At 45.8% G+C, this 144,179-nt stretch overlaps 1 protein-coding gene, 1 long non-coding RNA gene and 1 pseudogene across 2 annotated transcripts; 1 reads left to right on the top strand and 2 right to left on the bottom strand.

Annotated features, from left to right (window-relative positions):
• Positions 1 to 496: 496 nt before the first annotated feature.
• Positions 497 to 4,314, top strand: LOC137661790 (phospholipase DDHD1-like; annotated as a pseudogene).
• Positions 4,315 to 26,433: 22,119 nt separating this feature from the next.
• Positions 26,434 to 29,690, bottom strand: LOC137662861 (uncharacterized). Its single transcript, XR_011048064.1, has 3 exons — positions 29,591 to 29,690; positions 29,328 to 29,438; positions 26,434 to 27,035 (listed from the first exon to the last, which is right to left on the bottom strand). It is a non-coding gene; the product is annotated as an uncharacterized lncRNA (long non-coding RNA).
• A 16,338-nt stretch (positions 29,691 to 46,028) lies between these two features.
• On the bottom strand, positions 46,029 to 111,356 carry LOC137661789 (phospholipase DDHD1-like). The gene is made up of 13 exons (XM_068397412.1): positions 110,738 to 111,356; positions 94,288 to 94,461; positions 86,711 to 86,812; positions 79,958 to 80,086; positions 78,002 to 78,149; positions 69,133 to 69,239; positions 68,873 to 68,979; positions 59,917 to 60,179; positions 57,720 to 57,795; positions 52,351 to 52,500; positions 50,672 to 50,924; positions 49,476 to 49,658; positions 46,029 to 46,809 (listed from the first exon to the last, which is right to left on the bottom strand). Exons 1-13 carry the CDS (start codon positions 111,354 to 111,356, stop codon positions 46,628 to 46,630), a joined length of 2,493 nt encoding a protein of 830 aa, XP_068253513.1. The 3' UTR covers positions 46,029 to 46,627.
• Positions 111,357 to 144,179: the final 32,823 nt, after the last annotated feature.

Here is a 144,179-nt window from a genome sequence, read left to right as displayed (position 1 = left end):
TGGCCATCTTGGGGGGTGTAGCAGCTGCGGTGCAGGCTGCCGAGGTTTCAGTGGATTTAGTGGCTGTAGTGGCAGCATAACACCTACACCCGTCCCTGCACCTATATTTAATCTTATCCCACATCAGAAACACATTCAGGACAACCGAAAATAAAAACATGCCACCTAGACAGCACCATCCTAACTTTGCAAAATCTAGTGGAATCACCTTGGCAGAACAGGAGAAGGTACTATTTCCCAAAGTAAAATTGGAAGTGTAATCATTAACACAATCAGCTAAAGGACGCCCGGAGTGCGCAGATGAAGTCGCCGCTACCGATTCGCAATTAAAGCTGCCCATCATTGTGTCATAGAGATAAGAGATCGGAATAGGAACTGCCCAGTTTATCACGGCATAAATCAGTATCAAACCCCATAGCAAAGCGAAACATTTCGAGCAGCTCCCACTGTTAAACCACATGTAAACATTCATAAGAAGCAAGCAATAATATGCTGCATGTGGCAAGTAAGGTATTATTACACTTAACTCTGTATAAAGCTCTATAAAGAGATGGGATAACACAGCGCTCAAAAATAACATTACCATCTTAGCTATCTGTTTTAATTTCCAACCCCTCGTAAATCTCAAAGGAAGAAATCTGATACTCTCTTGGCTGAGCTCTCTGGATCTCCTCCCACTGGAGCTGGGATTCAACTTATCAGAGTAGCCTGTCGGAGCTTCTCTACAGCCCCACGCTGGGCGCCAATAAATCTGTCACGGTTTAAAGCTGGGCCGGCTATTAAACCTGAGGCAGACACTCTCTGTTAACCCTCCCCCCCCACCCAAAGGGAAAGGGAAAGGGAAAAGGGAGAGAGACTTATGGGTTGGAAAGTTAAAACAGTTTTAATAAACTATAATAATGAAAAAAAAAGTATAATAATAATATTGGAATAACCAAATATATACAAATATATACAAAACCAAGTTCGAGCTCCCCCGATGTCGGCCACGTCACCACCGGCACTGCAGGGCAGGCTCCGGGAAGGCCCAGGCTGGGCCCAGCGATGGTCGAGAGCTGAATTCAGGGATGCACAGATCGGGATCGGGGGCAGCAGGAAAACACACGGAGTCCTCCTTGGACACCGGCCAAAAGCTCAAGCCGCAGAAGCAGCCCGAAGCAGCAGCACCCAAAACCAGCAGGCAGAAGAGGCAGAAGAAGGCAAGGGGCGCAGGGGCGAGACCCTCGTGATCCCCCAGCTTTATACTGAGAATGACGTGTATGGGATGGAATACCTTCGTTGGTCAGTTTTGGGTCACCTGCCCTGTCCGCTCCTCCCTGCAGGTGCGACCCCCCTTCGGCTCTTCACTTGTAAGCAGTGAGGAATTCAGCAGTGGCCTTGGTTTCTCTAAGAACAAGTACAGCAAGAGCCTTTCTGCACAACATCCCTACCGGTGCCTCAGCGATAACTACAAACTTTGAGCGTTATCAGTCCTGGAAGCAGACACTGTCTGCAAAACATGCAGTTAGTTTCAGAAAGTGCAGTTACTTAGAAGAGACTTAGCTGAAAGTAAAAATCACTGAAAGGAAAATTGGCCTGCTTTAGGCCAAACCAGGACAAGTGGGTGTGTGTAGCAAAACAAGTCATGGAGTTAGGGTAAGATTAAGGAGCTGTGGTAAGCTTTGGGGAGTTTCAGGAGAAATCGGACTTCAGTCTTGTGAAGTTCATCATATTTCCTCAGTGTCTTCCAAATTCTTCTCGCTCCAGCCTTTCCACTGTTGGTAGACCTCTTTCAGTTCAAATATCCAACTTGTTTTTCAGTTTTCCAACTATGTAGCACCACAACATGTAACTCTCTTCTCACAGCAAAGGGAAATGGGAAACTTAACCTTCATGTTACAGTACGTATGTTATAGTGGTCTTCCCCATTTTGACCAACTAATACTATATGAGTCCCTCAGTTGAAACTGAGAAATCAGTTGAAAGAGAGAAATCAAATCCAGCCATGTTAGAAAGCATTATTTCCATCCTTATTAACGTGGATGAAATCTCTCCTTAGGTTGAGAATTTCTGCTCTATGGGATCTCCATTAGCAGTGTTTTTGGCATTGCGTGGCATCCGTCCAGGAAACAGCGGTAGTCAAGATCATATTCTGCCCAGAACAATTTGTAACCGCTTACTAAATATTTTTCATCCAACAGATCCAGTGGTGAGTTTTCATTGTAGTTGCAAGCTTTTACCTTGGCTATTTTTAAGCATCAGCTGTGTGATAATGTGTGATCTTCAAAGCGTGTGAATCAACGCAAGTGTGTTCCAGCACGGGACTGTTTGTTAATGATTATTGTACAATGTCTCGGGTTTTATAACTGTAGAATAACAGTTTTTACAAATAACTGCCTTAAAAATAATATACATTTCTTCTTTTTTCATATTAATAAGATTCGAGATCACTCTGCTTTGTTTTTCGCAAAGATGTAAGAAATACTCCTTCTCAGTCAAGTTCCAACTTGGGTTTAACTTTCTGACTTCCATTAAACATCATCTGTCCAAAGATACTACTGCTGGTAAAAAAGGCTCCACAAGCAGTTTACAAGATACTATAGAAAAACAAAACCTATTCTTTTTTTTCCCCAAGGGGTCTGGAGTAACAGATTGTTGGAGGCTGGGATAGTACTTGGGAGGGCAGTGTTGGTTAGATTCATCCTGCCCTTATACTCGTCCATAGGCAGCCAGTGTTTGCTGGTATCAAAGGGCCTTTGATCCGTATCACCTTGGCAACTTCTTTGATGCAAGCTTGGTTTGGGATTTCATGCTTACTGTAGAATAGTAATTTGGCAATGCTTGTGTGTTCAAACTCTACGTGAATCTGAGTATCTTCAGACTTCAATCCAAACATGCTGGTTCTGCTCATCTCAAGACCGTGTTCAGCTCCAGCTACTCCAAAACCAGAATTTTCCCGGGACATCGAGGACAATTGGTCAGGCTGCAATCTGTGGTCCCACTCTGCAAATTAAGTTAAAGAAGCACAGAATGCTTTTCTACATTTAAGTAAACAAAGAAAAATAAAGAACCGATAGAAAATGATTTTTTTTTAATAAGCACACCAGTTCATGGTTTGCACAGGGATCAATGAAGAGCCATTAAACTGTTTACGTAGCCAGTTCCTCCCTCTCTGTTGCGTTGTGCAGAATCAGTTTAACTGTGTGTAGTGGAAACGCTGCAGAGAAATGTGCAAATGTGAGTGCACAAGCACTGGGGCAGCTAATCTGTCTTCCAGGCTATGAAAATAGGCTGGAGGTTAGAGGAGGCTCAGAGGTGACCTTATTGCAGTCTACAACTACCTGAAGGGAGGTTGTAGTGGAGTGGGAGTCGGCCTCTTCTCCCAGGCAACTAGAGATAGGACAGGAAGACATAGCCTCAAGCTTCGCCAGGGGAGGTTCAGGTTGGACATTAGGAAGACTTTCTTTTCTGAAAGTGTCATTAGCCATTGGAAGGGGCTGCCCAGGGAGGTGGTGGAGTCACCATCTCTGGAGGGGTTTAAGAAAAGCCTGGACATGGCACTTAGTGCCATGGTCTAGTTGACATGGTTGATGTCAACTAGATGGTTCCAACCTGGTTGATTCTGTGATTCTGTAAAATAAAAGTGAAGCAGAACGTAACTCCACCATTCTGTCACTTTCTCGTCTTCACTCGTTACAGATATTTCGTATCTGATGGTGGAGAGGACTCTGTGTGGCAAGGGAATGTGGTTTTTCAGTCTTGACACTCAGGATTTTCTTTTCCCAATTCCTCTTGCAGGCCTATAGATTAGAACCTTTAATTCTGAAACACTACAGCAACATTTCGCCTGTCCAGATCCACTGGTACAACACTGCAAACGGTCTACCTTACGAGCACATGAAGCCAAGTTTTCTCAACCCAACAAAAGAAACTACCTCAGTTACTGACAGCGAAAGCGTTTCGACTGGTCTGAGCCCAGCTACTTCACCGGTCATGGTTTGACGCCACTGCGGGGAGTCTATAACAAACATAGGCAAAGCGAGTATATTGGGTAATTGTTCTTTATGGCCTTTTTTTTATATAGGACCTTCTTGGGTTTTTTTTTCCCTCCATGCTGAATGCAGGAGCTGTGAGTATTGGGAAGGGCCTCGGCGGGATGCTTTTTTCAAGATTTGGTTGGTCTAGTCCAGCCACCCCACAGACACTCGAGACGGGAAAGGATGGAGCTGAGGGGGACGACAAGAAGGCCACCACCGTTGGGACGACAAGAAGGCCACCACCGTTGGGCGGCCTTCCCCGCACAGCAGCTCGGGCTTTCTCGAACCCATAGGTTAGTGACGAGTCCACCTTCAAACCCCGTGGAAACAAGACCTTTAGTGGGCTGCGTCTGTCTGTTGGGGGAGGCTGGAAATGCCATGACAACATGTGCCACTGTTTGATTTTGTTGGTTTGCTCTAAGGTGATAAATATTATCATAGAATCACAGGATGGTTTGGGTTGGAAGGGACCTTAAAGACCATCTAGTTCCAACCCCCTGCCACGGGCAGGGACACCTTGCACCAGACCAGGTTGCTCAAATCCATTCCTGCTTTTTGAATCTCTTAAGGCTGTCCATGGACTGACTCCTTGTTCTCCCTTTTATCCTTTTTTCTTTCAAAGGAGGTTTATCTGTGTATGTGTTTGTACATACATGCACGTATGAATTTTGGCTAATGAAATCTGCATATTAGTCGTTCCCAGACTCCCACTAGGAAAAGCAATATGATTGCTGCAGAAGAGAATCCCACAGACCATTTATCATAAAATGGATTTACAGAATCACAGAATCAGTCAGGTTGGAAGAGACCGCTGGGATCATCGAGTCCAACCATTGCCCTGACACCACCATGGCAACTAGACCATGGCACTAAGGGCCATGTCCAGTCTTTTCTTACCTCCAGAGATGGTGACTCCACCACCTCCCTGGGCAGCCCCTTCCAATGTCTAATGACCCTTTCTGAGAAGATTTATTTAAATTTCCCCATACATTTGGAATTCTGAAGCAACCTGGATTTAAAGGCATGTATGACTGGAAACAGAAGCTGCCTTTGTCCTGATCTGAACCGCCCAGAGCAGAAAGTGCAATGTTAGCAGCTGGTTTTCTGGAAAAATATAGGTCCTTCCTTTACAGAAAATCATACTTGATTTTATTTCCAAACTTCTCATCGGCACTGTTGCAAGGCAGGGGTTTTTGCAATCTAAGGAGTCACAAGTACGTGGTAGCTTGTGATAGCGTTCACATGATACATCGCTGTCTGTTCATCGCTGCTAATTTCAACAGATAACCTGTCTGAGTCAGTATTTGAGGCCAGAGACTTTGTTTTAAACTCGAGGAAAAACAGAGTGGCAAGACAGCGAGTATTGTGAAGCTGCTGGTGAGGTCCTTTCGGGGGGGTTTGGCACATCAGGGGCCTTCTGCATGGCCCCTGCAAGCCCGTCCCCGCTCCGTAGAAGAACGCGGAGCGGAGGCCAGTGAGGCTGCGAGCTGAGCGATGCAATCTGCCAAAGGATTCGCTTCGGAGCGGGTGGCCGCTCGGCTTGTGCTGGGGTTTGGCTGCCTCCCAAGCTCCCGTAACGGCCCCTCGTCGGAGGGAGACGGAGTCGTTCGGGGCGAACTCCCTGCAGCGAATATGTGCGTCTTGGTGGAAACGACTGCGGTTGTGGTGTCCGAGGGCTCCGGCTCCCTCTCCTTGCTGGTTTGCAAAGCGGTGCGATGCTCCTTGAAAAGGACAATGACACGTCATTGGAAGGCACGTCGTTCACCGAGCTGCCGCCGCACCGTGACTGCGATGCTCCCCATAACGCGCTTGTTGAGCCAAGAATTAAAATTCCTTGAAACTGGCTTTGATAAACGGCCGCATTTTTTACTCAATATGGGGTTTTGGCTTTTGTAGCTAAGCAGGCTTTTAGTTTTGTCCTTTTTGTTCTATTGCTCCTTGTAGAGATTTTTCTAATCGCTAAAATGCCTTAACAATAGGTTAGCCATTGGCCCAGCTAAACATGCAGCGAGAATCGCTCTGAATGTGGTATTAATCAAACCCACCGCTGAAATGAAAGGATGACTGCTGAAATATATTTGGAATAATCTGGAAATGAAAAAGGGCTAGTGCTGTGTAGGGATGGCTGGTTTTCAGACAGGGCTCATAATGCTGGGTAGAGTCTCCTTGTATAGCCATGAAAGATGCGAAAAGTCCATTTATTTCGGAAAGTTCTGAGCATCCACCTTCTGAAAGTCAGTGTTTCCTAATGGGGCCTCAACATTTTGCTGGATACTTCTGTGTAGTTATCATAAGGAGCATAAATAGATCACAGAATCAGAAAATCACAGAATTAATCAGGTTGGAAGAGACCTCTGGGATCGAGTCCAACCATTGCCCTGACACCACCACGTCAACTAGACCATGGCACTAAGTGCCACGTCCAGTCTTTTCTTAAACCCCTCCAGAGATGGTGACTCCACCACCTCTCTGGGCAGCCCCTTCCAATGTCTAATCACCCTTGCTGAGAAGAAATGCTTTCTAATGTCCAACCTGAACCTCCCCTGGCGAAGCTTGAGGCTGTGTCCTCTTGTCCTATCGCTAGTTGCCTGGGAGAAGAGGCCGACTCCCACTCCACTACAACCTCCCTTCAGGTAGTTCTAGACTGCAATAAGGTCACCTCTGAGCCTCCTCTTCTCCAGGCTAAACAACCCCAGCTCCCTCAGCCGTTCCTTGGAGGTCACACCCTCCAGACCCTTCACCAGCTTGGCCACCCTCCTCTGCACTCGCTCCAACACTTCATCATCTTTCTTGAAGTGTAAGATGGGAGCTGCCAATATATGAACAATCCCCCAACAAACAGGTAGCTGAGGGCTATCTTGCTTTTCCTGCAAGGCAAACGTACACAAACGCATTAAAACTGCCTTGGGCGTGTTTACACATGCTGCCATCCCACCTGACACAAATGAAATGACAAATGTGCACACATTTTGCAAGAGGTATGAAGAATCTCGGCTCTATGGACTCCCATTGCTCTGAATGGGCAGATGCATGAAAATGTCACAAAAAACCTTCCCATTTCTAAGCTGCTGATACAGACCCATTTTAGACAGCCATTTCTGCTCTAAAGAAATGACATTGACTGTACTTTTTGCTGTTTCTCTGCTCCTCTCACTCTTAAAACTCTATTTTGATTCCTATGGATCACTACTGAATACTTACAAAGCATTAGTACTCTTTACGCAGGGTCTCTCGTACTGGAGAGCAGCTCTGCAGAGAAGGACCTGGGTGTTCTGGTGGACAACAAGTTCCCCATGAGCCAGCAATGTGCCCTTGTGGCCAGGAAGGCCAATGGTATCTGGGGGTGCATTAGGAAGAGTGTGGCCAACAGGTCAAGGGAGGTTATCCTACCCCTCTACACGGCCCTGGTGAGGCCACATCTGGAGTAACTGTGTGCAGTTCTGGGCCCCCCAGTTCAAGAAAGACAAGGAATTACTGGATAGAGTCCAACGAAGGGCTACAAAGATGGTCAGAGGACTGGAGCATCTCTCTTATGAGGAGATGCTGAGAGAGCTGGGTCTGTTCAGCCTGGAGAAGAGAAGACTGAGGGGGGATCTTATCAACACTTACAAATACCTCAGGGGTGGGTGTCAAGAAGAGGGGGCCAGACTCTTCTCAGTGGTGCCCAGTGACAGAACAAGGGGTAACGGGCACAAACTGAAACATGGGAAGTTCCATCTGAATATGAGGAGGAACTTCTTTCCTCTGAGGGTGCCAGAGCACTGGCACAGGCTGCCCAGGGAGGGTGGGGAGTCTCCTTCTCTGGAGATATTCAAAACCCACCTGGACGCGACCCTGTGCAATGTGCTCTGGGTGACCCTGCTGTGGCAGGGGGTTGGACTGGATGATCTCCAGAGGTCCCTTCCAACCCTTAACCATTCTGTGATTCTGTGAAACCTCTTACATTCCTAAGTCCAGTCCGTTTCAGCCTCTATACCCTGCTCTAGTAAAACTTATACATAATCACACTTACTTCATCTCTGTAACGAGGACTTGCGTAATACATGATATCCATCGTGGTGCCGTTCAGCACATCCCTTAAAGCTCGTCGTACTCTATCTGAAGTAATTGAGTCCACAGTGTCTGGAAAAAAAAGAGACTCGAGTTACATGCAGGAGAATAATAAAATCCAAACAAGGCACGTGCAGAGAACACGGCATGAAACTTCTGGGGACAACTTTGCAGACTGCAGCTACTGGAACAGCAAAAGGACCAGTAAGTAAGTAATAATGTACCTCCATCGAGGGTAAGTTTTGATCTCCATTCCACTGGGAGAAATTCAACATGCATTGCAAGATTGGAAAAATACTTTTCCTCTATTTTTCTTATAGCATCTCGCATCCTGTAAAAAAAAAAAAAAGAAAAAAAGAACATGCTGCTGTAAGGACTACTGTTAGTGCTCTTGTCAAATAAAGCCAACGCATCCAGGAAAAACACATTTTTACATTTCTACTGTTCAAATACAGCAATGCTTGCTAACACAGGTAATAACCTCACCTCATGCTTTTGTTACAAACTACTTAAATTCTCATAGAATGAAAAATTACATTACATGCTCCAAAGAGTTTAACCAACTTTAAATGTATTATACTATGGGCTTAAAATAAACCACCTAAATTCAACTGAAAGATACCTGGTAACTCTGGTGGGTTTGGGGTAGAATGTGACTGAAAATTAAGATTTTACTGCTGCCTTGAAATCTAGAATCCACTGAAATCAACCAGTAGAATCACAGAATCAGAATCACACAATCAATCAGGTTGGAAGAGACCTCTGGGATCATCGAGTCCAACCATTGCCCTGACACCACCATGGCAACTAGACCATGGCACTAAGTGCCATGTCCAGGCTTTTCTTAAACACCTCCAGAGATGGTGACTCCACCACCTCCCTGGGCAGCCCCTTCCAATGGCTAATGACGCTTTCTGAAAAGAAATTCTTCCTAATGTCCAACCTGAACCTCCCCTGGCGAAGCTTGAGGCTATGTCTTCCTGTCCTATCTCTAGTTGCCTGGGAGAAGAGGCCGACTCCCACTCCACTACAACCTCTCTTCAGGTAGTTGTAGACTGCACTAAGGTCACCTCTGAGCCTCCTCTTCTCCAGGCTAAACAACCCCAGCTCCCTCAGCTGTTCCTCGTAGGTCAGACCCTCCAGACCCTTCACCAGCTTGGTCGCCCTCCTCTGGACTCGCTCCAACACCTCAACATCTCTCTTGAAGTGCGGGACCCAGAGGGGTAGTCTTGGAGACTTTAAATTTGGCTATCCACTCCTATTATATCAGGCCTAAAATTGTATTTTGGGTACATGAACTACTGCACAGCTCAAGACTTTTTTGCTAGCGCAAACACTGGTAAGTGTAAGGACAGGAATCACTCGACCTCTGCACCAGCGTGCCTCCTACCCACCCAGCAGCCACGGCCACTGCTGCCTCTACAGCAATAATGATGTGCAGATCCTGGTTTTGCCAATGCAAATGCACAGAGTGCAGTCTGCAGGACAAGATCTGTTCCTCTTCCCTAGTTCCCTCGTGGCTGGGTTTGTAGAGGTTACAGAAACAGAACGGTTTTAAACTGAAAGAGGGGAGATTTAGATGAGATATGAGGAAGAAATGATTTGCTGTGAGGGTGGTGAGACACTGGCCCAGGTTGCCCAGAGAAGCTGTGGCTGCCCCCTCCCTCGCAGTGTTCAAGGCCAGGTTGGATGGGGCTTGGAGCAACCTGGTCTGGTGGAAGGTGTCCCTGCCTGTGGCAGGGGGTTGGAACTGGATGATCTTTTAAGGTCCCTTCCAACACAAACCATTCTATGAGTCTATGATCATGAGATTAAAGATTCCTACATTTTACTGTCAGCGACACGACCGTGCATGCTGGGTGAACAACAGGTGTTATAATAAAATAGCCACAAACTAAAATTTCATTATTTCATGTTTGCTAGGTAACTTAACAGACATTAAAACCTTTTTTTTTTTTAATAGCTTAATGTTCTGTAGCTTTCTAGCTATTCCCTAACACAGTACTTCAGAACAGAGCAGGTTACTGACATTTGAATAAATGAGCCACTCAATCACAGCCCGGGTGACCTTCCTTTGTTTAACCACAAACACACACAATCTGTTCTGCTCTTTCAAAAGTAACAACATAACCCAACGAGGAGTTCAAGGGTGAAATCCTGGCCTCAGAAGATTTAACAGAGCCACACGAATTTACAGAGCCAGACTCATTTTTTTTATTCGGTGTCTGAGATGAAAAGAGATTTCATTCACGGAGCAGTAAAGGGTATTATTTTGCTGGTCCATCAAATAATTCTAAATTGCTTTATTGAAGCAATTTCAAAATTACAGGTGGAAGTTACTTTTGAGTTTCACAGAGACTAAGCACATTAAGAGCAATCTGATTGGCACAGATGGGATTTTCTTTCCAGGCTCTGACCCACAGAGCAGCTACACACACGAGCCTCCACGCAGTGTTAGATGCAGCAAGGGAGGAACACACTCTTTGCTCCACTGTGGATGTGATATCGCCTCTGTTTTACCAAGACCCCATGAAGTAATTCAAGCAACAGCTTGTAACTGTTTTTCCCTGCACCATTTTAATCGGTTTACGCTATGAACTGAGCAATCCAAAACAATAACGAAAGGCTGATCTTTGGGGCTGGTTCAAATGTCAAACACAGAAGGAACCCCTCAAAAAGAAATTCATGTCCTCAAAGTCATCCCTTATCTCAATTGCTGTATAGCCCTATAGTGTGTATTGTGTTTTTCAAGAAGGATTTTTCTGGTTTAAGATAGTAGTTTAATTAACATCTCTACAATGGCTCTTTACGTGGACCTGAACCCAACGGTCCAAGTCAAAATCCTAATGCTCACCTTACTAGACGTGTCAATGATGAGCAGGAAACACTCATTACAAAACCTTGGACTGCTGAAACATGAAGCGGGGCTGCAGCTGCGGCTGTAAGTTGAGAGCTTCATTTTTATTGAATTCTTATCTATTAAAACGGTTCACCAAATTTCAATACGAGTCCTCTGAAGTGAAGCGCTTCCACCACCAGCGTTTGCTGCTGGGGTCAGTGAGCTGCAGGACCTGGTCCCTTATCAGCTCTTCTCTCACCCAGAGAAACTTGCATTTTTTGAAACTGCATTAGGTGAAAGCGAAACCGACCCACAAAAGAACGACTGTGCCACATGACAAACATGTGAGCACCTCCTAAAATGTAAGCAAGTGCTCAAAGCCCACTGAAAGTCACACGGCTTTTGCACAATCCCACCCCGAGCTCAGCGTGTGCTCTCCTGGCAGGCACTCCTCAATCGGGCTTTCTCAGCCAGCTCTCGCCAGCACCGAGCAGCAATGATCACGTATGCACAGTCTGAGCAAGTAGGTTCCTACACAGGAATATCTTTTTTAAAAAAAAAAAGAGCAAGCTTTTTCCTGTGCATACCTCAGACCTACCACTAATGAACAAGATGAAGATCTCCACAGGCACGCTAAGCTTTGCTCTCAACTCCTCCTCTCTTCTCCTCTGCAGGGATTTTTCTTCTGTGCTCTCCTCCTAACACCACTTCCTTCTGTCTAGCCCAGCCCAGCTCCAGATCTCCCTATACTTTTATCCCCAGATTTCACTTTTTCCTTCAATTTTTTTCACCCTATAGGGTTTTTTTTCCCCCTTGAAAACCAGCACAATTTTAGTTTCCTTCATCTTAAGTATCACTGCCTAGGACCTCACTTTCACCTCATACTCCCTTCATCCCAGCACTCACTAACCATGCTATTTGTAATCTCTGGAGCTTCTTCTCTCCAGTTCCACACCAGGCACACTCTAGTGTAGCTTCAGCTACTTGCAACCCACTCAAACAGATCATACCACACTAGTGACCTTTCCTCTGGCCAACACTTCATCTTCACTTTTTTCCACCTTACAGATACCACTGAGAGAATTCCTCATGCTTCTTATTTTAATGTCTTGCTCTTTTGCAAATTTTTCTTCCACCTAGTCCTTCTGCTTCCTAACTTACACAGTGTCAGCTCTTCCAGTTTCTTGTCGTGCTCCTCTCAGGACAAAAAGAAGCTCTATCCAAGGTCTCTCTTTGCCTTCAGTAGCGGTTTTTCCCTAGACAGCATCTCCCTCACACACATACATGCAAAAATTCACCTGTCATCTATCTTTAATCTAGCCCTGTCACCTCCAAATTAAATCCCATCCTATTTCTTTGATATTGCCACATTCAAATCAGTATTCAAGCCTGAATTAAGTCAGAACAGAACTCCTGGTTAGACATTAGGAAAAATTTCTTCACAGAAAGGGTTATTAGGCATTGGAACGGGCTGCCCAGGGAGGTGGTGGAGTCACCACCTCTGGAGGGGTTTAAGAAAAGACTGGACATGGCACTTAGTGCCATGGTCTAGTTGGCACAGTGGTGTTAGGTCATAGGTTGGACTCGATGATCCCAGAGGTCTCTTCCAACCTCACTGATTCTGTGATCCTTCTCATCCCACAAACATTTTCTGCTTTCTCAGCTAAAGTAGATAACACCCTTCTGCCTGTCACCCATAACTTGTAACCCAACTATTTTCCCTGCATCTCTGCCTTCTTCCTTGTTGACCACATCCAGCAGGAAAAGTGCTGCACCACATCGAAGGGCAAGCACAACTCGCTTTCTAAGCCGAGTCCATCCTTAGCTACTCTGCTGCAGCTGACACCATCCATCGGAGAGCAATTCTGTGATTCTGGTATCATTTACAGCAACAAGACAACAGATTCCTTATGCTTAAATAATGCTTGTAAATCACAACAATAAAAGCTGAGCACTTGCCCTCAAAGGCACACCCAAGCCAAGTGCTGACATCTCCCACCTGTTCTAGTAAAAGCATCCTAAATAATGTCACAGATTATCTCCACGGAAAGAGGGAAAGGTACCAGAGACCATAAACATAAAGAGAACATACATACAAACTAATTAATTTGTGATTTAATACATGGAGCGCTGCAAATCTAAAAATTGTTTCATCTATGTGTGCTAGGCCTTCTGGTCAGGAATGAGCTGGCCAAAACTAAGCTACAAGATACTTTTAGAAGGAAAGTATGGTAAGAACAGAAGCAGAAAAGTAAAACCCAGGAAAGATTGAGTAGCAGAAGTAATGCTTTACCTTGCCATGTAAATTATCTGTATTTTATTTGCAAAACAACAGCATACCTGGAGAGAAAAGCAAGAAAACACTACTCAGGAATTCAGCCTTCGATCAAAAGGTCCTTTACGTAAAGGAAATGGTATCAACCAAGTTCAAACACTGTCCAACACACCAAAAGCAATGTTCTAAGTATGCTGTAAAGCAACTAAAAATGTGTTCTGCTGCTAAAAAGACTAGAACAACTGCAAGCCACAAACATACTGATCAACTCTTGGTTCCAAGCTCTTAATTTTCATCTTGCCTTATGAATAGTTTTAATACTACTTCTGTTTCAGAATACAAGGCAAACTAAACATGCAGCCTCAGGATACCAAACATTGATTAAAGCCACCAGGCAAGAGGTCTAGTGGGACCTGTGCCTCAAGATGGGTTTAGGGTCCCCAGTCTGTAGAGTGTCAACAAACAAATGTATACTGCCAGCTCTAGAGAAGAAACAAGCACTCAGTGCTCCCACACAAAGCAGACAGCAGAGAAGCACTTCACAGCCCTGAAATGTTCATTTTTAGTCTTGTCAGTGCAGCCCAAAGAACCACCAGTGGCTGAGGTACAAAAGGCTTCATATCTTACTGCTACATCAAAAGAAGTACATGATTAAAAAAAAAAAATCTGCTCAGAAAGTAGCCTTTTGTAAACATCTGGTGCCAAGCATCAACTATTATACTCCAGGATTTTTCAGTAATCTTGACCAACCCTACGTTCAGAGAGCAGATAATGCTGTCCTGGCATTCACATCTCATTTTGCAAAAGCTCAAGCTGCAGAGGCTCTTCACAAGGTGCTGACTGCCTCTTCTTCCAATTTACAAAGCAGCTCACACAGAGCTTAAAAAAAGAAAATATAGGGTCTTGGATATTTCTTTCAGTCCAAGCTTAAAGGCAGCTGAAACTGTTTTTAAAAGCTGCCCAAACTCCAGCCTGAGCACACTAATTTTAAAATTAAGGCCCAGTGGTCCACTCTGGGTTCACAGGTATGTCCAGGCTAAGGTCAGAGAAGTTACTCTTACTCAGAGATGGTACTAGCAAATAAGTTTTTTTTAAATATAACAAGAGGTATTTTACTTAATAGACTTCTGCAACTATTAGGTACAAAAACATACATGTTAAAAAAAACAAAACAAAAAACCCCCTTACCAAACCTGTGTACAGAAGTATTTTATCCTTCCCTAAAAGACAATGCTCCACAGGCTCCCTAAATGGCTGTAGAAACACAAATTTTTGTTGTTCCTTCTCTCCACATACCATCAGATTTTACTAAAGTCCTACTTCAATTTTTAAAAGTACTGTCGCAAGGCAGACATCGGCTGAAGTGATGAGTGTCCCCAAGACACAGTCAGGACTGAAACTGGAGAAAATGCTGGGATGAAGATGATTACCTGGAGAGTGAAAGTGGACTGATTTATAAGAAAGCACGGCAAGAACTAAATACAGGCAACTTGACAACGTAACCACCAAAAAGCAAGGGAAAAGCAAATACCAGACAGGGCAACAGCTGCATGGGACAAACTCACAAGCCAAGGAACAGGAGAGAGTCGCCCAAATGTCCACAGGCCGTGGATTTAACAGACTCACCCAGGTCTTTGAAAATGAGACTGAGTAAATCTAGAGAAAACTGGTTGTAAAACAGTCCTCTTCAACTGGGAGGGCAGAAGAGTGCTGGATAACCTAAGAAGGTTCAAACAGAAGACCCACATATAAAATATCACTCAGTGTTATGTCCACAGAAGACAAGCAGCAGCCCCACTCCAAGTTACTCACTCATCTGGAAGCCTACACTAATAATTTTAGTTTTCTTGTGCCATTTTTGATAGTTCTACAATACTAATTAAATAAGTCCCAGAGGTCACAAGGTAGGGATAAAATTCTCAGTAATTAATCTGCTCAAATTGTAACTCAGTCTGATATTGCTGATGTTACAAACGAATCCTGCGATGAGCTTAAGATGCCTGAAGATGTGGAGTGAAAAAAAATTTCAGCACTTGCCAAGCTATAATCAACATTTCCCTGTCATTAAGATGCCACAAGAGCCCAAGAACTGTCAGCACGTTCACTACTGTAGCTGTGAGATAGCAGCCCTCCCCGAAGTACGGCACATACATGAAGCAGAAGAACAAAACAGGCAAGAACAAAGATAAAAGCTTTTGACCTTTGCTCTGAACTGAAAACGTGAATCAGCAAAACCAGACAGCAGTTTCTGTACTCTTAACGTGCACCTCAGTGTATTTTAAGTCAGTTGTCCTCATACTTCATTCTCGTGGGATCAGAGAGCGAGATTCTCCTCCCTCTCTCCCCAGTGCAGGACCTCTGTGCGCACAGGGGGTGCCCAGCACCCTTGTTGGGGAGCGTGGGAGGCGAGGGGCAGCCCAGCCACCACCCCACGGTCTCGGTGCGAGGACACCAGGACCCCCCGGTCCCCGCGGGAGGGGAAGGGACCCCCCCCGGTCCCCGCGGGAGAGACGGCGGCACTCACGGTTCCAGTAGACAGGGTAGCTCTCCGCGCTGGCCACGTCTACCTCGTAGAGCCCGCTCCGCACGCACACCGGCTCCGCCGCCGCCGCCTCGCCCTCCCGCGGCTCGCCCGGGCCGCCGGCTCCCAGGGCGCGGTAGGCCAGCTCGAGCCGTAGCGAGTCGTAACCGAAGAAGGGCTTCCAGGTTCTCCGGTCCTCCCGGTAGAACCAGCGCACCTCCTCGGCGCCCAGCTCCCGCACCACCTCAGAGCGGGGCCGGCCGCCGCCGGGCCGCCTCCTCTCGGGCAGCGCGGCGGCCGCCAGCGAGATGCCGCTGCCGCCCCTCTCGCTGCTCGCCAGCCCCGCTCCCTCGCCCTCGCTGCCCTCGCCGCCCGTGCCCGTGGAGTAGCGCAGCGAGGCGCCGGACTCGGCCGAGCCGAAATCGAAGCCGCCGCCGGCCTCGTCGCTCAGGCTGGGCTCCCGCGGCGGGGCGGCCACCGCCTCCGGCTCCCCCTCGGAGGAGGAGGTGGAGAGCGCGGCGCGGAGCAGCGGCGCGGAGCGCTGCTGGGGGCGGCGGGGCGGGCGGGTGAATGGATGCTGCACGCCGCGGCTCGCCGCCTCCCCCTCCTCCTGCTCCGCCGCCGCTCCCTCCTCGTCGCTTGCTCCACCGGGCACGTGGTAATCCATGCCGCAGCGCCCAGCCCGGCGGTTGCCAGGCGGTTGCCACCTCACGCCGCCCCGCTCACGCCCGGCCCGCGGCTGCTGCAGCCGCTGCCAGCTCCGTCCGGGAAAGCTGGAGAGGGGCTTTTGACAAGGCATGGAGTGAAAGGACGAGGGGGAACAGTTTTAAACTGAAAGAGGGGAGATTTAGATGAGATATGAGGAAGAAATTCTTTGCTGTGAGGGTGGTGAGACCCTGGCCCAGGTTGCCCAGAGAAGCTGTGGCTGCCCCCTCCCTGGCAGTGTTCAAGGCCAGGCTGGATGGGGCTTGGAGCAACCTGGTCTGGTGGAAGGTGTCCCTGCCCGTGGCAGGGGTTTGGAACTGGATGGTCTTTAAGGTCCCTTCCAACTCAAACCATTCTATGATACTGTTATAAGAAGCACGGATATTTCCCCTACTAAGATCTGTCCTGGCTCTGTGTGTGCACGTGAGGCAGTGTCACGGTTTAAAGCCAGGCCAGCTATTAACCTGTCAGCAGATGCTCTCTGTTAACCCTCTCCCCCCCCCCACCCTAAGGGAAAGGGAAAAGGGAGAGAGACTTACGGGTTGGAAAGTTAAAACACTTTTAATAAACTATAGTAATGAAAAAGAGTATAATAAGAATAATAGAAATAATCAAATATATACAAATATATATACAAAACCAAAATCGAGAGCTTGGAAATCCTCCTCAGGCAGAGTTGCTTCCCCCAACACGGGCAGAGGGGAAAATACAGTAGCTCCCCCTGCCATCACACCTGCAGGCTTTTAACTGGAGAATTAGCAAAGCTGGTACCAATCAGTGGGAGACAGGAGGACCCGTCCCTCCTGGGCCCCACCTCCAGGAGGTGGTGGGTTAGTGATAAATAGGAAAGTGAGAATGACGTGTATGGGATGGAATACCTCGTTGGTCAATTTTGGGTCACCTGCCCTGTCCGCTCCTCCCTGCAGGTGTGACCCCCCTTCAGCTCTTCACTCGTAAGCAGTGAGGAATTTAGCAGTGACCTTGGTTTCTCTAAGACTAATTGGCCTGGTTTGGGCCAAACCAGGACATTCCACCCCTTATTCCATACCATTCACGTCATACTCAGATCACCACTACCTTTTCATTTTCAAATATATATATACACATATCACTAGTTTATGATTCATCTTTATGCAAAAAGTTCATCAAGTTCATTTAGTTCAGGATTGAGGGTTTCCACCCCTGGGGCAGTCGATTCCAGGTATACTGGATACCTCTCCAGGTAAAAGCAAACTGTGGCCTGCACTTTGGTGCCAAAGGAATAGAGAAAAATGCATTAGCAATGTATATCGTGGCATACCACTTGGCTGCCTTGACTCCAGTTCGTATTGAAGTTCTAGCATGTCTGGCACAGCAGCACTCAGCGGTGGCGTAACTTCATTTAGGCCACGATAGTCCACAGTTAATCTCCATTCTCCATCAGACTTTTGCACTGGCCATATAGGACTATTAAAGGGTGAGCGAGCCACGCAATCACTCCTTGATTTTCTAATTGCCTAATCAGTTTATGAATGGGGATCAGGGAGTCTCGATTGGTACGATATGTCGTTCGGTGCACCGTGGTAGTAGCAATTGGCACCTGTTGTTCTTCAACCTTCAGCAACCCCACAACAGAAGGATCTTCTGAGAGGCCAGGCAAGGTAAACAGCTGTTTAATGTCCTCAGTCTCTACAGCTGCTATACCAAAGGCCCATCTATACCCTTTTGGGTCCTTAAAATACCCTCTCTTGAGGTAGTCTATGCCAAGGATGCACGGAGCATCTGGGCCAGTCACAATGGGGTGCTTTTTCCATTCATTTTTAGTTAGGCTCACTTCGGCCTCCAATACAGATAACACTTGAGATCCTCCTGTTACTCCTGAAATACTGATAGATTCTGCCCCTTTATGATCTGATGGCATTAGGGTGCACTGTGCACCAGTGTCTACCAAGGCTCCATACCTTTGTGGTTTTGATGTGCCAGGCCATCGAATCCACACAGTCCAATAAACTCGGTTGTCCCTCTCCTCCACCTGGCTGGAGGCAGGGCCCCCCTAATTAAGAAATGGATTCGTGCTGCTCACAGGGACTGGACCTTCATTTCTCTATTCACACTTCGGAAAAAGGGATTTGAGGCCCATCTACCCTGACTGGGGTCCTGCTTACTGGTACTGGAGCAGCCATCCTTCTAGAAAAATTCTCTCTGGTATTTCTGTTAGCTTGCAACTCACGTACTCGTGCCTGTAGGGTACTGGTAGGTTGTCCATGCCATCTGCTCATGTCCTCCCCATAACCACGCAGGGCAAACCACAGGATACCTCGTGATGTGTTCCGTTTCCTTTGAGCTGGTCCTGTAGGAGAGCGTTTTCTCCTAACAGCTGCAACGCGCGCCTGTGTAGGTAGAGAGTCAAGTTTATTCTCGATCCTGGACAGTTTGTCTGACAGTTGTTTAAATGAGTCCTTGTTTTCCTTAGTCAGTTTTTCCACAGCCGAGATGCGTGCCTGCAGTGGGGAAGAAATACTATCTTCATAACTGTCGCATACAGTTAGCCATTTTACCCACAGTAGAACGTGCCGTATCATCTTCCCCCCATACTAATATTGACAATGTATGGGTATATGTCGGTGGAGCATTCTTCACAACCTTCCGGAACATGGATCGGTTGCATTCCACTTCATCAGGATCTACAGGATCTACAACTTCCCGTGGGTGTCTATAAATGATCTCTTGCACAGCTAGTTCTCTAAGGTAGTTAATACCTTTTTCTATAGTGGTCCATTTGCTTAGGTGGCTCATAACATCATCTTTATAGGGATACCTGCTCTTTACAGCTGACAAGAGTCGCCTCCAGAGACTGATAGTGTTTGACTTTCTTGCGAGCGCCTTATCAATACCACCATCTCTGGACAGGGATCCCAGCTGTCTGGCTTCTCTGCCATCTAATTGCATGCTATCTGCCCCATTATCCCAGCAGCGGAGCAACCAGGTAATAATAGGCTCACCGTCATAACGGCTGAAGTCTTTCCTTATATTTCTCAGGTCCTTCAGGGATAAGGAGTGGTAGGTTATCTCTACCTCCGAGTCCTCCTCTTGTGATAGTTCTGCTTTAGAAGGACCTTGCTTCTGTGATGGGTCTGCTTTAAAAGGACGATCGAGGAAACCCCCATCTGTGTCGGGCCCTAACTCTGCCTGAGAAGGGCCCTCACCTGGGTCATGTGATGGCTCTGCCTTAGAAGGCTCTGAGTCATCATCCTTCTCTTCACGAGCTGATTTCTTTCGGTATTTCTTCCTGGTTACAGGAGCGATTGGTACAGATTCGGTAGATGCTGGGGTCTGAGTAGATGCAGTGGCTGTCGTGGGAGTGCTGAGACTCGTTAGAGTCTGAGTAGCTGCAGTGGCCATCTTGGGGGGTGTAGCAGCTGCGGTGCAGGCTGCCGAGATTTCAGTGGATTTAGTGGCTGTAGTGGCAGCATAACACCTACACCCGTCCCTGCACTTATATTTAATCTTATCCCACATCAGAAACACATTCAGGACAACCGAAAATAAAAACATGCCACCTAGACAGCACCATCTTAACTTTGCAAAATCTAGTGGAATCACCTTGGCAGAACAGGAGAAGGTACTATTTCCCAAAGTAAAATTGGAAGTGTAATCATTAACACAATCAGCTAAAGGACGCCCGGAGTGCGCAGATGAAGTCGCCGCTACCGATTCGCAATAAAGCTGCCCATCATTGTGTCATAGAGATAAGAGATCGGAATAGGAACTGCCCAGTTTATCACGGCATAAATCAGTACCAAACCCCATAGCAAAGCGAAACATTTCGAGCAGCTCCCACTGTTAAACCACATGTAAACATTCATAAGAAGCAAGCAATAATATGCTGCATGTGGCAAGTAAGGTATTATTACACTTAACTCTGTATAAAGCTCTATAAAGAGATGGGATAACACAGCGCTCAAAAATAACATTACCATCTTAGCTATCTGTTTTAATTTCCAACCCCTCGTAAATCTCAAAGGAAGAAATCTGATACTCTCTTGGCTGAGCTCTCTGGATCTCCTCCCACTGGAGCTGGGATTCAACTTATCAGAGTAGCCTGTCGGAGCTTCTCTACAGCCCCACGCTGGGCGCCAATAAATCTGTCACGGTTTAAAGCTGGGCCGGCTATTAAACCTGAGGCAGACGCTCTCTGTTAACCCTCCCCCCCCACCCAAAGGGAAAGTGAAAGGGAAAAGGGAGAGAGACTTATGGGTTGGAAAGTTAAAACAGTTTTAATAAACTATAATAATGAAAAAAAAAGTATATAATAATATTTGGAATAACCAAATATATACAAATATATACAAAACCAAGTTCGAGCTCCCCCGATGTCGGCCACGTCACCACTGGCACTGCAGGGCAGGCTCCGGGAAGGCCCAGGCTGGGCCCAGCGATGGTCGAGAGCTGAATTCAGGGATGCACAGATCGGGATCGGGGGAGCAGGAAAACAGACGGAGTCCTCCTTGGACACCGGCCAAAAGCTCAAGCCGCAGAAGCAGCCCCCGAAGCAGCAGCAGCACCCAAAACCAGCAGGCAGAAGAGGCAGAAGGCGGCAAGGGGCGCAGGGGCGAGACCCTCGTGATCCCCAGCTTTATACTGCAGAATGACGTGTATGGGATGGAATACCCTCGTTGGTCAGTTTTGGGTCCCTGCCCTGTCCGCCTCCTCCCTGCAGGTGCGACCCCCCCCCTTCGGCTCTTCACTTGTAAGCAGTGAGGAATTCAGCAGTGGCCTTGGTTTCTCTACGAACAAGTACAGCAAGAGCCTTTCTGCACAACATCCCTACAGGTGCCTCAGCGATAACTACAAACTTCGAGCGTTATCAGTCCTGGAAGCAGACACTGTCTGCAAAACATGCAGTTAGTTTCAGAAAGTGCAGTTACTTAGAAGAGACGTGCTGAAAGCAAAAATCACTGAAAGGAAAATTGGCCTGCTTTAGGCCAAACCAGGACAGCACTGCTGCTGGGAAAGTTGCAGTGAAGGTCTGATTCTTGGTAAAATTAATTTTTCAATATAAGAAAATATTCTAAAGGTTTAAAAGTAATTTTGACTCATGAAAATATTTTTTGACTACAGAGTTTTACATGTGATGTTTCTAGGCGACGATATCTGAGGATTGGTAAATGGGATAAGAAGCCATTCAACCTCTAGGTCACTGTGAATCCCGGCCCAGGCTGGTAGTGACCAAAAGTCGTTACTACTGATGCATGTTCTGTGACCTTTGTCAGATGGGTTGGCAGTTGCAGGTCAGGTTTTCTCAGTTGCCTCTCGGTGTCAGAGGCAGTCCTTTTAGAACAAAGTCACAGTGGCTTTGGATGGCGTGAGAGTAGCCTGCGGAGTCACTCGGTGTGTTGGACCTATCCTGGGTAGTGCTTCCTAACGTGCGACGTGGTGGCACTTTTGACAAGGAACATTCTCTGGATGTGTTTAAGAAAAGCCTGGACATGGCACTTAGTGCCAGGTCTAGTTGACAGGGTGGTGTCAGGGCAATGGTTGGACTCGATGATCCCAGAGGGCTCTTCCAACCTGGTTGATTCTGTGATTCTATTCGCTTAACACTGGGTGTATTTAAGAGGTTGTACATAACAGCAGCCTGTGTGTGTGTGTGTGTGTGCCTGCTGTAAGTATTCTCTAGGTTGTCTTTACTACTCAATGTAGATTGCGTTTCTACTTCATCAGTGGTGTCATGGTTTAAAGCTGGGCCGGCTATTAAACCTGTGGCAGATGCTCTCTGTTATCCCCCCCCCTCTCCCCCCAAAGGGAAAGGGAAAGGGAAAAGGGAGAGAGACTTATGGGTTGGAAAGTTAAAACAGTTTTAATAAACTATAATAACGAAAAAGAGTATAATAATGATAATAGAAATAATCAAATATATACAAATATATATACAAAACCAAGACTGAGCTCCCCTGAAGTCAGCTACGTCACCACCGGCACTGCAGGGCAGGCTCCGGGAAGGCCCAGGCTGGGCCCAGCGACAGTCGAGAGCTGAATTCAGGAATGCACGGATCGGGATCGGGGGCAGCAGGAAAACAGACGGAATCCTCCTTGGACACCGGCCATAGCAGAAAAAGAGCGAGACCCTCGTGATCCCCCCGCTTTATACCGAGAATGACGTGTATGGGATGGAATACCCTCGCTGGTCAATTTTGGGTCACGTGTCCTGTCTGCTTCCCCCTGCAGCTGTGACCCCCCTTCGGCTCTTCACTCGTAAGCAGTGAGGAATTCAGCAGTGGCCTTGGTTTCTCTAAGAACAAGTACAGCAAGAGCCTTTCTGCACAACATCCCTACCGGTGCCTCAGCGATAACTACAAACTTCGAGCGTTATCAGTCCTGGAAGCAGACACTGTCTGCAAAACATGCAGTTAGTTTCAGAAAGTGCAGTTACTTAGAAGAGACTTAGCTGAAAGTAAAAATCACTGAAAGGAAAATTGGCCTGCTTTAGGCCAAACCAGGACAAGTGGGTGTGTGTAGCAAAACAAGTCATGGAGTTAGGGTAAGATTAAGGAGCTCTGTGGTAAGCTTTGGGGAGTTTCACGAGAAATCGTACTTCAGTCTTGTGAAGTTCATCATATTTCCTCAGTGTCTTCCAAATTCTTCTCGCTCCAGCCTTTCCACTGTTGGTAGACCTCTTTCAGTTCAAATATCCAACTTGTTTTCAGTTTCCAACCATGTAGCACCACAACATGTAACTCTCTTCTCACAGCAAATGGAAATGGGAAACTTAACCGTCATGTTACAGTACTTATGTTATAGTGGTCTTCCCCATTTTGACCAACTAATACTATATGAGTCCCTCAGTTGAAACTGAGAAATCAGTTGAAAGAGAGAGATCAAATCCAGCCATGTTAGAAAGCATTATTTCCATCCTTATTAACGTGGATGAAATCTCTCCTTAGGTTGAGAATTTCTTCTGTATGGGATCTCCATTAGCAGTGTTTTTGGCATTGCGTGGCATCCGTCCAGGAAACAGCGGTAGTCAAGATCATATTCTGCCCAGAACAATTTGTAACCGCTTACTAAATATTTTTCATCCAGCAGATCCAGTGGTGAGTTTTCATTGTAGTTGCAAGCTTTTACCTTGGCTATTTTTAAGCATCAGCTGTGTGATAATGTGTGATCTTCAAAGCGTGTGAATCAACGCAAGTGTGTTCCAGCACGGGACTGTTTGTTAATGATTATTGTACAATGTCTTGGGTTTTATAACTGTAGAATAACAGTTTTTACAAATAACTGCCTTAAAACATATACTTTTCTTCTTTTTTCATATTAATAAGATTCGAGATCACTCTGCTTTGTTTTTCACAGAGATGTAAGAAATAATCCTTCTCAGTCAAGTTCCAACTTGGGTTTAACTTTCTGACTTCCATTAAACATCATCTGTCCAAAGATACTACTGCTGGTAAAAAAGGCTCCACAAGCAGTTTACAAGATACTATAGAAAAACAAAACCTCTTTTTTTTTTTTCCCAAGGGGTCTGGAGTAACAGATTGTTGGAGGGTGGGATAGTACTTGGGAGGGCAGTGTTGGTTAGATTCATTCTGCCCTTATACTCTTCCATAGGCAGCCAGTGTTTGCTGGTATCAAAGGGCCTTTGATCTGTATCACCTTGGCAACTTCTTTGATGCAAGCTTGGTTTGGGATTTCATGCTTACTGTAGAATAGTAATTTGGCAATGCTTGTGTGTTCAAACTCTACGTGAATCTGAGTATCTTCAGACTTCAATCCAAACATGCTGGTTCTGCTCATCTCAAGATCGTGTTCAGCTCCAGCTACTCCAAAACTAGAATTTTCCTGGGACATCGAGGACAATTGGTCAGGCTGCAATCTGTGGTCCCAGTCTACAAATTAAGTTAAAGAAGCGTAGAATGCTTTTCTACATTTAAGTAAACAAAGAAAAATAAAGAACCGATAGAAAATGATTTTTTTAATAAGCACACCAGTTCATGGTTTGCACAGGGATCAATGAAGAGTCATTAAACTGTTTACGTAGCCAGTTCCTCCCTCTCTGTTGCGTTGTGCAGAATCAGTTTAACTGTGTGTAGTGGAAACGCTGCAGAGAAATGTGCAAATGTGAGTGCACAAGCACTGGGGCAGCTAATCTGTCTTCCAGGCTATGAAAATAGGCTGGAGGTTAGAGGAGGCTCGGAGGTGACCTTAGTGCAGTCTACAACTACCTGAAGGGAGGTTGTAGTGGGGTGGGAGTCGGCCTCTTCTCCCAGGCAACTAGCGATAGGACAAGAGAACACAGCCTCAAGCTTCGCCAGGGGAGGTTCAGGTTGGACATTAGGAAGAATTTCTTCTCTGAAAGTGTCACTAGACATTGGAAGGGGCTGCCCAGGGAGGTGGTGGAGTCACCATCTCTGGAGGGGTTTAAGAAAAGCCTGGACATGACACTTAGTGCCATGGTCTAGTTGACGTGGTTGATGTCAACTAGATGGTTCCAACCTGGTTGATTCTGTGATTCCGTAAAATAAAAGTGAAGCAGAACATAACTCCACCATTCTGTCACTTTCTCGGCTTCACTCATTACAGATATTTCGGATTTGATGGTGGAGAGGACTCTGTGTGGTAAGGGAATGTGGTTTTTCAGTCTTGACACTCAGGATTTTCTTTTCCCAATTCCTCTTGCAGGCCTATAGATTAGAACCTTTAATTCTGAAACACTACAGCAACATTTCGCCTGTCCAGATCCACTGGTACAACACTGCAAACCCTCTACCTTATGAGCACATGAAACCAAGTTTTCTCAACCCAACAAAAGAAACTACCTCAGTTACTGACAGCGAAAGCATTTCGACTGGTCCGAGCCCAGCTACTTCACCAGTCATGGTTCGACGCCACTACGGGGAGTCTATAACAAACATAGGCAAAGCGAGTATATTGGGTAATTATTCTTTATGGCTTTTTTTTCTTTTATATAGGACCTTCTTGGTTTTTTTTTCCCCTCCATGCTGAACGCAGGAGCTGCGAGTATTGGGAAGGGCCTCAGTGGGATGCTTTTTTCAAGATTTGGTCGGTCTAGTCCAGCCACCCCACAGACACTCGAGACGGGAAAGGATGGAGCCGAGGAGGACGACAAGAAGGCCACCACCGTTGGGACGCCGCCTTCCCTGCACAGCAGCTCGGGCTTTCTCGAACCCACAGGTTAGTGACGAGTCCACCTTCAAACCCCGTGGAAACAAGACCTTTAGTGGGCTGCGTCTGTCTGTTGGAGGAGGCTGGAAATGCCATGACAACATGTGCCACTGTTTGATTTTGTTGGTTTGCTCTAAGGTGATAAATATTATCATAGAATCACAGGATGGTTTGGGTTGGAAGAGACCTTAAAGATCATCCAGTTCCAACCCCCTGTCACGGGCAGGGACACCTTCCACCAGACCAGGTTGCTCAAATCCATTCCTGCTTTTTGAATCTCTTAAGGCTGTCCATGGACTGACTCCTTGTTCTCCCTTTTATCCTTTTTTCTTTCAAAGGAGGTTTATCTGTGTATGTGTTTGTACATACATGCACAACACTTACACATGTGTATGCATGTATGAATTTTGGCTAATGAAATCTGCATATTAGTCGTTCCCAGACTCCCACTAGGAAAAGCAATATGATTGCTGCAGAAGAGAATCCCACAGACCATTTATCATAAAATGGATTTACAGAATCACAGAATCAGTCAGGTTGGAAGAGACCGCTGGGATCATCGAGTCCAACCATTGCCCTGACACCACCATGGCAACTAGACCATGGCACTAAGTGCCATGTCCAGGCTTTTCTTAAACACCTCCAGAGATGGTGACTCCACCACCTCCCTGGGCAGCTCCTTCCAATATCTAATGACCCCTTCTGAGAAGATTTATTTAAATTTCCCCATACATTTGGAATTCTGAAGCAACCTGGATTTAAAGGCATGTAGGACTGGAAACAGAAGCTGCCTTTGTCCTGATCTGAACCGCCCAGAGCAGAAAGTGCAATGTTAGCAGCTGGTTTTCTGGAAAAATATAGGTCCTTCCTTTACAGAAAATCATACTTGATTTTATTTCCAAACTTCTCATTGGCACTGTTGCAAGGCGGGGGTTTTTGCAATCTAAGGAGTCACAAGTACGTGGTAGCTTGTGATAGCATTCACATGATACATCGCTGTCTGTTCATCGCTGCTAATTTCAACAGATAACCTGTCTGAGTCAGTATTTGAGGCCAGAGACTTTGTTTTAAACTCGAGGAAAAACAGAGTGGCAAGACTGCGAGTATTGTGAAGCTGCTGGTGAGGTCCTTTCGGGGGGGTTTGGCACATCAGGGGCCTTCTGCATGGCCCCTGCAAGCCCGTCCCCGCTCCGCAGAAGGAGAACGCGGAGCGGAGGCCAGCGAGGCTGCGAGCTGAGTGATGCAATCTGCCAAAGGATTCGCTTCGGAGCGGGCGGCCGCTCGGCTTGTGCTGGGGTTTGGCTGCCTCCCAAGCTCCCGTAACGGCCCCTCGTCGGAGGGAGACGGAGTCGTTCGGGGCGAACTCCCTGCAGCGAATATGTGCGTCTTGGTGGAAACGACTGCGGTTGTGGTGTCCGAGGGCTCCGGCTCCCTCTCCTTGCTGGTTTGCAAAGCGGTGCGATGCTCCTGTGAAAAGGACAACGACACGTCATTGGAAGGCACGTCGTTCCCCGAGCTGCCGCCGCGCCGTGACTGCGATGCTCCTCAGAACGCGCTTGTTGAGCCAAGAATTAAAATTCCTTGAAACTGGCTTTGATAAACGGCCGCATTTTTTACTCAATATGGGGTTTTGGCTTTTGTAGCTAAGCAGGCTTTTAGTTTTGTCCTTTTTGTTCTATTGCTCCTTGTAGAGATTTTTCTAACCGCTAAAATGCCTTAACAATAGGTTAGCCATTGGCCCAGTTAAACATGCAGCGAGAATCGCTTTGAATGTGGTATTAATCAAACCCACCACTGAAATGAAAGGATGACTGCTGAAATATATTTGGAATAATCTGGAAACGAAAAAGGGCTAGTGCTGTGTAGGGACGGCTGGTTTTCAGACAGGGCTCATAATGCTGGGTATAGTCTCCTTGTATAGCTATGGAAGATGCGAAAAGTTCATTTATTTCGGAAAGTTCTGAGCATCCACCTTCTGAAAGTCAGTGTTTCCTAATGGGGCCTCAACATTTTGCTGGATACTTCTGTGTAGTTATCATAAGGAGCATAAATAGATCACAGAATCAGAGAATCACAGAATTAATCAGGTTGGAAGAGCCCTCTGGGATCGAGTCCAACCATTGCCCTGACACCACCATGTCAACTAGACCATGGCACTAAGTGCCATGTCCAGTCTTTTCTTAAACACCTCCAGAGATGGGGACTCCATCACCTCCCTGGGCAGCCCCTTCCAATGGCTAATGACCTTTGCTGAGAAGAAATGCTTCCTAATGTCCAACCTGAACCTCCCCTGGCGAAGCTTGAGGCTGTGTCCTCTTGTCCTATTGCTAGTTGCCTGGGAGAAGAGGCTGACTCCCACTGCACTACAACCTCCCTTCAGGTAGTTGTAGACTGCAATAAGGTCACCCCTGAGCCTCCTCTTCTCCAGGCTAAACAACTCCAGCTCCCTCAGCCGTTCCTCGGAGGTCACACCCTCCAGACCCTTCACCAGCTTGGTCGCCCTCCTCTGCACTCGCTCCAACACCTCAACATCTTTCTTGAAGTATAAGATGGGAGCTTCCAATACATGAACAATCCCCCAACAAACAGGTAGCTGAGGGCTATCTTGCTTTTCCTGCAAGGCAGACGTACACAAACGCATTAAAAGTGCCTTGGGCATGTTTACACATGCTGCCATCCCATCTGACACAAATGAAATGACACGTGTGCACACATTTTGCAAGAGGTATGAAGAATCTCGGCTCTATGGACTCCCATTGCTCTGAATGGGCACAAATGCATGAAAATGTCGTAAAAAACCTTCCCATTTCTAAGCTGCTGATACAGACCCATTTTAGACAGCCATTTCTGCTCTAAAGAAATGACATTGACTGTACTTTTTGCTGTTTCTCTGCTCCTCTCACTCTTAAAACTCTATTTTGATTACTATGGATGACTACGGAATACTTACAAAGTGTTAGTACTCTTTATGCAGGGTCTCTCCTACTGGAAAGCAGCTCTGCAGAGAAGGACGTGGGTGTTCTGGTGGACAACAAGCTCACCATGAGCCAGCAATGTGCCCCTATGGCCAGGAAGGCCAATGGTGTCCTGGGGTGCATTAGGAAGAGTGTAGCAAACAGATCAAGGGAGGTTATCCTGCCCCTCTACACAGCCCTGGTGAGGCCACATCTGGAGTAACTATGTGCAGTTCCGGGCCCCCCAGTTCAAGAAAGACAAGGAACTACTGGAGAGAGTCCAGCAAAGGGCTACAAAGATGATCAGAGGACTGGAGCATCTCTCTTATGAGGAGATGCTGAGAGAGCTGGGTCTGTTCAGCCTGGAGAAGAGAAGACTGAGGGGGGATCTTATCAACACTTACAAATACCTCAGGGGTGGGTGTCAAGAGGAGGGGGCCAGACTCTTCTCAGTGGTGCCCAGTGACAGGACAAGGGGCAACGGGCACAAGCTGAAACATGGGAAGTTCCATCTGAATATGAGGAGGAACTTCTTTCCTCTGAGGGTGCCAGAGCACTGGCACAGGCTGCCCAGGGAGGGTGGGGAGTCTCCTTCTCTGGAGATATTCAAAACCCACCTGGACGCGACCCTGTGCAATGTGCTCTGGGTGACCCTGCTGTGGCAGGGGGTTGGACTGGATGATCTCCAGAGGTCCCTTCCAACCCTTAACCATTCTGTGATTCTGTGAAACCTCTTACATTCCTAAGTCCAGTCCGTTTCAGCCTCTATATCCTGCTCTAGTAAAACATATATTATCACACTTACTTCATCTCTGTAACGAGGACTTGTATAATACATGATATCCATCGTGGTGCTGTACAGCACATCCCTTTAAAGCTCGTCGTACTCTATCTGAAGTAATTGAGTCCACAGTGTCTGGAAAAAAAAGAGACTTGAGTTACATGCAGGAGAATAATAAAATCCAAACAAGGCACGTGCAGAGAACACGGCATGAAACTTCTGGCGACTATTTTGCAGACTGCAGCTACTGGAACAGCAAAAGGACCAGTAAGTAAGTAATAATGTACCTCCATCGAGGGTAAGTTTTGATCTCCATTCCACTGGGAGAAATTCAACATGCGTTGCAAGATTGGAAAAATACTTTTCCTCTATTTTTCTTACATTATCTCTCATCCTATAAAAAAAGAAAAGAAAAAAAAGAACATGCTGCTGTAAGGACTACTGTTAGTGCTCTTGTCAAATAAAGCCAACACATCCAGGAAAAACACATTTTTACATTTCTACTGTTCAAATACAGCAATGCTTGCTAACACAGGTAATAACCTCACCTCATGCTTTTGTTATAAACTACTTAAATTCTCATATAATGAAAAATTACATTACATGCTCCAAAGAAAGAGTTTAAACAACTTTAAATGTATTATACCGTGGGCTTAAAATATACCACCTAAATTCATCTGAAAGATACCTGTTAACTCTGGTGGGTTTGGGGTAGAATGTAAATTAAGAATTTTACTGCTGCCTTGAAATCTGGAATCCACTGAAATCAACCAGTAGAATCACAGAATCAGAATCACAGAATCAACCAGGTTGGAAGAGCCCTCTGGGATCATCGAGTCCAACCATTGCCCTGACACCACCATGGCAACTAGACCATGGCACTAAGTGCCATGTCCAGGCTTTTCTTAAACACCTCCAGAGATGGTGACTCCACCATCTCCCTGGGCAGCCCCTTCCAATGGCTAATGACCCTTGCTGAGAAGAAATGCTTCCTCATGTCCAACCTGAACCTCCCCTGGCGAAGCTTGAGGCTGTGTCCTCTTGTCCTATCGCTAGTTGCCTGGGAGAAGAGGCCGACTCCCACTCCCCTACAACCTCCCTTCAGGTAGTTGTAGACTGCAATAAGGTCACCTCTGAGCCTCCTCAGTATGTAAAAGAAAGAGAATTTAGTTCTTTTAAACACTATTCTTTTAAAATATGAAAAATATTGCTTGAAAAGTCAGTATTTTATTTTAATTTTACATATCAAATTGGAAGGCTTGAGGGCTCTGAGTGAGAAACAGGATCACTTACTAGTGTTTCAACTTGCAGTAGCAGATGGACAGGCTAACTGTCCTTTTAAAAGACTTTTCCTTTTTAAAGCATATCTGAACGTGAACATTGAGGCACCTCTCTCAAGGGATGTGAGAAACTTAAAATACCTAAAAACCAATGTATATCTGACCCTCTCTGTTATTTGGGGAAGAAGGGGAATAATGGTATGTTATATTCTTTTAAAAGTGCTGCTTTACTAGTGTTGTGTGAAAGACTGATCAGCAAAAAATTAAAACCAGTCCGAAATTATACAAGATAGTGACATATCCATGCATTGTATCACATACATTCAGCAACCAAACTGAAACAGCGTTATATTTTCCTCTCTTTCCTTTACATTAATCTTGGGTCCCAATGGAATTAGCATTTTTGAAGATGAGCACAACAAACTAAATCTGACCGAAGGGCAGCAATGATGCTTTTCAGAATTTCTGAGGCAAAGCCCAGAGTTTCAACATGTTGGGTTTTTCTTTTTTTCCTATTTTCAAAGCAAACCCCTTTTGATGATTGCTACAACGACAGGCATGATGACACTAATCTCCCATCTGTACTTCTACCAGTCCAAATGTGGTTTAGTTAGTTTAACGCCCTAGCTGAGACACTTGCCTTGAATATATTAATGGTCCTCTGTTCTCTCTCATCAGAAATGAGATAGTTTAGCCTAAATCACAGAATAGTTTGGGTTGGAAGGGACCTTAAAGATCATCTAGTTCCAGCCCCTGCCACGGGCAGGGACACCTTCCAGCAGACCAGGTTGCTCCAAGCCCCATCCAACCTGGCCTTGAACACTGCCAGGGAGGGGGCAGCCACAGCTTCTCTGGGCAACCTGGGCCAGGGTCTCACCACCCTCACAGCAAATTATTTCTTCCTCAGATCTCATTTCAATCTCCCCTCTTTCAGTTTAAAACCGTCCCCCCTCATCCTGTCTCTCCATGCCCTTGTAAAAAGCCCCTCTCCAGCTTTCCTGTAGCCCCTTCAGGTACTGGAAGGTGCTAGAAGGTCTCCCTGGAGCCTTCTCTTCTCCAGGCTGAACAGCCCCAGCTCTCTCAGTCTGTCTCCAGAGCAGAGGTGCTCCAGCCCTCTGAGCATCTTCATGGCCTCCTCTGGACTCGCTCCAACAGCTCTGTGTCCTTCTTCTGTTGAGGCCCCCAGAGCTGGACGCAGCACTGCACGGGGGGGTCTCACGAGAGCGGAGCAGAGGGGCAGAATCCACTCCCTCGCCCTGCTGGCCACGCTGCTGGGGATGCAGCCCAGGATGCAGTTGGCTTTCTGGGCTGCAAGCGCACGTTGCCAGCTCATGGTGAGCTTCTCGTCACCCATCACCCCCACGTCCTTCTCCTCAGGGCTGCTCTCAATCCATTCTCTGCCCAGCCTCTATTTGTGCTTGGCATTGCCCTGACCCAATCTAAATCACTACCAACACCTGAGACAGCAATTGCTTAAGCTGCTCCACTTGATGAGCAAAACACCATCTGCACCGACATGGCGATCCCCTATAGACAACTCCGCCAAAGTCCTGCCTAGAGTTTCACCCCCCTTTAAAACAAAGTCAGCAGTATGCAGCAGGTCACTGCAAGATGAAGTCAGGAGCTTCCCAAATCTCCTCCACAAGGTTTCCACCGGAGGTGACGATACAGATAAAAAGGAAGAAGCGTTGACAAAATTTGTTCCTCATCTCACAGTGCAGCTGTCGCCCCGTTGGGACGCAGCTCAGTAGCGGGATTTAGGCTGTGCGGGAGAGCTGAAGGTGGATGTGTCTGGTGGAACGAACGTGGAGCCGAATTTCAGCCATCACCAGCAGCTGCTGAGGGCTGCAGAGAGATGTCACGGTGGCTTTGGGCAAAATGCCTTCCATGGTTTTACTTCAGCCTTACCAGCTGCACAGCGAGAGAGAAACACTTCACTGAGGAAGGGCCATGAAAGCCAATGCCTTGCAAAAAACACTTGCTACAAAGATAATGAATTCTTCTTGAACACGTTTTTGCCAGGGAAAGCACATTATGCTATTAAAAAAGCAGATCAACGACGCACCAAATTTTTGAAGCAGGTGGTCAAAACACTTCTCCATAAGTTACAACTACTTTCTGATGAAGGGAGGGAGAGGGGGGGAGAAGCAGGGGGGGAGAAGAAGGGGGGGAGAAGAAGGGGGGGAGAAGAAGGGGGGGAGAAGCAGGGGGGGAGAAGCAGGGGGGGAGAAGCAGGGGGGGAGAAGCAGGGGGGGAGAAGCAGGGGGGGAGAAGCAGGGGGGGAGAAGCAGGGGGGGAGAAGCAGGGGGGGAGAAGCAGGGGGTCAAAACAGTTCTCCATAAGTTACAACTACTTTCTGATGAGGGGGGGAGACGGGGGGGAGGAAAAGAGGAGCATCCTTCACATGCCGTCTTCCAAAGCAGTTACTGATGGCCTGACCAAACAGCCAAGAACTGCAACTAATCAGCATCTCTATTCTTAACGCCTGGTTTGATTGCACTCCTAATCTCCCAGTCTCTAGTTCAGCAAGATGGCAAAGGTTTAAGTAAAGCAGAATGTCCTTGCCATGAGGAGGGGGACAAAAAATCAGCAAGAGGATCTGCTTAAATCAGGCTTAATTTAAGGCCTGAACTGACCTAGCCTTGCAAAGCACAGAACAACCCACCCCACACAACCTGCCTCTGAGGACACAATTATTTGAGAGCCCAACTTCAGCTGCATATAATTTCTATATTATCAAGAAGATAAAAATTCAGTAAATCCATTAACATTCCTGGAGTCTCTGAGTACCCAGAACAAGAGAGAAATACGCCTGTCTGAACGTCAGATGATTCCCAGCATAAGGAAATGTAGGGACCTAAAATCTAAATGAATACTCCCTGGAAATGCTAAAAATTTTTTGGTATTGCCAAGTCAGCTTAACTTTCTCTGCATGAAGAGGACGGTGGGCAACTAAGATGAATTCAGAAACAGTTCGTTGAGCAGGAAACCAGCCAAGCAGCAACCTAAAGCTGCTTGGCTTAAATGCAGTAAAAGCATAGAAACGTTGTATGAAAAAAGCACAGAATACAACACAGCAACAATTAAGTGAAGGAATCAGTAAATACCTTCATACTAATCACAGAATCAATCAGGTTGGAAGAGACCTCTGGGATCATCGAGTCCAACCATTGCCCTGACACCACCATGTCAACTAGACCATGGCACTAAGTGCCATGTCCAGGCTTTTCTTAAACACCTCCAGAGATGGGGACTCCACCACCTCCCTGGGCAGCCCCTTCCAATGGCTAATGACACTTTCAGAGAAGAAATGCTTCCTAATGTCCAACCTGAACCTGAGCTGGCGAAGCTTGAGGCTGTGTCCTCTTGTCCTATCACTAGTTGCCCGGGAGAAGAGGCCGACTCCCACTCCACTACAACCTCCCTTCAGGTAGTTGTAGACTGCAATAAGGTCACCTCGGAGCCTCCTCTTCTCCAGGCTAAACACCCCCAGCTCCCTCAGCCGTTCCTCGGAGGTCAGACCCTCCAGACCCTTCACCAGCTTGGTCGCCCTCCTCTGGACTCGCTCCAACACCTCAACATCTCTCTTGAAGTGCGGGACCCAGAGGGGTAGTCTTGGAGACTTTAAATTTGGCTATCCACTCCTATTATATCAGGCCTAAAATTGTATTTTGGGTACATGAACTACTGCACAGCTCAAGACTCTTTTGCTAGCGCAAACACTGGTAAGCGTAAGGACAGGAATCACTCGACCTCTGCACCAGCGTGCCTCCTACCCACCCAGCAGCCACGGCCACTGCTGCCTCTACAGCAATAATGATCTGCAGATCCTGGTTTTGCCAATGCAAATGCACAGAGTGCAGTCTGCAGGACAAGATCTGTTCTTCTTCCCTAGTTCCCTCGTGGCTGGGATTGTAGAGGTTACAGAAACAGAACTGTTTTAAATTGAAAGAGGGGAGATTTAGATGAGATATGAGGAAGAAATAATTTGCTGTGAGGGTGGTGAGACACTGGCCCAGGTTGCCCAGAGAAGCTGTGGCTGCCCCCTCCCTCGCAGTGTTCAAGGCCAGGTTGGATGGGGCTTGGAGCAACCTGGTCTGGTGGAAGGTGTCCCTGCCTGTGGCAGGGGGTTGGAACTGGATGATCTTTTAAGGTCCCTTCCAACACAAACCATTCTATGAGTCTATGATCACGAGATTAAAAAGATTCCTACATTTTACTGTCAGCAACACGACCGTGCATGCTGGGTGAACAAACAGATGTTATAATAAAATAGCCACAAACTAAAATTTCATTATTTCATGTTTGCTAGGTAACTTAACAGACATGAAAACTTTTTTTTTTTTTTAATAGCTTAATGTTCTGGAGCTTTCTAGCTATTCCCTAACACAGTACTTCAGAACAGAGCAGGTTACTGACATTTGAATAAATGAGCCACTCAATCACAGCCCGGGTGACCTTCCTTTGTTTAACCACAAACACACACAATCTGTTCTGCTCTTTCAAAAGTAACAACATAACCCAACGAGGAGTTCAAGGGTGAAATCCTGGCCTCAGAAGATTTAACAGAGCCACACGAATTTAACAGAGCCAGACTCATTTTTTTTTATTCAGTGTCTGAGATGAAAAGAGATTTCATTCACGGAGCAGTAAAGGGTATTATTTTGCTGGTCCATCAAATAATTCTAAATTGCTTTATTGAAGCAATTTCAAAATTACAGGTGGAAGTTACTTTTGAGTTTCACAGAGACTAAGCACATTAAGAGCAATCTGATTGGCACAGATGGGATTTTCTTTCCAGGCTATGAACCACAGAGCAGCTACACACACGAGCCTCCACGCAGTGTTAGATGCAGCAAGGGAGGAACACACGCTTTGCTCCACTGTGGGTGTGATATCGCCTCTGTTTTACCAAGACCCCATGAAGTAATTGAAGCAACAGCTTGTAACTAGTTTTCCCTGCACCATTTTAATCGGTTTACGCTATGAACTGAGCAATCCAAAACAATAACGAAAGGCTGATCTTTGGGGCTGGTTCAAATGTCAAACACAGAAGGAACCCCTCAAAAAGAAATTCATGTCCTCAAAGTCATCCCTTATCTCAACTGCTGTATATCACCCCACACTATAGTGGGTATTGTGTTTTTCAAGAAGGATTTTCCTGGTTTAAGATAGTAGTTTAATTAATGGCTCTTTACACGGACCTGAACCCAACGGTCCAAGTCAAAATCCTAACGCTCACCTTACTAGACGTGTCAATGATGAGCACGAAATGCTCATCACAAAACCTTGGACAGCTGAAACATGAAGTGGGGCTGCAGTTGTAAGTTGGGAGCTTTATTTTTATTGAATTCTTATCTATTAAAACGATCTACCGAATTTCAGTACCAGTACTCTGAAGTGAAGCGCTTCCACCACCAGCGTTTGCTGCTGGGGTCAGTGAGCTGCAGGACCTGGTCCCTTATCAGCTCTTCTCTCACCCAGAGAAACTTGCATTTTTTGAAACTGCATTAGGTGAAAGCGAAACCGACCCACAAAAGAACGACTGTGCCACATGACAAACATGTGAGCACCTCCTAAAATGTAAGCAAGTGCTCAAATCCCACTGGAAGTCACAGGGCTTTTGCACAATCACACCCTGAGCTCAGCGCGTGCTCTCCTGGCAGGCACTCCTCCATCGGTCTTTGTCAGCCAGCTCTCGCCAGCACCGAGCAGCAATGATCACGTATGCACAGTCTGAGCAAGTAGGTTCCTACACAGGAATATCTTTTTAAAAAAAAGAAGAGCAAGCTTTTTCCTGTGCATACCTCAGACCTACCACTAATGAACAAGATGAAGATCTCCACAGGCACGCTAAGCTTTGCTCTCAACTCCTCCTCTCTTCTCCTCTGCAGGGATTTGTCTTCTGTGCTCTCCTCCTTAACACCACTTCCTTCTGTCTAGCCCAGCCCAGCTCCAGATCTCCCTATACTTTTATCCCCAGATTTCACTTTTTCCTTCAATTTTTTTACCCTATAGGTTTTTTCCCCCCCCTTGAAAACCAGCATGATTTTAGTTTCCTTCATCTTAAATATCACTGCCTAGGACCTCACTTTCACCTCATACTCCCTTCATCCCAGCACTCACTAACCATGCTATTTGTAATCTCTGGAGCTTCTCCTCTCCAGTTCCACACCAGGCACACTCTAGTGTAGCTTCAGCTACCCACTCAAACAGATCATACCACACTAGTGACCTTTCCTCTGGCCAACACTCAAAACTACTTCATCTGAACTGTTCTCAACCTTACAGATACCACTGAGAGAATTCCTCATGCTTCTTATTTTAATGTCTTGCTCTTTTGCAAATTTTTCTTCCACCTAGTCCTTCTGCTTCCTAACTTACACAGTGTCAGCTCTTCCAGTTTCTTGTCGTGCTCCTCTTAGGGCAAAAAGAAGCTCTATCCAACGTCTCTCTTACCCTTCAGTATCGGTTTCTCCCTAGACAGCATCTCCCTCACACACATACATGCAAAAATTCACCTGTCATCTATCTTTAATCTAGCCCTGTCACCTCCAAATCAAATCCCATCCTATTTCTTTGATATTGCCACATTCAAATCAGTATTCAAGCCTGAATTAAGTCAGAACAGAACTCCTGGTTAGACATTAGGAAAAATTTCTTCACAGAAAGGGTTATTAGGCATTGGAACGGGCTGCCCAGGGAGGTGGTGGAGTCACCATCTCTGGAGGGGTTTAAGAAAAGACTGGACATGGCACTTAGTGCCATGGTCTAGTTGGCACAGTGGTGTTAGGTCATAGGTTGGACTCGATGATCCCAGAGGTCTCTTCCAACCTCATTGATTCTGTGATCCTTCTCATCCCACAAACATTTTCTGCTTTCTCAGCTAAAGTAGATAACACCCTTCTGCCTGTCACCCATAACTTGTAACCCAACTATTTTCCCTGCATCTCTGCCTTCTTCCTTGTTGACCACATCCAGCAGGAAAAGTGCTGCACCACATCAAAGGGCAAGCACAACTCGCTTTCTAAGCCGAGCCCATCCTTAGCTACTCTGCTGCAGCTGACACCATCCATCGGAGAGCAATTCTGTGATTCTGGTATCATTTACAGCAACAAGACAACAGATTCCTTATGCTTAAATAATGCTTGTAAATCACAAAAATAAAAGCTGAGCACTTGCCCTCAAAGGCACACCCAAGCCAAGTGCTGACATCTCCCACCTGTTCTAGTAAAAGCATCCTAAATAATGTCACAGATTATCTCCACGGAAAGAGGGAAAGGTACCACAGACCATAAACATACAGAGAACATACATACAAACAAATTAATTTGTGATTTAATACATGGAGCGCTGCAAATCTAAAAATTGTTTCATCTATGTGTGCTAGGCCTTCTGGTCAGGAATGAGCTGGCCAAAACTAAGCTACAAGATACTTTTAGAAGGAAAGTATGGTAAGAACAGAAGCAGAAAAGTAAAACCCAGGAAAGATTGAGTAGCAGAAGTAATGCTTTACCTTGCCATGTAAATTATCTGTATTTTATTTGCAAAACAACAGCATACCTGGAGAGAAAAGCAAGAAAACACTACTCAGGAATTCAGCCTTCGATCAAAAGGTCCTTTACATAAAGGAAACAGTATCAACCAAGATCAAACACTGTCCAACACACCAAAAGCAATGTTCTAAGTATGCTGTAAAGCAACTAAAAATGTGTTCTGCTGCTAAAAAGACTAGAACAACTGCAAGCCACAAACATACTGATCAACTCTTGGTTCCAAGCTCTTAATTTTCATCTTGCCTTATGAATAGTTTTAATACTACTTCTGTTTCAGAATACAAGGCAAACTAAACATGCAGCCTCAGGATACCAAACATTGATTAAAGCCACCAGGCAAGAGGTCTAGTGGGACCTGTGCCTCAAGATGGGTTTAGGGTCCCCAGTCTGTAGAGTGTCAACAAACAAATGTATACTGCCAGCTCTAGAGAAGAAACAAGCACTCAGTGCTCCCACACAAAGCAGACAGCAGAGAAGCACTTCACAGCCCTGAAATGTTCATTTTTAGTCTTGTCAGTGCAGCCCAAAGAACCACCAGTGGCTGAGGTACAAAAGGCTTCATATCTTACTGCTACATCAAAAGAAGTACATGATTAAAAAAAAAAATCCGCTCAGAAAGTAGCCTTTTGTAAACATCTGGTGCCAAGCATCAACTATTATACTCCAGGATTTTTCAGTAATCTTGACCAACCCTACGTTCAGAGAGCAGATAATGCTGTCCTGGCATTCACATCTCATTTTGCAAAAGCTCAAGCTGCAGAGGCTCTTCACAAGGTGCTGACTGCCTCTTCTTCCAATTTACAAAGCAGCTCACACAGAGCTTAAAAAAAGAAAATATAGGGTCTTGGATATTTCTTTCAGTCCAAGCTTAAAGGCAGCTGAAATTGTTTTTAAAAGCTGCCCAAACTCCAGCCTGAGCACACGAATTTTAAAATTAAGGCCCAGTGGTCCACTCTGTGTTCACAGGTATTTCCAGGCTAAGGTCAGGAGAAGTTACTCTTACTCAGAGATGGTACTAGCAAATAATTTTTTTTAAAATATACAAAAGGTATTTTACTTAATAGACTTCTGCAACTATTAGGTACAAAAACATACATGTTAAAAAAAAAACAAAACAAAAAAAACCCTTACCAAACCTGTGTACAGAAGTATTTTATCCTTCCCTAAAAGACAATGCTCCACAGGCTCCCTAAATGGCTGTAGAAACACAAATTTTTGTTGTTCCTTCTCTCCACATACCATCAGATTTTACTAAAGCCCTACTTCAATTTTTAAAAGTACTGTCGCAAGGCAGACATCGGCTGAAGTGATGAGTGTCCCCAAGACACAGTCAGAATTGAAACTGGAGAACATGCTGGGATGAAGACGATTACCTGGAGACTGAAGTGGACTGATTTCTAAGAACTGAATACAGGCAACTTGACAACGTAACCACCAAAAAGCAAGGGAAAAGCAAATACCAGACAGGGCAACAGCTGCATGGGACAAACTCACAAGCCAAGGAACAGGAGAGAGTCGCACAAATGTCCACAGGCTGCGGATTTAACAGACTCACCCAGGTCTTTGAAAATGAGACTGAGTAAATCTAGAGAAAATTGGTTGGAAAACAGCCCTCTTCAACTGGGAGGGCAGAAGAGTGCTGGATAACCTAAGAAGGTTCAAACAGAAGACCCACATATGAAATATCTCTCAGTGTTATGTCCACAGAAGACAAGCAGCAGCCCAACTCCAAGTTACTCACTCATCTGGAAGCCTACACTAATGATTTTAGTCTTCTTGTACCATTTTTGCTAGTTCTACAATACTAATTAAATAAGTCCCAGAGGTCACAAGGTAGGGATAAAATTCTCAGTAATTAATCTGCTCAAATTGTAACTCAGTCTGATATTCCTGATGTTACAAAAGAATCCTGCAATGAGCTTAAGATGCCTGAAGATGTGGAGTGAAGAAAATATTTCAGCACATGTCAAGCTATAATCAACATTTCCCTGTCTTTAAGATGCCACAATAGCCCAAGAACTGTCAGCACGTTCAGTATTGTAGCTGTGAGATAGCAGCCCTCCCCGAAGCACGGCACATACATGAAGCAGAAGAACAAAACAGGCAAGAACAAAGATAAAAGCTTTTGACCTTTGCTCTGAACTGAAAACGTGAATCAGCAAAACCAGACAGCAGTTTCTGTACTCTTAACGTGCACCTCAGTGTATTTTAAGTCAGTTGTCCTCATACTTCATTCTCGTGGGATCAGAGAGCGAGATTCTCCTCCCTCTCTCCCCAGTGCAGGACCTCTGTGCGCACAGGGGATGCCCAGCACCCCTTGTTGGGGAGCGTGGGAGGCGAGGGGCAGCCCAGCCACCACCCCACGGTCTCGGTGCGAGGACACCAGAACCCCCCGGTCCCCGCGGGAGGGGAAGGGACCCCCCCCGGTCCCCGCGGGAGAGACGGCGGCACTCACGGTTCCAGTAGACAGGGTAGCTCTCCGCGCTGGCCACGTCTACCTCGTAGAGCCCGCTCCGCACGCACACCGGCTCCACCGCCGCCGCCTCGCCCTCCCGCGGCTCGCCCGGGCCGCCGGCTCCCAGGGCGCGGTAGGCCAGCTCGAGCCGTAGCGAGTCGTAACCGAAGAAGGGCTTCCAGGTTCTCCGGTCCTCCTGGTAGAACCAACGCACCTCCTCGGCGCCCAGCTCCCGCACCACCTCAGAGCGGGGCCGGCCGCCGCCGGGCCGCCTCCTCTCGGGCAGCGCGGCGGCCGCCAGCGAGAAGCCGCTGCCGCCGCTCTCGCTGCTCGCCAGCCCCGCTCCCTCGCCCTCGCTGCCCTCGCCGCCCGTGCCCGTGGAGTAGCGCAGCGAGGCGCCGGACTCGGCCGAGCCGAAATCGAAGCCGCCGCCGGCCTCGTCGCTCAGGCTGGGCTCCCGCGGCAGGGCGGCCGCCGCCTCCGGCTCCCCCTCGGAGGAGGAGGTGGAGAGCGCAGCGCGGAGCAGCGGCGCGGAGCGCTGCTGGGGGCGGCGGGGCGGGCAGGCGAAGGGATGCTGCACGCCGCGGCTCGCCGCCGCCTCCTCCTACTCCGCCGCCGCTTCCTCCTCGCCGCTGGCTCCGCCGGGCAGGTGGTAATCTATGCCGCAGCGCCCAGCCCGGCGGTTGCCAGGCGGTTGCCGGCGGTTGCCAGGCGGTTGTCAGGCGGTTGCCAGGCGGTTGCCGGCGGTTGCCAGGCGGTTGCCAGGCGGTTGCCGGCGGTTGCCAGGCGGGTGCCGCCTCACGCCGCCCCGCTCAAGCCCGGCCCGCGGCTGCCGCAGCCGCCGCTGACTCCGTCCGGGCATGGCCGGCGGCCGCGGGGGTGGTGGGTGTGAGGCGCCCTCGGACACAGCCTGTGTGTGTGACACCCCCTCAGACACGGCCTGCAGCCCCGTGGGTGTGTGTGACACCCTCAAACAGTCTGCAGCCCCGTGGGTGTGTGTGAGACACCCTCAAACACAACCTACAGCCCCATAGCCTCCGGGGAGACCTTCTAGCACCTTCCAGTACCTGAAGGGGCTACAGGAAAGCTGGAGAGGGGGTTTTTGCAAGGCATGGAGTGACAGGACGAGGGGGAACAGTTTTAAACTGAAAGAGGGGAGATTTAGATGAGATATGAGGAAGAAATTCTTTGCTGTGAGGGTGGTGAGACTCAGGTCTCACCTGAGGTGGTGGCTGCCCCCTCCCTGGCAGTGTTCCAGGCCAGGCTGGATGGGGCTTGGAGCAACCTGGTCTGGTGGAAGGTGTCCCTACCTGTGGCAGGGGTTTGGAACTGGATGGTCTTTAAGGTCCCTTCCAACTCAAACCATTCTATGATACTGTTATAAGAAGCACGGATATTTCCCCTACTAAGATCTGTCCTGGCTCTGTGTGTGCACGTGAGGCAGCCTCAAACACAGCCCTGGCTCTGTGTGTGACAGGCACCTTGATCTACAACCTGTGTGCGTGAGGCCCCTAAAACCCAGCCTGCAGCCTCTTGGACATGAGTGATGGCCACCGACACAGCCTGTGGGCCCTCCACGTGTGTGAGGCACCCTGACACGCAGACAGGCACGCTAAAGCACAAGCTGAGGCCCAGCGTGTGTGAGACACCCTAAAGCACAACCTGCAGCCTCACAGGTGGGCAAGACCCCCTGACACGCATCCTGGGGCCCAGTGTGTGGCTGATGGGCACCCCAAAATGCAAACCGTGTCTTCGTGTGCTTATGGCAGGCACTCCTAAAACAACCCTCTGTGAGTGTGGCCAACACCCCCAAGACACAAACTATGGCCCTGTGTGGGTGACAGATGCTCTTAAAGCACATCTTCCACCCGTGTGTCTGCGTGTGCGTGAGACAACCCACGTCCTGCAGCCCTGCGGGGGATCGGTGGCTGTGTGTGAGACACCCCCAGCACTCATCCTGCTGCCTTGTGGGGGTACCTGACATCCCCAGCACTCATCCTGCTGCCTTGTGGGGGTACCTGGCACCCCCAGCACTCATTGTCCTGCCTGGTGGGAGTGCTGGTGTTGTGTATTGCTCCCTACAGCCTGCCAGGAGGTCACTGAGGTTTGGCCTGGGGGTGTCAGGCCCAAGGTACACCTGACAACAGGGTGAGTGGGGTACACGTGCATGCAAGAGAGACAACCCCAGCCAACACCCTGCAGTGTGCCAGGCAGTACTGGGGTTCGTGTGTGTGGGGAAAGTGGACACTTCATCACACCCCCCAACACCTAGTGTGGGGGTAACCTGTTCATCTCCATGTGCGCTGGGGAAGTCACACTGTACCTATCAGAGTGCAACAGGGATCCCTCCTGTGTGTGTGAAACCCCCCACACCAAGGAAACCCGACAGGCTGATGGCTGACATTCACGCACAGGGTGACCCTGGGCATGAGATGTCCTCCCCCAGCTTAACACCCCAACAGCCTGGCAGGGAGAGGGGGTCACGTTTGACCTCTGCTTGTTGGTGTGACACCCATTTTCCCTCCAGCCAGGCATTTCTCAGTTGTGTAGAGGGGTGTGTGGGACAGGCATATCCCAAACACACACTCTGGAAACTAACGGGGGGGCAACAACCTGGGGTCACCCTTATACAAGAGAGACCCCATTCCTCCGAACACTAGCTATGCCTCCCAAAATCGGAGAGGCTGGGGTTTCACCTGTGCTTGTTTGTGTGTGTGAGTGAGAAACAGCTGCCTCCATCCCCAATACACACCTCGTAATCAACAGGAGGGGGTGTTGACATGCGTATCTGTGTGATAAAACACCTGGCAGCCTGGTGCAGGAAAACATTGATAAGGGAGGGTGCCCAGGTTTTACACCTGTGTGAGACAGCTCCCCATCCCACCACACACCCTACAGCTGAGTGAGGGACTGTGATGGATCACCTCTGCAGTGCCAGTTCCCCCCCCCAATCCTTTCTCATGGGTTGAGTGGTGGTGTGTGTGTTGGGAAAGAGAGAGACTCCCAGAAACACACCCCGGCTTACTGGGGTGGGGTCACCTGTTTATGAGGCACCCCGCCTTTTCGCAACATGCCCAGGAGGAAGGAGGAGATGAGAGGGTATGTGAGTGATACTCCTACCTCAGTTACACCTCGAAGGGCGAGGGAGCTGATACCTGCGTCTTTATCACCTCTGTGTGTACAACATCCCTGCTGCCTTATACACATCACAGCTGGCAGGTCAGGGTGCTGGTCTGCAGCCTCTGGCCATATACAGCCTTCAGCCTGGTGGAGGGAAGTGGCTCTGCACAGATCGTATCCCCAACCCAACCTTCACACACACACACACACATACACACTCGCACACTTTTTCATAAGGTACAAATGGGGAAGAGGAGACGACTGGATGTCACCTCTGCACATGAATTACCCAAAATACTCGACTGCTTGTGCTGGCCTGCGGTGGATGGCTGGGTTTTACCCCACCTAAACTGTTAGGGTATGTGTGTGTGTGCAGCCAGAATGCAGGAAGGAATGTAGTTGTCTGAGTGTCATATACGTTTGTGTGCCCCCACCTCTAAATTTCTCTGTGTGTCATTCTCTTTGATTTACAGCAAAACCCCTCTCACAGCCCTGCTGTCAGCTGTGGGGAAAAAGAAACCCAGGGTACAGTGCGTGTGTTCCCTGATTCCCCCATCTCCTACGCATTCTGCTTCTCACCATCCTACAGTCTCCAGTGACAAGGGGACTTCTGTGTATTGCACGGCACTGTATGTCCAAAAATAGGTTTATCCTCTACCTCCTGCATCCGCTTTCAGCTGGGGAATCCTGTTAATGGAGTGTGTTAAAACAGAGAGAGAGGCCAGATTAAGTTCAGGCTGGAAGGGTAGGTGAAGCTTTTAAAAATGTTCACTGCTGGTGTGTTGTTTCCCTGAGTCATTAAAATCATGCCGAAAGGCTGCACATGGATCCTCGAATGCATCAGCAACACTTTTCAATCCTAAAAGCTCCGAGAACTAAGTTGGCATTCAGGAGTCCCCACTGTAGGAGCTTTGTGTGTACTTGTTCTACCTTTTCAAATGGAGAAAGAGAGGAAAAAGAGAGGAGATGAACAAGGTACAGGCAAGAAGTCAGGGGAGGAGGCTGTGCTGGGGTGTCTGACCACATTGCTCTAGCAACAGGGACATGATCTGTTTGTGTAACTTATCTATCTTTTGCATTTCTAATGAACTCTGCAAGGTAATCTCTCCGTGAAGCCTGTCCCAGATTTTTCTCCACAGTGGGGAAGAAAAAGGGAATGTTACTTACCTTGTAGATTGCTTGGAAGACACAGATTGTAGGATTCTCACTGCATTTATAGTGCTGTTTCTGTCATCTTCTACCCCTCCACTCCTCACTTTCTTTTTTCTTTGCATTTTTTTCCCCCCTTCATTATTATTCCTAAACCCATAACCCCAACATACAGCCCTAGCTCCCAACTCCTTCCCCGTTGCACCACGGACCAGGGAAACAAGCAACAGCCCAAGCAATATTATTTGGGAGAATAATACTCTCTCTCCCCCCAGAATTTCAGAAAGGGCCGTCTGGGTGGTTCCCACATCTCCGAGCCACCAGCACAGGCTGCCGGCTGGTTTGGGCTGATGTTGCCACATCTGTGTACGCTGAGAACACTGCTATTCACCAACACCACAGCCTCGTTTGTTTTTTCTTTTAAACAAAAGTTTAGGTGCTGCAGCTTCTACATATGCCACACAGATCATAAATACCTCTGCCAGAGGCAGCTCAGAGGCCACAGATCTGACACTTCTACTCCAGAGCCTTCCACATTGTTTTAAAAATCTCAGCAACGACCTTTTAGTGTTTCATTTGGAAATTATTTCCTTTCATCACAACACTTCTCTCCTGAACTAGTTTCAGATGCAAATCTTATCTAAGCTCTGGTATTCTCAGGGCTCCCCAAGTTTATTTTATGCTGCTCCCTTTCCTCTTGATAGGATCCTTGTGCATAAATATACATACATTTTTATACAAAGGCACACGCACACACACACATATATATACATTTAATAATGGTAAGCAAAAGACAGCTGGATCCTCTGCAAACCAAGCCTGACGTGAGGTCAAAACCTTCATGTGCCTGAGAAACACTTGGGACCTAAAAAGCAAAGGCAGTTACTTACCTTTGAGAAGAAAGTGACTGATGTCATTTGTGTGAAACCACAAATATTTATTTTTAATGAAAAAATACTTAAAGTGTGCCACAGTGTCCATATATTCATTTGAATAGTAGTACAAAGATATGTATTTCTGAGAAAAAAGTCTTAACACTGTAGAAAATAAACGTGGTTCTTAAATGATGCCAAAAGAAACCAGTAAAAAAGTAATGTTTTATACACTGGAATAAAATGAAACAATTAAGAGAGAATAATAAATTATAATTACAGTATTTCAAATATTTGCTTCATGCTTTTTTCAGCATTAGTTTCTAAATGTGTCACGTATAACACGCCCTCAGAAGCCAGCAGTCAGGATGGTCTTTCAATGGTACTATGGATAAGAGGATGTGGAGCTGAATAAAGTCCTAGAAAAATGACGCCACCGTTTGTTATTTACTGATACATAAAACATCAGAACATGGCAGTTTTAGGTTTGTATCTAACATATATTTTTGTTAATGGAGATTAATTAATTTTTTTTTTATATCAGCTAATCTTTTATACTTTAATGAATTAAACAGCAACTATGGTCATTAACAAGTATGTCACCCAAGCACACTGCACAACCGTGCTTATGGGATGCTACACGTTGTATTGGCTTTTTATACAAAGATAACAAGAATTTGGAATCATTTCAGGTCTAATTAAGCACTGCAAAATGTTTAAAACGATAAATTGCTTTTAAATACAAACCATTTTTGCTCTTCAGAAACAGGAAAAAATCCAAACATGCACTTAAACCTGAAACCTCTACGCCTTATATGCTGCAGGTCAACAGTAACATATCAGTTTTGTGCCATTTGTTTTAAAATTTCCTTTCCCATCCCCAGTCAAAAATTCAAATAGTGTCTAAACTGGATTTGTCAGGATCTTCTTGGTCGTGTTTGTAGATGAAGGTTAGAAGGAAAAGAGCGATATCCAGAGATGACCAATAGGCAGTATGGGATGTGACCGCGGACCAGTATCTGCTCTCCACGAGACCTTCCCTGAGCTCAAAATCAATCCTGTGCTCCAGTTCCACTAGAAATTGAAGGAGAAACAAAAACGCTGTTAGAATTGCATGTCAGCAGAAGAAAAAAATGCCAGCATGTTTTCCCATCAGCTTCAGGTTCTGATTCTACGTGCTGTGTATAAAAAGCACATCGTATCTCTGTGTTTACATTTAACAGTACCCTCACCTAAGCCAACTGTGCTTTTTAATATGTACATACATGTTTATGCACATGCATTTAGCACAAACCTGACCTAAGAGTGGTGCTTAGTTCAGGGAGGGGGGAAAAACTCAACTAAATCTAAAACTTGGAAAAAGCTGGCATTTTGTTAAGCAGTTGTTTTCCTTATAGTAACTACATAAATACCTGAACCTCCCTTGGTGAACAAGAGGACACAGCCTCAAGCTTCGCCAGGGGAGGTTCAGGTTGGACATTAGGAAGCATTTCTTCTCAGCAAGGGTCATTAGACATTGGAAGGGGCTGCCCAGGGAGGTGGTGGAGTCACCATCTCTGGAGGGGTTTAAGAAAAGCCTGGACGTGGCACTTAGTGCCATGGTCTAGTTGCCATGGTGGTGTCAGGGCAATGGTTGGACTCGATCCCAGAGGTCTCTTCAACCTGATTAATTCTGTGATTCTCTGATTCTGTGATCTATTTATGCTCCTTATGATAACTACACAGAAGTATCCAGCAAAATGTTGAGGCCCCATTAGGAAACACTGACTTTCAGAAGGTGGATGCTCAGAACTTTCCGAAATAAATGAACTTTTCGCATCTTTCATGGCTATACAAGGAGACTCTACCCAGCATTATGAGCCCTGTCTGAAAACCAGCCATCCCTACACAGCACTAGCCCTTTTTCATTTCCAGATTATTCCAAATATATTTCAGCAGTCATCCTTTCATTTCAGTGGTGGGTTTGATTAATACCACATTCAAAGCGATTCTCGCTGCATGTTTAACTGGGCCAATGGCTAACCTATTGTTAAGGCATTTTAGCGGTTAGAAAAATCTCTACAAGGAGCAATAGAACAAAAAGGACAAAACTAAAAGCCTGCTTAGCTACAAAAGCCAAAACCCCATATTGAGTAAAAAATGCGGCCGTTTATCAAAGCCAGTTTCAAGGAATTTTAATTCTTGGCTCAACAAGCGCGTTCTGAGGAGCATCGCAGTCACGGCGCGGCGGCAGCTCGGGGAACGACGTGCCTTCCAATGACGTGTCGTTGTCCTTTTCACAGGAGCATCGCACCGCTTTGCAAACCAGCAAGGAGAGGGAGCCGGAGCCCTCGGACACCACAACCGCAGTCGTTTCCACCAAGACGCACATATTCGCTGCAGGGAGTTCGCCCCGAACGACTCCGTCTCCCTCCGACGAGGGGCCGTTACGGGAGCTTGGGAGGCAGCCAAACCCCAGCACAAGCCGAGCGGCCACCCGCTCCGAAGCGAATCCTTTGGCAGATTGCATCGCTCAGCTCGCAGCCTCGCTGGCCTCCGCTCCGCGTTCTCCTTCTGCGGAGCGGGGACGGGCTTGCAGGGGCCATGCAGAAGGCCCCTGATGTGCCAAACCCCCCCGAAAGGACCTCACCAGCAGCTTCACAATACTCGCAGTCTTGCCACTCTGTTTTTCCTCGAGTTTAAAACAAAGTCTCTGGCCTCAAATACTGACTCAGACAGGTTATCTGTTGAAATTAGCAGCGATGAACAGACAGCGATGTATCATGTGAATGCTATCACAAGCTACCACATACTTGTGACTCCTTAGATTGCAAAAACCCCCGCCTTGCAACAGTGCCGATGAGAAGTTTGGAAATAAAATCAAGTATGATTTTCTGTAAAGGAAGGACCTATATTTTTCCAGAAAACCAGCTGCTAACATTGCACTTTCTGCTCTGGGCGGTTCAGATCAGGACAAAGGCAGCTTCTGTTTCCAGTCATACATGCCTTTAAATCCAGGTTGCTTCAGAATTCCAAATGTATGGGGAAATTTAAATAAATCTTCTCAGAAAGGGTCATTAGACATTGGAAGGAGCTGCCCAGGGAGGGGGTGGAGTCACCATCTCTGGATGTGTTTAAGAAAAGTCTGGACATGGCACTTAGTGCCATGGTCTAGTTGACAGGGTGGTGTCAGGGCAATGGTTGGACTCGATGATCCCAGAGGTCTCTTCCAACCTGACTGATTCTGTGATTCTGTAAATCCATTTTATGATAAATTGTGAGTGGGATTCTCTTCTGCAGCAATCATATTGCTTTTCCTAGTGGGAGTCTGGGAACGACTAATATGCAGATTTCATTAGCCAAAATTCATACATGCATACACATGTGTAAGTGTTGTGCATGTATGTACAAACACATACACAGATAAACCTCCTTTGAAAGAAAAAAGGATAAAAGGGAGAACAAGGAGTCAGTCCATGGACAGCCTTAAGAGATTCAAAAAGCAGGAATGGATTTGAGCAACCTGGTCTGGTGGAAGGTGTCCCTGCCCGTGGCAGGGGGTTGGAACTAGATGGTCTTTAAGGTCCCTTCCAACCCAAACCATCCTGTGATTCTATGATAATATTTATCACTTTAGAGCAAACCAACAAAATCAAACAGTGGCACATGTTGTCATGGCATTTCCAGCCTCCCCCAACAGACAGACGCAGCCCACTAAAGGTCTTGTTTCCACAGGGTTTGAAGGTGGACTCGTCACTAACCTGTGGGTTCGAGAAAGCCCGAGCTGCTGTGTGGGGAAGGCGGCGTCCCAACGGTGGTGGCCTTCTTGTCGTCCTCCTCGGCTCCATCCTTTCCCGTCTCGAGTGTCTGTGGGGTGGCTGGACTAGACCGACCAAATCTTGAAAAAAGCATCCCGCCGAGGCCCTTCCCAATACTCGCAGCTCCTGCATTCAGCATGGAGGAGAAAAAAACAAACAAACAAACAAGCACGAGGGCAGTTAAATCAAACCGCAAATTAAAGTCACTGTAGCACCCATCAATTAGAGTTGAGTGACAGCCAAAGGAAAACACTATTCGTGCTTTTCTAGGGTGGGAACAGCTTATCTGACTTAAGCGTACACTGTTTATCGTGAGACTAATCTAGAGTACAAGCAAGGGCTATAATTTGGAAACTCTAGTTAGAGGAACAGAAATATATGAGGACACTTCTGCAGCAAGAAATCTGGTACTTTTAAGGATACGTGGTAACTCCTCTTTCATAAAAAGTCTAAGATTAAGACAAAAATGCTTTATAACAATGCTAGTACCTTCTGCACATCAGGACACTTAAGACACTCCTCCCGTTACGGGTCCTTATGTTGGCATAACCCTTACAGACATTTAGAAATGTTGTATCATCCTTTAAAAGGACTGTTTTGGTTGCTCAGGAAGAGGAGTGAAGTCCAGCACAGATCTGTGATGTTTTCTCCCGACTTTGCTGCCACCTCATGGACATGGCATTAAAGTTACTATAGTAACAGCAAAAAGCAACCCTGCTTTGAAGTACTGCCTACTTCCACTTAAGGACTAAAGGGCTTTTATATACTTTACTTATTTGATTGGAAAGATTCCTGGCACTAGGTCACGGTAGCCTTCTTCCAAATCCCACACGGAGAGCTAAAGAAAAGCCTTGAGTCAACAAAAACTGCAAGTGCATGCTCAAATATAAGCTGCAGCGAAAGGGAATTTAAGCTCGGTTAAACCAGGGCTTATTTTGACTCAGAAAGACAGAAGGAGACAGACTTCATATTAAACCAGCCTGAATTTCCTATTGTAAAATCGTGAGTTAAATGGAACTGTAACAGCTTACACAGAGTGATTTTTCTCCTATTTACCAATAAAATACGTTTGCACCTTGAACAGTGAAGCTCTACAAGAAGGTCCTATATAAAAAAAAAAGGCCATAAAGAATAATTACCCAATATACTCGCTTTGCCTATGTTTGTTATAGACTCCCCGTAGTGGCGTCGAACCATGTCTGGTGAAGTAGTTGGGCTCGGACCAGTCGAAACACTTTCGCTGTCAGTAACTGAGGTAGTTTCTTTTGTTGGGTTGAGAAAACTTGGCTTCATGTGCTCATAAGGTAGAGGGTTTGCAGTGTTATACCAGTGGATCTGGACAGGCGAAATGTTGCTGTAGTGTTTCAGAATTAAAGGTTCTAATCTATAGGCCTGCAAGAGGAATTGGGAAAAGAAAATCCTGAGTGTCAAGACTGAAAAACCACATTCCCTTACCACACAGAGTCCTCTCCACCATCAAATCCGAAATATCTGTAACGAGTGAAGCCGAGAAAGTGACAGAATGGTGGAGTTATGTTCTGTTTCACTTTTTTTTTTACAGAATCACAGAATCAATCAGGTTGGAAGAGACCTCTGGGATCATCGAATCCAACCATTGCCCTGACACCACCATGTCAACTAGACCATGGCACTAAGTGCCATGTCCAGGCTTTTCTTAAACACCTCCAGAGACGGTGACTCCACCACCTCCCTGGGCAGCCCCTTCCAATGGCTAATGACACTTTCTGAAAAGAAATTCTTCCTAATGTCCAACCTGAACCTCCCCTGGCGAAGCTTGAGGCTATGTCTTCCTGTCCTATCTCTAGTTGCCTGGGAGAAGAGGCCGACTCCCACCCCACTACAACCTCCCTTCAGGTAGTTGTAGACTGCAATAAGGTCACCTCTGAGCCTCCTCTAACCTCCAGCCTATTTTCATAGCCTGGAAGACAGATTAGCTGCCCCAGTGCTTGTGCACTCACATTTGCACATTTCTCTGCAGCGTTTCCACTACACACAGTTAAACTGATTCTGCACAACGCAACAGAGAGGGAGGAACTGGCTACGTAAGCATTTCGTTTAATGACTCTTCATTGATCCCTGTGCAAACCGTTATTGGTGTGCTTATTAAAAAAATCATTTTCTATCGATTCTTTATTTTTCGTTGTTTACTTAAATGTAGAAAAGCATTCTGTGCTTCTTTAACTTAAAAGTAAATAAAGTTACTATTTGCAGAGTGGGACCACAGACTGCAGCTTGACCAATCGCCCTAGATGTCCCGGGAAAATTCTGGTTTTGGAGTAGCTGGAGCTGAACACGATCTTGAGATAAGCAGAACCAGGATGAGTCTACACCAACACTGCCCTCCCAAGTACTATCCCACCCTCCAACAATCTGTTACTCCAGACCCCTTGGGAAAAAAAAAAAAAGCGGTTTTGTTTTTCTATAGTATCTTGTAAACTGCTTGTGGAGCCTTTTTTACCAGCAGTAGTATCTTTGGACAGATGATGTTTAATGGAAGTCAGAAAGTTAAACCCAAGTTGGAACTTGACTTACATCTTTGCGAAAAAGAATGCAGAGTAATCTCAAATCTTATTAATATAAAAAAAGAAGAAAAGTATATGATTTTTAAGGCAGTTACTTGTAAAAACTGTTATTCTACAGTTATAAAACCCAAGACATTGTACAATAATCATTAACAAACAGTCCTGTGCTGGAACACACTTGCGTTGATTCACACGCTTTGAAGATCACACATTATCACACAGCTGATGCTTAAAAATAGCCAAGGTAAAAGCCTGCAACTACAATTAAAACTCACCACTGGATCTGTTGGATGAAAAATATTTAGTAAGCGGTTACAAATTGTTCTGGGCAGAATATGATCTTGACTACCGCTGTTTCCTGGACGGATGCCACGCAATGCCAAAAACACTGCTAATGGAGATCCCATACAGAAGAAATTCTCAACCTAAGGAGAGATTTCATCCACGTTAATAAGGATGGAAATAATGCTTTCTAACATGGCTGGATTTGATTTCTCTCTTTCAACTGATTTCTCAGTTTCAACTGAGGGACTCATATAGTATTAGTTGGTCAAAATGGGGAAGACCACTATAACATAAGTACTGTAACATAAAGGTTAAGTTTCCCATTTCCCTTTGCTGTGAGAAGAGAGTTACATGTTGTGGTGCTACATGGTTGGAAAACTGAAAAACAAGTTGGATATTTGAACTGAAAGAGGTCTACCAACAGTGGAAAGGCTGGAGCGAGAAGAATTGGGAAGACACTGAGGAAATATGATGAACTTCACAAGACTGAAGTCCGATTTCTCATGAACTCCCCAAAGCTTACCACAGAGCTCCTTAATCTTACCCTAACTCCATGACGTGTTTTGCTACACACACACACTGATGAAGTAGAAACGCAAGCTACATTGAATAGTAAAGACAACGTAGAGAATACTTACAGCAGTCACACACACACACAGGCTGGTGTTATGTACAACCTCTTAAATACACCCAGTGTTAAGCGAATAGAATCACAGAATCAACCAGGTTGGAAGAGCCCTCTGGGATCATCGAGTCCAAACATTACCCTGACAACACCATGTCAACTGGACCATGGCACTAAATGCCATGTCCAGGCTTTTCTTAAACACATCCAGAGAATGTTGCTTGTCAAAAGTGCCACCACGTCGCACGTTAGGAAGCACTACCCAGGACAGGTCCAGCACACCGGGTGACTCCGCAGGCTACTCTCACGCTGTCCAAAGCCACCGTGACTTTGTTCTAAAAGGACTGCCTCTGACACCGAGAGGCAACCGAGAAAACCTGACCTGCAACTGCCAACCCATCTGACAAAGGTCACTGAACATGCATCAGTAGTAACGACTTTTGGTCACTACCAACCTGGGCCGGGATTCAACAGTGACCTAGAGGTGAATATCTTCGTATCCCATTACCAATCCTCAGATATCGTCTCCTAGAAACATCACATGTAAAACTCTGTAGTCAAAAATATTTTCATGAGTCAAAATTACTTTTTAACCTTTAGAATATTTTCTTATATGAAAAATTAATTTTACCAGAATCAGACCTTCACTGCAACTTTCCCAGCAGCAGTGCCCAGTTTGCAGGGCACCACAGAAGCAACTCCCAGTGTGCTGCTATGTAACCAGCGAGAGAAATTGCTGCATTCTTGCTAAGTGCACACGGAGGACGCTTGGATTCCCATGTGCCTTCGCTGTATGTCAGCGCATGGAGCGAGGGCGTAGGAACAACGGTCCATTTCATCTATCAGATTCCAGCACTGCACAAAACATTCCTCCTCCTCTGACTTGGCACTGGTACCCCATCTCTTCCTTCCAAAAAAATGCACAAGTCCTAATTCAATGGGGGGGGAAAAAAAAAAACAACTATGTCTTCAGCAAAGCTATTCGATGTCATATGCTGCAAAGCGCTGCTCTGTCATCTATATTGTCACTCTAATCTGGTGCAAAGCCGCGCTTCTTTCTTATAATCGAGCCTTACACAGACCCTTACATTTCTGCAGTTTGGACAAGAAAGGCTTTCTCATCTTCAAATACAATAGAAACAGGTACTCCCAGTGCAATCCTTTAAACTGAATAAGTACCCTTTAACCCTGTCCATCATATTTCTGTACCGAGCACCCCGAGGACACAACTACAGTCTTTCTGCTTCGAAAGAAATCAGAAGTAACTGCCAGCTTCCACTTGCTAGCAGATGCTTAAAAGATGTTTTCATGAATTCACCTTAGGCAAGTACAGACGAGGCAAAAATCTCCCAAGTAAATCGTTTCAGTGGTTACAGGGTGCAAACGGCTTTTGTTCCGTCATTTCTATTGATAAACACAAAATCAACAGTGCCCAAAGACAGATGCTTTCTCCTGGGAGGGCATTCTTTGCTATGTATTTTTTTACACACACAAGCCTTTCAACATGGTCTTCCATGCTCTGGAAATGCTTACAAAGACAAAGTACTAATTGGTCGGCACCTTAATGGGTGCCACCAGACTAATACCAAAGCAGTGAATGCTGAAAATCAAAAGTAAGTCTTCCAAAAATAAAGTCCTTTAAATTAAATTAGACTCTCAGTGCTGTTGCAAAGCGGCTGAAGAGCAGGCTGCCACGCCATGAAACCTACTGGGAATAGAGGACTAAAATCTTTCTAGAAAATATTTATTAATTTTGGTGTTTCTCCTAGAAGCAGGAGTGGGGCACTTCACATATACTCCTGTAAATGTTTAACAACAGAGAAGAAATATTTAAGAACACGACCTTTCAGGATAGCACTTTTCTCCTGGTTATGATTCATAAATAGCGCTTCTCTTCTGGTTATGATTCATAAACAGAAGACTTAATTAATTTATTTCTGTTTTACGCAGAAGCCAAGCCAAACAGTCATCCTTTCAACTTAAGACTGCAGTATTTACAGCATTAAAAAAAAAGCCAAATGAGTCAACAGAAGTGAGGCAGCGCAGCTCTTTTGTGCATAGGTAAGTGTGTGCGACAAATGATGGTGTTTAGTGGTGATGTTAAAACAGAAGACACAGAAGGTGATTCCAATTTATGTTGGAATCCAGCCTTTCAGCCTGGAGGATCCCAAACATCCTCCCAGAGCAAGGAAATACAGAGCTCTGCAGCAGCCTCGACCCGTTCCTGCACCCACGAGTGTTGTGCAGCCTTAGCAGACAAAGGGAACAGAGACTTACACCAGTATTACCTGGGGAATTTAACTGGGCGGTTGTGTGTTGAACCTACGGCACATTTCCGCATTCAGTTTAAAGGCTTTCTCCTCTCAGGTAAGGCTGCACGTCAGCATCCCATCCAGCTCTCATAGTTCTTGCACATCTGGTAAATCACTAGTATCTTATAAGTAATTTGTGATAGTTGTTATCAACATTGATGTCACTGTCAGATGATGCTACATAGAAACCACAAGGCCAAGTACAACCTGGAGCTCCTTCTACAAGAGTTTCTGTAACCCCGGGTGAAGGAGCAGTGCTAAGGACTCCTGAAGCACTTTGGGCCAGCACATTGTCAAGTCCAGATTTAAATGAATCTCCTTTTCAGTGCTAGGGAGCAAGCGCGGTATGTCCTGCCTTCCTCTTCCTCACTGTGATTGAAAATCATCCTAGAACATCATGGTTATTTTCATGCACCACAGAGTCATAAAGAGGTCGGTACCGCACCATTCCCCATCTTTTCATGTTCTTCAGCCCCTTTAGCCTTTAACGCCGTTTCTGCTTACACAGCTAGTGGGGAGAAGGCTGCCTTCTAAGCTTTACATTTACAACGGGGTGTTGGCTTTGCTTTTAACCCACGCAGCTCCTAATGATTTAGCAGCCTATTCAATTGTGCCATCTGAGGAGAAGTAGAAGAGAGCACACCATAAAGATACCTCATCCTCAAGTTCTCATTCTGGTGGCTTGTCCAATACATTAGTAGAGTACAAGACACTCCATATCTTCAAGGGTTTTTTTTTCCTCCCCAAAGGGTCGACAAACACAGATCATTTCCTCTAATATTAGATACCAGCCAAGTCAGCTGCTGTATTTATTCTTGTACTTGTCTTGCCACAAGCTACCTTTGTGCTTGCTCAATGTCAAGCAAGCGTAACTCTGCTTAATGTAGGAGTAGTGACTTTCTCCCATCCTGGCAGGATTAATTTGTTTCAGTCCATAAAAAAGGCAACACGTCGACAGTGGCTGGCCTATTTCATTACAGCTGTCCATGCCCATTTCGCTGTGTAATACAGCTTAAGGAAACCTGGGACCAAAGACGCCAGTGTCCTGCCTCGCACAGACCAAAGTAATTTGTGGATCAAGCATTTATGGTGAATAGCAACTCATGATCAAACCAGAGCTCTGGTCTGCCATGAAGAGCCAAGGTGCAGGTAGTTGGTACCTACAAAGCAGTTACTTCCCTTTCAACAAGCTAGTCCCCCTCAGGAAGCTGGACGGGCTTGCTGATGAGCAATCCTCTTTCAATGACCCTGTTGAAATCCTCCCTTGGCAGAAGCACTTTGCCATCACGTTCATGGAAAGCCTCTCTCTTCCCGTGGAGCTCTGTCTCACACGGTACTCAAGCAATGGGAGTGACTAGCGTAAAGCTTCACAGAAACAAAACACCTTCCTTTCAGTAAGGGTAAGAAAAAGGAGGTACTGCAACAGGAAAGTACCTAGTAGGTTGGATCGATACAGTCCTCTTTTCTTCCCCCTTTCTTTTCCTCTCCTTTCCCGCTCCCTCTAAAAAGCATCTGTTCAAAAAACCTTCAGTTTAAACACAACTGAGTAAAGAAGAATCTTTCACATAGCTGGAGGAGTATCAGCCTGACTCCAGCTTCCTTGATGGTAGAGATAATAGCACCACACAGGCTTTTAAGCAGTGAAGGAAAGGAGAAGGCTGTGACAAATTGAATTGTGGTTAGTTTCCTTTTTTTTTATGGCCCAAGATTGACCTTGGCTTCTGGGAGTCTTTCTGAGCTCAGAAGGAAAGAAAAATGGCAAGTTAAGAAACAATAATCTATTTTCTTCTCATCTATCATGTCACATTTTTACGGTTTAATATTTCAGGATATAGCCAAGCAACTAGAAAGTGTTGCACATCCTACCAAGAAGCTAGAAAATGACTTTTCCCAATGATATGACATCGTAGCAATTTATACAGCTGATTAGCAAGCAATCTATTTCATGAGACAAAGTAACTTGTGCGAACTGTCAAATCAGTGTAATTTGGAAGGAAAATCCACTACTGGAGGGATTTCAATCAGATTTGCTCAGAGATGTGACACGTTAGAAGCAGTCCCCAAGGAAAATGTATTAGTCAACGAAGTACAAGTGAAATTGTTTAAGATACATGATTAATGTAATTTGCCAAACGGCTTTTACCTTCCCACATAGTTGTACGTGTGCGTGTAACATTTTAACAATCTACATACAGGTTTATATATTTACATATAAGCATATATATTTGCAATAAATAGTAATATATGAATATAGTAACATGTTTACACACATGTACACACACTTCGACCAATACATTAAAATTATTCTACCAACATCATGCCTAGGGACATGGGAAAAAAAAAGTAAGTAGAATAACTCATATTGCAGATGTATTTTTACAGCAAGTAGAACATTCAGTAAAAGCCTCTTGAACATACATACCTTAAATTTTAAGGCAGGTGGTTTTGATACGGTGGATGCCTTTAACTCAGATAACCTCTCTTCTATCTCTCTCGACCTAGAAAATAGAGATCTTTCTGAGATCCAATAAAAAAATGTAGCCTTAACCTCTCTGATCCAAACAGGCATTCCTGTGAGGTCCAACAGTTTTGTCTGCTGGGAAGAGAGAGTGATGGTGTCAGTATTTCTCGGAGGCAGTCCAGCCGATTAAGAATCAATGTATGTGAAATCCTGTTTCTCTGAGCACAGAAGGAATCAATCAAGACACGGCAGTTCCCTTGTTCACCACCCCAAGCATCTGCCCACCCTCCTTTCTCAGGAGTAGGTGACTCATTGCCTGTTTCCTTGGTGTTTTTGCAGTCAAATCACCTGTTTTATTTAAAAAAATCCCCAGAGCCACAGGAAACTCCATGGCCCAAGCTTCATGGAGTTCTGTATTGTGGTAGAATATCTAGAGGACAGCGTCCCACCCTTTCAGCTATCATTAAAAAAGGTTGTTCACTGCTGCTTCTAGTTAGCCTGAATTAAAAAGGCAGCTACAATATAAAGCACTGTCCCCAGTGCCAGCACTAGAGCATTATGCCCTCTTCAGAGCAGGAAAACACCATCTCCTCAAGTTCCATAAAAGCATCATGTAAACAAATACATTAAGCTCATCCTCTGCCATCCTGATTAGAAAGAAGCAAGTCTGGAGCTGAAACTGCCCACAGAGCAGTACTGTCAAAAAAGTTTGTATGCTTTAATGAGCATCGTTCAGTGTTAAAAAAGAAGGCATGCAGGATTCTTGACTCTTGTGAACTGCCAAAGGGTTCTAATACATGACCTCACGTGCTGTACGCATGTTATTCTACAATGTAGAATATTTACACATGCTACGACACGCCCTACTCAGGCATAAGCACTTCCAGAAATCCACTACGTGTTTGCCATCCATAAAACACTAGAAACCCAGAGTTATAAGTTGTCAGTAGTATATTTTCTGTCATTTCAGACTGAATTGCACTAAGATGGCTCATGAAATGGAGAGCCACTCTACGCGGAAGTTCCACTGTCAAATGATACTTGGATTACTGTGGATGTGACCTGACACACTTCAGAGGATGCTTAAGGAGCCGGAGCATGAGTGTGAAAATGGGAATTTTTCCCTGATCATATGCTAGTGATATGCCTGAAGGGCCATCTTACCACTGGACAACTTCATTAGCTTTCTTACTCCCCTTCTCTCAGAAAGATTGCACTTTATCCAGCCTTGCAGCTGATAGAGATGTCCTGTACCAATCCCTAATTACACACGTACCGCTTTCAAGCGCTGCAGGAGATCTGATGCTATATTAATGCTTCCAAAGGACCACCAATACTACGATGGGTTTCAAGAAGGAACCAAAAAGAACTGTGATCATGATTTATCCTCACCTCCTACTTGAAAGATTGAAGCTCAAGCTACTATTATTAGATTCTCTACTTACGGGTGTCTCATAGCACCTTGATAACCAGGTTAGGACAGGGAAGTCACCTTAACACTGTGGAGACATCACGAAGATCTGCAAGGTCCCCTAACACTGAGAATCCCTACCAATACTTGTAAGGCACTGAAACAGAGATCCTGTTTGTCACAGTGGGCAGTGCTGCTTCGCACTCCTAGCAGCACGAACACTTCTAGATGGCAGCAGGAAGAAGCTGGTAAATGATGCGCTGCAGAGCAGTAACCCCATAAACTCAATCACAGTGTTTACAACATCTGTATCCAGCTGGGGGAGCTCACTTTCCAAGCTGAGCCTAGGAGAAAACTACTCATTTTCCTCTAGAAACTTTGGAATTTCACTGCTCACGTTCTGCTCGGTATGACAGCTCACTGCCCACCTGCAAGCTACTTCGTTGTGTTTCTCCTCAAGTATCTGGAGGGGTAATGGCCTGACCTTCTCCTTTCTTCCTGGCTATGATCTGCTCCCAGCACATCGGGTCAGTGAGCAGTAGCTAGCTGCTTGGTTCTGGTACAGCCCGTAGGATGTGGATTCAGAGCTCCTATTAGCAGTGCCAGCTCAATCCTGTGTTTAGCATTTACCACTGCCATTCATTACCAGAAGAACATGAGCCACAGAAGATAACAGCCATGGCAGGTTCTGGAAACACTCAAAGGGATGTGGTTTTCTCCTTTAACAATCAGAAGCGGATGCATTACCGTTGTTTAATTATGTGAAGTTCTTCAAGTAAACATTGCTCCTCATAGCTCATCCAACGGTCTTCAAGCTCCTCCTCCTCCTTCTGCAGCAACTGTTCGTAAAGCCTGACGGGGTTCCAGCCAGTCATGATGTCGTAGGTGATGACGCAGCCCAACGAGTGGGACACAATAGAGACCTTCCCTCCTTTCTCCTCAAACTCTGGATTCCGGGAGCAGAAGAGTGTGTATAACCGGTTCAGCTCCTGCTGCAGCCCTTTCACCAGCTGTTTCAAGAAGGTAAAGAAAGAAAGTTTAACATCAACATCTTATCACTCCTTTTCACGTATGTTCACATACTACACTGACCAGCTTCTTGAGAATGCATCTAGGAGGAGCGTGATAGTCTGTTCACTCAGGCTGGGAAGATGAGCAAAATTGTACGGTCAGCAGCAACAGCTTGGTTGACTGTTGATGACTCCAGTTGTTCATCGCTCCCCTCCAGACCCAGCACCAACCACCACACAGGACTTGTGGTGACCCTAGAACTGCTACACTACGCAGCCCAAGGCTTTAAATTGAAATAAAGCCTTAAACAAATGATAGCTGTGCTTAAAGGACTCAACAGCATCCTCTGAGGTGAGCAATAGTGAGGTACTCGGTTTTCACTCAGTCCATTAGCACAACAGTGACTATTAACACAACAGTGACTATTAACACAACAGTGACTATTAACACAGCTGTATTTCTGAGAATCAACCAGGTTGGAAGAGACCTCTGGGATCATCGAGTCCAACCGTTGCACTGACACCACCATGTCAACTAGACCATGGCACTAAGTGCCACGTCCAGGCTTTTCTTAAACCCCTCCAGAGATGGTGACTCCACCACCTCCCTGGGCAGCCCCTTCCAATGGCTAATGACCCTTGCTGAGAAGAAATGCTTCCTAATGTCCAACCTGAACCTCCCCTGGCGAAGCTTGAGGCTGTGTCCTCTTGTCCTATCGGTAGTTCCCTGGGAGAAGAGGCCGACTCCCACTCCACTACAACCTCCCTTCAGGTAGTTGTAGACTGCAATAAAGTCCTCTCTGAGCCTCCTCTTCTCCAGGCTAAACAACCCCAGCTCCCTCAGCCATTCCTCGTAGGTCAGAGCCTCCAGACCCTTCACCAGCTTGGTCGCCCTCCTCTGGACTCGCTCCAACACCTCAACATCTTTCTTGAAGTGCGGGGCCCAGAACTGGACACAGGATTCAAGGTACGGCCTCACCAGTGCCGAGTACAGAGGGACGATCGCTTCCCCAGACCGGCTGGCTACACTATTGCTAATAGAGGCCAGGATGCCATTGGCCTTCTTGGCCACCTGGGCACACTGCTGGCTCATGTTTAGCCGGCTGTCGATCAGAAGCCCTTTCCCTTATTGCTTGTTTCTCTCCATTTCCACAGCACTGCATGTTTCTCGTGTGTCAGTGGTTCAGCTCCTTTTTTAACCTGAGGAGGCTGGAAAGAGCCTGAATGATCCAGAACCAACTCACATCTCTGCCACAAGCCTGGCACATAACCCTAGACAAGTCATACTCTCTCTTCTCCATTTATCAAAGTGAGCAACAGCATTCCTGCCTCATGGCAGGGGACTGGGAGGATAAATCCACTAAAATGCTCAGGTAGTACAGTGACAGCCTAAATGGGTTCTGGGAAAATCTCCTCAAATTGCTTTTGGATCTCTGTAAAGCACACTCGAACGCATCAAGTCTTTCATTATTCTGCTCACTGCTTGGCTACAAGGAGATGCAGCTTTCTCTCCTGCCTCCCCTCCTCCATACCACACCTCGTGTAATTTTTTTCTGAAGAAATCAGACTGAAATGGTGCCACTGAAGAATAAAAAGCCTCATCTCGGGCAAAAGGAAGATATGGGAGGAGAAAACGCACAACTGAGGCAGAGCCAGAATTTGAACGTTTGATATAAACAAAGTTAAGAAAAAGAGTTTTCTGGTTCTAAGTTTCTAGAAGGGTTTTGGGGGGAAAAACAGGAATGCAACACAGTTCTCAGACAACACAGGCTAATCCTACAGCACTGCTGCAATAAATACATATTGGTCCTATGCTAATTGAATCGCTGAGAGGCTTACCTGCTTCAAATCCTGTATTAGGGTACATACACATAAAAACGTTCAGATTCACAGAAAGTATTTTTTTTAGAGAGAAATGTTGAAAGCCATGAGATTTGGGAATCAGACAATACAAAAAAGGCAGCTTTGCTTGTGAAACTCAGCATGGTAACTGAGCAATGCTTCCAGGCTACGGCATAGAGGAGGACAAACAAGAAATTGCAAATCATCCCCTTGTTAGAAACAGGAAATTAAAGCTGTAGAACACGTAATTTGAACATGATTTTTCAAGAGCCTGAATCATTACTGAATATAAATATGAATGGCACTAGGACTGTCAGTGTTTGATACACATTTGACTGAGAGAGGATCCACACAAGAAACGCGATGCCTAAAGCACTGTGAAATGATTAGCAAAGCCTGGCAACAGCTCGGAGAAATGAGTATCATCATTCCCATGTTCAAGTCTTTTTGACTGTGATGCTGCCTATTCTTGCATTGGGCTCTCCACAGACTTTGGGCACCACTTTCACACACGAGCAAACAGGCAGAGGTTTTAGCAAGAGTTGGAGCTGAAAATAGAGATCAGGATTGTTTTTGGCTGGCTGGCATTTTCTCCATTTATAAAGGTTTTGATTAAAACCCAGAACAAAATAGCAGAGATCTGTTGAAATCGAAGCGTTTCGGGATTCCTGCCAGGAGCTCAGCGAAATGAGGCAACGCTGACATCCAGCAGTTTGCGTGGCTGGCTGCCGTGGTACCTTCCAAGGAAGCCAACACACATCATCCTGCCATTGGGGACCTTGGCAGGGAGCCCGGGACCCCCAGCCACACACTGGATGGAGCGTGTGGCTTCAGCTTCTGGCTTCAGCTTTCAGAGTCAGCAGCGTAAAAATGACAAGCAAACTAGTGCTGGACTCATCACGGCTTCCAGCATCCCTGTCAGTACAGCAGGGAGATGAGTAATGCCATCTTGTTTTAAAAAATCCTAAATAAGGTGTATCAATATACCTCAGTGTCCCTAAATTTTTCATCTGGTGGGAAAAGTAAAACGCACAACTCAACTGCTTCCCTTGGTTTCCTGTTGCATAAAAGCTATTGCTCCCAATGTCCTGCCCAGCTTGCTCAGCAGCCCTGTACCCTGCTCTCCCGTACCGTGTTCCTGCACAGCCTATTTCCCTGGAAAAGCAGATATCTTCCAGGAAGAATGATATTATGTCAGTCTCCCCCACAGCCCACAGGCACAGAGCGGGTAAGGAATCTCCTGGCATCACAGCATCTCATTACAAAGGTCTTGTTCCCTTGCAATCTGGGGGCATAAACCAGAATATTCGTGGAAAGTCCTGGTTGGACACCAAGTTCAACACCGTTTTTAACTATCCTGCTCCTTAAAAACATGCTGTTACTGAGAAGTTAGGTAAAAACATGGACAGCAACTAAGAAACTGTGCAGTGATTTCCAAATAGTTGCTGATTTGGAAGTTTGCAGACCAGAATCCAAGCATTTAATTCAACTAAACCATCTGATCGAGATTGTTTCTGAACTCCAACTCACTGGTTACCTAACTTAACTGTTGAGTAGGTCTGCTGTAGTAAAGCCTCTTTTATCTTGCCAACAGTTCGGTATCAGTACTCAGATCAGAAACTGAACCTTTTGGTATATATATAGTAAGAGAAAAAAAAAAAAGAAAGAAAAAGAAAAAGCGTATTCATTTCAAGTCCCAGCTAAAAAATTATTTGGTTAAGTAGTATATGAAGTTAAGATTTAATCCTGACTTGCTGTCTTAGTCTTAAAAAGTCTTACAATATTCTAACTTGTAAAAGAAAAGAATAGTTTGAAAAGGGCTTTAGGGCACACAGAAAATGTAACATGAAGGGCTTTCAAATGTCTCTTGTAGTTACAGCTCGATATATAACCTAACACTCCATATAAAAATACCTTCTATAAACACCAATTGGCTTTATACTTGTTAAAATCAGTTACTTTTTTTAATTGAAATTCAACACAAAAAATACAAGTACCTAAGTTTTTGCCCAACCCATATTACCATCTCCAAGGCTTCTCCCACAGACTAAACAAGCTCAAATATCTCACAAAAGACTAAATGGGGCAGCAGTCGATTGAGTTGATTTTTTTCCTCCTGTGCAGCTGCTCCCACGAGCGCTGCTTGCTGCTCTGACTGCTGATCTGCTCCGCTCTGCTCCAGCACCCTCGGCTCTTCCAGGAGGACCAGGGAAATGCAGCGTGCTTACATGTCTGTTACTGAACAGATCGAGCCACCGTAACAAAGGGAACACTTCCTATTTCTTCGAAAACCAGCCACATCGTAGAATCGTAGAATCACGGGATGGTTTAGGTTGGAAGGGACCTTAAAGACCATCCAGTTCCAACCCCCTGCCACAGGCAGGGACACCTTCCACCAGACCAGGTTGCTCCAAGCCCCATCCAACCTGGCCTTGAACACTGCCAGGGAGGGGGCAGCCACAGCTTCTCTGGGCAACCCGGGCCAGTGTCTCACCACCCTCACAGGAAAGAATGTGTAGTAATGACACAGTAATGACATTTTCCCCTCAATATCCAGGAAATGAGTTTTTTCAAGAAAACAAGGAGTACAAACCCCCTGGGCTGGCACCCTGAGCACAGAAGTAACGCAGAGCTTGCACGGCTCTTGCTCAAACCCTCAATGACCTGCTTGCTGCCAACACTTGCATATAGCTCTCCAGTCCCAACCTCTTTGATCTGTCAAAGCCAATGAAACCACTTGCTCTCCTCTTGGGCTATGCTGATTGTCCTCTTCTGAGACTGCTCTCAGCTCTGACCACCCCCCTTGGCTGTAACTTTCAGAGGGCCTTTCTCTCTGCTGTCTCCACAGGACCCTCACCCACTGGACAAACAGCTTGAAGCCCAAGAGAAAAAAATAAAAGACAGCTATGTATGAAAAGGGAGTGCAGGAAACCTGACCTCTGCACCCCTCCAGCTTGAATAGCGTGACTGTTTTTGTAGGTTTCGTGGGAAAGGAATTTTAAGGAGATCTGAGGAACAGTGAGTTTTGCAAGCAGCTCCCTCCAAATGTCAAGAGAACTTCAGGAGAAAGTGCAAACTCCTTTGAAATTCAGCAAGCAGGCAACAACAAGGTGTGTGAGCCAACTGGAGGTAGAAGAAGGTCCTTAAAAGCCAACGAAAGATTTGCAGCTCAAGGATGGATGCGAAGGGCCATGAAGGCAAAGACAAGGAGTGTTTGTTTCACGTGAACCAGAAGAACGTGCCAGCACACAACGCAGAGGCGGTGAGGCTGCTGACCCTCCAGAACACAACAGTTGTCACGCTCCCCGGCGGCATCACTGATGGATGCCAGCAGAGTGTCACAACAACAGATGAGAGGCCAGAACCAGACTGAGCTGTGCTGTGTGAACAGACAGGAATGGCTGCGTGTCTTAGGGACGCTACAGAAAAAGGACCTGCGAATCTGCCCAGACCCGAGTCTCTCTCAGTACCCCTCTTTCTACTGAAAAGCTGAGTCTAACCCATTTCTAACCAGGTCCCTGTATTCAAGACCAAGTTTAGGTTCAGGCAGATCCAGTAACCTATCACTCTGTAAAACTGAGAATACACTCAAGGACAATCGAATGAAGCAAGCCACAAAAGTGCTGCCAAGCAGCTCCTTGACTATTAGGTCCAACAGAATAAGCAAAACCAGTGTTGAAATAGCCTCAGAGAAAATTTCCTGCTTCACGTCCCTCTCGTTTTCAAATACACACAAAACAACTGCCTTTTATTGCTGAAAGGAGTGCATAAGGACATTTCCATTGCAAAACCTCATATCAAAGAGGGATGAAAGCTCCAGTAAAAGTTAATACTCATCCTTTGCAGCGCTACAGGCTGGGGGAAGAGTGGTTAGAAAGCGGCCTGGCAGAAAGAGACCTGGGGGTGCTGATCGACAGCCGGCTAAACATGAGCCAGCAGTGTGCCCAGGTGGCCAAGAAGGCCAATGGCATCCTGGCCTCTATTAGGAATAGTGTAGCCAGCCTGTCTAGCGAAGTGATCGTCCCTCTGTACTCGGCACTGGTGAGGCCACACCTTGAATCCTGTGTCCAGTTCTGGGTCCCATACTTCAAGAAAGGTGTTGAGGTGTTGGAGCGAGTCCAGAGGAGGGTGGCCAAGCTGGTGAAGGGTCTGGAGGCTCTGACCTACGAGGAATGGCTGAGGGAGCTGGGGTTGTTTAGCCTGGAGAAGAGGAGGCTCTGAGGCGACCTTATTGCAGTCTACAACTACCTGAAGGGAGGTTGTGGTGGAGTGGGAGTCGGCCTCTTCTCCCAGGCAACTAGCGATAGGACAAGAGGACACAGCATTTTATTTGTCACCTCTCATACCTGAGGGATGGCAATATACCTGCAAAACTACAGTTCTACTGAGCAATTCATTAAATTTTTCATGCATTGTTGGCCAGCGTACCTGAACTTTACTCACAAATCCATTTCCCATAAGATGCCCACAGACGTGCCAAGCCTCTAATGCAGTTATAAAAAAAAAAATCTATTTTAAAGCTGCCAGAGAAGTTTTCATCATTTGCCACAAAAGCTCATGCTGGCCTCAGGTCCAAAACAGACAGAGGAACCTCATACACAGCGGAGAACCCAGGAGCCCTGAATGAGCTCTGCATTACTGAGCAACAAGAGAGGTACAGCTTTCGGTACACCTATTGCTAGCGTTGGAAGCTTAAAAGGCTCATAGCGATCTCACCACCATTGCTGCTATCAGGAAAAGAACTATTATTAAGTAGTTTAGGGTTTAAAATTGTATTGCCAGTCTAAAGGACTTCTACATATCTCATTTTAATGAAAGGTAGCATCAAATCCACAGGTAAACTTTGGAAGTCTTTCCTCTCCCCGCCCCAGTCTAACCATGCACAGAGCACCAAGGCTGCAAAAAGATTACCATCACTCCATACATAACACAGTCAATACCAGAAAAACCTAAAATTCCTGTAGAAACTAATTCTAAAACATCCCCACAGGGTTTTCCAGGAAGTGTGACACACGAAGGATGCCACTGGGGTGATGCACTGTACATGTTTTACAGGCTGCTTTATCATTTATTCAAGGCTTTTACCCTCTGATTAATGAGGTCACCTTACAGCTACACAGACCAAAGCACACGTGCCTACACAGATGTGGCAAGGTATCACAGAATCAGTGATGTTGGAAGAGACCTCTGGGATCATCAAGTCCAACCATTGCCCTGACACCACCATGTCAACTAGACCATGGCACTAAGTGCCATGGCCAGTCTTTTCTTAAACACCTCCAGAGATGGTGACTCCACCACCTCCCTGGGCAGCCCCTTCCAATGTCTAATAACCTTTTCTGAGAAGAAATGCTTCCTAATGTCCAACCTGAACCTCCCCTGGCGCAGCTTGAGGCTGTGTCCTCTTGTCCTATCGCTAGTTGCCTGGGAGAAGAGGCCGACTCCCACTCCACTACAACCTCCCTTCAGGTAGTTGTAGACTGCAATAAGGTCACCTCTGAGCCTCCTCTTCTCCAGGCTAAACAACCCCAGCTCCCTCAGCCGTTCCTCGGAGGTCACACCCTCCAGACCCTTCACCAGCTTGGCCACCCTCCTCTGGACTCGCTCCAACACCTCAACATCTTTCTTGAAGTGTAAGATGGGAGCTGCCAATATATGAACAATCCCCCAACAAACAGGTAGCTGAGGGCTATCTTGCTTTCCCTGCAAGGCAGACGTATACAAAAGCATTAAAACTGCCTTGGGCATGTTTACACATGCTGCCATCCCATCTGACACAAATGAAATGATAAATGTGCACACATTTTGCAAGAGGTATGAAGAATCTCGGCTCTATGGACTCCCATTGCTCTGAATGGGCACAAATGCATGAAAATGTCGTAAAAAACCTTCCCATTTCTAAGCTGCTGATACAGACCCATTTTAGACAGCCATTTCTGCTCTAAAGAAATGACATTGACTGTACTTTTTGCTGTTTCTCTGCTCCTCTCACTCTTAAAACTCTATTTTGATTACTATGGATGACTACTGAATACTTACAAAGTGTTAGTACTCTTTACACAGGGTCTCTCCTACTGGAAAGCAGCTCTGCAGAGAAGGACCTGGGTGTTCTGGTGGACAACAAGCTCACCATGAGCCAGCAATGTGCCCTTGTGGCCAGGAAGACCAATGGTATCTGGGGGTGCATTAGGAAGAGTGTGGCCAACAGGTCAAGGGAGGTTATCCTGCCCCTCTACACGGCCCTGGTGAGGCCACATCTGGAGTAACTGTGTGCAGTTCCGGGCCCCCCAGTTCAAGAAAGACAAGGAATTACTGGAGAGAGTCCAGCAAAGGGCTACAAAGATGATCAGAGGACTGGAGCATCTCTCTTATGAGGAGATGCTGAGAGAGCTGGGGCTGTTTAGTCTGGAGAAGAGAAGACTGAGGGGGGAATCTTATCAATGCTTACAAATACCTTAGGGGTGGGTGTCAAGGGGATGGGGCCAGACTCTTCTCAGTGGTGCCTAGAGACAGGACAAGGGGCAATGGGCACAAACTGAAACATGGGAAGTTCCATCTGAATATGAGGAGGAACTTCTTTACTTTGAGGGTGCCAGAGCACTGGCACAGGCTGCCCAGGGAGGGCGGGGAGTCTCCTTCTCTGGAGATATTCAAAACCCACCTGGACGTGACCCTGTGCAATGTGCTCTGGGTGACCCTGCTGTGGCAGGGGGTTGGACTGGATGATCTCCAGAGGTCCCTTCCAACCCTTAACCATTCTGTGATTCTGTGAAACCTCTTACATTCCTAAGCCCAGTCTGTTTCAGCCTCTATACCCTGCTCTAGTAAAACTTACATATAATCACACTTACTTCATCTCTGTAAAGAGGACTTGTATAATACATGATATCCATTGCGCTGCTGTTCAGCATATCCCTTAAAGCTCGTAGTTTATCTGAAGTAATTGAGTCCACAGTGTCTGGAAATAAAGAGAGATTTGAGTTACATGCAGGAGAATAATAAAATCCAAACAAGGTACGTGCAGAGAACACGGCATGAAACTTCTGGGGACGATTTCGCAGACTGCAGCCACTGGAACAGCAAAAGGACCAGTAAGTAAGTAATAATGTACCTCCATCGAGGGTAAGTTTTGATCTCCATTCCACCGGGAGAAATTCAACATGCGTTGCAAGATTGGAAAAATACTTTTCCTCTATTTTTCTTACATTATCTCTCATCCTATAAAAAAAGAAAAGAAAAAAAGAACATGCTGCTGTAAGGACTACTGTTAGTGCTCTTGTCAAATAAAGCCAACGCATCCAGGAAAAACACATTTTTGCATTTCTACTGTTCAAATACAGCAATGCTTGCTAACACAGGTAATAACCTCACCTCATGCTTTTGTTATAAACTACTTAAATTCTCATAGAATGAAAAATTACATTACATGCTCCAAAGAGTTTAACCAACTTTAAATGTATTATACTATGGGCTTAAAATAAACCACCTAAATTCAACTGAAAGATACCTGGTAACTCTGGTGGGTTTGGGGTAGAATGTGACTGAAAATTAAGAATTTTACTGCTGCCTTGAAATCTGGAATCCACTGAAATCAACCAGTAGAATCACAGAATCAGAATCACAGAATCAACCAGGTTGGAAGAGCCCTCTGGGATCATCGAGTCCAACCATTGCCCTGACACCACCATGGCAACTAGACCATGGCACTAAGTGCCATGTCCAGGCTTTTCTTAAACACCTCCAGAGATGGGGACTCCACCACCTCCCTGGGCAGCCCCTTCCAATGGCTAATGACCCTTGCTGAGAAGAAATGCTTCCTAATGTCCAACCTGAACCTCCCCTGGCGAAGCTTGAGGCTGTGTCCTCTTGTCCTATCGCTGGTTGCCTGGGAGAAGAGGCCGACTCCCATTGCGCTACAACCTCCCTTCAGGTAGTTGTAGACTGCAATAAGGTCACCTCGGAGCCTCCTCTTCTCCGATCTCTTCTCCAATGTCACACCAATCTCCTGATCACAGGAATCACGGAGGATTAAAGCACACCAGCAGAACAATTCCCAATGCAACACACCTCATTTACAGCCAATGGCACTATTCAACATCTCCCACTGATTTTGATCAACAATTTTGTATTATAAATTCTAATAAAAATTGCGGTGTAATTGCCAAGCCATGTGGCTACACTCACATGCAAGACCCCACAATATATACCTGCTATACACATGCTTATCTGTTCTGCTATAAAGTCTTGCTTTTTCCTTCTTCTAGCTTTTTAACAATAAATATTTTGAGCTATTTTATTAGATGGTAAGTCCCTCTACTAACTTACTAAATATAACAGCAACTGAAGTAATAAATCCTCATTTAATCAAGCAGAGAATTCTTCTCCTTTCCAATACAAATGGATGTTGAAATACTGACCCCAGAGCAACAATTATTTAAATCTATACATCAAAACACATGGGAACAACTAAAATTTATTATCTTTCTAAGAAAAAAATCACTCAGGTGCAGATGCAATGCATACCTTAGAAAGGGTTTTGACATATTACTATTTTCCATGCAAGAAGTAATGGCCTGAAAATAAGATACTTTCAGACTCACCATAAATAAAATGTGCTTGGCTGCCTTTCTCTAATTAAAATAACAAATAATAAAACCATATTTTCACAGGTATACATCCTTGCTTAAGCAAGTGTATTCCTGAGATATATTAACATATTTACGATTATTGCTACATTATGCTACTAATTTTACTCTTGTGGAGCATTCACAAATACTACATTAAAAACTGGAGAGCTACAAGCAAGTTAGCTTCAGCTAGTTCACAAATTTTATAAAATGACCTTGATAGCTGGTAACAGAGCAAAATGCCTGAAGGCTTGAAGATGTTACTCATTTTATTCCCAAGTCGTCTTTGCAGACTCTCTTCAGTCACATAATCCATAGCCAAGAAAAAGGGAATGGTTTTTAATGCAAAAAGCGTTACATCAGCCAACTTCTTACTCTGACCTCTTGAGTTAACAGATAGGGCAATCACAGAATCGCAGAATTTTCTTGGTTGGAAAGGACCTTTAAGATCGAGTCCAACCATTAACCCAGCACTGCCAAGCCCACCACTAACCCATGTCCCTCAGCACCACATCTACTTGTCTTTCAAATACCTCCAGGGATGGTGACTCCACCACTGCCCTGGGCAGCCTGTTCCAGTGCTTGACAACCCTTTCGGGGAAGTTTTTCCTGATACCAATCTAAACCTGCCCTGGTGCAACTTGAGGCCGTTTCCTCTTGTCCTATCACTTGTTACCTTCGAGAAGAGACCGACCCCCACCTCGCTACACCATCCTTTCAGGTAGTTGTAGAGAGTGATCAGGTCTTCGCTTAGCCTCCTGTTCTCCAGACTAAACACCCCCAGGTCCCTCAGCCGCTCCTCATCAGACTTTTTCTCCAGACCCTTCACCAGCTTCGTTGCCCTTCTCTGGACTCGCTCCAGCACCTCAATGTCTTTCTTGTAGTAAGGGGCCCAAAACTGAACACAGTTGGATATCAATGGGATGTCCCCACAAAAAACCCTAAACTCTTGCTATTGCCTGCAAAACCATGTGGATCCATTCCTGGTTTTTGGTGACACAACTGGTAAATTATGCTCTAAAGCATTCCCCAACTTTCACCACTCTGGAGTTCCAAATGGAGGGCAGCACTCACTGCCTCTTTGAGGAAATAATACTATGAGTTATTGAGGAAACTCAGGGCTGGCTTGAGCTAAATTCGATAAGTCCAAGTGAGAGTAGCGGGCATGAGTAATAAAAATCAAGATCTGCTCAAGCCAGAGGAAAAGAAAGGGAAGCTGTTTTCAAAAGCTCAGCTGCACCGCAGAAATGCAAACTCAAGCCTTACTCTAGGCAGATTTCAAAGAGCAACTGCAAGACACAAGTCATCTTCTGCCACTGCTCTTCAGGGATTCATCTGCTCTCAGAGCAGAGCACATTAAGACTGCTGCTCTAAGACACATGCAGACTGGTTTTACTTTCAAAGAAAGATGGAAATTCTAGGATGCAACCAAAGTAAGCCCGACCCAGACGGGATCCAGTTTACAACGGGACCATATGGACAGTCGTGCTGGTGTGGGCAAGGAAAGGGCAGCACCAGGCAGAAATGAGGGATGGGGGAGGATGAGAATGAGAATACATCTAGAGATACCTGGAAGTCCTCAACAGGCTGTTACAGCTTCCATCCACTATGCAGTCATGTGTTAGGTAATTAATAAATGTACACAAAACAAGCTCTTACGAGAGTATTTAATGCCCTAACTATCACCTTTTACCTCTTGGGCTGAACTTCTCATTTAGCTTGGAAGACAAGCTCAAGTTGAAACTTCTAAGACAATTTTTACCATTTGGACACTTAATTTCAGAAGAATATGCAATTAATTATTACCAGCACTGAAGAATGGAAAACAAACATGTAATATGTATTTAATGCAATGCAAGCATTTAAATGGAAAATAAGCAAAACTACCAAATATCTGAAAAGCTAAAAATTATAGGAAAAATTTTACATGAAACCTTGATTTAAGATTCCAGCAGTGCATTTTTAATGCACTGAAAGGCCTCTGATAGGTTCTGCACTCTGCAAGGGCTTGCATACCACTGGAAATTTACCAAAATAGCTATTCTGAAATAATTATTATAATGATAATCCACAATTAAAATACTTTCTAATGGGACTTGCAATAAAAATGTAATTGGTGATTATGGAACGCCAAGATGATGTTGCTTGTCCAGGCAGCAAGTTTTGTGCCACGAGCAGCAGCACGGGCAAATATAATTTTCGAATCAAAACAGGAGATTCAGACAGAGGCAGACAGATACCAGCTTTAGGGTAAGAGCAGCCAAGAAGCGTCACAACATTACAGCTATTATGGAAATACACAGAGCAGCTACTTCATTTAGTTTTTCAAGCACAGGAGCTGATGAAATTTAGAGGGTCAGCCTAAAGGTCTGACCTTTAGCTAAGTCAGGTAAAAGAACAGGATTTTTTTAAAGGAGGTTGGAAACATGGATAGTAACATTCCTAAATTCTATTTAATATGTGTAAGGATCTCCTCCCAATCTAGAAGCATAAGTTTAACAAAATCAGAGATTAGGCTTCAGGGAAAAAATATTTCAAATAATAATACAAAAGTGTGTACAGTAAAATAAAAGGAGATCAAAAATGTTTTGTGGGTTTTTTGGGTTTTTTTTTTTTTTTTTTAAAGAAAACATTGTACCTTATCAGAAACCTAGTAATTCCAGAATACTGAACCTGATGGCACATAAAAAAAAAACCAGTTAAGTACATTATGCCATGGTATCTCAGTTTATATCACACAGAAATACAGAATATATTATCTTCTTCCTTAAATAACCATCCCCACGCTCCCAAAGCGGCTCACAGCATGTTATTCTGTTCACACTAGGTCAGCTGAATCACCGTTCCAGCCTGGAGGAGGCAGGTACTGTCTCTTCCCAGACAAGTTCTGCAGTTAATATCAGCACTGACAGGAGCAGCTTGTTGTACCAGCTGCCGCGCTACATTTAGGTAATAAATGTGTTTAACTACACTGTGAAGAAACAAAATCATGTCACATCTACCAAAGCCCTGTTCATTCAAGCATCGATAAAATGCATCTTCTCCATTTACCTACTCACAGGACACCCTGCGACCACAGCCTCTAACCACGTCAATGATTAGATTGAACTGCATTCCTTAATGAAATTAGTGCATATAATTTTAAATTACCCTGGAAGCAGGGTTCTGTTTTCACCTCTGTAACCAACAGGATCTGCCTAACGATGCAGATGCATCACGTAAGCTGCACCAATTCCTTCTCGATGCAGTAACCTGAGGACAGAGCACATCAAATGAGCTCTGGTAGGGTCTCACACCAGCCTGGGTTACAGACAGAGTATTCCCTGTCTGGGTTATAAGCTGTATTTTTGCACTTTTCTTTCATTTTATTTCTTTTAGGACCACTTTTCAAATGAGGCTTTGGTTTTGTGCTATGAACTGAAGTGTTGCTCTCACACGGGTTGAAATAAATACAAAAGTTTCATCCCAGTGTAGAACGAACCCCAAAAGAAGCAACGATAAATGTATGTGACAAAGACAAAATGCACAAGAGATTTCTTTTGTGGATGGTAGAAAGAAAAAGCACCTGAACAAGATCCCAGAGTCCCTCCAAGCACCATACCAAAACAAGGCAAGGTGTCATGGAGTTTGCCTCGGCCAGCCTGCCTCGTCTCTGTTCCCTCCCCAGCCGTGTCCCAGAGCCCATCGAGAAGACCGGTGGCATTCCGCAGAGGAACGTGTCCTGCCAGATGTCCTGAGGCCTCAACCAAAAGCAACTTTCTATTTCTAAGGTACACACACCCCACCTACCCCAGGGCTCCCACACCTGCACACGTATGTCATGAGTGACATCCAAGTCCTTCAAAGCTGCATGCAGCCCAAGACCATGATGAGCTCTGAGGGCTGACGGTGCCTCCTACATCCGCTGGTGGCACCCAGAGATTGGTGAGGGAAGAAACAACTACCTGAAGGGAGGGTGTAGTGGAATGGGAGTCGGCCTCTTCTCCCAGGTAACTAGTGATAGGACAAGAGGACACAGCCTCAAGCTTCGCCAGGGGAGGTTCAGGTTGGACATTAGGAAGCATTTCTTCTCAGAAAGGGTCATTAGCCATTGGAAGGGGCTGCCCAGGGAGGTGGTGGAGTCACCATCTCTGGAGGTGTTTAAGAAAAGACTGGACATGGCACTTAGTGCCATGGTCTAGTTGCCATGGTGGTGTCAGGGCAATGGTTGGACTCGATGATCCCAGAGGGCTCTTCCAACCTGATTGATTCTGTGAGTCTGGGATTCTGTGACACTGATGGGCAGACCTATGGCTTAAGTTACAGAATTAGCATGGCTGCAACTACAGGTTTCCTACTAAAGAACATGGATTTAAAAGGAAAACAACACTGAGGTCTTTTCCCTTTAGCTTCTACTTTAAAGTGTAAACAGTCAAAAAATATTTCTCCTTATCTGTTTTATCCTTTTTCAAAAGGCAACATCTGACTCCCTGTGTCCCTAATGCAAAGAAAAAAAAAAAATACACACACATATCACAGATGAAGGTGCTAACAGAAAGTGCTAGTACGCCTTGTGAGAGCTGCCATCGTGCTGGCCTGGCAGACATTTCTTCTAACATCTCTTCTTAGAACATATGGGATCTTCTTCACTGATAAGTTTTAAGGTATTTAAAAAAAATAGAGAGACACTTCCATCTAAAATGATGCTTTCATTTGCAGATTTTGTACAGAATACACAATTTATGCCAATAATTAGCATTTTAAAAGGCTATGCAATACTGTCTGATATTTCTTGAGGATATGGGTGAGATTTACTGAAGCACAAAAAGTCTTGTTTCCCTTTTAGATAAAAGATTTCACATAATGGGCTGCCAATTAAAGCAGGACTTCTTATAGAATGAACACCTATGCACTGTGTCCTGAGCTGAAGTTAATCCACCCATAGAACCCCTGTATGTATGTTCAATAAAAAATGGGGTAGAGAGAAAGAAAAAGCAGAAAACCTTAATGATTCCAAAGTGGAAGTTTCATTTCTTGTCACTGTTAGAACAGCAACTTAAATTTAGGGTATTTGCATTTCCAGTGTAATTGTCTCCTACAAAAATTTAAGTTTTTACATTTATTTTGGTGACTAACTTAAGCTTTTTATCAAGGGCTATGGATCCTTTTCTCTTTGGTTTTGATTGCTTGCTCCTAAACAACATGAATAAAAGAGCAGTGAAGCGCCAGACCAAGTGGAGTAGGGAGTAGCAGGTTGTTCGTCTGAGATGACAAATGACGCAGCAGTGAAATCAAGGTCTACTCTACTACACCAGAGGACACCAGAGCAGAACAACGAGCTGAACAAACACAGGAACCTGCTGATGTGATGGTACATACCACAGCGACAGCACAAGCACTGACCTACATTGCCATTGGGGATTTAAAGGGAAGTTCACAAAGCTCCTACCACAAAGCTCCTACCACTAGGAGAACTACTTGCTTCTTGTCCCAGGCAACTAGTGATAGGACAAGAGGACATAGCCTCAAGCTTCGCCAGGGGAGGTTCAGGTTGGACATGAGGAAGCATTTCTTCTCAGAAAGGGTCATTAGCCATTGGAAGGGGCTGCCCAGGGAGGTGGTGAAGTCACCATCTCTGGAGGTGTTTAAGAAAAGCCTGGACATGGCACTTAGTGCCATGGTCTAGTTGACAGGGTGGTGTCAGGGCAATGGTTGGAGTCGATGATCCCAGAGGGCTCTTCCAACCTGATTGATTCTGGGATTCTGTGAAAATCAGCAATCCCCGCTCTACACACACTTTCACAGGAGTCACTGGGTACGTCACTGTTTCTGTTGACTTTGATGGAACATGGAACTATTTGGGACACACGTACTAAACCATCTGCACAACACCTACCTGCAATTAACACTTTTCTAGCCTCTTCTTTCAGCTAATGGAGCATTTGTTAACACCACCTTGTCCCCCACAATGCTGTCATCAAGACTTTACAATTTCTTCTAGTATTCTGCAGAGAAGGACCTGGGAGTTCTGGTGGACAATTTCCCCATGAGCCAACAATGTGCCCTTGGGGCCAGGAAGGCCAATGGCATCCTGGGGTGCATTAGGAAGAGTGTGACCAGCAGGTCGAGGGAGGTTATCCTGCCCCTCTACACAGCCCTGGTGAGGCCACACCTGCAGTAACTGTGTCCAGTTCTGGGCCCCCCAGTTCAAGAAAGACAAGGAACTACTGGAGAGAGTCCAGCAGAAGGGTACAAATATGATCAGAGCAGTGGAGCATCTCTCCTATGAGGAGAGGCTGAGGGAGCTGGGTCTGTTCAACCTGGAGAAGAGAAGACTGAGGGGGGAATCTTATCAATGCTTACAAATACCTCAGGGGTGGGTGTCAAGGGGATGGGGCCAGACTCTTCTCAGTGGTGCCTAGAGACAGGACAACGGGTAACGGGCACAAACTGAAACATGGGAAGTTCCATCTGAATATGAGGAGGAACTTCTTTACTGTGAGGGTGCCAGAGCACTGGCACAGGCTGCCCAGGGAGGGTGGGGAGTCTCCTTCTCTGGAGATATTCAAAACCCGCCTGGACATGACCCCATGCAACGTGCTCTGGGTGACCCTGCTTTGGCAGGGGGTTGGACTGGATGATCTCCAGAGGTGCCTTCCAACCCCAACCAGTCTGCGATTCTGTGATTCAAAAATCTTCTCAGGTATGGCATTCTCAATAGCTGAGGAGTTTCTCTTCCCATTCACCAGCACCCTAAGTGGCCTTCTGAGTTAGCTCAAGTGGCAAACCAAAAACCAATTGCAAACCAGTCTGCACAAAAGACATTCAATGAAAAGATCTGGTAAGCTTTCAGTCATGTTTTACTTTTCATCTGGCATCTATGCACAGAACTCAATGAGCAGTCTCACAGCAATAGCTTCCAACAGCATGAAGTAAGGAATGCCAACATTCCCACTAGCTCCCCATTCCCCCTCTCTTACCAGTATGCACTTCAATTGCCCACTATTCTGACAACCAGCAGGAACAATGGAGATTCCCCTTGATTGTGAGTAAATGAAAAATCTCTCCCCACTCAGTGAAGTCACTGACCACAGCTGCTAGAAATTCACGGGTCAGTCCCCTAAAAGTCGCAAGTGTTGGTGATGAAAACAGAATATATCTTTGCTCTTCTGGCTTGCAGCTGCCCTCACGAGGCCCATACATCTGAATTAACATAGAAAGCAGTGTACTCACAACAGAAAGACGAATGACTCAGGGGAAGAGGAGAAGGAAACAGGAAAAGATATAGCTTAAACCAAAGGGTCTGCTGTCATTTATAACGTCAGCCTTGTATTCAGGCTAGAGTTGGTACTGCAAATATTACAAAGCACTCACATAGCTGTATTTTTGATGATCCTTCCTTGGTCCATTTTCTGCCCAATACCATGCACAACAAACACAATGTGAGTAGTTTGTGGTGGCTTGTCTTCTAACGTAGCTTCTTCTACATAGCCTCTATGTAGCCTTGTCCCACTACTTGAAGCTGTAGAAAAAACATTATCCTGGATCAGTTACATTCTATGAAGTGCAATGGTCTTATATGTTGACAGAAGCTTGACTTGTCTCAGACCAACACATTAAAGTATTTTGAAGATAAGATTATACATAAAGAAATAGCATGTATATTTAAATATCTGCAATTTGAAACTCTTGAGAGACTTGAGCAACTAGGTGATATTAATTGTATCAATGTATTAACAGGCCATTTCCACTGTAAAGATAACTGATTTCAGAGATGTTTTGAAAAACAACTTTTTGGAAAGCAGTTGTATAGTTGTCCATCCACTTTTACAACACAATACCCTTCTTCTGTGTGTCTCAATCATTAAACCTCCTCACATCCCCACCTTACTTCCACAGCACGGATGGATCATGGAAATGATGTGGCCACAAAACTGATAAACGTTGTCATTCTTTCTCTGACCCAGTTCAGAGAGCTGGTTGAAAAGCTGTACAATTTTTCATTTTGACAGGGAAAACCTACGTTTTATTTCAAGCTGATCCAACCTCAAATTTCCCCATCCGTTCTCCAGCTCAGTAGCCAAACCAAAAATCAATTACCCAGGGCAAATATGGGTATTCTCTCAGTGCCCCGCTGATGGCTTAAGAAACCCACTGGCACGGCGTGTCTCCATCCCCCTCCAGTGACAGACCCATCCAGAGGACCACAGCCTTGCATGAGTGCCAGCTGTGCCTGAATCCAGCAACCCCTTCAGATGGCCACGTAGAGGAAGGCAGCTTCATTCCCGCCACAAAAACTGAAACAACCAACTTGGTTTGTTTTTAAGGAGGAGGAAAACACTGCGGGCAGTTTTTACACAGGACAGGTTTTGTTTATCAAGTGGGCTTCTACTTGGTATTTCCCCTCCCAAATTGTTTAGGACGGATCTTGCTTATTATTTATTACACACTATCCAAATCATGTTCTGGGTACAGAACACTTAATTTCTCCTGGAACTGAAGCATTGAATTATATTAATTCTTGGCAAACTTTAATTAAGTATCCACCCAAGAGCCCTGTGGGGTAAGAGGGCATTAATTGCAGAACAGAGGCATGGAGATTAAAGCCAAACCTATTACCTGATCTCGTCTCTTCAGAGACCAAGGAGCAAAACAGATGGGGATGTTCTTGTTTTTGTAGTTGTCCAGCAGTGCGTAGGAGCACCACGACAGAGAGGACAAGCTCCAGTTTTCTAGGTTGGCAATAATCTGCCTTTTGCTTGAGAGAAACCATCCTCTCTTCCAACCATCTCAGCCTCGCTGCCTTCATAACTGGTAGTTTTGAGCTTAAATGAGCCTGGTTTCCTACCAGACACAATTTCTGTCTAAATGCTTCACCCCTCCTCTCAGCTCCTACGTCTGTTTAATGAACTGAAAAAAAGCAAGAGCTGGCAAGAGGGGAAGCTATGACCATGTATTTAAGGAATGCATCACAGTATGCAAGGACACAGCTGTAAAGTGAAGGTTGCAAAGGGAACTGTAATTCTTACATTGTAGCTGCTAGACTCTGCCACTGTAATATTTTCATATAGTTATTACGTAATGCTAACTGCTGCATCCAAAATAATAATAAAATATGTAATAAAAATAAGTCATAGCCTATTCACATCTAGTTACAATCATGTACAACAACCTGAGGCACCTAATGTACCCTTCTGTAAAAACTGCAATGGCCAAAGTGGGCTAGTCACATGTTAAAACTTCCAATTTGAAATCGCCTTCTAGCATTAAAGTAACAGACTTAAAATACCAGTATTGACAATATTCTTTACAAACTCTGAGAAATATTACCTTTGGAAAACCCCAACTTTTGTGTAACAGTTCTTGCAATTTTAGATGTTGTTGCATCACTGTAAAGATACACTTCATCCACACTGTGCCAGTCCACATGGTTGCGACTCAACTTTAGACTATGAATAGCTGCAGCAAAAAGGAACAACATTTAATTTGGATGGGTAAGAGGAAAAGAAAAAAAGCCTCTTCAGAGAGAGAGAAGGGTAATGTACACACATATTAAAATCTACAGCTCCATTATACCTAAATCCGAATGACTTCTTACCTTGAAAAGTTTTTACGTTTAGGATTAATCTAACCAGGACAAGCAGCAGTTTGGAGACCACCTCTGAGGACATTTCACATCATTCTCCTCCCACCCTCATTTTGGGATGAGGGTTTCCAAAATACTCCCTCAGCTGAAAACAAAAACCAGGGTGGGGCAGGGCAATGCATCCTGAAATACTGCAGGTTGATGTGATAACCATGTGGCTGCCCCACGCACTCTTGCTAGAAAAGCACAATTTCACTCCTATCTTCTCTCTCCTGTGTCCCGTCCAGTGAGGTCCCTAGTTTTGACTGAGGCTACAGTGTGCTACAGCAACACAGTGGCTTTCAAGGCTCCATTACTAGAAGGCTCCATTGCATTTCTATCCTAGGAGCTGGAAATGCAGTTCAACGAGAAAGCGTCTGAATGAGTAATTTCTGGCACAGAAAAGAATCTAGCTCTTTCAAAAGCCACTAAGAGCTCTCGTGGTTTTTTGTGCAGTTGTTGTGTGTTTTCCAGATTTGGAACTGATTGAGCTCTGGGACCAACCTCATGACACACTGCCTGACTGTCGGGATTAAGCACAGCAGGCATGTTATGATGCAAGTCAGAACCTCTCATCGAAGGCTTAGAGCTTACTTGAACAAAGCAGTACCACCGCTGTATCGCTAGTAATTTGGATTTCACCTAAGTTTTGAAATCTGCTGCTTAGGTCTCATCTAACGTGGGATACACACTTGGAGAGCTGACAACGGCAACAGCCCTGTGACAAAAGAAGTGTCTTAAAAAAAAAAAAAAAGCTACTTAATTGTCATCAGTCTTGCTAAAAACTTCAAAGTCATAGAAAACACCCAGGGGGGTTTTGCTTTGGGGTTGGGTTTTTTTTTCCATAACAAGTGGAGCTCTAGCCTGTCCCCTACTTGAAGCCACTCAAATGAATTTTTTATACTCTTCTAAAAACATTCTGAGAAAGCCTGAGCCATCACAATTTCATATTTTACCTCTGCTACAGCACAAACCAGCCACATTAAGCTACATGTTGTGACCTTTCTCCTGTAGTACTTTTTGTTTCCTTGCCAAGGCAGATAGACCTGACATAGTTTGATGAAAAACTAAATGAAATTTGTAAGAAATAAGGAGATTAGAGAAGGATTACCCCTTCTGTCATAGCAAACAACTGATTCACAAACAATAACTAGAACTATATTGCTGTTTTAAACTGACAGAGCAAGAACAGGAAAGGAAATGAGCCTGACTTTGAAGCGCAGACATGTCAGCTTAGGGTAATGACTGGCCAGAGCAAGAAGCAATGCAGTGAGAACTCAATGAACACGTTTTCATAAACATCCCTGCAGGCGCAGAGATGAGTCCATGTCCAGAAATCTCAGTTTAGAGCTGGAGAAGAAAAGGAAATTCCCAGCAAAACTTCCTCTTTCAGACTTGGAGACAATGCAATGGAGACTGTGATGTCCTGAGACAGGCATGTACTCCAGTGGCAAAGGCAAGGGGCCTCCTTGCAGATGTCTCTGCAATCTCCTCCATCCTCAATTCCATGACCAGTGTAGACTTTCTATGCATTGTCCAGCAGGTCTTCAAGAGCTGTTCCATCTGTGTTCTGTAAAATCCCTCTCAGAGTAGGTCCCTACTGAAGCTGACAGAGGAGGGCTGGAACTTGATGCCTTTGGAGAGCATTGTGCTCAACATCCAAAGCACACAGAGGAAGAGACAAGAGGCCCGTGGCCAAGTCACTTATCACCACTGGAAAAACAGCAGTTTGGGAAGGAGCAATCCTCAAACTCTTTCTGGAATGAAGTCCAGCTTCTCTGCTGAAAGAATATACAGAAAGAAGTAGGGCTTCCCTACCCTACATGAATTGTTCTCACTTGGGAAGAACAAATTCCTAACTTTTACGGTATTCTTCAAAAACACATATGTTGAAGGCCACATCAAAATCAACTACAAGACATGCAAGTACTGAGGAACTGCAAATGAAATATTATCCAACGCTACCTCTCTGCATATTTAGTAATGCCTTCAAAAGGGAACCTGAAAAATCTGGTGTACTGTTAACAAAAGCACCACATGAAACTACCAGTAACCTTCAGCAGGACTGTACTTCCTTGTCTCTTGACAGAGTAACTTACCTCTCTGAGATGCGTTAACATACACATTGCATTCAAGCTCAGATACGTTTTTTACAGCACTTGGACTATACACCCTTCCTTTCTACCCAGCACCCAGAATTTAAAAAAGAAAAAAAAAAAGTGTTTGTGCTTGCCTCTCAGTTTTCCTTCAACCACAAAATATCAGGAGTTTTTAGGGAAGTGGCAGGATCCAGAACATGCATAATGGACAACACTTTCCAGAGAATCTACCCATTTGCCAGTAAGATGATAAATTTTGCAATTTTAATTGACATATTTACATTTTATTTTGCATCTCTTAGTAAATTTTGTTTACCAACACGTTCACTGCTTTGCTTTTGAGGGCCTGTCCACGTGCATTCTCCACAGCAAAGCCCAAACCAGCTGTAGAGAGACTCAATCACTGAAAAACAGGGGCTGCGGGGCATTTCAAAGGCACCAGGCACTCCAGTGAAGTATTTTGCAGAAGTTTGGATAACACTTCCAGGGTGCCTATTTTACCAACCAGGAGCAGACACATTCCTTTAAAAGTTAACAAGAGTCACCTGAGTCAAAACAAACTCAGCTGGGTGCTCCACCTTGGCACTCTGTTTTGAAATCCCATGGGATGCACTGTTTAAAAGGTCTGCCTGCAGATCAATGCACCAGTTCCACAGACCAATCCACCCTCTTACTGAGATGGGGTGAGATTTTGTCTCCCCTTTTTAAATTTATATAAACATTGGAATGTCTGGTCATCCTCAGACCCTGGATGTGATGTCCACCAGTGGAACAAAAATCCCCTAATAAGGGAAAATCTATCACCCTGAGCTCCAGGCCCTCTTGGTGGGCAAGAATACCCCTTCAAAATAGGCGTGACACCGCACTTGATGACTATGGTTGTGCTTTCTCTATCCTTACATAAGAATCTGTCCCAGTGATGACAATGTCTGGGGAGAGAAAAATGATACACCCTTGCAGATTTGCATGGCAGAAACCCAACTGAGAAAAGAGCTGCCTAGTTGAGATCAGTTACAGGGATAAATGTACATACAGATGATCCACAAGCTACATGTGCATGCACATCTAGGCAGAGACAGTGGTTTTCTGTCATTATGCACAGAAGATACTTTTTAGGTAAAAAAAAAAAAAAACTACCCTGCAATAAGGTACCTTTTCATGAGGGCCAACACTGCACCGAGGACCATGAAGAGATTCTCAAGACTCTCAAGAACCCAACCAAAAGGAGCTTCTGCTGCTGACAGTCCCAGGGTGTGTTAATAGTGAAGCAGGGAACAAAAACAGTGTCTTTGGAGAGGATTTGACAGCAGTCTGACAATAAGCATGCTAGAAAAAAATCAAAATATGCAAACTGTGCTTTCCAAGTATGGGATAACAAGGGCTGCCATTGCTGTTTGGAAACTGAACATGAGGAAGAGAGAGTTACATTTCCCTGAAGATGATGAGATAACATGATTTACATTCTCTTTTCAGAACAAATGGCGACTGTCCTATAAACCTGCCTGCTGCAGAGGTGGTCAAACTGACAACTCGGGAGCTCTTCACACCGAGAGATGTCAGAGTGTCAGGAAGTCACCAAGGCATGTCGTAGCTTGGCTGAGGAAGCTGAGCCACAGAATTCAGATTAGGCAGTGGGTATGGCACAGGGGAATGCTCTTTGTGTTCATTCCTCTGCTTCTGGGTCCTTCAGGAGCATGGTTTTTGTGTTTGCAGATTCTCTCCAGGGCACCAGGCTGGGATGTTGCTGAGCATCACTGAGATCTGACCGCAGCTACGGCATCTCTGAACGGTAGGTACGGAAGATGAAGGGTCTCCTGTAAAACCACGGGACAGGAATCTCTCTGGGGATCAGACTTCTCGCAGCTTTGTTTTCACATGAACTACTTCTCTGACACTGACAACGTGCACAGCTTTCTTACTAAGTGTCTCTGTAAGTGCATCTTCCCCAGTTGCAGAAAACCCTACGTATTCTGTACGCTGCTGGTTCTTCTAGTTTGGGATTAACGCCCAAGTCCATAGAAATGAGACCAAGTTTTGGTTTCCTTTATAGCCAGAAACTAGAAATGAAACATTTTTCAGGAATACCAACCACGACAGACACCTAGAGTATAAGTACATGGAAGGCACAACCCCACTGTAGATGGAAGACAGCCTGATGCTAGACAGCAGCGAGCAAGCCATGCAAAAACAAGGAGAGAAGCACAGGGGAAGTGAGAGGCATCACGAAAGGACTTCTTTCAGCTGAAGAACTCTCAAACAAACCTCCAGTTTCAGATAGATGAACACAGACAGAAAAATCCCTCTCAAACGTTTAAATATGAAAAACTAAGAGGTAAATATAAAATATAGAATACATATTCCTAAAGCCTCAAAGAACTTGAGCTCAATTAGACTGCAGAAACCCATCTTGAGTCAAAACAACTGAATAACTGAGGAGCAGAAAGCCTGCACTGGTTTTTATGCTCATAGCACAAAACCCGTGGAGAAGCTGGGAATGTGCACGCTGCGTGTGCGCTGCTAGTGCAAACGTCCTCCCAGCCCAAATGCTTGAGGAGCCAAACACCTCCAGGAGCAAGTGCAGACAGACAGGCACTTGAACATGGCATTTCAGGAGGCCAAGAGTTTAAAATTAAAGACCTTTTAAGGTAAGCACCTGGTTTTTTACTCAATACTTTTATCCACCTGCCAAGACCAAAGCACAGGGTGATTCTCCTCTGCCAGAGCTTGACTGTGCTCAAGTCAAAATCAATCTAGAGGAAAGCACCTTTGAAGTGCTAAGAGCTGATGTTATCTTCATCTCCTCCACGAAGGCACTGTCATTCTGGTCAGGGCTAAAGACCAGAGAAGGGGTACATACTGTCTTATAACCTTTTCTGCCTTCTTTTATTTTCCAGGGATTTAAAAATACATCAGTAAGCATTAGTTTCTGCACAAAACCTTGCTACATCATACATGCAGCTGAGAGCAGAATTGGGCTGCTGTTGTTCTTTCTTAAACAACTCCGAAGTTCTGGTGTGTAAACCTGAGGTACAGCTGTAGATTTTAAAACCTTTTTTTATTTATTTTTAAAAAAAAATGCAAATCCATTAAAAAGGCTATTACTCTTAATTAAATCGGGCTGTTTCACATTGCTGTCATTTTTGTATTGCACTTCACCACCTCTCAATTCATCAATGTCATTATTTGTTATATTAGTGCCTGCTTTTAATTAATTCAAGCACATTCATTACCACAACTGAACATGATTTGAAGAAAAAAAAAAAACACAAAATAATTTCAAAATTACACTAACAAAATAAAAGGAAGAAATCCTTTCTTACTGCTCAAGACAGCAGTTACACATAATTCACCTTTAACAGACTCGAGTTCCATGTGTGAGAAGAAGCAGGAAAAAGTTTACTATTAAACATTTTGATTTCAGGCATTTTCCTTTGGACCCAATTACAGAAAAACAGAACTAAAGGAAGTCAAAAAGCAAACATCTATGCATGTCAAAATAAATTCTCATACTTTACTATATCCCTGGGAGCTAAAAGAATATATGGTGTGGCAAGAATAACTCTAAACCTACTGTCTGCATTTACATTTTAAATCGAGGGTGCAGTTTTCAGCAGTCTAGTTCTACAGTCACTGAAGTCAGTAAAAGTTTAATCAGCTTTAACAGTGGCAGAGAAAGACCAGTGACAAGTACTTTTGAGCCTTCTGCAATCATTAATGGCTCCTGTGAGATCTACTCCCACTTTCTGAAACAAATATGCACATCAGCTGCTGCAAAGTTCAAAGTTGTTTTCTGCAACACAGCAGCCTTTATCATGTATTCTACATAGCTTCCCCTTGTTATAGCGTATGTTCAAAGCCTCATTTAATTCCAGTACTCGTACAAAAGCTGCAGCAAAAATAATTTACAACATAAAATTAAAGATGCATGCATTATCCAAAAAAAAAGTGGCAAACAAAACATTGTCTAGTATAAACGTTTCATTCCTCCTCTGACGTAATTTAACTTATATCAGGCCTGCTGTGATTCTAAAAAAGTTGCTTTTAGTTTATTGAAAAAGCCAAACCACATATAAAGAGTGTAAGAAACAAACACACACAGTTTTCATCAGTCACAAACAATTATAATAAGGATTACTGCAGGATACTATTGGCATCTACTTTTCTCTAAGATTCACAACACTTCTACTTTTCTTCTAAGATCTATGATGCTTTTTCCTTCCCTTTTGAAGGAAATGGCATGAATACAGCTCAAGAAACTGAAGCATGTAAATCTAACACATTGAACTGACAGAAGCAAACTAGAATTTAAAGCTTCCTAAGCCAGGAGTACTACAAAAAAGAAATCTACATTTACTGTACCTTGGGAACGCTTTCGCTTAAGACATGCAGCATCTGAATTCTCCTTATATCCTCTCCATTTGAACAAAGAAGGGAGGGAGAAGGGAGGGAGGTAGTAGAGAACTAAAAGTAAAAACACTGAGCTTCAAAGTAAAATTTTTAAAAGGGGTGTCATTTTTTTTCATTAGTATTACTATTTTTAGAAAAAAAAAGTTGGCACATTTTCTGAAAAACTGTATACACTTAAAAAACTGGTTTTGTAGCAGAAGTGTCAGGTCACATTAGCCAAATTCAATTTCTTCACTCTTCATAAACAGTTATGATACCACAACAAAGCTAAAGGCATTAGTAAAAGACAGCTGGAACACAGTGTAATCAGACTCACCGAGTGCCTTTGCGTTTACACGTACAAAAGCATAAATGCTCTATTTGTATAGGGTAGAACACAGTAATTCTTGTTAAGTATACACTAAACATTTGAAAAAAAACCCCTCAATTTTAAGCACAGCTCTGTTATTTTCCCCAAAGAGTGTTAAAGGATCATTAAAAGTTATACTAGATGAAATATCCTACTGCTACCCTGTTCTGTAAGCCCTCGAGAAGCTGCCTTCCACGGTGAAATGCAACGGCACGCACGCTTTGCCTCTGAGCTTCTCCTTCATGGTAAGGCAAGTCCATAACTTTTATTAGGCTTTCAGTTGTCTTATTTCATTCCTCATGAGAATATCAAAATATTGCACAGCAATCCAAAAGATTCTTTTTCAGGGACTTACATATTGGTGCTGTGCGATTATGGAAGAAGTGCTCTAAGGTAAGTGAAAGCTGCTGCTAAGGAGCAGGTAAAGTTACGTGAGAGGAAGAAACTGCTCTTGGCACTTACACATCAGGAGACTTGTTAACTCAGTTATGATGGATACCTTCTGCGCTTCTTCGGGGGCTCCTGAGCAAGGCTGAAAATGAGGTCCTACAAATCTACGTCTTCTGTGGGCCCTCACTCATACAAGTAGTCAATTTCAAAATATTTTAGCCCCAAAAATCTGATACAGTCAAGAGAGCGTGTTTAAATCCAATGAGAAATCCAGAAGCTCCAGCCTGGCTTCTGAATCCACAGTCATTAAGCTGTGATTACCTGAAATGAGTTAGCCTGCCAAAGAGTGGGGAGGAATGCAACTGAATGATGTCTTCCTTACAAACATCAGGAGCAGCAAATACTCTACGATCCAGTAACTTTGGCCAGTACAAGTGAGTGATGCTCCATGCTTGGGTCAAGGGTTTCGGCTGCCACAGTTATGCTGGTCCAGGGTCATACCTCTTCACACCCTCAGCTAACAGCTCTGTCAGGAGGTGCCTTAATACAGATGCAAGTGAAGTATATTACTGTTGCACATCAGTTTTCTACAGGAGAGGAAAACCAGGCTCATAGCTACTGCGCTTGGGACTTGATAAAATAATTTAGTCTGCAGAATTTTTCAATGGCTGTGGCAATACAAGACTCAAGAAGAATATACACAGGAAATTCAAGTATAACAGAAAATCTTTTTTAAGGTGAGGGTGATAAAACACTGGTACAGATTGCCCAGAAAGGTTGTGGAGTCTCCATTGTTGGAGATATTCAAAGCCCCACTGGAAACATCCTAAGCAACCTGCTCTTGTTGACTCCACAGCTTTGAGCAGGACGGTTGGACTAGATCATCTCCAGAGATTCCTTCTGATCTGCACAACTCTGATTCTATGGATATGACTTTCCTACCTAAAGGGTAACTTAGCCAGCTGTGACAAAAATTCATTGTTAATATAAATCTTCTATGAACAGAGAAAATTTTATTTGAAATCTAAGGCAAAACAAATAAACTATTCCAAATGTAACTTTTATAGTTTTGTGGCATCTGACCACATGCTGAAAACCCATACGAAAAACCAATAAACTTACGCAGTTTCAAAAGCAACGCATTAGAAAAATTCATTCTGATTCTGACTCAGTTTTTTTTCTACATTTCTTATCATCTCTTACGGAATCATAGACTTGATCACAGAATAATTTCTGTCAAAGGGACTGCTGGGTTTCATCTGCTCTGATCCTCTACACAGAGCAGGATCAACTTTTAAGTTGGATCCAATTTAAAGTTTGAATCAGGTTGCTCAGGTGATTTCCAGCTGAATTTTTAGCATCTCTATGGATGGATATTCCACAATCTCTCTGTGCAAATATGATGAACTATGTCTATTCCTACTTATTAGCATATATATTAAGCTTTCAGCTTCACTTCATCCTAATTAAATGAATACACCTGAAAAAGATGATGGAGCAACAGATGATCAGTACTCAGCTACATTTATGATACTAGCAGCTATCCAAGTATTCTTAAAGCAGAGGTAGCAAACCTTAGGGCTGCTAGAGGATATTATTTATACTAGGGACCAGTTTATGATGTACCCTTTGAACCACTGCTCAGTGGTTCTTGAAGGGAAGAACCAGAATCAGCCCTCGGGCTAACCTAGAGCAGTGGGAAGCACCACCTGCCGTGACCTCCCCAAGAGCGTGCTGAGCACCTGCTGATCCTGCTCTGCTGTTCGCCACCATCACCGCTACGCAGAAGGCAAGGGACAGCAGTTTTACCACGTACCAGGCAGCTGTGGGTCCCGCAGATTGAACCTCCAGCTGAAAGTCACTGCGTGACAAAAGCTGCCCCTCCATCCTGGACTGCCTCCCTGCACCTGAAGCGGTGGGCACCTGCCTGCTAACAGCTCCTCTGTGCTCGAGGAGCTCACAGCAAGGGAGATGTGGGCTCTGGCCACAGAGCAAGAGAGAAAAATCAACACTGAAGTAGTGGCTTTGATCCTTCATCGTGCTCTTGGTCTGAACATCACTGCCTTTATTATGGTTAAATACTGTTGGCAAAATATCTAGTCTGAGAACCCTTAAGAACCTGCCATGATCCGAGTTCATGGTCTTGTTTTATCTTACAATGGCCTTGATACTACTGACGTCTCTTGAGAACGCTGCTCCTTTGATGAACTGCTTTAGATAGGTCCTGACCTCGCTGTCTGCCTAAGTACGCACAAAAAGCAGTTTCTAAATCTGATGTTATTCTCTAAGTTTTAAGCTTATTGATTGCTAAAAAGGTATTATGAGACCGTTTGTGTACTCCCTTCAAAATGGTTTCAACTGAAATATTACTTCACAGAACCAGCGTTATAACCTAGGTTTTTCTCAGAAATATTTATAAAATTATTTTACAGTAGGAATATATTTAAGTGTAATCCCTGGGTATATGCAATACAAGAAAGGTCAGTATTTCTGCACAAAGGCACAGAGATATAACCCATCCTCAGTATGACCAGATAAACACCCCAGATATTTCCACATTGTAAGGGTTGACGTTTGTATCAAATATTTAAAATTTTGAACAATTTAGATCAAAATGTCACTTTACATCTTGTGTTCATATTAATTTATGTATGTTAAGTTTGAAGAATGAATTGTTCTTAAGGAGAAGCAAAGCCAATAAAGCCTACTGTTACCTGGACCAAAAAAACACAAGTACTGGACAAATGAATTTGAGGGCCCAAAAACCTAAGTGTGGCTTCCTCCTGTAGCTGTATCGGTTACTCTGCCTTAAAAGACAGAATAGCAACGTCCTTTCCTGTATTTATCAACAATAAAATGGACTATTTAAACTGAAAAATGTCTGTGGAATTTGGCCAGGATCTGAGCAGACACTGGGGTGATGAGATGGGAAACAGAGCGCGGCCAAGCTATGGAGGAGACGGGTGATGCCCCTGCAGCACTTGCTTGCACCAGGACTTCAGCAGCGCTCCTCTGGCCTGGGTTTGGGCACCTCGGGAGGCAGAACTCCCTGCAGAGTCAATGGAGAGAGGGGCTCATGCCCTCAGCATCCCTCCCCGACACGCACACGTTCCGCCTGGTCTGTGGTGGTCTGGAAAATCGGCTGTCACAGGCCAACACCTCCTGTACGTGCTGCGCTTCAGAGATCGCTGGTCCAGGTAGCTGGCCTTTGACAAGCATTACAGATGCCAACACACCCAGAACCAAGTATTCCTCCAGCAATCTCAGAAATTTGACTAATTTTCACAAGCAACAGACAGAGTTATGGTACATGGGAACCACGTCTGTGAACTTCCACGGGACATAACCTTCTTGGAGACAAATCCAGGTCAACTGGATATGGCAAATCTAAAGGTCACATTAACCTGCTTGGACAGCCCTAAGTAATGAAGTGCCCCATCTCTGCGTTCTGCCATAACAAATAATTTACCTGAGAAACTCATGCCACTGCTGAGGCCAACAGCTCAGCAGACCACTGAAGAGGATCACACACCAAGAGCAGTCAGCGGCATCAGGCACCATCAACACGGTTCATTTTGCAAGGCATGAAATTACATACTTTGTAAGGATGAAAATCAAAATGCCACTACAGTTCACTCAGCAGAGGGATCTCCCACTGAAGCAGTGGTCTCCAGGCTGCCCCATGGACAACAGAACTTGAGAAACCGTTCACCTCAATCCCGTCATATGCTGCTCTGTTACCTTCAGCATTTACGGCTTCCTGCAGTCCCAAATGACACTGGAAGGCAGCACGGGCATTATGTTACTGATAGGTCACAGGCTGGAGATCCCTGTTCTGAAACATTTTGCACTTTTGGAGGAAGCTTTGCTTGGATTAAGAGTTTAATAATGGGGCATTTATTCATCAACATCCTATCGCCAACAAAAGCTCTGGATGAAGTTTAGTTATTTCCTTGTTAACATGCTGCAATCCAGGGGCAGAATTAATAAATCAAATCACTGGAGTGGGAAATCATTTTTTCTAGATGTAAGGGTACCCTCCTACCGTGTATCCCAAAACTAAAGATACGAGGACAGAAGAGGGGCGCCGCATGCTGAGCAGCTACCCTTCACAGGTACGGTGCATTACCTGCTGCTGGGAAGCAGCACCACTTGCCCTGTGCTTAAAGAGGGTGATTCCATTGCCAGCAATGCACTGGGCAGGCTGCTCAAAAGCCAAACACCTAGTGAACTTGCTTGCAATTCTGTTTTCTTCACAAAAAGATTTGAGAGGGCAATAAAATAAATAAATAAAGATGAATAATTGCAAATAAATTGTCAGCTGAGTCTTGGATACTAAGTTTCAGGATATCATATGTTGCCCCAAGTTAGCAGGCTGAATAAGAGAAAATTATCCAGAATGGGAACAGCTAAGTGCAACCTGCTCCTAACTTTGCAGCCTGCTGCCACCGTTTAGAGCATGGCTGGGGGCAAACCAAGAGCCGACAGGTTTGACTATTGCCTATCAACAAGATGCTTGTTGACAAGCTAGTTTTTCGTCATTCACGACGCAAACTGGCATGTTCATATAAGAAAGTAATTCTGCCTAAGAGACTGTTACAGCAGATTGTATTAATTTTGCTGAGGACGTGGATGAGATGGCTGGTTTTTCATCACGTACAATGCTTTATCATAGCACTGCGAATAGTCACTTCGCCTCTCAATGATATTTACGGATCTATTTAACTATCACTAGTCTGAAATAACAGCTATCTGTAAACCTTGATGGGACCAAAATATGTTTCATACAGGATGCAATTACAACAAATTGTAGCATTTAAGAAATTTATAAACTGAATTCAGCACTTCTCCAACTAATTATGTTTACTTCACCAGCAATAATGCAAGTTGTAAAGCTTCTCCCAGTGCCACGTGCAGATGGCAATCACGGATGCCAGCTGATCAGAGATGTATTGAGAGGCATATTATAATGACAAAACCACTTTTCACACTTACTGTTAGCTGTAATTTTCCTCCAACTTTCCTACTGCTACAAGAAAAATCTATTGGAAGTTATTGGTGACTTGACATGTATTGCATTTTGAAGTGACTGCATACATAGCTTGGGGTTTTTTTTTGGTTTTGCCTTTTTAACTTTAGTTTTAGAAAAGGCACTGGTGTTTGAATTTGGAGTTCCTTTTCCTGATCTTTTATGTTTTCATAAATATCAGGAACTATATCTTTCTCATCACTCTCCCCAATCTCTCCTACCGAAAATTTCTGCTCCACATACCAGACTTTTTCTGGAAAAAAAAAAAAGAAAGAAAAAAAGAACTCCCTTCCTTACTTGATAAGGAGAACCCAAGTACAACTGAAGCCATCCTTCCTTCATCAGGAGTTATGCTACCAAAGGCTTGAAGCACTCAGCAGCCATAAAGATGTGCTTTCCATGTAAAAGCATGCTGCCCTACCCCAAACAGACCCCACTCGCAGCGGGGGTGCAGCCGTACTAACAAAGCTGAGCTTTGTACCGGTACACTGGAATAATATATCGGTACAAGCATACAGAAATACAGGTAAAAGTGCCTTTCAAAAGGGTGGTTGTACTGGCACAGTGCTGTGGCTCAGGGGTCACACCATTTTATGCACCTACCTGACAGAGCTGTTAAAGCAGAAGGCTGTACTGCAGGCTTAGCCAGAGGAAAAGATCTTTTAATGTGGTATAAATAGAAAAAAAAAAAAATCCTCACTAGTGTGAGGGGAGTTCAAAAATTAACTACTCTCTGTACTGTTGAAAAATCTCCCTAAGCCAACAAATGATACTCTGGTTTTCCTTACAGTAATTACAGAACTACCCTGAACACTGCCTTGCTTCCAATTTATCACCAAGCTTTTACTTGTGTGGTCATGTAGTTCACACACGAGAACTCCTCCGTGCTCACAGCCAAAACACAGCCAGGCCTACACTCTGTAACTGCTTTGTACAAAGTTGGAGTTTAAAGAGTTTAAGAATAAAGTTGCTTTATAAAGAATAACACAACCAAAACCCTACTAAAATATTATTGTGAGGCCTCTCTCCTTGCAGCTCTTGGTTTGTAGATTGTTCACCAAGTGACAACCAACAAACAAGTGAAGTGTGAAAGCCAAAAATACTGAACTTTTGCTGGGCTATACTTACCCTGATCAACCCATTCAGCTGTGTGCAATAAATAATAGATCAGTAATTTCAGAAAGCTATTCTTAAAATGTTAAATGCATTTGACTGAGATTCCCAGGAACACTAACTGAATGTCCTCAGCCTGGTCATTAAAATATAAGGATTTCCATAACAGAATGAATACCCAAGATTTACTATAGCTGAAAACTACTCTAATAAATTTACAGACCGAACAAGAATGGTAAATGAAATGTGATCTGTAAATCTGATACTCCCTTTAGGGCAGAATTAGGAATGCTGGCCAGAGAGCTAATAGCCAGTTTGTGTTTGGACACCGACTCTTCTTGTCCCATCAAGAGATTTCAGTTTGAAGTGAGATTTCAAACACAATTAAAAGGAATGAAACATGACACAAAATGGGAACAAGAAGTTTATCCATGAATATAATTTTTACAGTGTTCATCAAACGTGCTGCAGCAGGAAATCCTACAACATCACAATGCACTGAAAAATGGGAGAGCAAACTGATGCCTATAACGATGTTCCCCACCATGTAGGATGGAAAACCATTGCAGATCCCATTCTTACTTAAGAAAACCAGACCCCAACGATCCAGAGAACATACTATTAAAATAGCAATCTAAACAATCTTACCCTCCTTCCCGTCAACAGGTTTTGATACTTCCATATCAAAGCACTCTTGCAGCTGCTGGCCTTTGAAGCGGTTGAGATGCTCCTGTTCTATTAAGTTACTTTCCTCCTCTTCCAGAGGTTGCCACGTACCGTCAATAAACCACTGTCCACGCATCACAGGGATCTTTTCCGTTTCTAAAATCAAATAAGAGATTATTATTTTTGTTTTTTAGGTAACAAATCACAAACTGACAGCAGCTAAGAGGGAAAGGGAATTCTGTTTGGTGTTTTGATGAAAAAGTTACACTCCCACTGCTGGGACCCCTAACCACAAATGCCTCAACAAACACCACTTCTCCCATGGGGCTGAAATGAGTAGTGAAAGCAGTGTTAATCTGCAAACACCTCAGCTAAGGAGGCCAAATTTTCAGAGTGCATGTGAGGATGTGAGAAAGATGCAGATTCTGGACAATTTATTAAGGGTTAAATTCAAACAACAGTCCAGCTTTAATGGGGTATACTCCTCTCTACCCAATTGTCTTGAATTTTCAAAAAATTATAAAATTTGACTGATAGCAACCATCAGTTTCAAAGTTATCAAGAGGATGCGGAATGAGGAGGAGATACAAACCCACTCATGCTTACCCTGACTGCACAGAGCCTTGTTTCCTTTGGGAACTGCACTTACAATAACCCAAACTACACATCAGGGTGATTTTAGAGAGGGGTTTTTTATTAAAACCAGACTTTCACCAAGGGCTGTTTTGCTCACCCTCATTCTAGTTTCAGTTTCGGCACTGCAAAGGAGGAAGGTGGGTGCCCAGCAATTGCTGTCCACGTGACAACAGAGAAATCTCTACGAAAAATGTATCCTGGTGCTTATTCTTAATTAAACTATGCTTGATGCCCACACTAACTACTGGGGCTCCAGGGAGCAAGAATCCTCCCTTATACCCATCCCTGCAAGCAAGCTGAAACAATATCCGTTGTAGCTCAGCTCAGAATTTCTCCTCCTACATCTGGAAGATCAAGAAGGAGAAATACCACATGTGCTCAAAGGTCTGTTCCTACCTTGAAGGTGGGAAAACAGCTGGTAAGGACAGCTTGGAAAAGGAATAATAGATGCAAAGAAACAGAAAAGGAAAAATAGGTAAAAAAACAAACACGAAACAATAGAGAGCATGGAGGTTTCAGAGTTACTGAGCAAAGGAAGGGATCTACCTGCTCTATCAGCAGAGCAGTACAAACGCAGCTGGGCGAGGTGACCCAGCCAAGGGCAGTGGTTTTTAGCCCAGCCACTGGCTCAGGCCACGCAAGCATCTGCTTCGCAGAGCACCACGCCGGGACTGGGCACGTCCCACTAAGCTTGATGGCGGTTCAGAAGTCTCTGACATGCTGCTAGTGCTCTTTGTGCCCATGGACACTAGTATACACCAGAAGTATTCTTCATACTGCTTGAAGTTAGTATGAAAATGTAATAAATAGCAGAGAATTGCTCTTTACTTGGAACCTCAGAACTATTCTGAATTCTTCATTCCTCAGACCACTGTACCTACAAGCTATGAAAGTAAAAGGAAAAATCTCCTTGGAACACTCAAAGTGTTCCAAAGCCAATTTTGAAACCTTTCCTGTAACAGATTTATAGGAAAACGCTGCTTCCACAGTACTAGAAACGATGATAATCTCTTAACACCCCACCTTTGTAACAGAAGGAGGGCTTCACGCTAGCAGGTGATGGCATCCTTAAGTTGGTCCTGCCGCAATCAGCAAAGAAAGGTGAACAGCAGGAAAACTCAAGGTAAGGAGGGAAGTGGATGCTGAAGGCAGATGATCCAGAGCAAGAAGCCCAGATAACCACTGAACTGCCCTCACTTGGTGCTGGCACACGTGCTCTCCCAGTTACCCAAGCATTCCAGTGACTGGGAAACCTGCAGGCAACCCTATAAAACAGCCTCTCTGTGCGCACAGGGCACAACACAGAGAGTGAATTTCCCAAAACAACGGCTCCAAGTGCCTCCAGCCTCTCTCATCCCAACCCCACAGATGCCAGTTTTCTTCGGCAGGCATTGGGTGTGCTGGTTCATCCCTCCCAAGTCCCCCAAAGCCCCGTTCAAACTCTCCGATCCCCCTGCAATCCTCCGCTCTGCCTATATATAACAGAGACGACGGGTCTCGTTGGCCTGACCAAAATCCAGACAGAGGCAGTGCAAGACCCAGTTCTGCCATTCAACTTCTGTTTGCACAGCTAAAACAGCTATTCCAGAGAGGAGCCAATGGTTATGTGCTGAATTTCCAATGTTTCGGGTGCTGATGATTCAGTAGATGAATAAAGAGGTTGGGGGTGTTGGAAGGGCATGGTTATTTAATGAAAATGAAGCCCAACACATCAGAAGAACAAAAGGTCTGAGTGGCTTTCAACTGCTAAAGATAATAGTCACTACAAATGACACAGAAAATTCAATTGTCTATGAAAATTTAAATTAATTATGGAGTCTGCATCCCACCAATGACGTGTGAAACACGGGTATTTAGTTCTCATAAAATGAAAGTTAACCACAGCAATGTTAGTTGTTCCCATACACAGTAGCTTCTCACCACGCACTTGTCTCAACCGGTGCTGTATTCCCTCACATTTTACACCTGGCAGATATGCACATTTTTCAGTAGAGCTAATATACACAGGTCCTCTTAGGCTGCCCTTACAAACAAAGCACCGTCTGTAGGAAAAAAAGAAATGCATATAATATGTGAGCGTAGATAAAGGATCCCATTGTTGCTGAAGCAATGACACAACTACGTCAGATGTTAATCCTTACTGGGAAAATCTGTAAGCAATTCCTTAATTCTTGCCTAAGCATTCTGATGAGGCTCCATTCATTGAATTTAAAAATAATAATAATAATCATATGAATACTATTTTGTACTCCAAAGGAAATGAATACAAGACACCTCTTCTTCAGTTTTGAAGGGCTTCAAGTTTTTCACATGGGAATTTCCACCTACAGATTTCTAAAATTCTAAACATAAAGCATTAAAATAAACATTTTCAGGCTCTTTTTGCCTGAGATAAATATTCCCACAGTGGTTCTTTACAAGAGCAGACTGTAGCACTCAACAGCAGCTCTCAAACATAGGATGGGCAGAGCCTTTTCCAGAAAGGCTCAGCCAGGAAAAACTGGCACGTTTGAAATAAGAACACTTTTATTGTAAAATCTTTACAGGATAGTTTAGTTTGGGAATAAACTAATATATCTGCCTCTGGATCTGGAAAGGACCGTTATATGGAAATATAAATCACTTTAAGATCCAAAGATAGCTTATTATGGAGCTTTGTTTTCAGACTAGGGCTTTAAAACCTGAGCGAGGTGATTCTGTTTTCCAAAGCTCGGTGGGATTTTAGGGGGATCCAGGAGTTGCCTTTTTTTTTTTCCCCTTCCCTCCTTTAAACCATGGCACACTACGCGTGCAGCAGGCACAGCACCCTGAACTACAAGCTTGTCTTAATTCACATCTCCACGAAATGCTACTGGGAAACCTCAAGAGAAAGCCACCTGGTAGGGGAAGCGAGTAAATGACATTTCCTTCCCTCAGAGGCACGGTTTGGTTTTAAGAAAAATTAACACTATCTTTCACAACTGAAACAATCAAATTTGTGATCACAGCCGACAAGGAACCATTTCATCTTACTTCTCATTAGAGAGGAGGTTTGGTAAAGTGGGAAAGAACAACTGCCCAACATCATGTTGTAATTTCCCCCTCCTTTTTTTTTTTGCCAACACAGAATTCCAGATCTATACTATGGGTTATTTAGCGTTATTTCTCTTTGTGCTTACAATCTTGATCCCTAGGAAAGGATTTGCCTTGATTTCTTTACTGCCTTAAGTCTTACGCCATATAATCTGCACTTGGCAGTGCTTCAAACTGAAAGAGACTAATATATTTGGCTGGTTATACACTTGCATGGTTTATTTATACAAAAATTTCTAAGTAAATTTGAATGGCAGGGATTACGAGCTGATGAAAGGCACTTTATTTTAATTAGTCATACATATTTTACCACTTTCATAGGAAAATAGTTTAAGCGATCTAGACTGAAACAAAGGATTTATTTATTTTTTACACAAAAAGGTCTTTTTTTTCCTGAAAATCCAAAGAATAAAAGAATACGAGTGCTGTAACTAATGATGTGATGGGACAAGAATATGAGCGATTTGCATTATGATAATCACCTAAATCCTATGAATAACAAAAATTATGTTAAAATAAAAACTGTATGCAACATATAGTACACACGTGCAGTAATTTATATATGTATACCCCAGCCACTCCTTTTTTGTGAAGATCTTTAAAAGTGTGTGATCACATCCAATAAAAATTGCATGAAAAAGCTAACTAATCCATCAGAACCCAATATGAAAAGTAATAACTGAGCAGAATTTGCCTCCCTTTTTCTTCTTGTACTACTACATGAACACTTGGATTTGTTTCCTGCCACTGCACTGGTTGAAATGGTGTATACCTAAATTTAAATATTGTACAGCTCAGATGTGGCTCATACAAGCCTCTGTCACCTTACTTGATTCAGAACCAGGAAACAGTTGCAAAACCAAGATGATACAGAGAAAATAACTACAGGTTAACAAATAGAGCTTTAACAAAAAGCCCAAAGGAGTTCTGTTTTGGAAATACCACCACCAGCTACATTGCAACTTGGAAGATAAACAGAATAAAATGATAACAGAGCAAGATTCAGTAAACTTCTGCTTCATTGCTTCCAAGCTGAGGTCCCGTTCAGATGGTTTGACGACAAAGTCAAGGCACTTCTGGCACTATTGACTCATCAGTCTCAAGACAGCCATAACAATTTACCCACAAATGAGATCTAAAAGTTAATGCAATATTCAAAGGCTCAGAAATTTAAATGAAAGCTGAATTGACAACCCCAATTTCCCAGCTCTCCAAGCCCAAAGCCAAGAGGTTGGACAAGAAACACAACCTCACAAAACGCCGTCAGCTCAAGATGCTTTTCAGTGTAGTAATTTCAGATTCCTGCTTTTCGGTGTAATTTCTGTTCCTTAAATTTGACTTCCCTATTACTACAGTTGCAAACAATTTGCAGTACGTGAGGGTAACATCTGCACAAGCTGAAGGTAACAGGCCTGCTAAAAGTGCTGAAGGTCACACGTTTTGGAGCACAGCTCTCCTAGCACCTGTAATACACACAAGAACCTGAACGTTGACAGAAGCCACTGAGATAAATGTATTCCAGAATAATAGCAAGAGAATCACAGAATCACAGAATGTTAGGGATTGGAAGGGACCTCGAAAGATCATCTAGTCCAATCCCCCTGCCGGAGCAGGATTGCCTAGACCATATCACACAGGAACGTGTCCAGGCGGGTTTTGAATGTCTCCAGAGAAGGAGACTCCACAACCTCTCTGGGCAGCCTGTTCCAGTGTTCGGTCACCCTCACTGTAAAGATGTTTTTCCTCATATTTATGTGGAACCTCCTGTGTTCCAGCTTGCACCCATTGCCCCTTGTCCTGTCAAGGGATGTCACTGAGAAGAGCCTGGCTCCATCCTCATGACACTTGCCCTTTACATATTTATAAACATTAATGAGGTCACCCCTCAGTCTCCTCTTCTCCAAGCTAAAGAATCAATTCTCTAAGCTATCACAGAATCACAGAATCAATCAGGTTGGAAGAGATCTCTGGGATCATCGAGTCCAACCCTTGCCCTGACACCACCATGGCAACTAGACCATGGCACTAAGTGCCATGTCCAGGCTTTTCTTAAAGACCTCCAGAGATTGTGACTCCACCACCTCCCTGGGCAGCCCCATCCAGTGGCTAATGACCCTTGCTGAGAAGAAATGCTTCCTCATGTCCAACCTGAACCTCCCCTGGCGAAGCTTGAGGCTGTGTCCTCTTGTCCTAGCGCTAGTTGCCCGGGGGAAGAGGCTGACTCCCACTCCACTACAACCTCCCTTCAGGTAGTTGTAGACTGCAATAAGGTCACCTCTGAGCCTCCTCTTCTCCAGGCTAAACAACCCCAGCTCCCTCAGCCATTCCTCGTAGGTCAGAGCCTCCAGACCCTTCACCAGCTTGGTCGCCCTCCTCTGGACTCGCTCCAACACCTCAACATCTCTCTTGAAGTGCAGGACCCAGCAGGGTACTGTTGGAGACTTTAAATTTGGCTATCCACTCCTATTATATCAGGCCTAAAATTGTATTTTGGGTACATGAACTACTGCACAGCTCAAGACTTTTTTGCTAGCGCAAACACTGGTAAGTGTAAGGACAGGTATCACTCGAGCTCTGCACCAGCGTGCCTCCTACCCACCCAGCAGCCACAGCCACTGCTGCCTCTAGAGCAATAATGATTTGCAGTTTCTGCAAATGCAGAGTGCAGTTTGCCGGACAAGCTCTGTTCCTCTTCCCTAGTTCCCTCATGGCTGGGTTTGTAGAGGCTCGTGAAGTCAAAAAAAAAAACAAACACCCTCATGAGGACAGGAAGCTTTATTATGAGAATAGATGGTTACAGAAACAGAACGGTTTTAAACTGGAAGAGGGGAGATTTAGATGAGCTATGAGGAAGAAATGATTTGCTGTGAGGGTGGTGAGACACTGGCCCGGGTTGCCCAGAGAAGCTGTGGCTGCTCCCTCCCTGGCAGGGTTCAAGGCCAGGTTGGATGGGGCTTGGAGCAACCTGGTCTGGTGGAAGGTGTCCCTGCCTGTGGCAGGGGCGTTGGAACAGGATGGTCTTTAAGGTCTCTTCCAACCCAAACCATCCTGTGATTCTATGATCATGAGATTAAAGATTCCTGCATTTTACTGTCAGCAACATGATCGTGCATGCTGGGTGAACAAACAGATGTTATAATAAAATAGCCACAAACTAAAATTTCATTATTTCATGTTTGCTAGGTAACTTAACAGACTTTAAAACCTTTTTTTTTTTTTGTATTAGTTTAATGTTCTGGAGCTTTCTAGCTATTCCCTAACACAGTACTTCAGAACAGAGCAGGTTACTGACATTTGAATAAATGAGCCACTCAATCACAGCCCGGGTGACCTTCCTTTGTTTAACCACAAACACACACAATCTGTTCTGCTCTTTCAAAAGTAACAACATAACCCAACGAGGAGTTCAAGGGTGAAATCCTGGCCTCAGAAGATTTAACAGAGCCAGACTTATTTTTTTTATTCGGTGTCTGAGATGAAAAGAGATTTCATTCACGGAGCAGTAAAGGGTATTATTTTGCTGGTCCATCAAATAATTCTAAATTGCTTTATTGAAGCAATTTCAAAATTACAGGTGGAAGTTACTTTTGAGTTTCACAGAGACTAAGCACATTAAGAGCAATCTGATTGGCACAGATGGGATTTTCTTTCCAGGCTCTGACCCACAGAGCAGCTACACACACGAGCCTCCACGCAGTGTTAGATGCAGCAAGGGAGGAACACACTCTTTGCTCCACTGTGGATGTGATATCGCCTCTGTTTTACCAAGACCCCATGAAGTAATTCAAGCAACAGCTTGTAACTGTTTTTCCCTGCATCATTTTAATCAGTTTACGTTATGAACTGAGCAACCCAAAACAATAACGAAAGGCTGATCTTTGGGGCTGGTTCAAATGTCAAACACAGAAGGAACCCCTCAAAAAGAAATTCATGTCCTCAAAGTCATCTCTTATCTCAGCTGCTGTATATCACCCCACACTATAGTGGGTATTGTGTTTTTCAAGAAGGATTTTTCTGGTTTAAGTTAGTAGTTTAATTAATGGCTCTTTACACGGACCTGAACCCAACGGGCCAAGTCAAAATCCTAATGCTCACCTTACTAGACGTGTCAATGATGAGCACGAAACGCTCATCACAAAACCTTGGACTGCTGAAATATGAAGCGGGGCTGCGGCTGTAAGTTGAGAGCTTTATTTTTATTGAATTCTGATCTATTAAAACAGTTTACCAAATTTCAATACTAGTCCTCTGAAGTGAAGCACTTCCACCACCAGCGTTTGCTGCTGGGGTCAGTGAGCTGCAGGACCTGGTCCCTTATCAGCTCTTTTCTCACCCAGAGAAACTTGCATTTTTTGAAACTGCATTAGGTGAAAGCGAAACCGACCCACAAAAGAACGACTGTGCCACATGACAAACATGTGAGCACCTCCTAAAATGTAAGCAAGTGCTCAAAGCCCACTGAAAGTCACACGGCTTTTGCACAATCCCACCCCGAGCTCAGCGTGTGCTCTCCTGGCAGGCACTCCTCCATCGGCCTTTGTCAGCCAGCTCTCGCCAGCACCGAGCAGCAATGATCACGTATGTACAGTCTGAGCAAGTAGGTTCCTACACAGGAATATCTTTTTAAAAAAAAGAAGAGCAAGCTTTTTCCTGTGCATACCTCAGACCTACCACTAATGAACAAGATGAAGATCTCCGTGGGCACACTAAGCTTTGCTCTCAACTCCTCCTCTCTTCTCCTCTGCAGGGATTTTTCTTCTGTGCTCTCCTCCTAACACCACTTCCTTCTGTCTAGCCCAGCCCAGCTCCAGATCTCCCTATACTTTTATCCCCAGATTTCACTTTTTCCTTCAATTTTTTTACCCTATAGGTTCATCTTAAATATCACTGCCTAGGACCTCACTTTCACCTCATACTCCCTTCATCCCAGCACTCACTAACCATGCTATTTGCAATCTCTGGAGCTTCTCCTCTCCAGTTCCACACCAGGCTTCAGCTACTTGCAACCCACTCAAAAAGATCATACCACATTAGTGACCTTTCCTCTGGCCAACACTTCACGTTCACTTTTTTCAACCTTACAGATACCACTGAGAGAATTCCTCATGCTTCTTATTTTAATGTCTTGCTCTTTTGCAAATTTTTCTTCCATCTAGTCTTTCTGCTTTGTCACAGTTTAAAGCTGGGCTGGCTACTAAACCAGTGGCAGACGCTCTCTGTTAACCCTCCCCCGCCCCCCGCACCTGAAGGGAAAGGGAAAGGGAAAAGGAAAAGGGAGAGAGTCTTATGGGTTGGAAAGTTAAAACAGTTTTAATAAACGATAATAATGAAGAAAAAAAAATAATAATAATATTGGAATAATCAAATATATACAAACATATATACAAAACCAAGATTGAGCTCCCCCGATGTTGGCCACATCACCACCGGCACTGCAGGGCAGGCTCCGGGAAGGCCCAGGCTGGGCCCAGCGACGGTCGAGAGCTGGATTCAGGGATGCACGGATCGGGATCGGGGGCAGCAGGAAAATAGACAAGTCCTCCTTGGACACTGGCCAAAGGCTCAAGCTGCAGAAGCAGCTCGAAGCAGCAGAAGCACCCAAATACAGCAGAGGAAGCAAGGGAAGGCAGAAGGGGCAAGAGAGCGAGACCCTCGTGATCCCCCCGCTTTATACTGAGAATGACGTGTATGGGATGGAATACCTTCGTTGGTCAATTTTGGGTCACCTGCTCTGTCTGCTCCTCCCTGCAGGTGCGACCCCCCTTCGGCTCTTCACTCGTAAGCAGTGAGGAATTCAGCAGTGAGCTTGGTTTCTCTAAGACTAAGTACAGCAAGAGCCTTTCTACATAACATCCCTACTGGTGCCTCAGTGATAACTACAAACTTCGAGCGTTATCAGTCCTAGAAGCAGACACTGTCTGCAAAACATGCAGTTAGTTTCAGAAAGTGCAGTTACTTAGAAGAGACTTAGCTGAAAGTAAAAATCACTGAAAGGAAAATTGGCCTGGTTTAGGCTAAACCAGGACATGCTTCCTAACTTACACAGTGTCAGCTCTTCCAGTTTCTTGTCGTGCTCCTCTCAGGGCAAAAAGAAGCTCTATCCAACGTCTCTCTTACCCTTCAGTATCGTTTTTTCCCTAGACAGCATCTCCCTCACACACATACATGCAAAAATTCACCTGTCATCTATCTTTAATCTAGCCCTGTCACCTCCAAATTAAATCCCATCCTATTTCTTTGATATTGCCCCATTCAAATCAGTATTCAAGCCTGAATTAAGTCAGAACAGAACTCCTGGTTAGACATTAGGAAAAATTTCTTCACAGAAAGGGTTATTAGGCATTGGAACGGGCTGCCCAGGGAGGTGGTGGAGTCACCGTTCCTGAAGGTGTTTAAGGAAAGACTGGATGTGGCACTTAGTGCCATGGTCTAGTTGACATGGTGGTGTCAGGGCAACGGTTGGACTCAATGATCCCAGAGGTCTCTTCCAACCTCGCTGATTCTGTGATCCTTCTCAGCCCACAAACATTTTCTGCTTTCTCAGCTAAAGTAGATAACACCCTTCTGCCTGTCACCCATAACTTGTAACCCAACTATTCCCTGCATCTCTGCCTTCTTCCTTGTTGACCACATCCAGCAGGAAAAGTGCTGCACCACATCAAAGGGCAAGCACAACTCATTTTCTAAGCCGAGCCCATCCTTAGCTACTCTGCTGCAGCTGACACCATCCACCAGAGAGCAATTCTGTGATTCTGGTATCATTTACAGCAACAAGACAACAGATTCATTTTGCTTAAATAATGCTTGTAAATCACAACAATAAAAGCTGAGCACTTGCCCTCAAAGGCACACCCAAGCCAAGTGCTGACATCTCCCACCTGTTCCAGTAAAAGCGTCCTAAATAATGTCACAGGTTATCTCCACGGAAAGAGGGAAAGGTACCACAGACCATAAACATAAAGAGAACATACAAACAAATTAATTTGTGATTTAATACATGGAGCGCTGCAAATCTAAAAATTGTTTCATCTATGTGCGCTAGGCCTTCTGGTCAGGAATGAGCTGGCCAAAACTAAGCTACAAGATACTTTTGGAAGGAAAGTATGGTAAGAACAGAAGCAGAAAAGTAAAACCCAGGAAATATTGAGTAGCAGAAGTAAGGCTTTACCTTGCCATGTAAATTATCTGTATTTTATTTGCAAAACAACAGCATACCTGGAGAGAAAAGCAAGAAAACACTATTCAGGAATTCAGCCTTCGATCAAAAGGTCCTTTACGTAAAGGAAATGGTATCAACCAAGTTCAAACACTGTCCAACACACCAAAAGCAATGTTCTAAGTATGCTGTAAAGCAACTAAAAATGTGTTCTGCTGCTAAAAAGACTAGAACAACTGCAAGCCACAAACATACTGATCAACTCTTGGTTCCAAGCTCTTAATTTTCATCTTGCCTTATGAATAGTTTTAATACTACTTCTGTTTCAGAATACAAGGCAAACTAAACATGCAGCCTCAGGATACCAGACATTGATAAAAGCCACCAGGCAAGAGGTCTAGTGGGACCTGTGCCTCAAGATGGGTTTAGGGTCCCCAGTCTGTAGAGTGTCAACAAACAAATGTATACTGCCAGCTCTAGAGAAGAAACAAGCACTCAGTGCTCCCACACAAAGCAGACAGCAGAGAAGCACTTCACAGCCCTGAAATGTTCATTTTTAGTCTTGTCAGTGCAGCCCAAAGAACCACCAGTGGCTGAGGTACAAAAGGCTTCATATCTTACTGCTACCTGCTACATCAAAAGAAGTACATGATTAAAAAAAAATCCGCTCAGAAAGTAGCCTTTTGTAAACATCTGGTGCCAAGCATCAACTATTATACTCCAAGATTTTTCAGTAATCTTGACCAACTCTAAGTTCAGAGAGCAGATAACGCTACCCTGACATTCACATCTCATTTTGCAAAAGCTCAAGCTGCAGAGGCTCTTCACAAGGTGCTGACTGCCTCTTCTTCCAATTTACAAAGCAGCTCACACAGAGCTTAAAAAAAGAAAATATAGGGTCTTGGATATTTCTTTCAGTCCAAGCTTAAAGGCAGCTGAAATTGTTTTTAAAAGCTGCCCAAACTCCAGCCTGAGCACACGAATTTTAAAATGAAGACCCAGTGGTCCACTCTGTGTTCACAGGTATTTCCAGGCTAAGGTCAGGAGAAGTTACTCTTACTCAGAGATGGTACTAGCAAATAATTTTTTTTAAAATATAACAAAAGGTATTTTACTTAACAGACTTCTGCAACTATTAGGTACAAAACCATACATGTTAAAAAAAAACAAAACAAAACAAAAATAACCCCAAAAAAACCCTTACCAAACCTGTGTGCAGAAGTGTTTTATCCTTCCCTAAAAGACAATGCTCCACAGGCTCCCTAAATGGCTGTAGAAACACAAATTTTTGTTGTTCCTTCTCTCCACATACCATCAGATTTTACTAAAGTCCTACTTCAATTTTTAAAACTACTGTTGCAAGGCAGACGTCAGCCGAAGTGATGAGTGTCCCCAAGACACAGAACTGAAACTGGAGGACATGCTGGGATGAAGATGATTACCTGGAGAGTGAAAGTGGACTGATTTATAAGAAAGCACGGCAAGAACTAAATACAGGCAACTTGACAATGTAACCACCAAAAAGCAAGGGAAAAGCAAATACCAGACAGGGCAACAGCTGCATGGGACAAACTCACAAGCCAAGGAACAGGAGAGAGTCGCCCAAATGTCCACAGGCTGCGGATTTAACAGACTCACCCAGGTCTTTGAAAATGAGACTGAGTAAATCTAGAGAAAACTGGTTGTAAACCAGCCCTCTTCAACTGGGAGGGCAGAAGAGTGCTGGATAACCTAAGAAGATTCAAACAGAAGACCCACACATAAAATATCACTCATTGTTATGTCCACAGAAGACAAGCAGCAGCCCAACTCCAAGTTACTCACTCATCTGGAAGCCTACACTAATAATTTTAGTCGTCTTCTGCCATTTTTGATAGTTCTACAATACTAATTAAATAAGTCCCAGAGGTCACAAGGTAGGGATAAAATTCTCAGTAATTAATCTGCTCAAATTGTAACTCAGTCTGATATTGCTGATGTTACAAACGAATCCTGCGATGAGCTTAAGATGCCTGAAGATGTGGAGTGAAGAAAATATTTCAGCACATGTCAAGCTATAATCAACATTTCCCTGTCATTAAGATGCCACAAGAGCCCAAGAACTGTCAGCACGTTCACTACTGTAGCTGTGAGATAGCAGCCCTCCCCGAAGTACGGCACATACATGAAGCAGAAGAACAAAACAGGCAAGAACAAAGATAAAAGCTTTTGACCTTTGCTCTGAACTGAAAACGTGAATCAGCAAAACCAGACAGCAGTTTCTGTACTCTTAACATGCACCTCAGTGTATTTTAAGTCAGTTGTCCTCATACTTCATTCTCGTGGGATCAGAGAGCGAGATTCTCCTCCCTCACTCATGGGCTTCGCTAGCGTGAGATCTGGTTTGCTTCCTCCCACACTACGATAAACCAACATCGTAGCTACCCTTTGGATCCAAAATCGCACGCACGCTATCAAATGGGGGTAATTTGGGAACAACGGCTACACCAAGGCCTTCAAAATCACAGATGAGACTGAATCCTTGGGATCTGACCTTGCTGTCTTCTCAGGTCTGGATGCAGCAGTTGGGAGGAAAGAACGGGAGAAAGGCAAAGAGCGCTCATGTATGCAGAGGAGACAAGGAAATGTGTAAGGGAAGGAGGAGTTAGACCAGAAGACACCAACAGACCTTAAAATGCCAAAAGTTTATCCTTAGCTTGCAAAGGAGTGGCCTTGCTAATAAGAAAAGACTTGAGCACTCTTCTTAATCAGCTTTCTGAGGACTAGAAAACATCCCTGTTGTTAGTCTTCTCAGGACCATGAGTTTATTTCTCCCCTGTTGTTAGTCTTCTCAGGACCATGAGTTTATTGCTCCCCTGCCTAGCACCGCTTCTGGTGCTAACCTCTGGGAATCTCTCCTTCCAAGCATCAGAAATCATCTCTGCACAGCATGCTGTCAGTTGAAACAGCTGCTCCTCAGGCTTAACGAGAGTGAATCAGGTTCCAAAATGGACAAGGCACAGGGTCAAGAAATTAAACCTTTAAGCTGCTGATGAGTACAGCCTCATGCTCCCATTATCAGGAGCAATCCTGCCTCACCTGACAGCTCTGCTCAATTGCTCTCCTCTCTCCCTATTGCACAGTTACAAAAGGGATGGTAGCAGTTTCCTCATCCCTTGGATGACCTGCATCATCTCTTTCTAGTAACTATGTAGCAGATGCATCAAGCACCAACAGCAGGGGCTTCAGGGTGGTGACAAGGAGACTCACCTCCACTTGCTGCTCAAGGAGCTGTGCCCAGGCCCCTCTAACTCAAAACATGTGTGGATCAAGATCTCTGGTCACTCCTCAAGCTCAGTGTGTCTGCTGGGGCAATGATTTGAAAGACAAATTGTCACACCACAAATGAACTGTACCACTGTCCTGCTTTCATTGGGATTTGGTTTCAGTTTGTGGCCAGCCATGGTGATCAAGGCCATGAGCAGTTAAATCCAGTGCAGCTGACCCTGGCTGGCCCACAGGTGTATTCTATAGCATTGACATCAAGTTCACTATAAAAGAGAGGGCTTGCTGGGAAGAGCTGGGGGTTCTTCCTCCTCTTCTTGCCTCTCCTCCCTTCATCCTCATTGTGATTCCTGGAGCAACTCACCAGTGACCTGTGAATAAGTATACTTTTGTCTGTTTGGTGTTGTCATTTATACTGATTTCTTCATTTCATTAAATCTGGTTAACTTCAACCTACAAGTCTCCCTCCTTTTCCCAATTCCCTTCCTCATTTGGGGAAGGGACATTGGGTGAGAGCAGAACTGCTATTGTTTAGCCCCAGCTGTGGGCTAAATGAAGACAACCACCTGGTATTGTTATTTATGGATCTCCCTCCCATAAAGATGCTGAGAAAGAAGAGGGGAAACAAATAAAGGTTCTAGTTTTGAGATTTGCTGCTCTGAAACAGTTCTGCTGCTCCTCTGTGACTCCCACCTGAGTCTCAAAAATATGCAGAGGAGACAAGAGAAACCTGCCATGTCCCTCTCCCAAGTCCATGCCAGGACAGTGTCCATTGCTCGGCTACTCTGCATCTCTCTCTACTCCATAACATTTCCCTTGTCCTTGAAGGAATGCAGTTGGAAAGCAAGTCCTCAGGGATGGAGGGTGAGCAGTGGCATGGCTTGTCTGCTCCAGGAGAGCAGATGCTCACTTGTCCAGCAAGACCCTGGGAGACATTCCCTCCAAAGGAAGGGGCAGAAGAACTGAGGTGTCTGCTCTTCTTTCATCTCAGTTCCCCAAGGTCCCCTCTCCTCCAGCAAAGGACACACAAATGCAAGGAGAAGGGTGGCAGAGGGGGTACATCACCACCTCATTTTGAAGTTGGGAGGGTGAAGCAAATATCCCTCTATTGGAAGGGTAAGAAGTAAGGACTGTGTGTATCCGAGATGCCTGTTGCATCCCCTCCAATGGAAAGAAGGAGAAGTCCCATTCCATGCCCCCTCCCAGTGGACAGGTGATGGGGTAAGGAAGATGAAGCACAGTATCATCATTTTCCTAGCAGAAAGGACAAAGGTAGCAGAGGGGAAGCCAGGTATCAGCCCTCTCTTCCATTGTTCCTCACTGAAGAAGAGGGATCAGAAGTGTATGTGTGGCAGGGAGGCAGTGGACAAACAATTGCTGTTTCTACCCTGCTCCTTCTGGAAGAAGGGTGTGCATATTGAGGGAAGGAGGGGGAGTGATGAAGGCAAATCTCCACCCTCACTCACCCTTTGTTTAGGAAAAGGGAAGCATAAGCAAGAAGGGGCTCAGTCACCTTCCCTCCCACTTTCTTCTGCATGTGTCAAGAAATGAGAAGCAGCCCAGACCTCCCTTTCCCCTGTCTCTGTATGCCAGAGTGGGAATGCCCAGATTCCCCCTTTCCTTCAGGAGCATATGCACAGGGAAAGATGCCGAGCTCCCTTTCCAGCTGGAAGCAGGTGACACGGTACCCAGTTCACCCTTCCCCCATGATCCTGTATGGTGGGTGAGGGTTTCCAGTGCCCCTCATCCTCTGGCTGGGGGGTGCCCAGTGCCCCCTCTCTCAAGTGCACACTGAGGGATGCCCATGCCGCTTCCCTTATGAGCGTGCCTAGGAGTGTAGGATGCCCAGTGCCGCGTTCCCCCCCACCGTGTCCAAGATTTGGAAGGGGACTTGCCAGTCCCTCCTCGCTCAGGTGTATGTTAGAGATGGGCACCCAGGGTCCCCTCTCCCTGGAGGATGTTTTGTCCTGTATCCCTTATCCCCAAGCGCACATAGGCAGCGAGCGGTGACCAGTCCCCTTGGCTGGGTTGGTGTGATGGGGAGCGCTCAGACCCCCATTTACCCATAGGGGTGCGCCAGAGGGGCTGGAAGGGCTACAGGGCTACCCACGGGGAGGGGGGAACCCAGTGCAGGACCTCTGTGCACACAGGGGGTGCCCAGCACCCCTTGTTGGGGAGCGTGGGAGGCGAGGGGCGGCCCAGCCACCACCCCACGGTCTCGGTGCGAGGACACCAGAACCCTCCGGTCCCCGCGGGAGGGGAAGGGACCCCCCCGGTCCCCGCGGGAGAGACAGCAGCACTCACGGTTCCAGTAGACAGGGTAGCTCTCCGCGCTGGCCACGTCTACCTCGTAGAGCCCGCTCCGCACGCACACCGGCTCCACCGCCGCCGCCTCGCCCTCCCGCGCCTCGCCCGGGCCGCCGGCTCCCAGGGCGCGGTAGGCCAGCTCGATCCGTAGCGAGTCGTAACCGATGAAGGGCTTCCAGGTTCTCCGGTCCTCCCGGTAGAACCAGCGCACCTCCTCGGCGCCCAGCTCCCGCACCACCTCAGAGCGGGGCCGGCCGCCGCCCGGCCGCCTCCTCTCGGGCAGCGCGGCGGCCGCCAGCGAGATGCCGCTGCCGCCGCTCTCGCTGCTCGCCAGCCCCGCTCCCTCGCCCTCGCTGCCCTCGCCGCCCGTGCCCGTGGAGTAGCGCAGCGAGGCGCCGGACTCGGCCGAGCCGAAATCGAAGCCGCCGCCGGCCTCGTCGCTCAGGCTGGGCTCCCGCGGCGGGGCGGCCGCCGCCTCCGGCTCCCCCTCGGAGGAGGAGGTGGAGAGCGCGGCGCGGAGCAGCGGCGCGGAGCGCTGCTGGGGGCGGCGGGGCGGGATGCTGCTCGCCGCCGCTTCCTCCTCGTCGCTGACTCTGCCAGGCAGGTAGTAATCCATGCCGCAGCGCCCAGCCCAGCGGTTGCCGCCTCACGCCGCCCCGCTCACGCCCGGCCCGCGGCTACCGCAGCCGCCGCCAGCTCCGTCCGGGCGGGGGCGGTGCCGCATTGTTACGCGCGCCGCGACGCGGCCGGGGGCGGGGCGGGGGCGGGCCGGCGGCACGCGGCCTGCGGGGCGGGCGTGAGGGGGGTCTGAGGCATGGCCGGCGGCCGCGGGGGTGGTGGGTGTGAGGCGCCCTCGGACACAGCCTGTGTGTGTGACACCCCCTCAGACACGGCCTGCAGCCCCGTGGGTGTGTGTGACACCCTCAAACAGTCTGCAGTCCCGTCTGCATGTGAGGCACCCTCAAACACAACCTACAGCCCCATAGGCTCCGGGGAGACCTTCTAGCACCTTCCAGTACCTGAAGGGGCTACAGGAAAGCTGGAGAGGGGCTTTTTACAAGGCATGGAGTGAAAGGACGAGGGGGAACAGTTTTAAACTGAAAGAGGGGAGATTTAGATGAGATATGAGGAAGAAATTCTTTGCTGTGAGGGTGGTGAGACTCTGGCCCAGGTTGCCCAGAGAAGCTGTGGCTGCCCCCTCCCTGGCAGTGTTCCAGGCCAGGCTGGATGGGGCTTGGAGCAACCTGGTCTGGTGGAAGGTGTCCCTACCTGTGGCAGGGGTTTGGAACTGGATGGTCTTTAAGGTCCCTTCCAACTCAAACCATTCTATGATACTGTTATAAGAAGCACACATATTTCCCCTACAAAGATCTGTCCTGGCTCTGTGTGTGCACGTGAGGCAGCCTCAAACACAGCCCTGGCTCTGTGTGTGACAGGCACCTTGATCTACAACCTGTGTGCGTGAGACCCCTAAAACCCAGCCTGCAGCCTCATGGACATGAGTGATGGCCACCGACACAGCCTGTGGGCCCTCCACGTGCGTGAGGCACCCTGACACGCAGACAGGCACGCTAAAGCACAAGCTGAGGCCCAGCGTGTGTGAGACACCCTAAAGCACAACCTGCAGCCTCACAGGTGGGCGAGACCCCCTGACACGCATCCTGGGGCCCAGTGTGTGGCTGATGGGCACCCCAAAATGCAAACCGTGTCTTCGTGTGCTTATGGCAGGCACTTCTAAAACAACCCTCTGTGAGTGTGGCCAACACCCCCAAGACACAAACTGTGGCCCTGTGTGGGTGACAGATGCTCTTAAAGCACATCTTCCACCCGTGTGTCTGCGTGTGCGTGAGACAACCCACATCCTGCAGCCCCGTGGGGGATTGGTGGCTGTGTGTGAGACACCGCCAGCAGTCATCCTGCTGCCTTGTGGGGGTACCTGGCATCCCCAGCACTCACCCTGCTGCCTTGTGCGGGGTACCTGGCATCCCCAGCAGTCATCCTGCTGCCTTGTGGGGGTACCTGGCACCCCCAGCACTCATTGTCCTGCCTGGTGGGAGTGTTGGTGTTGTGTATTGCTCCCTACAGCCTGCCAGGAGGTCACTGAGGTTTGGCCTGGGGGTGTCAGGCCCAAGGTACACCTGACAACAGGGTGAGTGGGGTACACGTGCATGCAAGAGAGACAACCCCAGCCAACACCCTGCAGTGTGCCAGGCAGTACTGGGGTTCATGTGTGTGGGGAAAGTGGACACTTCATCACACCCCCCAACACCTAGTGTGGGGGTAACCTGTTCATCTCCATGTGCGCTGGGGAAGTCACACTGTACCTACCAGAGTGCAACAGGGATCCCTCCTGTGTGTGTGAAACCCCCCACACCAAGGAAACCCGACAGGCTAACGGCTGACATTCACGCACAGGGTGACCCTGGGCATGAGATGTCCTCCCCCAGCTTAACACCCCAACAGCCTGGCAGGGAGAGGGGGTCACGTTTGACCTCTGCTTGTTGGTGTGACACCCATTTTCCCTCCAGCCAGGCATTTCTCAGTTGTGTAGAGGGGTGTGTGGGACAGGCATATCCCAAACACACACTCTGGAAACTAACGGGGGGGCAACAACCTGGGGTCACCCTTATACAAGAGAGACCCCATTCCTCCGAACACTAGCTATGCCTCCCAAAATCGGAGAGGCTGGGGTTTCACCTGTGCTTGTTTGTGTGTGTGAGTGAGAAACAGCTGCCTCCATCCCCAATACACACCTCGTAATCAACAGGAGGGGGTGTTGACATGCGTATCTGTGTGATAAAACACCTGGCAGCCTGGTGCAGGAAAACATTGATAAGGGAGGGTGCCCAGGTTTTACACCTGTGTGAGACAGCTCCCCATCCCACCACACACCCTACAGCTGAGTGAGGGACTGTGATGGATCACCTCTGCAGTGCCAGTTCCCCCCCCCAATCCTTTCTCATGGGTTGAGTGGTGGTGTGTGTGTTGGGAAAGAGAGAGACTCCCAGAAACACACCCCGGCTTACTGGGGTGGGGTCACCTGTTTATGAGGCACCCCGCCTTTTCGCAACATGCCCAGGAGGAAGGAGGAGATGAGAGGGTATGTGAGTGATACTCCTACCTCAGTTACACCTCGAAGGGCGAGGGAGCTGATACCTGCGTCTTTATCACCTCTGTGTGTACAACATCCCTGCTGCCTTATACACATCACAGCTGGCAGGTCAGGGTGCTGGTCTGCAGCCTCTGGCCATATACAGCCTTCAGCCTGGTGGAGGGAAGTGGCTCTGCACAGATCGTATCCCCAACCCAACCTTCACACACACACACACACATACACACTCGCACACTTTTTCATAAGGTACAAATGGGGAAGAGGAGACGACTGGATGTCACCTCTGCACATGAATTACCCAAAATACTCGACTGCTTGTGCTGGCCTGCGGTGGATGGCTGGGTTTTACCCCACCTAAACTGTTAGGGTATGTGTGTGTGTGCGTGTGTACAGCCAGAACGCAGAAAGGAAAGTAGTTGTCTGAGTGTCATATACGTTTGTGTGCCCCCACCCCTAAATATCTCTGTGTGTCATTCTCCTGGATTTACAGCAAAACCCCTCTCACAGCCCTGCTGTCAGCTGTGGGGAAAAAGAAACCCAGGGTACAGTGCGTGTGTTCCCTGATTCCCCCATCTCCTATGCATTCTGCTTGTCACCATCCTACAGTCTCCAGCGACAAGGGGACTTCTGTGTATTGCACGGCATTGTATGTCCAAAAATAGGTTTATCCTCTACCTCCTGCATCCTCTTTCAGCTGGGGAATGCTGTTAATGGAGTGTGTTAAAACAGAGAGAGAGGCCAGATTAAGTTCAGGCTGGAAGGGAAGGTGAAGCTTTTAAAAATGTTCACTGCTGGTGTGTTGTTTCCCTGAGTCATTAAAATCATGCCGAAAGGCTGCACATGGATCCTTGAATGCATCAGCAACACTTTTCAATCCTAAAAGCTCCGAGAACTAAGTTGGCATTCAGGAGCCCCCACTGCAGGAGCTTTGTGTGTACTTGTTCTACCTTTTCAAATGGAGAAAGAGAGGAAAAAGAGAGGAGATGAACAAGGTACAGGCAAGAAGTCAGGGGAGGAGGCTGTGCTGGGGTGTCTGACCACATTGCTCTAGCAACAGGGACATGATCTGTTTGTGTAACTTATCTATCTTTTGCATTTCTAATGAACTCTGCAAGGTAATCTCTCCGTGAAGCCTGTCCCAGATTTTTCTCCACAGTGGGGAAGAAAAAGGGAATGTTACTTACCTTGTAGATTGCTTTGAAGACACAGATTGCAGGATTCTCACTTTTTATCCTCATTTCCATCAAAGCCAGAGGGATTTCACCATCTTTTGTCATTCAACAAGTCTTTCACCCTTCTTCATGTCACCCTACTCAAATTATCCCTCTTTTTGCTCGTTGTCTGAGATCAAGGAAAGATGGGGGCACTATATGTGTTCTTTACCTTTTTTATATATTCTTTCAGATGATTTGATTTCTTTCTTGATGTGTGTTTCTGGGGGTACATGTCTGCTCTCCATGTGCAAACACTACGTTCTTGTGCACAGTCTCTCTGTAGACAATAGGCAGAAAGATTGAGCACTAGTGGTTCATAATCAAGCTTAACCACAGCACGGAGGGTTGCAATGTGATCGTTCTTCATTACAGTCACCTTGGAGACCTATGGAGACACATGGACTGAAAACTCGTTTATTAAAGGCAAAGTGAAGGGATCTCCAGAGCCTGGAGCTCCTCCTGAAAAAGTCCCAATAGCTTTCGCTTTGATTTTGTGAGGAAGGTCTTTGCTGGGGTGGGCTGCTATGAATGAAGTTGAGAGCCCAGACCTCTCTCATTTGAGCTCAAAAAGGGAGTATTTTCCCCTTTTTACTGTTAGCAGCTCTGAGCTCACAGATATGGAGCAGTAGCTTGAAAGTTTCCGTCATGACACACGACTCAAGTTCCGTCACTGTAGAGTTACATGAAATAAAAAATAAGACGAAGTGTATAAACTTCATTTAGCATCAGAGAAGGTAAGTTTCCTTACAGTGGAATAAATGCGGAAGGATGTGGAAGTTTTAAAGCAAAGTTACATTTATTTTGAAATGTCATTTATATAGCGCTGTGAATTTCTGTGCAGACTCAGAGCAGTGAATGCCGTGATCCTTGTATCATGACACCTTCACAGCAGACTTCCACAGCCATATATGTATATGTGTTTCCTTTCTTCAGAGTTAATACAGTTGGGAATTTCCTGGAAAAGATGTAAGGAGGTACCAGGAGGAGCTCCCAAGGACCTCCCTTGGTCCAAGAGCAAAAGAAGTGCCATGAAGGTAGGGAGTATGTGTGTAATTGAAAGCATAATGCACTGCAAATCATCTTTGAATATCCTCCAGTTTTCAACAGTACTTAAAAAAAATGTGCACACAAGAAATGGACTCTGAATTTCTGCAGCAACTTCACCAAAAATGAAACCCAGCAATGCCTCCTCTTTATCCTATTCATTTGCCCAAGGTTGCTGTTAGCTCCAGGGCATTGTGCTGGAGTTCACTCACTACAATGTCCCTGAAGGACATTTTTCCACAGCATAGTCCGCTGCTTTCCAGGGTACGGACTAACCAAGAGGCACTTCTGCATTTTGAGATTATGTCTATATGACCCTTGCACTGTGCTGGATATTTGTTCCTGAGTGTAGGACTTTGCTATTGCCTGTACTGAGACTTCCTTTAACTGAGCTCATTTTGCCAAGTTCTCCTAATTATCCTCACCCCAGCAGTCTTTGTTTGCAAGACAAGCTACTCCCATTAGCGCAATTTCAAATAGTGTGGTCAGTTTTGAAACTCTCTCTCACAGTTCACAAGTGATGCAATCATCTTATATTTTCTTGCAGATCCTAAATAACATACAAGGAACAGCACAAGTGCAAGTGCTTGCAAGAGTCCATTAGAAACAGTCTTTGTTCATTGATGAATCCTTTATAACAAAGCCATTTTAAGATCTTTCCATTAGCTATTTTTAAACCATTTATTATGCACTCATATTGATTTTGTATTTTTTTTTCTCAAATCTGGATACTGTGCAGCACTGAGTCAACACCGTTACTGCTATCAACCGTACCCGTGATTTTATTCAAGACCAAGATGGCATTTGTTCTTTGACAGGAACTGTTTCCCATGAAAACTGCCAATTGCTGTTCTTTACATCCCCACTCTCCACCTCCTTATTAATTGGTACAAACCACTTCATTATACCTAGGTCAGGAGCGATGTCGGACTAGCCAGCCTGAAATTACATGGGCTTACCTCAGTCACACTTTTCAAATATTGACACAACACTATTTTTCTTCTTAGAAATGGCCTCCTGGACTGTTTCTAAACTCTCACATTCCCACCTTACGTGAGAACAGTCGTCTGAAGAACCAGCTCTTAAAATGCCCACATGCAAGTCCTCTAGACCCATTGCTTTTAAAATGTTAGTTGTGCTGTTTGATGTTCTTTTTAAAGTCGCTGGAATAGGAAGTGTTTCATCATCATTATATAATGTGGAAATGGCATTCAACTTTGTCCCAGCTACAGGCAGGAAATATTTATCAAACACTTCTGCTTTTCCAGTTTCACAGCTATCCAAATATATTTGGATACACTGAGAGTATTAGTAATTGGACTCCACTAAAATATTGTTCATCAAATTAAGGAGGGTTCCAAAAAATCTTTGCTTACAACATGGTATTTTCTGCACAGGGAACATTAACTCTTTGGCTCTTTTAGAAGGGATGTTGGGCAACTGGGTTAAAAATCCCCCTTGCAAGAGTTTTCCCCTACTGTCAGACACGGGAGGCTTGTCTGTTTATGTTTTTCTTTTCCTTGAACACCGGCAAGACTGGTACAGCTCTTATGCCAAGGTCAAAAGCGCCTTTCACGAGATCTGAGATGTTCTTACAAAGATATAACTCCACGTTCCTTTACCCTTGCTGCAAGCAGCAGCAGAATATCCCCCTAGCTCTAAAAGACAAGAAATAGGAGGCAAGAAGAGGGTAATTTCTGTGATATCAGATACTGTCTCTCTCAGTGCAGCATTGTTAAATTTTACAGGCTTTTTTTTTCTTTTCCCTTTGTTCCAGGGCAAACAAAAGAAGAAAGCAAAGTAATGATCCCTGGCAGGAATATTTACCCTTTCAGACTTTGATCTGGTGAAATTCTAGTGTTAACTATTCACCTATGTGTCGGTGAGACTCGCAGAAAGCCGTGCACAGGCAGATTGCTGGCAGCACTTGCAAAGAAAAGGCTGAGCTGGAGCTGTGCTGCTGGTGTGGGCTCAGCCACCACATCTCCTCCTGCCTCCTCCTTCTCTCTTTTTGGATCTTCAGATATGGATTTTGCCCTTCTTGCAGGAGTGAATGAGAACAGGGTAACTTGTTCAACAAGACAAAGCGGGGTTGATGGAACTAAGGGAAAAGTTTCTGATGCTGAGTCTGTTATCACGCAAACTAATATTGTCATAGAGATGTTGGACATGAATTATTGCTCGCTCTTTCTGTAAAAAAAATCCTGGCCCTGAACTTGTCCCCCTGAAAAAGAAGGGGGCAAAATGTGAAGGATAGCTATAAAAACACCAAATGGAGGGGCCGCACTCAGTCTTCAGGACAGGATCTCTTCAGCCTTCTTCTGAGGAGTGTTAAAAAGGAGTTAGTCACAAGGTAAGCTCAGTTACTAAAATAATGCTTTGTGTGTGTGCATGCACATGCTCATAGAGGTGGATAAAAAGCCTCTGCCATAAATGTGATTGCAGTCCAGATACATATCCTGCACCAGAGATAGTCCTTCAAACCCAGGTCCTTCTCACAGAGCATTGACAGAGCCCATCTCCAAGGCTGCCAACAGCTGCTCTGTGTTCACACTGTCCCATAAATGATGCCATCTCATTTCCCTTCCATCCAGAATGTGCTTCCAAGAGAGTTTTGTCACATGTCCCTTGGCCCTGGGATTGGGGCAATTCCTGGTATTAGAGGGGTTGCTATCATTGATTTTTTTCCCCCTTGCTAGAGATGGTGAGCACATGGATGAAAATAATGTAGAAAAGGTAGTTCTTACAGTTTTTTTTTCCCCAGTTGTAACAGGATGCAGAAGGTGCCTGAAGTTCCACTTTCTCCATGTCTTTCATTTAGCCAAAGCCATTAAAATAAAATCTGAGAGTAAACATATTTCTTCCCATGTTTTTTTTTTTTTTTTTCCTGATTAGATACTAGGAGTGTGGGCACATGGGAGGCAAATGAGTTTTGTAGATCCAAGAACAATAAAGTTGACGCAGATAAATTTTTTTGTGGGGAAAGGGTCAGGGAGAGGGGTGTTGTGTAACATTCTGGTAAGTGTTGACTGTGGACTTGACCGGATCAAGGCTGAAAGCAAGGGCTCTGTATTCTTACTGTGCCAACCACTGAGCCAAGAGATGGAGCACAAAGACCTTCCAGAGGAAACCACCACAGACCTTTGGGAAAGTGGAAACCTGGTTCCTTTCTGTAGACACTGAAATAAAGAACAGGAGACCACTGTCTCTCCCACACACTTTGCAGTTGGCCATCTGAAAGGATAGGATACGCACAGCGCAAGCGGGAAGTGCCACAAGGAAAAGAAAAAAACCCTTTATCCTGCACAAAACCCCCTGTCTAGTCTGTGGCTGACAAGCCAAGAACAAGATGTGGTTATGAATTATCAAAAAAATCCTATGCATAGGGACTGTAAGGGAACAAAGCAAAAATACCCCCTCATTCACTTGAGAGAGGGTTGGCATATGGAGGGTCGGAGTAAGGAGGGTTTTGTAGCGGTGTAGGGCTGTGCTAGAGTTCACAGCTAAGGATCTTGGGAGCGGGGTTGGATGGGGAATGAAGAAATTTTAAAGCCCTCAGTACCAGGGTCACAAGGCCTGGAGGGTTACACGCAAATGTTTCTGTCTCATAATAACACCCAAAAGCATTGCTGGAGTTGCAGGACGTTGGGAACACTTGGCACTAAAAGTGACTTTGAGGTCACTGTCAGTGTGAAATCCCGGCTTTACTGAGACAGATGTGAGTATTGCCATTGATTTCAGCGGGGTTAAAAATTCACCCACTCTCTGCGGTTCATCCTTTCCCCTCCCAAGGCTTTGTTATTGTCAATTGATCACAATCCACTGGCTGTATTTCTGGCTCAAACCTGAGATAACTGTTAAGCATGATGAATCATAAGAGATACAAAATGTATTACCTAGTGCTCGCAGTACATGCTGTTCTGGGAAAGCGTAGCAGCAATGCTCGTCATTGCATCCTTGATGGAAGTACTAAGGGACACACTTAACCTCAAGCATGAGAGCAGTAATGGAAATACTCATGTAAAGTCACATAGTGTCTTAAAAATCTTACCAAAGCAGGGTCTGATGGAGAAGACCTTTAATCCTGCACATTTCTGCAGAGATGCAAGCATTACCTCGTGGTAAGATGACTCCCGGTAGCAGGTGAGTGACCTTGGATCATCTGACACCATCATATTGTCCCAAGGGAATGCCCTTAAGACTTGTTTTTTAGTAGGTAAAACGGGATCTTTGCTGCCTGTGCCTGCAGCACGTGTAAAAATGTGCAGGAGGGTTGTGGAAAGCTGCTGTGGCAGCATGAAAAGACGCTGCGGTGTCACCTGGCTGGAGCTGTCTGTCGGTCAGGTGACAGCTAGGACCAGATTCCAGCTATAAATACACCACATTTCATTCATGATGTGGAAGCGCTTTCATCAAAAGCCTCCAGTTCCTCTGACCCTCAGGACACTCTGGTTTTGCTCTTTGCTGAATATTCCAGCTACTTTGTTCTGCCTCCGTTGCCAGATTTATTCACTTCTCCTCTAATGTACTGTTAAAAGGTCCCTCTTTTATGTCACGTCTGGCAGATGGATTGAACTGGAGATTTGCAAGCCTGAGAGGGACTGAAGGCCAACTGTTCCTACAGCCTGGGCCAGTGGTGCAGGCAGGAGATCTCCTTTCTATTTATGGTGGAAGCACTGTTATAGCAAGTAGTAAAGGGCCTGGGACGGAAAGTCAGGAGAGGGGCCTCAGAGAGCGAGATCTTTCCAGTTAAACTTGTTTAGCCTTCACATTATTCAAGATCTCTGCCGTCTTATGGGCTGAAATGAGACAGTCTGTACTTATATTGTACAGAGGGATCAAAAAAAAGAAGGAACAAACATCTGATGTGGAAAATCTGACTGTGGTAGAAAATCTGACTGTGGCAGGAAATCTGACTGTGGTGGGAAATCTGGCTGTGGTGGAAACCTTCTAAAGACTCAGATTATTTAAAAGGCCACATGAGAAAATTTCCTCCCTGTTTCTTCGCAGAGGTAGACAACCATCTAACTGTGAAATATACCTTTTGCTTCCCTACGATTTGCGCTCTTTTACGTCAACCTACTGTCCCAAAATTTCCCATTTATATAATGCATAGTGACGTATAAAAGCATTTCTAGCACCTCCTGCCTGGGCAGAGTGGATGGGGACACTGCGTCAGCGGACTGGATTCCTCCTGCTTCTGACCTGTGGATCTGTCCCTGGGCTGGAATAAATGCAGTAACTGAAACCTTTCAGAATATTTTCCCTTCTTCAGCAGGTTGAATCATAGCCTTTCCAGAGTATTCTGGCTTTCCAAAGCCTTCCTAGGGAAAGGCTTATTGGCTATTTAAGGCCCAGGTCACTGTAGCTCCCTCACCCCAGGTGAACTACGTGAGTGGTTAGAAGCTTACAGTAATATACACCATGTTTGTAAAGCAAAGTCTAATGGGTAATGGGTGGATCTGCAAAACAGCGGTGTCTTTAATGGTCCTTGCCCTGTTCCCCAAACAGGTACTTGTACTGGAAAACAGGTGCCTGCCCTCTCGAGTTGGCTCAGTACAGGGATGGCGTTTTAGGTGGGTGAGGGATGAGCAAATGTTTTGTGTCACTCTCACTGCATCTGATTTCACGCCCTGATCTGAGGGTTTGTTTTCCCTACGGGTCTTTATCACTTGGCTATTACATGGGATTTGTACTTCATAGGGGAGATTCTGGTAACAGAGTCACATATCCAAAGCTGGCGTCAGCACTGCAATTGGCTTGCTGAGCAGCACGAGTAATGACAGGTTTAATGATGTGAACATCCGTATTCAGACAGCAATGTCCCGTGCCTCGTTCTCTTTTTACAGTGATTTTAAGTAAGTCAGCAGTTCCTGACGGGAGCGGAGTAAAATCAGAACCACGTTCTGTATTCTCACCCCTCCTGGCCTGAGTGGGTGGCCAGCATTGCAGATCGTGACTTGGGAAGGTAAAGTACAACTAGCCAAAGTGGGTATGCTGCAATTAGACCTCTCTGGGCAGATAAAACTCCAAGTAGAGAGTCTGTTTGTCCATCATTTTCTGTTCAGGTCCTTAAGAAAATGGAGAGAAGCACATTTCTGGGGGGAGGTATCTGGATGGCTGTGAGTAGGCTTTATCATCGTGACTTCCACATCCATGAAGTCTTGGGCCCTTACAAGGATCAAGGTGCCAGTATTGGACCTTTCATTGCCTTGTCTCTGAGACAGACCCCAGTAAGAGTAGCCCAGCAAAAGTGACTGTCCTTCCTGCTGCCGTTTACTAGCCCTGAACATTGTTCAAAGCGAGAGGCACAACTTCCACACTTGCTACTATTCATGTGAGATTTTTTTTCTTCTCCATCAATTGCATCGGCTTTCCTTCTCTCCTTTCCTAAGGCCTAGCAGAGCCAGCCAAGGATCCACATTTGCAACTGTTGTAACTGTTGTGACTGTTTCTGATGCTGGAAAAGCAATATCCAAGGAAAGAGGCCAAAGACAGAAAAAATGTGTCAGGTTTCAGGGCTGCTGATAAGATGGGGAAAGTGTCTGTTTTCCCAGCAGCCAAATCACAAATGACGGTTGAAATCAAGCAGTGATTTCTATTTTTACTCGTCTTTTCTCTTTGCTTTATTTCGCATTCTTCACATCTTTTTGTAAAAAGAAAGCAAAAGCCTACTGCTTGTACTGCCTGGGGAAAGCCGGGGATCTTGGTATTTTTGTGGAGCCTCTGTCAGTTTGTGACACCAAGAACAGAAACAAGGACATCAGCCTCTCCTACAGATTACATGGCAGACTAAATGCCTGCAACATGGGCTGTCCTTGACAATCAGGTTTTTGTAGGACTTGGTTAAGTCTCACATGATCACTTCCCCTGGATCAAAATATGAGGTCACTTTTTTCCCTGGTCATTAAGCATCCATGATTTGATAAGAGTCTGAGCACCTTTGCCATGTGCTTTTAGGCCAAGGATTGCAAAAACCCCTGAGCCATGTTGTCCCAGCAGTGGGCTCATGGCCACAGTTTTGGGTACAACTACACAAGCAGATACAGGTACAGCAAACGTGCTATCCCTCCTCCTTTATCGGTCACTTCATGGCAGTCACTGGTGCAAAAGGCCTTCACCAAGTAGTTTTTCCTCATTTTTGTGGTCTGCTCAAGCTCATTTATTCTGTCTAAATTAACAGCAATGCTCTGCTTAGAGAAAACAACCCTCTAACTTGTGATTTTCTCTTAGGGCCACACTGCCTCCCGTTCTCTTGCATCCAGCGTTTTCTCTTTATGTGCCTTGTGGATGCTTCAGATCATGGATGTGCTGATGAACCACACCCATCTCTGTGTGTGTGTTCAGCGTGAATAAAACACTCCCCACACACAGCTCAGCTGCCACTGGCGTAGGCTGCTGCTCACATTTTTGGTGGTGCCCTCTTCCTCTGACAAGACGCTCACCCCCTTCGTGGGTTCACTCTATCAGGTCAGCTTGAAAACACTTTCCTCAGAGCAGGTAGGAGAAGCTCCTTGTTTTCACCGCTGGATGCTGGTGCCTGTTATAAATCAGTTGATAGTGCTCGAGTGGAAGAACTCTTTGGCTTGATGTGAATTCGTTAGTGAGCTTCTCTGAGGGTTTGATTCAGTCAAGGCAGCAGGAGCCTTTCCAGGAGCTTCTATGTTCTTCAGGACCAGCCCCTCTTGTTTTTTTTTTTTATTTTTACCCAAATGTTGGTATGGGAGGCACCTCTAGCAGCTGCCCTCTTCACCCTGGGGACAACATGGGGTCTTTTCTCCCTCCTTCACCCTGACCTTGCCGTGGGTTTTCCTCCAGCTATGCTGCAAAAAACACAGCAGGCCCTTTGCAGCCATCCCCCATCCAGTGCCCTGGAGGCATGAAACTGGTGGAGTAAAGGTTGCCCAACACTGAGCATCCAGCCCTCTCACCGCCTCTGCTCCTGCGAGATGAGACGAGGGAGCCCAGGAGGAGGGAGCCCAGGACAAGGGAGCCAGCAGGCACCGCGCTGGTCCTTAGTGCCAGGGGATGGCAGGACAGGGCAATGGAAAGAGCAAATACAGATGCCATGAAAACAAGCCTCTTTATGCCACGAATCAGCACAGATCATGAAAAGCATCTCTATACAGACTGCTCTTTCCTTAACCCTTTCGATACCCCAGAAGGCTGTGCTGCTACTCAGCGAGACCTGGCCAGGCTGGAGAGCTGGGCAGAGAGGAACCTCATGAAGTTCAACAAAGGCAAGTGTAGGGTCCTGCACCTGGGGAGGAATAACCCCATGCACCAGTACAGGCTGGGGGCTGACCTGCTGGAAAGCAGATCTGTGGAGAAAGACCTGGCAGTTCTGGTGGACAACAAGTTCCCCATGAGCCAGCAATGTGCCCTTGTGGCCAGGAAGGCCAATGGTGTCCTGAGGGTGCATGAGGAAGACTGTGGCCAGCAGGTCGAGGGAGGTTCTCCTCCCCCTCTACACTGCCCTGGTGAGGCCACACCTGCAGTAACTGTGTGTAGTTCTGGGCCCCCCAGTTCAAGAAAGACCAGGAACTACTGAAGAGAGTCCAGCGGAGGGGTACAAATATGATCAGAGTAGTGGAGCATCTCTCCTACGAGGAGAAGCTGAGGGAGCTGGGGCTGTTTAGTCTGGAGAAGAGCAGACTGAGGGGATCTTATCAACACTTACAAATACCTTAGGGGTGGGTGTCAAGGGGATGGAGCCAGACTCTTCTCAGTGGTGCCCAGTGACAGGACAAGGGGCAACGGGCACAAGCTGAAACATGGGAAGTTCCATCTGAATATGAGGAGGAACTTCTTTACTCTGAGGGTGCCAGAGCCCTGGCACAGGCTGCCCAGGGAGGGTGGGGAGTCTTCTTCCCTGGAGATATTCAAAACCCACCTGGACATGACCCTGTGCAATGTGCTCTGGGTGACCCTGCTGTGGCAGGGGGTTGGACTAGATGATCTCTAGAGGTCCCTTCCAACCCCAACCAGTCTGTGATTCTGTGATTCTGTGAACCCCACAGCAATCCATCAGGGGCTACCTTAGTGTATGTAGAAAGATGACTCTAGGCAGCAAATTTTGGAAATTCAGTTTTCCTTCTGGGTTGATTTCAGCCTGGCAGGTGAAGCGCTACTTGGTTAATTATTCTTTAGGATCTGAAGTAGCTTTCGTATCACGATTTGATTTGCACATGATTATGCTCATTTATTTGGATCATGCTTTCCCCCCTTTTAGCAATGGCATAGCTAGAAATGCCTGGTCAAGTTGAAACATCTCTAGCTTGTCCAGGAAGCTTTAATAGCTCTTAATGAATATGACTATAAATGTTTTAAAGGCTTTAACCAAAACAGGACCACTGTGCTAGATGCCAAACAGAGAGGTGCAACCATGTTTGCCCCAAAATGTGCAAGTTCTAAGGAGAAATTGAAAAATCAAGAAAAAGGAAGTGTTTTAACATGTTGGCAGAGAGTAAAGTGAGGCACTGAATGATCGAATGGTTTGTGGGAGGGCACATGGGGCTCTTGCAGAGCCTGGACATGAATCCAGATCAGAAGATATCTAGCTGCTCTCCAAGACTTCCGGCAGAGCAAACTTTACACAAATAACAGCTGTTCCCTCTCTCACATCCATCTTTAGGGCCCCTCTTAAAGAAGGAGGGGGGAAAAATCTACACAATGAAAACAACACTACAAGAAAGGCCTGAGGGAAAGGGCTCATGTCTCCTGCAGCCCCGCTTCTGGCCCATCCTTCTCCCCTCTCGGCAGGAGGAGAACCTTAGTGCTGGGGGGAGAGGAGATGAATGCACAGACCTTTCACCCAGCTCAGGGAAGGCACAACTGTGTCCATGCTCTGCAAAAGGCAAGTTCAGACATGTGTCAGTACAGCTAAGCTGGCCACATTTCTGTGTTAGATAAATACCAATTAATAAAAGGCTGCCAAGTGTTTAAATAACTGGCTTAGGAGGTTTTTATTTTTTTTCCCTAGAATTTGCTAGTTTTTCTGCAGCAAGCCCATCCCAAGCATTTGGAACCCATCTGCAGCGACTGTGCATCCAATGTTGTCTAAAAGGACATGATGGAGGGATCAGAGATTTAAAGTTCCTGTCCCCCGTGGCTCCTTACAAGCATCATGAGAAGCAGCCTTTTCAAACTTATGCTGCAATGACGAGGCACTGCTTTTTTTCCCATCTCATCTCCACATTTTCATTTCCAGATTTGCCCACCAGCAGAGAGAATCGCTCGTGGAAACATAGCCCTTCATCACTGTTGGTAAAAAAGCTGATTTTTTTCATGTCATGTAACTTCTGTGAAACACCACCAGGAAATAATACAGTGAGTGCCATCAGAAATCCATATAGACATTTTAGTAATGGGTCCAATTATGAAAAGTCAGTACTTCTCTGAGCCTCACACACAAAATCTGTGCTTTTCAGATGTACCTTTGGTCTCTGCAGGAATCTGACTGTTTAAATGAAAGAAAAGAAATACAGAAGTAATTAGAACCCTTCTTTTTGTAAGATGTTTTCTTCCTAAGATAATTGATGTCCTGAAGACGTCCTCTGCAGTGTATGATAATGAGAAATACATAGCAGCCCTGAGGAATTGGAACTGCACCCAAATCCTTGCTCTGCACCCAGCATATAGCTTACTTTCAGTGCAAAAATCATATCATAGGGAATTTCTTGAAGGTCAATGAACGTAGATTTAAATTTTCTTATTAGGCAATGTTAATCAGGTTGAGGCTGATCTAAGCAAAGATGTGAGAAGTCGGCTTCGGCTCTGCTTGGCAGCGTGAAGACTGCTAATCCAAGTGCCACAGATGCTGAGACATTCCTTCATATGGTATGAGCCAAGTCCTGCACACTGCCAAGTTCTTCCTCTGAAATTCATGGGAACCGGGAGTGTGTGGCACCTGGCAAGACCAAGCTTGCTGCAAAAAAACCCTTTGGAAAGGACCAGGCTTGCATACCAGAACCTGGTATAGTAAACTGACTGTGGCCCCAGTCTTGCTGGTTGCCAGCACGAGCCGAGAGCAGGATCATGGTGCAGAAAAGCTTGTAAACCAGAGCGGGGAGCCTGCAGCCCGAGCAGTTACAGACTGGAATTTCATTCATACAGCCCTGATCACATGGCTCATTCTTCCATGGTTTTACAATAAAATCTTGGCTCATGTGTTAGTAAAGCCTATTTTGCCCTGAGAAAGGAAGAGGTTCCCCACCATTGTTGTTGAAAAACATCAGATCTGTTGCACAATTCTGCTGAGAAACACGCAGAGGCGCTCAGCAACTGCTTAGGCAGCCTGTGCCTAGACTTGGTGTTAACTTTGTAAGCACCACAAGAGGCCTGAACTTGATTAAACCTTCACACCAAATCCAGACAGAGAATGGAAAAAGGCAGATTGTCCCTCTTCCACCTGTGGGTGCCAACTTTTTAAGCTCCACAGTCCAGATGCAGAAAGCCAAACGTGCTGATGAGATATGCACCCACATCTTAAGAGAAGGTCCCCTCCGCTCACCAGCACCTCAGATCTGCAGAAGGGTAGCTCAGGTATTGCTGGAGTTGTGGTAGTGGCTAGGAAACACCAGGACAGGATGAGATCTCATGGCCAAGACCAGAAGAACCAAAGGGCAGTACTGCCTTGCCAAACCTTTTTGCTGATATTTTGTGCTTTGAAGCTCATCCGTTTAGGTATTTTCCTGAAGCCAAGTTCACAGGCGTTGTCATGAGGGGTTTTTTTTTAATCATTCCTGCAGCACAATGCTGTTACAAACCGAGCTTACCTGGCAGCTGACATCCATTCTTACTGGTGACTGTAATCTCCGAGTTGAGCAAAGTACATGAAATTTGCTTTCATCTGATCTGGAAGCAGGTTGAGCTAAGAAGGAACTGGTTGGTCAGTGTGAGATGCAAAGGAGATTACAGGCACCTTGCATCAGCCCTGCACAAATAGCAAGCTGGCTGATTGAGCCTGCGAGAAGCGATAATCAGGGCTCACCCCAAAATGTTTGGTGCACCTGGTTTGCTGGGGATGTGACTAAACCTGTGGAACAGAGGTGTTTGTGAGCTTTGGCACAGATCCCTGGCTATTCCTCCTCCAGCACCCACCCAGGTCCTGGCGTGTGCAGCCGTGCTCATACGGTGCTCAGCATGGGATTGTCCTGCAGCAGAAAGCAGATATTTTTGGGTGGTTCCTCATAGAGTCTGTGTAGATCCACACAGTGGGCCCCCTGTTACTGGAATTTTTCCATTATCTCACCTACTCCAGCTGCCATGAGCTGGAGGATGAAATTTGACCTAATACTGAAGACATGTAATACAGTCGAGCTCTCAGGGGCATTAGAAGTCACTTTAAGTGATCCCTTCTCTCCTTACACCTTTACTGCCCTATTTCAGCCTGGAGGTCCCATTAATTTTGCTGTTTGCAGATCCCAGTTTTGCGAGGGAAAACTTTTGGATTTTATTATTATTATTATATGATGTGAAGGTTTGATCTAAAATCTACTCCGAATGAGAAAAGTGTATAAAAGGAAAGTGGCCTCTTCTGCTATGAGGACCTTACACAACACAACCATGAACATTTTGTAGTAATGCCTGGTCCAAGGGTCCTACTAGGACATGATCCTTGCTTTGCTTTTGAGACACTCAAAATAAAAGTGCTTTTTTGTTGATTTTTTGCAGGCCTGGGTTGACTGCCAGGGGATGCAGGTCTAGAAAATAAATCCGGTGCCAGACCTTAGCTCTTGCCACCAGAGATCAGTCTTGTCCCAGGAATTAAGTGGCACTTGGGCAGGTGTTCATGACTGGCCACGCACCACCATTTAGTTGTACGTAACGAAGCAATGGTTGAAAATGACAAATGCTTGCTGGACACTGCCTATCAGCTGGAGATATGCTGAGCCACATCACGTGTAGAGTGTACCAGTGGACAAGCTCTTCCTCATTGACCTTACTGCCTAAGATGAGACACAAACACCCCATCCTGGATTATTTCTCTAGTAACTAGTGTACATGTTTGTATGAGTGTGGTCAGCTAAGGTAAGCCCTTCTCTAGACATCCATAAAGTAATTTTGCAAGCAGGCTTTCTTTCCTCTGCACTGAAGAAAGATAATAGAACTAATGTGTAGATTTTAAGTTCAAAAATAAAGATTTCGACAGTTTAATCTGATGGTACCCAAGCTTCTTGCTGGACTTCAGGTTTTGTCAGTGCTGGGGAAGGACCTACTGCTCAAGTTCAGTTTCTCTGTAGAAAACCCAACATGTCTGGTAACTCTGAATCAACTCGGCATGTTCTGTACTACAATGCTGCCCTGGAGAAGACATGATTTAGAGCAACCTGCTGCCTCTAGGACTGCTTGAGTATCTGGCATTGGACACCAGCTTTGCCACCAGACTAGTACAGATCTATAGCTGACAGACCACAGATAGCCAAGAGATTATGGTGGGAAGCAGGATACATAAACTTTTGTAGGAGTGATGGACCATGCACAGGACTTGTGTTCCTTTTGCAGTTGCCTCCAGAAAGTAGCAGCTAAAGGAAGGGTCCTGGTGGGCCATCGGCTATTTTTTAGATTCTACCAAACACATCTCCTGTCAATACACAGGTATTATGGACTTATTTGGTTACACAGTGTCTGAGGAACCCAGGGCTCTACAATGGTGACCACAGAGATGTCATGAAGCATGAGTAGATTGAATTGAACAGGCCTTTTAGTCATCTGGTTGCTGGCTACGGTGACATGCAGCAGGACAGGGGGTCAGGGTACCATGTGATGGTTATACACATCAGCTAGACCACAGCAGCTTTGGAAATGTACCTTTTTGCACGGAGTAGCCCCATGAATGTCTGTAAGTCCCACTGACACTCTGAATCACATTGAGCAAGTCTGGAAAAGGGAACAGGGACAAAAGCTTGGTCCTGCTGAAAAAAACAGCCAAACTCCTGTTAGCTTCACTGGAGCCAGGACGTTACCCTGGGACCCTCCGTACCACAAGCTGTTCTGTGCAGATGGATCTCTGATTTTGTTCAAGGCTTCACTGCTTTTCCTGGGACTGCAGATGGCTCTGAGATCTGCTGCACGGAGCAGGGCTGGAGCAAGTGCTCAGAGGAAGGAGCCAACAAACAGCATCTCCAACTCGGAGGGGCTGTGGCGTGCAGCAGCTTGGCCTGCTGGCTTCGCAGACCCTACAACCTGCTGAAGCCTCCCTGCCTGGGGTGGCTGGGCCAGAGTGTGTTAACCAGGAGTCAGGGAAGACAGCAGCAAAGTTCAAACCTGAGTGTATTGCTGAACACTGCTTGGAATTCCCTGGAGATTTCAAGGATGACAAGCAATGTTAAACACCCCCTCTCCCTTAGGGTCTACGTTTTTCAAATTTCACTTGGTGGAAAATGGAGTATCCTCTCTAATGTGCGGTGAACAGGTCAAACCCACTGCAATTTGGGAATATGATGCTTCCAACCAGGGCTTTCCTGAGGAAAACATTTCCCAGAAATTTTTGACGTTACCAACCCTGGAAAAGTACTGCTTTGAGCCACAAGTGGTGGTAGACCAGAAGGGAAAAATAGGAAGATGTCTCACACGACCACGAGATGGCAGCTGGAGCCTGGGAAGTTCTTTGCAGACACAGTAGCTCCCGTGGAAAACTGAGTCATTTGCCAACCCAGTTTGAAATCGCACAAGACAAGAGTCTACGTTTGGGAATATGCACCTGCACCGCTTTGGCTTTGAACATCTCACGTGTGCGCTCAGAGCGGGCGAGCTCCGGAATATCTGATTACCCTTTTCATTTCCCAGCTCCTCTGAGCCTTCCTCGATTAGTCAGTATCAAATACATGGTTTAACCGATGTAATCCCTGTTGATAGGAAAACAGCAGTGCATCTGGTTTAACATTGCTGTTATGATCTAGTCTGCTCCAACACCTAATTCAGCAGATATCTGCAGCCAGGTGCTCTGTCCGCCTCCTGCCACGACCACTTCTGTCTGCAATTTCTCCTGGAGCTGTGTTCTTTTGCTCTTTAAACAGCTGATTGTGTGTGTTGTTAATCGATTATTGTGTTTCATTTGAGAAGAGACCACATTTCAGCAGCAGTTGAAGCAAGCCCTAGGATGCCCTTCGTCTCCGCAATGCAATTCAGTCGGGCTCGAGCTCTGCAAAGGTCTGTCACGTGGAGCTGCCCTCACCAAGGGTTGGGAGATGATTCACAAGCAGAGTTAAACACCCCTCAATGCAGACGTTGTGAGGCCTGAGATTTCTCAGCCTTGTTAAGATCCTCACAGAGGCCAGAGAAATGTGGAGAGTGGAGTTTTAGGGCAGAAATTAATTATTCTGGTAGATGAAAGGAATGAGCATTTACACAGATGGATTTTAAGATCATAGAAGCAGCACATGCGGAGGTCAAGGTAGTAATTTGGAAGCCCTGCTGTAAAGCCATTTGGTCTAGAGCCAGCGTACATGAAAAGTGTTGATGCATTTGGCTGCTTTCCCCAGAAGTGACAGCGTGGTACGCTCGATCCCCATCTTTCGCAGCTGCTCAGCATATGCCAACGCCGCACGGGAATCCTGTCCTTTGCATAATGGAAAATATGCTAATATTTCCATATTTCTGCCTGTGGGGGATCTTCACATGATGTGCAGCTATCACTGCCCATCTTCACTCCGTTCCAGCTCTGTATTTCACTGCTGAGCCGTTGTTTTCCCAGTTGGGGTGGTGATAATCATGCCACAGTCTGCTGCAGCGCTGAACAACTTCTCAGCTGAGCCAGACAACAGCATCTGCCGCTTCAGAACCACCTTAAAAACCAAAAGAAAAAGGTTTTCCATTTATTATTTGTGTTATTGTGGCACTCTGAGCTGCTGGCTGACACAACTGGAGCTAGAGGAAGGTGAAGCGATTTACCCACACCCCGAACTAGGACAGACCTGCCCCTAAAGCCTGGTACCCTCCACAGCTAGTCACACCACCCATGATACCTCCTGCCAGAAGAAAACATACCTGCTCCTCCTCCCCATACCACCTTGCTTTTACATGCCATGAGCAGATAGTTCCTAGGAGCTGTCACGCTTCACGCAGCAGCAGGAGGGATTTCTTGGCAATCGGGAGGTGGTGGGAAACAGTCGCGGTGGGAACCCCGAACAGAACAAGGAGGAAATTGTTATCGGCCACGGAAAAAGGTGAAGAATCGTCACAGCGATTTCTGTGCTTCTTGGATGGTTTGGTTTGTGGAATGGAAACTGCCACCACTCTGGGTGAATTTGTTGGGCGAGCTTTCCTCTTTCTTAAGAGCGTCAGCTTATTTTATAGGACAGGGGAACACAGCCAGATATGAGCTGTTAGCTGCTTTTTTCCCTGACCTATCGTGAGTTATTTACAAAGGTTTAGACCGAGTTAAAGCAAAGATGAATTTCTAAGTCTGCTAGTTAATATCTTGCAGCTGCTCTTCTGAGGCCTGATCCAAAGACCAGTAACGTTACCAGGCACCTTCCCTCTGACATCAGGGGGCATTAGGATGGGATTTATGCATTTGGCAGAGGTTTTCTAATAATTTATTTAAACACTGGAGAGAGCAGCAGTGATCCAAGTCAGGTTGAGGCTTCAAGATTAGAGCTCTCTTGAGTGCCGAGTCTTGTGGGTTCACGTTTGCGAGGGGGGCATTAACCTTGTGAGTGATACGGTCCTGATGAGAAGGGACAATTCCTGCCCCACTCTCCCCTCATCTTCAAAGGTGTTGCATCCCGATGACACCCCCTTGCTGTCCCTGGGGCTCTGCGGGCTCTCAGTAGCCAGGTAGTAGAGCTCATATGTGGATGGATTCACACTGCTCCTGTCCCACTGCTTTCTGACCATTATCTTTAACCAGCAAGGTTAAGATTAATTAAGCATGATTCATGATTCCTCTAGACATCGAGCCTGTGTGTCTCAATATGAAACTGGTTCTGAAACCAGGAGCTAGGATATCAATTGATGTACCATGCAGAAGAGGGAATTAAGAGAACAGGGACGTGATCTTGTAGATTGCATTAGGGATGGTGAACTGCAAAGCCTGAAAGCCAGGAGGTTAAGGAAGATACAAAAGCAAAGGATTCAATGGACAGGAGATGATGGAGGTGTGGGTTAAGTGAAGATTAAAGAAGCCATTGAGGAAAGTTAACCAAGATCATCGGTTGGTCATTGCAGAGGGCAGTATCTCCCTGTAGTACAGCTGTTTGCAGGCTGCAGTGATGTCCCTGGGAATGCAGCTCTACTGCTTGCTGGGCAGTGCCTGCTGTGGGGTGGGACACTGGAGAAGGAGTGGGCCTTTTCTCTGCTAAAACATACAGCTCTTCTGAGGCTTTTGGGTCCCCCTCAGTGTCCCCTAAGCCCCCATCCCCTGCTGCTCAGTACAAGGCAGACATGCATGGTGACTCCCACACGTGTTCGATCACAGTGGTGCAAGTAGGTGTGAACTTGCAGGTGCGGAGGGAGCTCTGAACACAGCAAAACCAGCCCAGCTCTGCTCCCCCAGTGCAGAGGCAGCAAGCAGGTCAGTGGGAAGAGGCGTTGGCTGTAAAGTCCCAATTACACCTGCTGCTGGAGAGGACCCAGCATGAGGATGCTGGAGTTCTTCTTGCCTTCCTGTCCTGGTAGGACCTGAGCTGAGGGTCCCTGAGCAAGCGTGAACCTGGTGCAGAGGTGGTTGTACCCTTCACAGAGGCAGCATATGCACATGAACCCTTTCTCCTCGTGCAAAACTGCAACAACTGCATGTGGTTTTATGAATTCAGCATGGATTTGGCAAACCAGTGAGTGAAAGACTTGGGAAGACCTCCTGGTTTTAAGACCCTTGAGCATGCAAAAAGCAGGTCCTTCATCCAATGTGTTCTCTTGAAGCTGTTGGGGCAGCCGAGTGCTTTTCAGCCACTAGCATCTGTCTCTTGTTGGGATGTCACTTCTGCAGCCTGGCTAAGGGAAGCGCATGCACAACTGCCAGCCCACCCTTCGGCCCAGCACGCAGAAGCTGGGCTGCGATGGGTCCTGCCTAACCAGAGGCGGGCTCGCAGCTGTGCCCCAGTTGTGTAGAGGCCTCGGGATCATAAACAGAGCTGAAAATTGGGACATCCCTGAGAGTTTGCTTCCATAGTCATCCCCAGCCATAATGCAGGGACTGTGATTTAGAAGTCACAGCCTCCAGATTCCTTTCTGGCAGATGTCTGTGTCCTTTTCTCATTGTGCTCTCCCAGTTTCTCAGTGCCCATTCACAAATCCCTGTGCACAGCACAGGATGAGCACGTAGACCCAGCGTGTGCAATGAGCAAGGTTGTGTCACCCAAAGCAGATTGGAGGGGCTGAAAGCAAGAGGAGCAAATGGAGCCATTCCCAGTGTCTCTGGAAAACTGGTATCAGTGGATTTCTTCTCTGAAGATGTGCCCTTTGGTGCTGCTCCCTCATCTCTTTCCAGCAGCAATAAACAGAAAGATAAATCAGTGTTTTCTCAGCAGTGCCCATAGCCGGAGAGAAGTTCCTGGTGTGGAAATGGCACCCATGTCATGGTCCCATCCGCCATCAGAGGAGAGTGCACTCCTGCCATCTCATGGACGTCTCGGAGAACAAGGAGGAATTTCTCAACAGGAAGAGAGGATTATGATGAATTCTTCTTCAAATCTATTTCAACAGTTGAGAATTTAGCTAAGTATTAAATAGATTAATTTTTTTTTTTTGCCTTTATGCAGGCTTTTGATTATGCAGTTGTCGTAATGAACTCAATGTGGTTGTTTCCGATTTGGCCCTGTAGCATCTGGCAGGGAGCCTCTGTCTGAATGCGAGTCTTGCTGCATCCAGATTTGATTCCTTTTCCTTGGCACGGCTTTCCCTCCTGCTGATGGAAGCTTTAAAGAAAAAAAAAATACCATGACATCTGAAACACTGCCAAAAAACATCAACATGCTTTCTGGCTGCCATCTATTGTGCAATGCAAACCTCTAAAGATTTAATATTTCTAAAACTGCGGTGCACCTGCTTGCAAGAAAAACTACCTTGTCACATGATGACATGTTTTGTTAAATCACTTTTTTTATTTATTATCTTCAGAATGTGGGTTTCTTCCCTTTCTCCCCTTTTTTTTTCTCCTCCACCCCAAGATTTCTCCATGAAAATATACTTCCTCCTAGAATTGTAATCTGTAATTATATGATGCATTTCCCACCCTCTGGTTTTGACAGATCCTCGTCTTCTGTCTATGGTGAGAGCTTCAATGACTGGGTGCATTTGGTTGTGTTCCGAAGGCACCGCTGCCCGCTATACCCAAGCACCAGAGAAACCACAGCTTGGCCCAACTGGGAGATTGCCAGCACCTGCAAGGTCACGTTGGTTCAACCAGCTCTTCACTACCCGCCGCTGGACTGAAGAGGGCTCTGCTGTCTGGCCAAAGCAAGCTCTCCTGGCTGACACAAAAGAAAGTTTATTCTTCTGTTTGATTTTTTTTTTAAGTTGTTTTTCAAGGTAGGTTTCAGCTCCACAGGTGCTTTGCTGGGGTGGGAACCTGAGACAGAGCTGGATGTTGCAGGTGGGCTCAGGTAGGCCGAGAGAGCTCGGAGTGGAGAAGTCTCCTGAGAAACACGTGGGATCCCTTCCTTTTGCTCCCACCTGGTAGATCAAAGTGCTGCTCAGTGATAACGTCTAGCGAGTCGCCTTCCAGGTGTCACAGAGATAAGGCACTTCGCTCAGATTACACCTACCTGTTGCTAGCGTTTGCTGCCACTCCAGCAAGCACAAACTATGTGTGCTCGCTTCGGGGATCGTTCTTGAAAGACCTTTTCCTAATTTTCAGAGGGGTGGCAGCATGGTCTCACCTCCATCTCCCTTTGCCCAATCGTTTTTCAAGACTCTTCATGCTTCTTGTGCCCTTAGAAGGTGACACAGAGGGGGGGTTCTCCATAAATAACCAAAAAGCCATGTTGTTTTCCTTCACCCAATATCTGTCAGCCTGGCCCATGAGAGAGTTGGGACTGTGGAGTCTGTTGAGTTACAGCACCTAGGGATCCCCATCACCTTTATGGTCACTGTTTTCTTCGTTGCATTTGCCTGTTGCACAATGCCAATGAGCAGAAATCCCCTGGGGGATAAGCACAGCCTCTTTTCTTCCCTGGAGGTATTTAAAAGATGAGTAGATGTGATGCTTAGGGATAATGTTTAGTGGTGGACTTGGCAGAGCTGGGTTAATGGTTGGACTCGATGATCTTAAAGGTCCTTTCCAACTAAAGCGATTCTATGATTCTACGTTCAGGCCCTTTCTGGGATGTTTAAACAGAGACCATGGTGGAGTGTGGGAGCTCTGGGCATCTGGCCCGTGGCTGCCGAGCTCCTAGCTTCCTCTGGTCTGTCAGCTTCTTCCTCCCACAACCCACAGGCTGCTTTTGATTCTCCACAACTAGAAAGGCAAAAGTGCTTGTTCAGGTTTCTTCCCCTCTCCAGTTCCCTGGCCTTTGGGAGAAGGATCATGGGGAGATTTTGGGTTGGACGCCTGTAGCTGCTCCATCTGAAAAAAAAAGGATCCCTGTTGCTCTGAGGTGCTCCAGAGAGAGGATCTCAGCAGCTGAACGTGGTGACTGCGGGTTCATTTGAATGGGTCAGAAATAGCAGTCTTTCCTGTACTCATTTTACAGGTGAGGAGCCGAGACACAGAAGGCCAAGGAGACCTACAAAAAGTGCTGCAAGAACCCAGAAGCAAGATTCCATGCTCCAGTCCCTTCTAGGTAGCTGTTAGCAGCTTCCAGTGTCTGATCTCTAGCAGCAAACCGAGGCAAGGAGGAGTTCACACTGCTGCTCTGAGCCTTGTTTCTGTGTTACTGGCCCCTGTGATATTTAATTAGAAGAGGTGGACATGGGCAATCTCTTCCTTGCTCTTGGCTGTGAGCTGTCTTAGGGGTGGGTGGCAGCTTGCAGTGACAGACAGATGCATCAGGCTACCAAACCACCTGGTGCTTTCAGCAGCTGCTGAATAAATGGAGACCCTTGCAAAGTCTGTCAATATTTATCCTTGCTGCATATAGCAGATGAGTGTCAGCTAATTACAGGCTGTACCACCACAGACAGGCAGGCTCTGGTTGCGTGGAGCCAGGCTTGCCAAGTGTCCTCTATTGACGTCGCCTTCATCAGCTGTGCTTGCTAGTAAATCAGCCACTTCAGCTCACTGTTTGCCTCTGTGGAGGGGCTGGGAATTATATCAAATTGCTGCAGACGTTCTCATACAATCCAGAACGGCATGGCAATACGGAGGTCACTGTAGGAGGATGTAACTTACTCTGCAGCGGTCTGAAAAACACACTGGGCCTCTGGAGAAAGGCAGGCTACCCTTGTTCATGAGGCCATTTCTTTGAGTTGGCCAAATTCTCTTCCACAGGCTGAAGCTGACCGTTTTTGCCTCAAGCCAGCCCTTCCCATTCCCTCCTCCATAAAAGTGGAAAGGGTCTGTCTAGGTCCATGCTCAAAGCATGGCTGTTTGGTGTATATAAGGGATCTGGAGATAACGCATGCCCAGACATGACTAAAGCACCCACTTTCCCCATGACCAGCTTTGGTCTCCTCAAAAGACCTCCCAGCTTCTCCCTTCCCCTTACTTGTGGAGAGCATGTTCTTCTGCTGGTGTTGGGACAGGTTGGTGGATGCTCTCTCTTGCCATCCCATGGACGTAAGCCTGACTCCTCTCTATGCGCTCATTGTCCTTGAATCAGTGCCTTCAAATGACAGTGAGCAAAAGGGAAGATCTCCCCTCCTGCCTTTTCCACCCTGTGTTTGAGCAGACACAACATTTCTCTTCGTTTGCCGCAGAACAGCGCAGGTCCCAGTTCCCATATTGTGGAGCCCTCTGCCATAAATCAGGCTGATAGGTTTATTCTCTACGTAATGGGAAATTATGACAAATGCAGCTGTATAATCTAGTTAGTAACTCACCATAATGACTACTTCTGGGGTGATTTATGGGTTTTGTCATATGTGAGCTTTCAGAACATGAGAGATTACATTTTTCACACTTTTTGTTGGAATCTCAGTTTATTAGAATTTACTGCAGCATTAATCACTTGCAGTACAACCCTGGAATTCACAAGTGTATCGGATCAGCATGAAAAAGGCAGAGAAAACAAGAACTGTTGTGAATTAATGAGCCGGGTAACACATGTCGCACAACCAGTGATGAAACAACCTGTATTCTTTCTTCTTCAAGCAGCAACAGAAAGCCCTAAAGTCTGTGAGTATTTTCATGTGATGCCGGCAGCGGCGAAGAACTAAACCACCACAGTCAGGCTTGAAACCTGAAAGATCTGCGAGGCTGAGTCTATTCTAATTAATGGTAAAATGATGTGTGAATCTGTCCTAAACGTTCAAATAAAGAAGATTGATTCCCAGTTGTAATATGGCTTATAAGCAAAACACTAGGATTATACAGCAGAAATGCGTGTGTTGTGAAGGAACCGATAAATCAGGGAGACAGTTCCAAGGTCTACTGTGAAGGTCTGGGAAACTTTCAGAGTTGCCATCTATGGAGTTTGGTGCAGGATGAACTGGACCAAAAGGCCATCGTTACCCAAATTGCTTCGGTTTATGCTGTTTTTTCGCAAGAGGCCCATTCAGATAACGCTTTATAATACTCCAGGAAATATGTTGAGAAAGTCACCATGGTCCATCAGAAACAAGCAGAAGGGAAGGCTGGGGGGTGATGCAACATGTCCCTCACACTGAGAGGGTGGACAGAGGGCAGGCCTGCTTTGGGGTAAATCAACATGGTTCAGGATGGCGGCTCACACCCCAGCTCAAACCTTGGCCGGCAAAAGCCTTGGCATGTAGTGATGGGCAGCAGCACCCGCCTGACTCTGGTTTTCGGTGGGTGGGTAAGATGATCTGCAGGTGGTGAGGAGTATCTCTGTTCCCTGAGCACCTGGAGAGCCGCAGACACTGATAACTGATAACGGCACAGGCCAGGGAGGTGACCTGGGATTGGTGAACTTGTCGTGGTGTCTCCTTTCTGCTAAAGATAACAGCCTGTAACCAAGCTCTTCTTGCTGAGGCGATAAACGATTGGTGAGATTCGGTGCTGCATGTCCCTGGTTTTGCCTGCACTTCTATGCTCAGCACCAGATAGGATTGGGCCAGAGCAGAGGGATTTGGGGTCTCAGAGCTGGAGCAGAGATGAACAGTCAGGCAGAGTAGTTGGAGGTGTCACAAACCTTCTGCCAAAATACAGCCCTGCTCTGTTAATGCAAGAAGGGGATACTGAGCTACACCGTGAATGTACTGATATCAATGGGATGCCACAGTGCTCAGGGCAGCCTGTCTTCATAGGAGAGGTCCTGCCCTGGGTTGAGCTTCTTTGGATAGTCAGAGAGCAGCTCAGGCACAAACCTTTACATCTTCTGTGAGCCAGGGCAGCTTTCTTAGCCCCTTTCCCTTTTACTACAAGAGTACCAGAGACATGGGGCTACACAGTCCTTCATCCCTCCATAAGACTGCTAACCCCATCACAGGTCATGGCAACCCTCCGTGGCTGCTGACCCCATGGATGTTGTGGTGTTGGGTCTTTGCTGGGAGAAGAGGAGGTGGAAAATGAAGTTCCTGAGACTGGTAGGTGTCCTGGAAGATGGCCAGGCCCCACCTAACCACAGGGTGCTTGTTTGGCCAGCTGAGCTCATGACAACTTACTGGGCTGTTCATGGACCATTGTCTGTGGAAATGTGGACATGTGAACGCCCATTGACGGGCATGAAATGTGGTGTTATAGTGGAAACAGCTGGGCTGAGCCTTCTTTAAAACAGGCCCAGACTATGAATCTCTGCTGTCAGGAGCAACCGACTCCGTTCTTTATTAAACCAGAGCCTTTTTTTTTTTATTATTTTGAGGGACACAAAGGACCTTTCTTGTTTATTTTATTAGCATTTTTAATTCATTTTGTTTGGGTAGTGCAGGACACCCATTGCATGAGAAGTATGAAACATTAGATATTGCCAGTGTGGCATCTGCAATTAGGTGTAAATGTTGTTGAATCTCCTTTTGGAGATTTGGAGATGTGGGAGTCAGAGGCTCAGCTCTTCCAGTGACTGGCAGCAGACGGGAGACCGGCACCTCACAGCCACAGGTGACATATACCATGGCCAGATCTTCCCCAGCAGGTAAAAGCAACTTTGCTTGTACATGTCATTTTGATTTTAAACATACACAAGGAGACAAAAATATGCTCCTGTGTTTCATCTTCAGCTTGATACAGGCTGGGAAAGACTTTTTCCATGAGTCTGATGCACCCATTCCAGGCTTCAGGCACTGATGATGGTCCTGAGCAGCTATAACTCTGCCTCGCAGGAGGCCATGCCAGCTTGGGTGCAATTTGGTGCTGCCTGTGCAGAAGGGTATGGTTTTGATCTGCCTGCAGAGGGGCTGGGCAGAGGCAGCCCTGGAGGGCAGGCAGGCAGCCAAGGGCATGTAGGCAGGGCTGGGAGCATTGCTTGTGTCGTGCTGGGAAAATGTGGTGGCAAGAGGGTGAAGGCAAGTAAGGAAACAAATCCAGTTTATGGCGGCTCTTCAGCATTCAGATTGAAGTGGTCAACGTGGTGAGTGTGAAAAAGTGGAGACTTCAATGGATAAATCCCAACAAGTCCCATTCTCTGCAGGTCTGGGATGATGTCAGCAATGTCTCCATGGAAACCCAGGGATGAGGCCTGCAAGAAGAGTGTCCCAGTAAGTGCACAGTTGCAAGTGTTCCTTCCACTATTGCCTTGAGCCCAGGGGACCAGACTGCCCCGCCGAACCCTGCCCCTCAACAGTGCCTGCCCCTCTGCTCAGTACTGGGCATGGTCAGAGGCAGGGGCTGGACAAAATCCTGCACCAGCTCAGCCCTCCTCTGTCTACACCAGCTGTACCAGGCCAAAATTATGGTCAAATCCCAGGCTCAGCCTATGTGATATGGGGGAGATTTTAGCTGTGATTATCACAAGCACACGGTGACCAGTTACCTGTCCTCAGAGAGGCTCTAGGCTTTGCATCCAGAAGTGACCTATGAATGGAGGATGCAGGACATGGACACAGGAGAAAACCCAAAAGTACCTTGCAGCATCAGACCTTTACATCTAAACAGTGTGGCGAGGGACAAATCCAGCTCAGAGTTTTTCACCCTGTGCCCATTGGTCCTCAGGAGGAGAGTCAGGGCAAGGATGAGGAGTGGGAGAAGATCTCAATGTGCTGCTCCGGTTGCTGCCAGGGCAGGGAGCCGTGCATGCACCTCCCCAGCTCTCCCTCGGTGACAGGAGCCCACCAGTCTTGCAGTGCTCTGGCACAGGCAGGGAGGCCCAGGCTGCTTTGGGCAGCTGCCTGATTTGCCTGTGCCTCAGGCCAGCCCGGCTGGATGCTCTCAGCCCCGATGTGGTCCATAGGAGAGAAAACAAGAGGCATTCCTGCCGCGTGAGGGGGAGCGCAGGGAGCAGAGCCGTCGCTCAGTGCCGTACGTCATGTCCTGCTGACAGATACTGGCTGCAGCAAAGAGGCTATAAACCAAAAATAGCCCCTTCCCGCACACATGAAATAAATAGATGGGAAGGCGTACGTGCGCCCAAGTCTCCACGTCCTGTGCTGTGCTGTGTGGTGCTCCGACAGAGGAGCTTGGCATTGGGAAGGGAGGTGCACCCACCTGACCTCCAGGAGCAGGATGGATGTAGCATGGCTGGTGCAAAGGTGCCAGCCTGGCCTGAATATACATCTCCGTACCATGTGTTCTAGCATGGTGTAGGCCAACTCTTGGTCTGCAGTACCATGTGCATCTCCCATCTTCCACCATCTCTGGGGCCTGTAGCCATCATCTCAGATAGCTTCTCCTCCTGGAAGGTGTTGTCACATGCAACGTTTTACCTCCATTTTCTATGCAGCACAGAGCAAAATGTCCCTATTAGGCTTGCTGGCATCTTGCTGTTGCTCTACTGAAAGCCTATTTCTCCCCTGCTTCTTCCCTTCATCTTTCTTGTGGGAAAGCTGTCTTTTATTTCCAGCTAGGGAAAATGGAGACCACTCGTCATCCCCAGCCCTGAACACTGGGGAGTACAACATAAGTGGTGGCCTAATACCATTAAAATTGCTTTCTCCCCATGCCCGTGGCTCCACGTCTCCATCTGCTCCCAGCCCAGGGGTGCTGGGTTGCCTCATGGGGAGCAGTGCACAAAGAGTGGAACATTGGGGGCAAACTGGTGAAAAAGGCTGCGTTGGAGCTCAAGTCAACAGATCTTCTCTGAGGTCAAGGAACTGCCGCTTTTGCCAGCAAGAAGAGCCCAGATGTTTTTCAATTTACGCAGGCAAATGCAGGTTAGCACTATCAAACTGCGCGTTTGCAATGGTGAGGAACCCTCTTTGCAAAGCCCCCGGCATAAAAATATATGCTGTGAAATGGGAGGTCGGAGCGCTGAAGGGACTGAAGGGCCTTTGCTCCGACTCAAGGATTTTGAAGGGGTCTTCGTGTTTGTTGTGTTTCTGGGTTCTAATATCAATGAGAGAATTAAATCATTATATTAAAACATCAAAACACTAATGCTTTGTTTTCATTGGCACGAACCAAAATGATCTAACGCAAAAGCCATGAAATATCAGCCTTTTTTTTTTTTTTGCCTATGAATAATAAGATCTTTGGCTGCTTGTGATAGTAAATTTAATAATGTCAGTGATTTGAAAGGTTTGAGTCCTAAACGTGAAGAAATGTGTCTTACCCCCTCCACCCTCTGCCTTTTTCTCCCCCTCCTCTACTACTGTCAGGAAGCTTTGTGGTAAATAAGCCCAAATGCATAGATTAGAGCCCGTCGGTCTCATATACCAGGTGAGTGCCAAACTCGACATACCCGGTGCAAACCTCCATCTCCCAGGTGGTCTGAATTTGCTTATAGCTGGGTCCTGTAAGCAGATTTAATATTTCATAAGCACTGCTCCATCTCATGCCTATATTATTGACACCACATGGAAGTCAGGAAATTGGTTCTTTCTGGGAACAGTTTGCAGAAATATGCAGCCTGTCAGCTCCTTTCTCATGGGGTGCATTAACAGAGGGGCTCGCAATTACAAGTAATGAACCTTCTCCAGATGTCTGCAGTGACTCAGCTCCAACTTTATCTTCGACGTACGAGATGGACTTGACAAGCTGGATTATTTGTGGATATAATAGAATAACTTTGCGAAACGTGGAATTCCCAATTATTGCAAGGCAGGCGAAGTATTCGGTAGGAGAGGGAATGCCAAGGTTTATCCACTGGATAAACAACAACAACCAAAAAGGAAATAAGCTGTGCCATTTCCCCCTCTTGAAACTACAAATGTTCCCGTGCTGTTTTAATTCTTCCTCTTTACGATACCGTTTATGTTACACACATTAAAGTTAAGTCATGTCTTTAATAAGATGGAAACTGGAAGTGAGATTTTGAAGGAAAAGGAGCTCGGCGTCCTAAATTTATTCTGCGCTTGGAGAGCATAGAAAAACAACAGAAAGGATGGGGTATACCAAAGAAAGCAATTTTAATTGTCATCTTCCATGGAAAATTGAATCCAGTCATTCCCCACCGCTGTGAGTGCCAACGTACTGTGCTATATATGGCTGGGTGCTTATTTTAGCAATTTGGCTGTACAGAAAAAGTGTAACCAAAGTGAAATTTCTTGGGTAAAGTTCTGGCTGCAAATGATGCACAGGGTTTCTTGGGTTTTAAATTTTAAAACGGGTATTTCAAGGCCTGCATCAAATAATTGGGACAAATCTGTTTTACTTTGGGTTTGATTAAGAGCGATAATTTCACGCTAATGCCCTCCGAAGGCATACTTGTCAGGCACGGATAAAGAGATGCTGAATTATCTTCCTTTTAAATCACAAGTCTCCTGGTACCCAAGCTGTAAGACTGGGGTCTCCTTGGGGAAGTATTTGTATATCTTCTTGGGCTGAGCTGCAGGTTCGTTTGATGTGGATCTTCAAGATAAAATTACTGCGCTCCAGATGTTACAGTTTAAATGTTTGTACACAGGGATTTCCTTGGTTGTTGAAGAGAGGAGACTCAAAACAGACTCGATCATTCACGCATCTATTTCTAGCACA

The sequence above is a fragment of the Nyctibius grandis genome, chromosome 4 (assembly GCF_013368605.1).
Source record: "Nyctibius grandis isolate bNycGra1 chromosome 4, bNycGra1.pri, whole genome shotgun sequence".
Classification (NCBI taxonomy): Eukaryota; Metazoa; Chordata; class Aves; order Nyctibiiformes; family Nyctibiidae; genus Nyctibius; species Nyctibius grandis.
The sequence above is the reverse complement of the archived record's forward strand: the minus strand, read 5'-3'. Positions and strand labels throughout refer to the sequence as shown.

Coding starts and splice junctions, on each gene's coding strand:
- LOC137661789 (XM_068397412.1), bottom strand. CDS start 111,356: ATGGATTACTACCTGCCTGGCAGAGTCAGCGACGAGGAGGAAGCGGCG. Junction 86,813..94,287: donor ACCTGTTGACGGGAAGGAGG/GTAAGATTGTTT, acceptor TTTTACTTTTAG/TTCTCTACTACCTCCCTCCC. Junction 52,501..57,719: donor CACCTGCCTTAAAATTTAAG/GTATGTATGTTC, acceptor ATCTCTCCTTAG/GTTGAGAATTTCTTCTGTAT.